Genomic DNA, 137095 nt, shown 5'->3' on the forward strand with positions numbered 1-137095 from the left:
TCCCCTTCACCTATTTCACTCATCCCCCCACTCCCTCCCTTCTGGCCACCACCTGTTTGTTCCCTGTGTCTGAGTCTGTTTGATTTGTTATGTTTGCTCATTTGTTGTGGTTTTTATATTCCACATATAAGTGAAATTATATGGTGTTCATCTTTGACTTATTTCACTTAGCATAATACCCCTAGGCCCAGCCACATGGTCGCAAATGGCAAAATTTCATTCTTTTGCATGGCTGAGCAGTATTCCAGTGTGTGTGTGTGTGTGTGTGTGTGTGTGTGTGTGTGTGTGTGTGTGTGTGTGTGTGTGTATCACATCTTTATCCATTTTTATCCGTTCATCTATTAATGGGCACTTAGGTTGTCTTCGTATCTTTTTTTTTACATGAAACAAAAAATGAACTTTTATTGTATTAATCTTCTGAGCTCTCAAGATTTAAAAAATATGGAACGCTTCACGAATTTGCTTGTCATCCTTGCACAGGGGCCATGCTAATCTTCTCTGTATCGTTCCAATTTTAGTATATGTGCTGCCGAAGCGAGTACTGTCTTTATATCTTGATTATTATAAATAATGCTGCTATGAACATTGAGGTACATGTATCTTTTCGAATTAGTGGGGGTTTTTTAATAAATTTATTTATTTATTTTTGGTTGTGTTGGGTCTTCGTTGCTGCGCGCGGGCTTTCTCTAGTTGTGGCGAGCGGGGGCTACTCTTCGGTGTGATGTGCTAGCCTCTCATTGCAGTGGCCTTTCTTGGTGCGGAGCACAGGCTCTAGGCGTGTGGGCTTCAGTAGTTGTGGCACGTGGGCTCAGTAGCTGTGGCTCACGGGCCCAGCTGTTCCGTGGCATGTGGGAATCTTCCCGGACCAGGGCTTGAACCCGTGACCCCTGCACTGGCAGGCAGATTCTCAACCACTGCGCCATCAGGGAAGCGCCTCGAATTAGTGTTTTTTTGGGTAAATACCCAGGAGTGGGATTGCTGGATCATATGGTAGTTACATTTTTAGTTTTTTGAGGACCCTCCATACTGTTTTCCATAGTGGCTGCACCAGTTTACATCCTCACCAACAGTGCACGAGGCTTCCCTGTTCTCTAAAATCCCTCTCCAACACTTGTTATTTGTTGTCATTTGGAGAATAGCCATTCTGACAGGTGTGAGGTGGTATCTCATTTTGACTTTGATTTGCATTTCCACCTGTTAGGTTTTTATATAAATATTCCAGTTGCACCACGAACTGGGTGTGTGACCTTGAGCAAGTTACTTAACCTCTCTGTGCCTCAATTTCTGCACCAGTAAGTGGAATAACAACAGTACCTACCATGCGGGGCTGTTATAAGGTCTGTATTAATTTCCTGGGGCCACCGTTACAAAGTACCACAGGCTGGGCGGCTTAAACAAAAACATATATTAGGGCTTCCCTGGTGGAGCAGTGGTTGAGAGTCTGCCTGCTGATGCAGGCGATGCGAGTTCAAGCCCTGATCCGGGAAGATCCCACATACCACGGAGCAACTAAGCCCATGCACCACAACTACTGAGGCTGTGCTCTAGAGCCCGCGGGTCACAACTACTGAGCCCGTGTGCCACAACTGCTGAGCCTATGTACCTAGAGCCCGTGCTCCGCAACAAGAGAGGCCACCGCCATGAGAAGCCCAAGCACTGCAGCGAAGAGTAGTCCCCGCTCCCTGCAAGTAGAGAAAGCCCACGCGCAGCAATGAAACCCAACGCAGCCAAAAAATAAAAAATAAAATAAAACCCAAAAAACAAAAACATATATTAGCTCACAGTTCTGGAAGCCAGAAGTCTGAGATCAAGGTATCAGCAGAGTTGATGTCTCCTGGGCCTCTCTCCTTGGCTTGCAGACAGCTGTTTTCTCCCTCCGTCCTCACATGGTCCTCCCTCTGTGCCTGTCTGTGGGGTCTTCATTGATGCACGGAGACTTTTCTCTTGTTGCGGCGAGCGGGGGCTACTTTTCCTTGCGGTGCACAGTCTTCTCATTGTGGTAGCTTCTCTTGTTGTGGAGCACGGGCACAGGCTCAGTAGTTGCGGCACACAGGCTCTAGAGTGCAGGCTCAGTAGTTGCGGCGCACAGGCTTAGATGCTCCACAGCATGTAGGATCTTCCCAGGCCAGGGCTCAAACCCGTGTCCCCTGCATTGGCAGGAGGATTCTTAACCCCTGAGCCACCAGGGAAGCCCCTAATCCCCTCCTCTTTATAAGGATACCAGTCATATTGGAGTAGGGCCCACCCCAATGACCTCATTTAATTTTAATCACCTCTTTAAACACCCGATCTCCGCAAACAATCACATTCTGAGGTACTGGGAGTTAGGACTTCATCATACGAATTTGGTGGGGACACAATTCAGCCCATCATAAGGACTAAATGAGGTAATAAAGGGCTTTGTACCTGGCACATAGTAAGGGCTATATTCCTTAAATAAAAAATAAGATTTTATAAGATTTTCTGGAAGAGTATAAGTAACTTCAGTGTTACCTCTGTAGGGAGGACTGGGGCTGGGGAACCCTTTGACTTTATACTCCAGATATTCTCTTAGTTCCTTTTTAAAATATTTGTTTATTTATTTGGCTGTGCCGGGTCCTAGTTGCCACACACGGGATCTTTAGTTGTGGCATGCAGGATCTAGTTCCCTGACCAGGGATCCAACCTGGCCCCTACATTGGGAATAAGGAGTCTTAACTGCTGGACCACCGGGGAAGTCCCTATTCTCTTAATTCTTTTTTTCTTAAATAAATTTATTTATTTTATTTATTTATTTTTTTGGCTGCATTGGGTCTTCTTTGTTGTGTGTAGGCTTTCTCTAGTTGCGGTGAGCATGGACTACTCTTCTTTGCAGCGCGCGGGCTTCCCATTGTGGTGGCTTCTCTTGTTGCAGAGCACAGGCTCTAGGCGTGAGGGCTTCAGTAGTTGTGGTTCACGGGCTCTAGAGCGCAGGCTCAGTAGTTGTGGCACACTGGCTTAGTTGCTCTGTGGCATGTGGGATCTTCCCGGACCAGGGCTCGAACCCGTGTCCCCTGCGTTGGCAGGCAGATTCTTGACCACTGTGCCACCAGGAAAGTCCCTCTCTTAATTCTTAAATTAACAATAATGATAGTAATAGTAAACCTTTCAGAGCAGCTTGCCCAGTTCCAGGTTCCTGGAAGGTGGGTCTCCCTTCCCCTTCTGGGGGTCAGGCCTGGATTGGGGGGAGGGGTTGGAGAGAGGAGAGCAATTTCTCTTCCCCCCATCTCCTCACAGAGAATCAGCCTCCTCCTCGTTAAGCTCAGGGGCCCCACTAAAGGGCTGGGGCTTCAGGCCAAATGCTTAGCTCCACCCCACCCTTCCCAGGCCTGAGCCCCTTCTCCAGGCCTCCTTCTGCCTGGGGAGGCCCCATCTGTTCCCTTCTCCTTTCGCTGCCCCAGGGGTCTCAGAGCCCCTCCCCCATAAGACAGTCTTGCGGCCCAGGGGACCAGCTGTCTGTCGCTCAAATGAGGGAAACTGAGGCCAGAGGGTCCCCAGGAAGTCCAGAGTGGCGGGGGTCCCTTTGTAGCCTCACCTACCTTACACTTCAGTGTGAGATATGAGCCCCAAGGTCACTGGAGGTCACCTCTCATCCTTCCCAATTCTGGCAGAGGCCCTGGAGGAAGCATGGCCCAGCCAGGTCTGGGATATCCTCCACTGAGGTCTCCCCAGAAATGAACAGCGGAGGAGCCTGAGCTGGGGAGGGCAGGGGGCTTGAAGTGTCCTGAGGAGATGCACCTGGGAAGTTCAGAGGCTTCCCCCCACCAGGGGGGACCAACTGTGTCCTCCTGGGGCTGGAGCCCCCAGCAGGGAAAGACCCACGGAAGGGAAGAAGGGTTGCCTCTCCTTCCTTTTTTCTTCCTTACAAGTTTAATTGAATGTTTTTCCTTCTGACATGATCTTTTTTTTTTTTTTTTTTTTGCGGTACGTGGGCCTCTCACTGTTGTGGCCTTTCCCGTTGCAGAGCACAGGCTCCGGACGCACAGGCTCAGTGGCCATGGCTCACGGGCCCAGCCGCTCTGCGGCATGTGGGATCTTCCCGGACTGGGGCACGAACCCGTGTCCCCTGCATCGGCAGGCGGATTCTCAACCACTGCGCCACCAGGGAAGCCCTGACATGATCTTTTAGGCTCACAATTAACCCCAACGAGTAACTTGGAGCCCTGGCTGCAGCTGCCCAGACTCACTGGGCATTTCTATAGGCCTTGGTGTCCCCATCTGAGCAATGGGAGGCTGGACTCTTGCTGGCCCTCCATGGCAGGCTTGGGGGGAACCCAGCCTCAGAACTGTGGGGCCCACTGGCCCCTGACCCAGCTGGAGGTGAGAGGAGCTGCCAGTCAGGGTCTGGGAAAACTGAGGGGAATGGAGTCCCCAGGCACAGTGGTTGGAAGCCTGCGGGCTGAGTCAATGCAAGCTGGTGAGCAAACCATAAGCTCTTTGTTCCTGTGGGCTGGTCCGTGTGCCTGTGCCTGCGTCCACGTATGTCTCTATGTACATGTGTGTTGTGTGTGCACTGGGCTCCTGTACATGCCTGCATGTGTTCCCGTGTGCACTCATCTATGCATGTACACAAGTCCGTGTGTGTGTGTGTGTATGTGCAGGATCACACAATGACCCTTGTGAACTGGGAATCACTCAGGAAGAACTGCATCCTTTGCTCTGGATCTGAGCCCTGGGGGCCCCAGAGCCAATTCTGACGGGGGGCACCTTTTGACCGGGACATGGGGAGTCCTGGTGCATGCTCAGGAGTGAATCTGGCCGTCCCCACGGTGCTCCATTTGCACCCACGGGAGTGTCTGCCGCCTTCCGGTAACGCCTGTCGCCTCCACGTGGGCCTAGAGACAATGGCCTCACTCAAATCCACTCTTCTGGGACCCAACCAGGCCCCACCCCTGACCTTTGCTTGTGCGGTTCCCTTGCCCTGGTTGCCCTTCCTGTCCCTAGTACTGGGTTAGGCCCCCCTCCTCCCTAGATGTGATCACCTCCCCCACCAGCCTTTGCGCCTCATTCGCGGGGTGGTGGCGGTGGGGACGGGGAATAAGCCCCCGTAACGCGCAGCCACTTGCTCTGCGCCCATTTTTGCAGAACGCGTGGAATTCAGAATCAGTGCCTGGGCCTGGCTGGGAGGATGCGGGGAGGGGTGCCTGGCATCATTCCAGGACAGGTCATTCCTGCTCCTGGGCAGGCCCCCAACTCCGGGCACCGCAGGGAACCACCTCGCTCAACCTCGCTCAGCTGCCCAACTGGGGACCCCTCCCTGAGCCCCTTCCAGTACATCCCCATCCCTACAGTCTGGAGGAGCTTGGCTCCAGGGGACTCATCTGTTCCCTTCCACGTCACTGAGACTTTTCTGGCTTCCAGCCTGGCTTTAACAGTGATGGAGGGTTGGCCGCCAGGACCCCGCTGAGAGCCCAACGTCCCTTTTTAGCCGCCATCTGTGCTTGTCAATCTCGAGACTCCCGCCCCCAGGGACCACCAATCACAGCGCAGGCATCCCAGTTTCGTCATCAGCAGCCAATCAGCGCTTCTGCTGACAGCTCAGGCCCCTCTGGTCCCGCTGCCTCCGCAAGACGGCCACACGCCCAAGTCCATCTTCAATCACCGCCTTCTTATTGGACACCCATGGAGCACCCCGTTCCACCTTCAAAGCTGTGCCTCTCTATTCTGAACCTCAGTCTCCTCCTCTGTAAGATGGGAACAGGTAAGCTCTGGGTAACATGATACTGCACAGAAGGGCCCAACCCAGCGCCTGCCTCTCTGGAGTCCCTGCAGGGCTGACCACCTGGAGGTCTGCCAGGGGCCACGACCGCAGGGTGGGCTCAGGACCCAGGTCTCCCCTCGAGGTTGGAAACTTCCTCAGCTTCTTATCTGCCAAATAGAGAAGTGCCTCCCTTCCTCCCCGAGCTGGGCCTAGGGGTCCTGTTCTCATGAAGGCATCCACCCTGGACTCCAAGCTTAGCTCATCCAGCTGACTTCTCCTGTTTTGGGACTTCTGACTTCTGCTGTTTTGGGGTGTGGATGGATGCACACAAGGCCCCTTGCACTATGGAAAGGGGGCACCCAGGCCCTGTACCTCCAAGCTCTAGTCAAGGCACACCTGCCAAGGCAGGAGGAAATTCGCTCTGCTGGTTTGTGTGAGCCTGACCTCTAGCTCAGAAACCTGCAGCAGAAGGGGTCCGAGGCCCACCCCTCCTACCTGCCTTCATCCCCAACACACACACACACACACACACACACACACACACACACACACAGAGCCTCAGGGGTGCAGACTTGCGTTAACTTTATTTTGCTCTTTCCAGTCTGAAGCTACTATCATGGGCATTTAGAGTTATACAAATGACACTTACAAAAAATAAAAGACCAAGACACCCAGAGTGAGATGCATGGTGGACACTAACCAGAGGGGAGGGGAACTGGCAGGGGCGGGGCTAGGAGCCGGGGACCAGGGGGCTTCCACGGGGCTCCCGGCTGAGGGCAACGCCCAGCTCCATCCCGCCGAGACCCGGGAATCCAGTCAGAAGAGGGGCACCGATCATACCAGGGGCCCCGGCTGAGGCGGTGAAGGGCCCAGCACCACCAGCTGGGGACACAGGCCTGGGGCCCAGGCGCATGGGAGGGAGGGGGCCGCTGAGAGCCCCCGGGGAAGGTGGAGGCAGGTTCTGGATTCGGGGAGGCGCCCACCTACCCCACCACTAGTGGGCAGAGAGCACTGAGGCCCGGAGATGCCGTCTCAAGACCACGCCCCACCAAGACCCCCTGAAGACCACTCATGGCTACAACCGGGCTTGCCTGGGGCTCCTCCAGCAATAACGTTTCACTGAGAAAAAAAAGTTACTGATTTGGTCATTTTCTGCTTCCAGTCAGGCCAGAGTGAAAGAAAAGAGACAGGAGCAGGACCCCCGGACCACAGCAGGATGTGTGTGCGGTGGCCAGGCCCGGGCAGCCACCAAACCAGGCCTGCTCCACTCACAGGGGCCTGGAGCCAGCCCCGTCCTGTCCACCAGCTGTCCTCCTGACAAGGCAGGGATGGCGCCCCAGGGGGGCCACCAACAGGCCTGGGGCAAGAGCTTGGCTCCCGGGAAATGGGGGAGGGGGAGGTTCAGGAGGGAACAGGAGATTCCAGTTACACACCCCGCCGCTCCCAGGAGCTCGGGAAGGCCTCCCGGTCCCCCCACTCCTCCTCGGCCTCTTCGGGGAAATAAGGCTCAGAGTTGTCTGAGGTCAGAAGAAAGAAGTTCCAGCCTCGCCCAGGGCAGAGAAGAGAGGGCAGAGCGATGTGAAAGCCCTCCAGGGACCGGGTCACAGCCTCCGACCTGCCCAGGGGAGGCCGCGTGGGACAACAGGTGAGGGCACCGTTTGCTCTGGGTTTCCAGTTTGAAAGGCAAGGGGCTCGCCGCCCACAGCAGAGCCCACCTGGAGAAGAGAGTGGGCGGGGCGGGGCGGAGCAGGGTGGGCGGGGCGCTAGTACTCCCACAGCGTGGTGGGGTCGATGGCGCCAGCGCAGGCCTTCAGGACCCCCGCGTGGTCCCCCCTCAGGTAGTGCCCGCCCACCTTGATGGCCACCTTGTTGTAGTCACAGAGCTCGAAGAAGAAGTCCACGGGGCTGTCGCTGCTGCTGGTGACGGAGGTGTCGTTGCCCACCGTCCAGTACTTGCCTGTGGAGTCTGCAGCAGGCCAAGGGGAGGCCCCAAGTCAGGCCCCGCCTGGGCTCTGCCCCCACCCCCCAGTCACGGCTTCCAGAATAGGGGTGGGGTCTGTTGCGTCCTCCCCAGCCTCCAGACCGCGCTGGACCGGAGTCCCTTCCCCCACCTCACACCAGAATTTTGGTCCCATACCTCGCGTGTGACCCCTCCCCCGCCCAGCCTTTCCAGAATCCCGTCTCCCTCTCTAGCTCCATCTGGGGTGGGCTGGACATCTCCCTCCTGTACAAGCAAGAGGGGAAGGGGCTACCTCCCAGCCTAGAGGCTCTGGTGGCCAGATGGGGCCTGGCCCAAGCCACATCACAGGGTGGCCAAGCTGAGCCCCAAAGCCAGGCTCAAGTGGGGCAGGGGTTTGCTCTCTGTATCCAACACGGGCCCCCGAGCCCAGGGGGCCCCACCCGGCACTGCCCACAGGAGAACCTGCCTTTGATGTTGTAGGCCCCGTCTCTGAACTCCAGCTGGAAGACGTCGTAGTTGGAGCGGTTGGCGTCCAGGGTGCCTGTGACCTTACGGCAGCCAATGAAGCCGTGCTCCCCACGGAACACGATGATGGGGCGGTTGATCAGCTTCATGAGGAAGAGCTCCGAGTCCCCTGTCCCAGGAGGTGGAAAAGAAGTGAGCCTCATGGGGTTGGAGGTGCGACACCCAGGGTGTGGCTCAGAGAGGGAGAGTGGGACTCGGGGGTCACACAGCATGCCAGCCCTAGGGTGAGGCAGGGTGGTGCCAGTTTGGGAGGGTGCCCAGCACAGGGCAGGCTTCCGGTGGGGTTCGTAAGTGACCATGGCATACAGTTAGACCCTCCAGGGAACAAGGGCTTGAGGTATGTCCCCAGGTGGCTACCTGCTGTCTCCACCGAGGCAGCCAGCTGGCCGTTCTTCTTGGCCGTCACAAACTTGCCATTGGACGCGCGCAGTATGATCCTCCGATCACGCCACTCAATGTCAAAGTAGCAGCTGGCATCCCTGGGGGTGGCGGGACAGGGTCAGGCAAGGCCGCCCCACAGGAAGGCCAGCCTGGGTGAACGCGGGCAGTGACAGGCGGGCAGCGGGGCACTCACTTGGTGGAGGCAGTGGACTGCACACCCCCGGTGGCCGTCAGCGTCCAGTACTTGCCCGAGTGGGTGCGGAAGGCACACTTTTTGGTGTCGCGGTCGATCTCCAGCTGGAAAGTCTCTTGGTCGGTCTCTTCGTCCTGATTGGCAGACAGGTCCATACCTGCGGGGAGAGCCTCCAGCTAGTACAGGGACCCCCACGCCCCCCCAGTGCTGGCTGACCCTCAGCCCTGCCCGCACACACCAACACAGTGCGGCCCAGACCCCTTGGCCTTCACATCAGAGGGCGGAACCCAGGATCCCAGGCAGGGCAAGTCAAGAGCCAAGGCCAGCTAGGTCCGTTTACACATCTCGTTCTCTGATTACAGAAGTAATACCTTCCAACAAACCAAATGCAAAAAGATATTGTAGAACCAACTGGGAGACTCTCAACATGGTCCAGGATTAGAGGGCATGGAGTAATTATTGTTAATCAGGTTGTCATTATGTAAGAAAATGGCCTTGGTTTTTGTTTGTTAGTTTGTTTGTGCTAGGCGGGCCTCTCACTGTTGTGGCCTCTCCCGTTGCGGAGCACAGGCTCCGGACGCGCAGGCTCAGCGGCCACGGCTCACGGGCCCAGCCGCTCCGCGGCACGTGGGATCTTCCCGGACCGGGGCACGAACCCGCGTCCCCTGCATCGGCAGGCGGACTCCCAACCACTGTGCCACCAGGGAAGCCCTGGCCTTGTTTTTTTAGAGATACAAACATTTTGAGATGAAATGCCCTGATGTCAGGGATTTGCATTAAGTACAACCAGAAGCAATGAATTAAGGGACAGGGAGCTAGTGCGACAGAATATTGCAGCTGGGGAAATCGGTATATGGTAGCTCATGATATCCTTGCTGCTTCTGTGTACGTGTAAAAGTCAAGAGAGTCATCGCACACGCTCCCTACAGGGAATTTAGAAAACTCATAAAAGCGAATTCACTCACCCCCCCATGCCCGCCACACACTCCTAGCCTTTTCCCCCGTGCGCTCACATATGCATTTTCTTGACCTTCAAGTGCGTGCATGCTACAGACCTCGATTTGCAAATGATCTGCCTGACACCTTTACACGTTTCCATGCCCCTAAATCGTCTGTGAAGGGGGTGGCTTCCGGGGTCTTTTGCTCCCACAAGCTGAAGCCATGTCGTTAGGCACATCCGTATGGACTCCTCTAGATAAAACCTGAAGTGGGATCTTTGGTCCCAACAAGTTCACATCCCCAAGCGCCATGGATCCTAAGAGCCTCAGCAGCACGGTGGGTTGGGCCTTGTGGCCCTTATGAAGCCGGGATCAGTGGCAGGCGGCAGGTGTCCTTTTAGATGAGATGAGGCTGGCGGCTGGCAGAGGCTGGAGGGTGGCAGAGCCTGGGGTCTGAGCACCCCCAGGCCCTTCCCCAGGACCATTCCTAGTTCTCCAGCCACCACCCAGAGCCCCATGCTAACCAGGTCTCGTGTGCCATGTCAGCACCACCGCATCACAAAGGAGAAGGAGGCAGAGAGGTGGTGACCTTGGGCACGGGCCGAGAGAGAAAGCTAGGGGTCCAGGGCTCTCGGGAGGAGAGATGGGCAAACTCAGGCCTCCTGCCATGCCCTCTCCCCCAACCCTCCCTCCCCTCTGTGGACTGGTGGATGTGGCCTCCACGGGGCACTCTGAAGCAGACCCTCACAACACTTGGGCTTGACTCTCCAGGCCCCCTGAGTCCCCTTAGCCACAGTGTCAGGGATCTGCTGACTACCGAGGACCCGGGGGCAGAGGTGAGCTCGATCCACCATCATGCCCCAGGGAAGCATGGGGCTGGGCCTTCTGGGCGCCCGAGCCACCCAGAGGACGACCATCCTAAGGCCACACCCAGGAGCACAATGTGGAGCTGGGGTCCCTCCTTGCTCAGACCTCGCCCGGCCGACCTGCCCCACCCCCACCGCTGCAGAGCTGCCCCCCCAGCTCGCCCAGCCACGTGGCACCATCCGCCCAACACGTGGCAGGCCGGCCGATGGGAAGGAAAGAGCAGATGAGGAGGAGCCCCGCCGGGCACACCTCAGCAGCAGAAAAGACAGAGAGGGCTCCCCAGAAAGAGGGGCAAAGGGGGCAGGGAAGGGCCCCGAATGGCAGTCAGATCTCTAGCGCTGACCAGCCTACCTGACAAAACAGAGGCCTGTCAGTGAGCAAGGCGCCCGCCAGCCTGCCCGAGGACAAACACAGCAAGTGCAGGGGCTCCTTTCCAATGAGACCGGTTCCTGAGAGCTTAGCCAGCCCTGTGCTCCCGCGGACAACCGTCCGCTTGACTCCTCCCAGCAATTCCAGAGTTATTTCGAGGAACAAAGGGAGGCTCTGCAGCGGCGAGTACCTCCCCAGGGCCACACGACCACCACCACCTGCTCAGCCACTCAGACCCCGTCCGCCTGGGTGTGTCCAGTCCTGGAACTGGTCGGATAAACAGGCCTAGGCCAGCCCGCAAGGTACGCAAAGCCAGGGCCAGGGGCCCTTGAGTGCCTCCCCCCACGCAGCCTCAGTTTCCCTCTCTGCCTGTCAGAAGGGCCGGGTCTGAGATGGAAAGGATTCAGCAGCCCAGTGCCAAGTAGACACCAGGCCTTCCGCCCGCAATAGGAAGGGGTGGGAAGAGTATCCCCTCCCCATTCCAGTGGGGTCCCTCCTGGCTCCAAGGCCCTGCCCAGATGGGAAAGGCCCCACTTGGAGTGGGGCCTCGAGTCTCTAATTAGAACTGGGTTACTATGGGAACAGCGTTTTCTTCGGGATTTTTCTTTTCATCAACAGCAGCACAGAAAACCTGAGTCACAGGCCCACAGGAGCCCTGAGGAGGCAGGAGATGCGGGGGCTCAACACAGCCCATGGGCACGTCCCCCCGACCCGCTCCAGAGAGCACAGCTGAGACACCGGGCCCCGGCATGTCCCCCCCCGCCCCCGCCATCGTGGCTTTCCCCATCTCCAGCCTCTGAGCCGTCCTGTACAGTGGCTCGGAGGGGGCACCCCCTCCCTGCCAACACACCCCATGGTCCCCATTCTCCTCAGCCTTAGCGGTCCATGTATTCCCCTGGCTTGTTCAAATCAGGCACTCTCCACCACCCCCATTCGGTTTAAGGGAGGGGGCCCAGAAGCATCTGTGGCCTCTCCTCACCTCCCCTCTTCCCAGTCAGCTCTTGCCACTACCTGACCACTTTAAATCTCTACTCAGTCTTTACACAAGCTGTTCCCTGGGCCCGAAATGCCCTGCCTCATCAGGAGAACTCTTACACATCCTGCAAAGCCCAGCTTGACCAGCCCTTTCTCAGCCAGCCAGCCTCACCTTTGAGTGGCTGGGATTGGGCACTTCCTGAGCATGGAGTCCCCAGGGCACAGCTGGCCAGATGCAAAGAGGCTGTGAGACCAGGTGGGAAATGTGGTGAGGCTCTGCCCAGGGTCTGGCTGGAGCCCAGGGCAGGTGAGGCTCCAAAGTAGCATGAATACTGCTCACTCAGTGGCCCTGCCATCCTCCATCCCTGCCCAAGCCATGTCCTCACCCGTGTGGTCACAGCGACAGCACTTCCCAGGACCTGGGATAGACATGGGCCATCTGCCTTGTCACATCAGCTCTTGGGACCCCCACTCCCTGTGGCCGACCCTGCCTCTAATGTACGCTGTGACGGCCTCCTCCCAGAAATACAGCCTGGCTGAAAAGAATGTGCCCAGGGCAGCCCTGGGCGAGCCCTTTATAAATGGGGAAACTGAGGCCAGAGAGCAGGCTGCAGTTTCAGCAGGGAGCACCCCACCCCCACCAGGCCCGGCCTGTGCAGGCCTACAGGGACGATGATTCACTTCCCCCCGCCAGCTAAACCCAGGATGCTCCTCCTTCCTGGCTGGCGTTTCCCAACATGTGTCGGAAGCACAGCTGAAGCCTCCTTGCCACGCAGTCCTGTCCAAAATGGCCTCTGCAGACACACACCCCAAAGCCCATGCCGGCTCCAGGTCCTCGGGTCATCCTCCACCCCACAAAGAAGACCCGAGGTTAGCCAACATCAGAATGAGATGAGGACCCCAAAATCTGAGGCCAACGTAGCTCCAATCTTTGCTCCCAAAGCTCCCTTCCCTTTAAACGCACAGATGAGCCAGCAGCTCTCCTGGTGCAATTTCCGGCTCCTCCTGCCCCATCAGCTTGAATCACACCATGACACCACCAGCGAGCTTTTCTAGAAAGGAGAGGGCACCTGCCCAGGCTCATCAATGCCTGCCAAAAACACCCCCAGGATCTCTCTGCTCCTTTCTGGCACCAAGGGCTAGGGAGGGCCAGGGCCACCCGTTCCTGCCACACCTTCCCCAGGGCAGGTGCCAGATGCAGCCCAGCAAGCATGGAGCATGCCTGCATTGATGAGCACCCAACCTAGGTCCTGTGGCCCTGCTGGCTGTTCCAGTCCCATCTACCAACCTCACAAGCTTCTCTTCAGCCACACTGGGCTTTCTGCTCCTTCCTGCCTCGGGGCCTTTGCACAAGCTGTGCCCTGTACCTGCAACACTGTTCCACCCACACACCTGATACATGCTACCTTCTATTCATCCTCAGGTCAGGTCATGTGTTCTCCTCAGAAAGGGACCTCGCCCATCTAATCTGGGACCCTCATGTACTTCCTGGACCCCCAGACCTTTGCTTGACACCTCTGGGATGTTGCTCATGTCCCAGTGAGAACATTGGGCCCAGCAGGGAAGGATCCAGGAGATGCCCATGTGCTCACCACTCAGACCTCAGCATGTCTCACTTGGTAGGGGCTGAGTGTTTGCTGAATAGGTGGGGAGTCCTGCCCCACCTCGCACTGTGTGAGACTGGAAAGGGGAAGGCCTGTGCCCCAGAGGCTGGGAGGCATCAAGGGGTCCAGATAAGAGCTCATCCTGGAGTCAAACCCAGTTCTTCATGCTGCTCACTTGCTGTGTGATCTTGGGCACATGGCTTCTCCTCTCTGGGCCTAAACCTGCCCATCTGTAGGATGGAAAAAATACCGCCCACTTCAATCAGCACGCTCGGGTACAAAACTGCCACGGGGCTGCAACCTCCATGGCAGAGCCGGGTCAGGAGGGTGGCCGTCAGAAGGAAGTCGGGGGGAGCGGGGCAATGACTGGGCTCCCATCCAGCTGTCTCCAGAGGCTGGGGTCCAACTTCCCGGCTGGGGGAGCCAGACATCCACAGGTTCCCCCAAAGGAGGGGCGAGGGCGCCAGAAGGAAGAGAAGCCGCCCAAGGGTAGAATCTAAGAAGGGAAAGAGGAGGGTTCACTTCTGGCGCGCAGGCCAGTAGGAAATGGCCAGGCCAGCGGGAGGCCCCGGGAGAGGACGCATCGAGTTACAGCCAGTTGTTCCAGGCGGGAGTCTTGGGGGTGGGTTCAACCGAGGGTAGGGGGGGCTTCCCGAGGGTGCCGGTCTGGGGTCTCCGGGCTCAGGCTGAGACTGCTCTCTGTCTGCCGCAGAGCAGAGGGTACCGGCCAGGAGACGCGCGGCGGGCGCGGGGCGGGGTGCCTGGCGGGCCGCCATCCGCGCCACGCCGTCCCGGGGCCGGGGCGCGAGCAGGGAGGCCGCCTTCTGGGGCGGCTTCGGACGGGGCACTGGGCCTGGGGGCGGCGCGGGGGGTCCTCAGCAGGGAGGACCCGCAGAAAATCGATTCCCTCCCCCGCCCGGCCGCATCTGGTTTTCCCATCTGCAGAGACGGAGCAGGACAAAGGGGGCGAGGGAGGGCCCTGTCGACGAGCCCGCCCCCCTGCTCACAAAGGCCGCGGCCTCGAGCGCTGGGCGGACGCGGGAGGAGGGGCTGGGGGGGGAAGGGCAGACACTCTGGGCGCCCCCCTCCAGCAGAGGCCAACCCCTCCCAGCAGCCAGCGGAGGTGGATAAAAGCCCGGAGGGAGGGGAGGTGGAAGCGCACCCTGCGGAGATCAAAGGCTACCCCCATCCCGCCCGCGAAAGAAGGCCTTCATGGAGCGGGGGCGCTCCCCGCGCCTGTTGCGACCCCTCGTCTCCGCCCTGGAGCCAAAGGCCCACTGCCGGGGGGAGGGGCACGAGGAAACAGGCGAGGGGCGTCCCCTCCCCACGGGCTAGGCCCGCGGATTCGAGAGAGGGATCTGCGCGCGTAGGGAGGGCCCAGATCAGGCCGAGGGTTCGGAGGGTGGCACAGGGGCGGCGTCTAATCGCGGCCTGGGAGCCCCAACCTCAAGGCGGAGTGGAGGTTATGCAGCGGCACCCAAGGATGGGCAAAGCCCCACCCCTCGCCTCTTCCCGGGGATCGGAGCGCAGGTCCCGCTGCAGGGTGGGGTGGCCCGCGCGCCCAGCGGGGGCGCACCGGGCGTCGCTCGGGATTGCAGCGGCGCCGCGGGCGAGAAAGGGCGGGCGGCTGCGGGGACTGGGGTGGGGTTCGCTTTGTGCATAGCCCAGAGAGGCGGGGGACGGCGTCCCCACTCACCCTGGCGCGTGGACACGTTCCTCTCGTTGGCCGCCTGCAGCACGACCTGGGCGCAGCTCTGCTCCAGGGCGAAGAGCTCGTCCTTGCCCACCTTGGTGGCTTTGCCCGCCTTGAGCGTGCCGCTGGGCCCCGACGGCGCCAGGTAGCGGCCTTCGCAGTCGCGGAAGGCCACCTTGCCGGAACGGAACTCGAGCGTGTAGCCGGTGGCGGGCTCGGGGTGCGCCACTAGGCGCCCGTCGTGGCGCAGGAAGCGGTGGTCGGCCGTCTGCAAGCTGTAGCGCTGGTCCTGGAAGGCCAGCGTGATGAGCGAGTCGACGCCCCAGGGCACGTCGCGGTCCACTGCGATCTCGTCGGCCGGCCGCGCGCTCAGGTGCGCGTAGCGCTTGCGGGCCAGGCTGTAGATGGTGACCTGGGGGTGCATGGCGATGTGCACGCTCCACTTCTCGGCCGGCGACACGGTCTGAGCGAAGCACGACAGGCGGTCCTCGGTGCCGCCAAAGTAGCGCCGGTGCGCCTCGGACTGCAGCGACCAGCGGCCGTCGTCGTGCGCCACGATGAGAAAGCGGCAGTCGGCACTGGGCACCTCGTGTTCGCAGGTCACGTTGCCATCCTTGTCCGCCGCCAGGTAGCGGCCCAGGTGGCTGCGCAGGCACACGGCTGCGCTGCCCGCCTCGTCGGGCGGCTGTTCCAGCGTCCAGATCTGCTTCTTCTTCAGGCTGCTGGCCGACGCATTCACCTTGAACCCGAACGTCTCGGCCGTCAGGTACTTGTTGCTGCAGTTAATGAGACCGAACTGGATCTGCAGGGCCTCGGCCGTGCCGTTGGCGGTCATGGTGGCGGCGGGCGGGAGGCCGGCGCGGCCCGGGAGGTCGGTGGCGGGTCCCCGCGGCGGCTCCCCGCTCCTTTGTTCAGCTGCCGCGCCGTGCGCTCACCCTCAGCAGCGCTTTACAAAGCCGGCCCGTGGCGCCCGAGCCCCTTTATAGGCGGGGTGACGTCAGCGTCGCGAGGTCCCGCCCCCGCCCCGCCCCGGGGCTCGCCGAGGAGGGGGCACCGGGGCCCAGGGAGCGAACTGAGTCGCGCAGGGGCCCGGAGGGGCGCGGGTGGGGGCTGGGCTCGCCGCCTTCCCTGCTCGGCCGGCCCCTGCAGTACCCCGCTCTTCGGGCCGCCGCCCCCTCCCCGCCAATGCCAAGGCCTCGCCCTCGCAGCGCCGCAGCCTGAGGACTCACCCAGAGCACGGGACCCCCTCGGAGGCCCCGCACCCCAAGCACAGCCAGGAGGAAGGCCGAGCCAGGTTTGAGGTTGTGATAGAGACGCAAGACCACAGAGCACATCAGTACTAGGCGCAGCGGCCTGGAGGCTCCTCAGAGGAGGTGGCTTTAGAGCAGAGCCTTGAAGGAGCTGAGAGGGGGCCCTCCAAGGGCCTGTGGGCGGAAGAGCGGGGGGGGCAGGCCAGGAGCTGGGGAGGGGCCTGCTGACCCCGACTCACCCAACCCAGGCCTGCAGCCTCCAGAGCGGGGGCTGCGGTTCCCCGAGGCTTCCCTCCCAGGACACCGCCCTGAAAGCCACCCAGACCCTTCCCTGTGGCCCAGGCACCCAGCCGGGCTGTCCCAAATAGGTCTCCGTGGTAGTGGCCGAGACAAGTGGCAGTGTGTCCACTCTGAAGATGCAGAAGCCACAGGGTTCTGGTGAGGTTCACCAGGCATAGAGTGAGCGGTGTGCCCTGTTACTGAGCAGGTCAGAGACGTGAGACGTGAGACGTGCGACGTGAGACGTGCAAGACGGCTCAGGCAGTACAGCCCCGAGGGGCGGAACCCAGGTCCCCAGCCCCAGGGGCCGGCGTGCCTCCCACTTGATACCCACCCCCAGGTCCCCACCGCACTGGACGCAGAGCCTGGCACACAGGAAGGGGCGACGCTGGCTACAGCCCTCCTCCTTTAGGACCTCAGCTCTCCATCCTCCTCCATCAATGTGGATATTCCCTGCAGATGCCCACCCCCACCCCTGTAGAGAAACACTTCCCTTTTCTGAGCATCTCCAAAGGCCAAGACTTTTGCTGGGACATTCCCCACATGCCAAGCAGGCCCCTGGAATGCCAGCATGACCACAGACTTCCCACAAGTTCTCAAGGCCAAAGGCAGAGGGCACTGAACTAGCTCCTGGGCTGGTTGCTCTGTGCCTGTGGCTCCCCCCAGGCAACCTCCTCCAGGGATTTTTATCTTTCAGGGTAATTTCGTGTTACTTTCCCATCATTGGGGTCAAATGGGTTTACTGGCAGGTCCTTGAGCCCCAGGCTGGCACTGCCCACAGCATCCCCTCCCACAACGCTCACTTCTGGAGAGATGAGAAATCAAGAATCTCTTTTTGAGGTCATCTAATAGGCTTGAAACCCAGGGTCTCGCTGGCTGTGTGACTGTAGGCAAGTCACTTAACCTCTCTGAGCCTGTTTCACCTTTTGTAGAAGAGATACATATCCCCCATCTCAGGGTTGCCTGAGAGTCCCTGAGGGCATGGAGGTCAGCAGACACTGTCCCTGGCCACTCTCAGAACCCATTCCAGTCCCCAGGAAGCCCTAGTAAGGGAGACCCCAACCCTCTGGCCAACTACCAAGGCTCAGAGGAGAGGGAGCTGAATAACTGAAGGTTGGGGGAGGGGTCCATACTGGCAGCAGGACTGGAGTCTGCTGAGACGTGCCTGCTGGGATGGGGGCTGGGTGGCACCTCCCTCCTGGCTCGGCAGCTCCCTGTTCTGACCCGAGTCCCCCCCCCCTACAACTTGGCAGCATGGAGGCCAGGAAGGAGGCTGGGGTTAGGGACTCCTGCCTCTCAGTCAGGCCAGGAGTGGGAGCGGGTCCAGGCCTCCCCAGGTGATGCTTTTGACAGATAGAAAGACTGGCGAGCCCGGCTGGGTATGGCGGCATCCCGGGTTCCTGCATCGGGCTTCCTGGGCTCAAATGCACATCCCTGGTTCGTGGTTTTCCCATCTCTAAAAAGGGCATAAGGATAGCACCTGCCCCAGGAGAGAAGCTGAGAGGACAGAAGGAGCTGAGAACGGGACTGAGGGGGCTCCCGGGACATGGCATTCGGTTTTCAAACCAGGAAGGTCTTGGGCAAACGGAGACAAGTTGGCGACTCCACACATCGGGCACCTAAAAAATAGTGCCTGGCACGTGGTCAGTGCTCATAAAAGCCAGCTGGTCCTGGGAACTGTCCTGGGCATGGGCCAGACTCCCGCCAGCCCCCAGGGTCACCGGGAATCCCCAGGACCCTAGCCCCGTAGTCAGAGAGACGGTGAAGTACAAAGCTTTAGGATCAGTCGGCCAGGAGCCTCAGCCTTGTGCCTGTTTGCTGAATAAATTAAAATCAGATGGAGCAGTGTGGGGGAGGGCACATAGAAAGGGGACCTTGGATCTCCCTACAGACGAGGGCAGTCCAGGTTGAGTGAACAACATAGAGCCTGAAGTGTTGGGGAAAATCAGGTTAGTCCTGAGACTGGGGGCAAGGGGCGGTGTAGGGGTGAGTATATGAAGAACTGAGGTTCGTTTCAATAGGCGTGGAGCTAAGTTAGTATATTTGATTTTTTTCTGAACAGATAATATATTCACATAGTTCAAATCTCCCAAACCCTAAAAGGGCTTTTGTCCTCCCCCTCCCCCCTATTCCCACCCACTACCTCCATAACTGCTGTTAGATTGTTTTCCTTTCCTTGAACTTCAAAGACAAGCAAACCTGCATCTGTATTCTTGTAAATCTCCACATCTTTAAACAGTATTTTCAACCCTGCTTTCTTACTTGCATCTGAACCCAGTTTCTGCTTCAGTACCTGAGTGCCTTCCTTGTTCTCTTTCACAGCTGTGTAATATTCCACTGCATGACTGTGCCATGTATTTAACTGCTGCCATATGGATGGACATTTGGGTTGTTGCTATTGAGGCCCTGCTTTGGCCAGAACCTCCTCCCAAGAGTGACGCCCTCAAGCACAAACCAACATGTTTTCATGTTTCTCTTTACCCAGCAGGCACCATGTAAAAACTTAAAGCTGTCCAGTCCTGGCTTGAATGCCTCTGGTGACGGGGAGCTCACTCTGTCCTCTGTCCAAAGCCAATATGGGTGATACGTATTTGCCTTGTGCTAGCTTGGGAGGAGATTGGGGGGTGAGGGAGCCCTGGCCCACAGCAGCTGCTGGGAAAGAGGGGTCTCCTGTGTACAGGGGAAACTACCAGATGGCTGAGTCTCATGACCATAGACCTTTGGATGAGGGCAGAATCTCAGGGGTTTTTTTTAATTATTATGATTAATTATTGCTGAAAAGCCAATATAGGAACAAAATCTTAGGTCAGTTTAGCAAAAGAGCATTTTCAAAACTCCTTCCCTGCTCTGCACCCATGTTCCTGCCTCTTCCCTTCCCCGAGTCTCAGTTACACTGGGCACTTCTGTGTCCAGTGCAGTCACACGGTCCTGTCTGCAGGCTCCACCTTGGGTCCCTCTGGGGAAGGACAGGAACACGGACACTGTGTCCCCGGGCCCCACGGGAACCCAGGCGCCACCTGAGCTGCCCAGAACAAGGGCATGGCACGGGGAGAACGGAGGCGCTTGGCTGGGGCCAGGCCTGAGCCGCTCCCAGGCTGGCCGCCGGGCGCCCTCCTGCCTGGTCTGGGCAGGAAAATGAGGCCACCCGGAAGGGCTGCTCAGCTAGCCCTGAACCCAGTTTCCCGAGTGAGGAGTCTGAACCACAAAAGACTCAGACTCCTGCCCCGTCCAGCAGGCTTGCAGAATTCCCCGCACCCACCCACCCCTGGTGGGCAGGGGCTTCCAGAAGCGACATCCTGGGGTGCATCCCAGCACAGACGCCAAGGAGCAGGAGCTGGGGTCTGGAGGCCTTGACTTGGCTCCCGGCTCTCACACATACTTGCCATGGGACCTTTGCCAGGTTACTTCACCCTCAGTTTCCTCGCCTGTCAAATGGAAATAATAATACATGCAGAGTTCCTCATGGACAACACAGAGGTAGGTATAAAAACGGCACAGTGTTTGTAAAAGCAACAAACAAATGTCTTTACCTGTCAGAAACACTCCCTAAAGGAACCTCCCTGGCGGTCCAATGGTCAGGACTCGGCACTTTCACTGCTGAGGGCCCGGGTTTGATCCCTGGTCAGGGAACTAAGCTCCCTCAAGCCATGAAAAAACACTCCCTGTGAAATGACATGATGCCTCGGTTTTGCCTTAAACTATTCCAGACAGGGTGCTGGGCACATGGGGTTGCATTCCGTGAGTCTCTCTATTTTTATTTTGTGGCCGTGCCTCGTGGCCCTGACCAGGGATCAGACCCCGGCCCTTGGCAGTGAAAGTGCGGAGTCCTCACCACGGGACCGCCAGGGAATTCCCGAGTCTCTCTACTTTAAAAAATGTTTGGACATTTCCATAATAAAAAGTTTTGGACAAGCACACTAAGAATAAAAATAAAAAATAAAATACCCCAGTCCTCCCTTCCCCCCCAAAAAAAAAAATAGTGGTGGTGGGGAATAGATAGGATGTAATGATTGGGCCAGCAGTGACGGCACGAGAAGAGACTGTGGTTTTTTTTTTTGGTTTTTTTTTTTTTTTTTTTTTGTGGTACGCGGGCCTCTCACTGTTGTGGCCTCTCCCGTTACGGAGCACAGGCTCCGGACGCACAGGCTCAGCGGCCATGGCTCACGGGCCCAGCCGCTCCGCGGCACGTGGGATCCTCCCGGACCGGGGCACGAACCCACGTCCCCTGCATTGGCAGGCGGACTCTCAACCACTGCGCCACCAGGGAAGCCCCAAGAGACTGTGTTTTTTATGTCTGCCTGAACAAGTTCGTAACAGTAATGAACCCTGACATTCTGACCCCGTATCTTCACCTGTGCCCTAGTCCTGTCTCCTGTGTGCGCTGTTTCGTTGTGTTTGGACCTCATCCTGCCAGCCCTCTCTGTACCTTTATTCAGAAATGTATTATGTAGGTAGGGATGGAGAGGTGATAGGTAGATGATAGATAGGTAGGAGATGTTGATAGTTATTTAGATAGAGAAGTGCATAGCTTTATTTCTGAGGGGTTTGTTAATTTGGCTTTTTTTTTTTTTTTTTTTTTTTTTTGCTCTGCATCTTACTTACATCCCATGACGACTTGGCCCAGTGAACGCCCCCCACCCCCTCCATCCCCAGGGCTGTTTCCACCCCATTCTCTCTGGCATGTGGAAGGTCATCAGATTCCTAATAGGCTGTCACGTTGACCTGACGCTTCAGGCTTGATCCCAGGGGCAGATGCCTGCCTGGACTAGCTGGGCCCTGACCTGTGCCTGTCCTGGAGCTGAGCCCTCTCACCCGGGCTGGGGGCAAAGCTGCTCTGCCCAGGATCTCCGGCACCTCGGGCTCCCCATGGCTTCTCCTCGAGGAAATCTTGCCAAGCCCCACTTCTCCCAGCCGCCGAGACCCGGGCCCCAGCTCCCACCGCTCCTGGGGTCTCTGGTGCTGGGCTCCGGTCGGGAGGCGGGCATTAAACCACTCACAATCACAGGCGCTGCGGGCGCTGTGCCGAGGGCTTTATCTGCTTTAACTTTCCGACAAGCGGGTGTCATCCCCACTTCACGAATCCTCGAGGAAGAAACGCAACCAAACAGAAAGGAGGTTGGGGCCTGCCGGGGTCTGGGGCCGGGGATCGGTGAGTGGCTGCTTCATGGGGACCGAGTTTCTTTGGGGAGGCGGAGGGGACGACAGTGTTTCGGAACTAAGTAGATGGACTTCCCTGGCGGTCCAGTGGTTAGGGCTCTGCGCTTCCACTGCACGGGGCGAGGGTTCGATCCCTGGTCGGGGAACTAAGATCCCACATGCTGCGCAGCACAGCCAAAAAATTTTTTAAATTAAAAAAAAAATAACTAAGTAGAGTTGGTGATTGTACAGCATTGTGAATGTATATACTAAATGCCACTGGATTGTGTGCTCTAAAATGTTATGCTGTGTGAACTTTACCTCAGCTTTAAAAAAAATCAATCAATCTTGGGGAAAAAAAGAACATAAGCAAATCACGCAGCTGGGAGTGACAAAATCCAGCCTTAGACTGTCTCCCATTGTCCCCCGCCCCGCCCCCAGCACCTCCCACTCCTTGCTGGGGCTCCCCCTTCATACCAGCTTTGCAGTCTCACACCCTGTCTTTGCCTGCCAGGATCTCAATGCTAGAAACCTCCTGTCACACCTGACCACGGCTGCCGGCTTTCAGGGCGTGGGCCCTGCACTTGGTCTTGACTGTTGTCCAGGGACCAGGGTTTGAGGCCCCTCGAAGCTTCAGTTCCTTGTCTGCAAAAGGACAGGATGTGACATCCTGGGAGTTTCCCGCCAGCATCACTTAGAGCCGTGAACAGTGGGCTGCCCGTCTTCTCTGAGCCTCACTTTCCCTTCTCTCAAAAGGAGGTAAGTGTGTCCCAGGCGTGTGTAAGGGGCCAGAAGGGCCATCCACGTTGCAGATGCACAGATGTGAACGGCCCAGCCCCCACACATGATGGGCCTCAGGGCCCAGAGCCTATGAATGGTGTCTTTGTTGTTCTTCGCCTGTGGCCCCTCGAGGCAGCCTGGTACGGCCTGCACCCCTCGCATCCCTCACGAGTGCCCTAAGTGGGAGTAGCCGATGGACAGCTGTGCCTTGCAGGGCCACGGGCCACACCCCAGCACTGTCGGGTCAGAGCCAAGGAGGGCAGGACCAGCTGTCACCCCATCAGCCCGTCTCCAGAAACATCCCTGCCGATATGGGTTCAGGGCCTCCAGGTTACAAGTAGGGAAACTGTGTCCTGGACAGAACAGCGAGGCTCTGGTGCAGCTTTTAGGAGGGACATGCAGTTCTCAGGCGCCCAGTGTGTGGCTGGCTCTTCTCAGATTTGCCAAGAGATCTGTGACACACCCTCCTGCCCCTAAATGGTAACCCTCCTAAGTCAGGAACCAAACCTGTGGGTGCCCACGGCGTGGCCCACGTGGTGAGCTGTCCTGGGCGGTGGGGGAGACCCCAGAGTTAACTGTGAGGTCCAGGAGGGCACCCAGGAGGAAGTGGTGGCCACGCTGGGTGAATAGGAATTCAGCAGGGCGGAGCCAGGGTGGCTGGAGCAGAGGTACACAGGCTGACCTGCCCCATGTCTGTTACCGAAAACATGTCCCTACAAAGCATTTCTATTTCTGTCATCCTGGACCGTGAAGCCCTGAGGAGAAGGCCCGGATTGGCCTCAGCGGGCAGCTCAGAGGCCGCACCTGGCCACCCACCTGACAGTGTGGCAAGTGCTGGGCCAGCTCTGAGGCCCGAGTGTGTTTTGTAAAGTGAGGCCGTGGCGGCAGTTGCTTGGCAAGTGCCTGGCTAATTAAGAGGGCATTAACACCCTGGGCAGAAGCCCTCTCCTGCCAAGACGTCCTTGCCAGGAGCAGGGCCGGTTCCCTGGCCATGCCAGGCCTCAGCTAATCCCCACCTGGCCGCCACCCCGCTCCTGCTCCCGACAGCCTGCGCCCGACCTTCGGGGCTCCCCCCGCCCCTCCACCGGTGCCCGTGAAACCTCCACAGGACAGGCCGGCCTCTGGCCTCAGGCCTCAGGCCCTGTCTGTCAAATGGTGTGTTCATCCATCCTCCCCGAGCCTGCACGGAACCCCCATAGGTCCGGGGGCATCACGGTCACCTGCGAGGAACACGGCGTCCGCTCTCCCCCACCCAGCGGGCTCTGTGCGCTATTCTGATTGACTTCTTTTTTTTTTATTTTATTTTTTATTTTTTTTGGCTGCGTTGGGTCCTCGTTGCTGCGCGTGGGCCCTCTCCAGTTACGCCGAGCGGGGGCTACTCTTCGTTGCGGTGCGCGGGCTTCTCATTGCGGTGGCTTTCCCTGTGGCGGAGCGCGGGCTCTAGGCGTGAGGGCCTCAGTAGCTTTGGCTCTCAGGCTCAGTAGTTGTGGCTCGCGGGCTCTAGAGCGCAGGCTCAGTGGTTGTGGCGCACGGGCCCAGTTGTTCCGTGGCACGTGGGATCTTCCCGGACCAGGGCTCGAACCCGTGTCCCCTGCACTGGCAGGCAGATTCTCAACCACGGTGCCACCAGGGAAGTCCCTCTGATTGACTTCTGATGCCTGGGGTGGGAGAAAGAGTGAGAGCACCTCCACAGGGACGGCAGCCTCGCCCGCCTCCTCCATGACCCCCAGCTCATCCACTGGGGCAGCCAGGCAGCTTCCTCCATGGCAGAGCTGGCCCCGCCTGCCCCGCAGCTCAGAGCTCTCTCACGGCTCCCCAGTGCCCAGAGCCCTTGGTGGTCCGGCTTCTGTCCATCTCTCCTGCCTCGCTCTCCCCCCTCCCTGCTCTCCAACTGCAAACCCCTGCTCATGCAAAAGACCCACCTCAAATATCCCCCGTCTCCTGTGGGGAGGCCCCCAGTGTGTGGGGGAAACTCTGTTCCTGCAGGTCCGGGCGTCCCAGGGGTCAAGGCAGGCATCTTTGTGCAGTAATGGAAGTGTTTTGGAACCTGCTCTGTCCGATACGGGAGCCTCGGGTCACACGTGTGGCTGCGGAGCATTTGAAATGTGGCTTGTGTGACTGAGGAACTTTTTTCATTTTGCTTCGCCATGCTTCGTTTATGTGTATGGGCACTTCCGCTGCGGCCGGGGCAGCCCGCGCCGCCCCACCCTGCCCTGGGAGGCTAGAGCAGAGTTTGGAGCCCAGAGGGATATCCCACGAGTTGACAGATGTGACAACAGGCGTCCAGTGCCTCGGCCAGTTGTTGGTGACCTGCCTCTTTTGCCCTCCCCCCGCACTGGTGGCCAGGGCTGTGTCTCCCCACCCCTGACTCCAGTGCCACAGCTGCAGCACCCATGTCAGGCCCTGCACAAGCCCCTGACACATACATCCCTGAGGCCCACCCAGCAGCCAGGCAGCCCCAAACAAGACAGAGGGACCCAGAGGCAGGAGGGGTGGTGCGGCCTGGACACCAGACCCTCCCTAACCTTCCCTGCTGCCCAGGCCTTTCTTGGCTCAATCCTCTGCGGCCCGGGGGCCCTCCCAGACTTCAGACCCCGACAGTTCCACAAGTGGGCACGTGGCCTCCTAGGACCAGCACTCTGGCTGCTTCCCCGAAAGAGCCTGGGGTGGAGTCCGCATGACATTTCAGGAGCGCCAGCTGTCTGGGGAAATCCAAATGCTCATACGGGGAAGGGGAACCTTTCACTATGTGCCTGGCTCAGGGGTCCTGCCAGCCCCTCTCTACCCCACCCGATGCATGTCCAGCCCCTCCATGAAGCCCACCTGCTCTCCTCAACCTGGGGTCTTCTCCCAGCGCCTCCGTGTACAGCTGGGGTGGGGGGAGAGCCAACTCAAGCCCCTTTAGACAAGCCCTGTGCCCCAGCTAGGGGGCTGTGTCAGCCTGGAGAAAAAGAGGCTTTTATTCTTGCCAAAAGCCATAGCCCCCAGCCAGGGCGCTTTTTAGCCACCCAGAGGAGCACCTCTTTCTAATTCATGCAAAGGCTCTATGCAGGCCAGCAGGATTCTGTCCTCACCCATCTTTCCCTAGGCCATTCATGGATCCCTTTGGAAACACTGTCTTTCAGTCATGAAATCTTCACGGCAAAAGAAACCACAAACAACCAACCAAAAAAACTGGGAGTTCCCTGGTGGCCTAGTGGTTAGGTTCCAGGCTTTCACTACCATGGCCCAGGTTCAGTCCCTGGTCGAGGAACTGAGATCCTGCAAGCCTTGCAGGGTGGCCAGAAAAAAGAAAGAAACTTGACTCAACTGGATGAATATCAATAACAAGTCCAGTAGTTATGGCAAGAAATAAGAAGCCCTGAAGAGGGGAGTTTCCTGGGTTGGGTAATTCTGATAATAGCTGGGAAAGGACCCTGGAACTTCCCCTACTCCTCTCTCTACCATCCTTACTGAGTCAGCTTTACTCTCAGGCTGAGCCCCTCAGAGTCACAACATGGCTACCAGGGTTCCAGACATCACATCTCCGCAGCATCATCTAAACTAGGCTTTTGATAAACCCCTTCTCAGTATCATGTTTTTATATGCATAAGACAGAGTACATAGCATTACAAAGGAAGCCAATTACATTGAAATTGCCAACCTATTGTTTACTTGTGATGTGCTAATATGGATTTTCTTTTAATCCATTAAGTAATACCTAGTGGTGGATTTAAGAACTACCATTACTTGAGTCCACACGACATTCTGAAATTTCTGCAATAGAGGTACTATGTTCTGAAACCCTCAGTGACAGTGTTGGTGGCAAAGCCACAGGCCCTTCTGGGGTCTGCTGTTCACAATCCTAAAGGAGAGAAATGCTGAACTCAGTCAGTGACGATCAGGATGTGATTGTTTTCTCATCCGAGTTCAGAGACTCCAGACTCCCTAACTCCAGCAGCTCTCTGTGGAAGGCTGTTTTTATAAATAGAAGAAACCTTTTTCAGAGCCCTCCTGCAGACCTTCCCTCACTTCTCTTAGCCAAGCTGACAACGTGCTTCTCCCCAAATCCATGCCCCATAGAATGACTATATGGTCCAGCAATTTGACTTCTGGGTATAAGCCCCGAAGAACTGAAAGCAGGGACCTGAACAGGTATTTGCACACCCATGTTCACAGAACCGTTATTAACAGTAGCCAAAAAGTGGAAGGAACCCAAGTGACCACCAAGTGACCATTGACAGCTTTTTTTTTAATTTTTTTGGCCACGCTGGGTGGCTTGTGGGATCTTAGTTCCCTGACCAGGGATTGAACCCGTGTCGCCAGCGGTGGAAGTGTGGAGGCTTAACCAGTGGACCACCAGGGAAGTCCCATTGACAGCTGAGTAGATAAATGAAATGTGGTCCATCATACAATGAAATGTCATTTAGCCTTAAAAAGGAATGAAATTCTCACACCTGCTACAATGGGGATGGACCTCGAGGACAGTATGCTCAGTGAACTGAGCCAGACGCAAAAGGACAAGTACTGTAGGATTCTGCTTATATGGGGTCCCTGGAGGAGCCACGCTCAGAGAGACAGAAGGTGGAATGGTGGTGGCTGGGGGTTGAGGGAGGGGAAAAAATAAAACAAAGCGAACTTACTGCTGCTTAACCTTGTGACTTTCTCTGACGCCACAGTAAGGAAGACGGCAAAGTTCTCAAACAGGACCGACGCGCAGACGGGTGGAATGGAAGATTGAGCCCAGCTGACTTATCCAGAGTCATTTGATTGTCACCAAAGGTGCCAAAGAAATAGAGGTCGGCACACGGACGGGGCAACAGTCCCTGAGCAGGGCTGTGGGCAGCTGCAGCCACCGGGGTGCAGGCCCTCGCTCATCCTCCAGATTCCTTTCTCTCGAGCCTCAGCGTTGTCCTCTGTGAAATGGGTACCATGCTGCCCACCTCAGAGGGCTGTGGGGAAATGCCCTGAAAAAGATACGTGTCCACGGGAGCCTGCAGGGGAGGAGGAGTTCAGGGACCACCTGGGGTTTGGTCTGGGGTGCACGGGGTGGGGGGTCGGGGAGACAGGGTGGTAGAGAGGCCGGAGCCTGCAGGTCTGCGCTCAGGGTTGATCCTGAGAGCGCTGGGGAGCCATGGAAGGTTTCAGTGGGAGTGTGGCGTGCTCCCGTTGACACCTGGGAGATGGGAGGAGCAAGCCCCGGGGCTGAGATGGGGAGGAGGTGCCTCGTGCAGGAGGATGAGTCAGCGTGATGGGGGGGCCCCGGAGCCCCACGTCTCGAGGGTCACGAGGACCAAGCAGGGCCCGGAGGATGTGCTCAGAAAGCAGCTTCTGTTTTGGGGGGAAGAACTTTGACACCGTCTGAGGGGCTCGAAGGGGCCAGCGTGAGCAGGGCCAGACAGGCCCCTGGGGGAGGGTCAGACTCCCACCGGCCTCTAGCCCTTACCCCATGAGGCGGTGACCAGCAGGAAGGCAGCGGAGGGGAGGACGGGGTGCGGAGGCTGGGAAGTGCCCACGGGCGGCACTTCCCTCCCAGCAGCTCTGGCTGGGCCCCCTGGCAGGCAATCATGCAGTGGCCAGAGGGCTGCAGTGTCCCTTGCCTCGTCTCTGGCCTAGTTATGGATTTTTTAATAAAAACCTGTGCAAGGCAAAACCCTAACAGGAATGCCTTAGAAGCCAGTGTCTCCGGGCACCCCAGGGTCTGCGCACAGTGATGGTGGAGCTGATGGTGAGCTGATTCCTGCAGCATCAGAGTCACTGAGGAGCCAGGCTCGGAGCACCTCTGGGGGCAGAGGAACGGTGACCCCCCCCCACCATCCGCGGTGCCCCCTAGCCCTGGGTAGGAGAGTCTCCGTCCACTCTCAGCAGCGCCCCTTCAAGGAGAAGGACAGTGGGGCTCAGAGAGGTGCAGTGACTTGCTCAGGGATGCCCAGCTAGCCCGGGAGGGGTCCCAAACCCATGCTCTGTGAGGAGACCTCACTCGCTTGCCCCCGGTGCCTCAGTTTCCCCCCTGTGCCCAGATGAGTGTTGCTCCAAGGGCTCCCCACGGTCTCCGTGGATGGGTTTCCCGGGGCTGCCATAACAAATTACCACAAACTAGTTGGCTTAAAACAACAGGTATTTATTTTCTCACAGTTCTGGACTCCAGAGGCAGAAGTCAAGGTGTCGGCAGGGCTGTGCTCCCTCCAGAGGCTCCAGGGAAGGCTCCTTCCTGCCTCTTCCGGGCTCTGGTGGCCCCGGAGGTTGGGGTTCCTTGGCCTGTGGCCGAATCACCCCTTCTCTTCCTCTGCCTTCACAAGACCTCCTTCCTGGCGTCTCTCTGGGTCCCAATCTCCCTCTCCTTTCTCTTATAAAGAAACCAGCCAATGGGTGGAGGGGCCGCCCCCAACCCAGGCTCTCATCCGAGATCCCTAAAAATGATACCTGTCAAGATCCTATTTCCCATCCTAAGGTCACATTCTGTGGTTCCAATGGGAAATAAATTTGGGGGGGGTCACAGTTCAACCCAGTCCAGTTCAGATGTGGGCCTCGCTCGGGTGCCCTTTCCCTCTGCAGCCCCTGGGGGCCCCGGCATCTTTCCCGCCCCTTGTGGGCTGCTCCAGGGCAAGGACCCAGCTGTCGTGGTGGCCACAGCATCTTTGCGCCCTGTCCAGAGTCTGGCTTGTTAAATTCCCCACGAGGGTGCGGCAACTCCACCACCACGATGACCCCACAGACGGGAAGGAGCGCTTGCTGGGTGACTCCTTTTAGGAAGTTCAAGAACAGTCAAAGCTAGTCGGGGAGGTGCTGGCCAGGTGGGGCTCCAGGGGGCTTGTAGGAGCTGGAAATGTTCGTGTATCGGCACAGGTGTAACTTTAAATGTTCCAGCAGCCTCATTAACATGGTAAAAATAAACCAGTGAAATCAATGTTAATAATATATCTTATTTAACCCATGAGTATGCCCCAAATATGATCATTTCAATATGTAATCAATATAAAATTTACTGAGAAAGTTTTAGGTTCTCCTTTCCCTCCAAACTAAGCCATCTGGCCCACCTGCAGTCCGCCAAGCCGCACCTGGTCCGCTCCCACCACGGGCCCATCCCGGGCTCCACGGGCTGACATCCTGGCTGGACACGTCTCAACAGACGCAGACTTGTACTCAAGGTAGGTGCACTTTGCGTTTGAAGAAAGAGAGAGAGAGAAATAAACGCGGGGGGTGGCGGGGGCGGGGGGGAGGAAGGGTGTCCTTGAGTGACAGAGTCCCGGAGTGGGGGGGGGGGGGGGGCTCTGGTGACCGACCAGGCACAGCCTTCGGGCCTCCCTTCCACGAAGGCGCAGAGTAATGGGGACCAGAGGCCCTGGAGGCTGTGGGGGGGGGGGCATCCTCAGGGAAGCTCCCCTCCTCCAGGCAGCGGCCAAGGAGGCTGTGATTCCACTGGGCCCCCATCCAGCCCCTTATCTCCCTCAGCTGGCAGCCCATTGTCTTGGAAGGAAGGGAAGGGCAGGGGAAAGGCCCTGAGGCCCCTGCCCTGCCGCCCCCAGGCTCGCCACCCCCCGCCCCCAGGCTCGCCCCCCCCTCCCCCAGGCTCGCCACCCCCCCCTCCCCAGGCTCGCCCCCCACCCCACCCCCAGGCTCGCCCCCCCCCCGCCCCCAGGCTCGCCACCCCCCCTCCCCCAGGCTCGCCCCCCACCCCACCCCCGCCGTTCCAGCTTCCCCACCTGTCTCTGCCCTGGACCGGCCCCTGGAAGCCTCAGACCCCCTCCCAGCACGAAGATGAGTGGGGAGGATCCTGCATCATGTTAAACTGAAAGGAATTGCGGTCCTTAAAAACTGCACGCTTGGCGTGAGTTTTCAAGTAAAGGGAGAAACAGAGAAGATCTCTTCCTTCCTCTCCCCTTTGCCCCTTCTTTCATTTCCCTTCTGGAACAACTGAGTCCTAAAGCCACTGGCTGGGGCGAGCGAGGTGGGCTTCCACGCACGGGGTGGAGAGGGCTCCCATGGGGGGTGTGCAGGAGTGCGGTGGCCGGCTTGGGGACATGAAGCTAGCTGGCAGAGGGTGGTGGCTGTACCCTGCATTGACCCTGGAGGTGGCAGGAGGGTTTGGATTCTTACGTTCAGGACAAAGAATGGAGAGGTCCCAGCAACGAGCCAGGGAAGTGGAGAGAGCAGGAGGGGGCTTCCTCCAGGAGGGCAGGCCCACTGACTGGCTGAGGACAAGGGGACAGCCCTGACCCTCACCCGGAGATAGACCACGCACCTCAAGCTTGAACCCGGGGGTCCTGGCCGGTGTTCCCGCCACCCGCCCACCCTCTCCCAAAACTTCAGAAGTGCCATCAGCTTTGACACAGTTTAAGGTGTTTCTGGGAAGTGTGAGGTCCTCCAGCCCACCCACACCCCTTGCTGGTCCTTGCTGGGCACTAGGAGGCTCCATCCCCGTCCCCAGCTTCACGCCGCCCCTTCCCGGGCAGCCTGGACACTCACCCCAGCTGGCCCTCATGGCTCTGGCCATCCCATAACCCGAGACGCACAGGCCCATCAGCTCCTCCCCACCAGAAACCTTGAGCCTGAGGCAGCCACCTTCCAGGACGCCCGCTGAGTTTCTGTGGACTTGGGCCCCTCACTCTTCGCGGTCATGCGGCACCGGCAGCGTCTTGTCTAATCCTCACAGCTTTTTTTTTTTTTTTTTTTTTTTTGCGGTACGCGGGCCTCTCACTGTTGGGGCCTCTCCCGTTGCGGAGCACAGGCTCCGGACGCGCAGGCTCCGCGGCCATGGCTCACGGGCCCAGCCGCTCCGCGGCACGTGGGATCCTCCCGGACCGGGGCACGAACCCGCGTCCCCTGCATCGGCAGGCGGACTCTCAACCACTGCGCCACCAGGGAAGCCCTCTCACAGCTTTTATCAACCCATTTTACAGATAAGGAAAGTTTCAAGGAGGCAAAACTTGCCTGGGAGGTGGAGGTGGGAACAAAGCCTATACACGCTCTCTAGACACCACTGCCAAGTTTTCTTGCTAAAATCCCCTCCTCCAGACAAGAAACCTTGAAATTAAATACGTGATTTGCATTTATCTGTATCTGTTGGATAGTGCTGTTGTTTGGGATCAAGCACATCTCTGGCTCAGGTTCTGACCATAAAAAGTAAATAAATCCAATCCGATCCCCTCCCTCAGCCTGCAGGCTGCCTGGCACACCCTTCTGTCACCTGAAGACCCTTCCCTGACTTAGCTGCCACGTCTCAGGTGCGCAGGGAGGAAGGTGGGGAGGCACGGATGAGCACACCGTCCACAGCCCTCTCCCCCCTCTTCCCACACCTCGTTATTTTTTTTCAGCTACTCCTGACTGCTGTGTGACTTGGCCCAGGCTACCTACCCTCTGTGAGCCTGTTTTCTCATCTGTAACAGCTTCATAATCAAGTAACTCGAAATCGGTGAGTCCACCCAGCCCCCAGTGAGAGTGACGGGGCCTAGAGGGTAAGTTCCTAGGTGGGAATGGAGCCGGGGGGCGGGGGGGCGGGGCGCGAGGTCTGGGTAGGGAGACCCGGGTTTTCCCAAAGCGGAACCCCCCAAGGCCTGAGTCAGCGCATCTGGGGCTCACAACAACCTCGACCGCAGCTACTATTACAACCCCCAGGCTGTGACTCAGCCGGGCCGCCTCGGTCGGGGCGAGAGCGGGGCTTGCAACCTTGGGATCCGGCTCCCCCCAGATTCCTTGCAGTCTGCGGTGGGGGTGGGCTGAGCGGGCCTTTCTTTGTGCGGGCGGGAGGGCGCGGTCTAGCGGAGATGGACTAATCCGGGGAGGTCCCAGCTCTGGGAAGCCAATGGCGGGGCTGTGGCCGGGACGTGGGCGGGGCCTGTGGGAGAGTGGGCGGGGCTCCTGCTACCCGCTGTAGTTGAGGTTCCTTTGGGGTCCTGCAGAGGCCGTCGGGTGCCCCAGGGGAGAAGGAGGGTCTAGGGGAGAGGGGTGCCACGGGGGGAAGAGGCCTGGGATCCAGCAGTGGGATCAGGGCGAGCAGAGGCCCCGCCCGCGATGGGGAAGCCCCTGACTCTGGACGCGGCTAGGAAGGGGGCGCCCCCGCCCCCGTGTCCTCGAGGCCCTGCAGAGCCACGCCCGGACCGCCCCGGTGGATCCCGCGGCCCCCGGGTCCCTCCTCCCTTTGCAACTCCTGCTACCCGATTACTTCCCCCACCGGCCGAGTCCCAGGACGGCCCTTCCCGTCCCCTTCCGCGAGCAGCCTCCCCTCCCCCCTGGTTTCCTGCTGACGGAGGCGGCAGTTAGAGCAGTAGGAGGTTTGGGGAGCTTGGAGGCTTCTGGGTAGGGCCTGAGTGGCTTCGTTCTGGGTGTGGTTTCTGGAGTCCCGGGGTTGAAGCCCCCTCACCAAGGTCCTCCAGCTGCACCCTCACCCAAAGCCCCTTCCACCCTCCACACCTGAGCTACTGCACCCGCTGCCAGCCAGACAGTCCCCAAGCCCGGATGATTACAGCAGCCGCAACCCGCCTGAGGGATTTCCTTGTCAATCTCCTCTTTTCCCTCCATTGTTCTTCCCTGGGCTCCTCCCTCACATCCATCCCTCCCCTTCTTTTTAGGGACAGTCCAGGTTTTCATTACCCTCTCTTGGGCCAACCCCTCCCCCTCCCCATCCAGTCACCTCCCCATCCAGGTCATCATTGCTCCAGGGATGGGCCTGTGACCTAAACTACCCAATCTGGAGAGACCCCAGGGCATGCTTAGCACCCTGGCCCAGAGCACTGCTGTTCTGCTCCAAGTCACTATGGCCTGTGGGTGTGCCACCTGGACCTGCAGCAAGCATTTGGCCACCGTGTACACAGAGCTGACCCACGGAGAAGACAATGCTTAGTGAGAGAGACACTGAGCCAGAGCCCTGATCATACCACACCTGACATCCCATTACCTCTAGACAGCTACAGAAGCTAGTATTTGTTGTTCTAGACAAGATACATTGGTATTTTGCATTTCTTGCAACATGAAGACCTAGAAATGAAGCCCAGAGAAGGACTGCATTATGTGTACCGAGCCCACCTAAGGATTATCTAATTCTCTAGGAAACTTCTGTTTGCCTTGCTATTTACTTTATTTTTTTTTAAGATTTATTTATTATTGATTTATTTATTTTTGGCTGCATTGAGTCTGTTGCTGCACATGGGCTTTCTCTAGTTGTGGCGAGCGGGGGCTACTCTTCATTGCGGAACGTGGGCTTCTCACTGCGGTGGCTTCTCTTGTTGCAGAGAGTGGGCTCTAGGTCCACAGGCTTCAGTAGTTGCAGCATGCAGGCTCAGTAGTTGTGGCTCACGGGCTCTAGAGCACAGGTTCAGTAGTTGTAGTGTGAGAACTTCAGTTGTTGTGGCGTGCAGACTCAGTAGTTGTGGCTTGTGGGCTCTAGAGCACAGGCTCAGTAGATGTGGCACACGGGCTTAGCTGCTCCGCGGCATGTGGGATCTTCCAGGACCAGGGATCGAACCGTGTCCCCTGCATTAGCAGGCGGATTCTTAACCACTGCGCCACCAGGGAAGTCCGTACTTTTTTATTTATAAATAAATTTTATTTATTTATTTATTTTTGTCTGTGTTGGGTCTTCGTTGCTCACAGGCTTTCTCTAGTTGCGGCGAGCAGGGGCTACTCTTCATGGCGGTGTGCAGGCCTCTCATCGTGGTGGCTTCTCTTGTTTCGGAGCGTGAGCTCTAGGTGCGCGGGAAGCCCTGAGCCTTTATTTAAAAGTAAACAGCAAGGGCTTCCATGGTGGCGCAGTGGTTAAGAATCTGCCTGCCAACGCAGGGGGCACAGCTTCAAGCCCTGGTCCTGGAAGATCCCACATGCCGCAGAGCAACTAAGCCCGTGTGCCACAACTACTGAGCCTGCGCTCTAGAGCCCACGAGCCACAACTACTGAAGCCTGTGCGCCTACAGCCCACGGTCTGCAACAAGAGAAGCCACCGCAATGAGAAGCCCGCGCACTGCAACGAAGAGTAGCCCCCCACTCGCCTCAACTAGAGAAAGCCCACAGGCAGCAACAAAGACCCAATGCAGCCAAAAGTAAAAATATATAAATTTATATTTAAAAATAAATAAAAAATTTTAAAAATTAAATAAGGGCTCAAACTTGAAGTTACAGGTTAACTTGTGGATTTGTGTCTGAGATGAAAGATAACACCAAAGGTTAACTCTTGGTTGCCCAAAAGGGCATGAGTCAGGTTTTGAAATCGAATTTAGGAATCTTATCCTAGCACTTTTTTTTTTTTTTTTTGTGGTATGCGGGCCTCTCACTGTTGTGGCCTCTCCCGCTGCGGAGCACAGGCTCTGGACGCACAGGCTCAGCGGCCATGGCTCACCGGCCTAGCGGCTCTGCAGCATGTGGAATCTTCCCAAACCGGGTCACGAACCCGTGTCCCCTGCATCGGCAGGCGGATTCTCAACCACTGCGCCACCAGGGAAGCCCTATCCTAGCACTTTTAATGGACTATATTAACCCCAGTTCCACAAATGCTCTTTGCATGAATTTTACCACCTTACTGTTCCCTCATTAATTAATGAGTTGAACTAAGTCTCTCACAAATGTTCATGTTCTAATTATGTGAGAGTCATGATCTTAGCTTTTCAAAAATCATGCTTTGACACCTGCCTCCCAGCACAGGGCCTTTCTATCTCCTGACCTTGATCAAGTCTGGGTGGGGTGGGAGGTCAAGGCCTGGTTCTCCCCCAGTGCTCACCCCCACCATTGCTCCCAGGCCAGAGTCACTGCCCGGCCCACCTTAGTACCTGTGCCGAGACCTCCTTATTTATGCCTTTCTGACCTAAGAAGCTTGGAGACTGCTACTAGTGCAGTGCCCCACATATGCCATTCCGTTCCTGATCTCCATCTGCCAGGGAATGTCCAGCTGCCACTGGCATGCAGGTTCAAGCTGAGGCCCCAGAGTTTGTCTCAAGGGCCCTGGGGAGCTTCGGATGATGTTAGGTTGGAAGCAGACAGGCAGGCCTACCGTGTCCCCAGGCCAGGCACAGCCCACAGTGACCTCTCAGCATCCGTCAATGCCACAGTGAAATGCCAGTGGGGCAAGGACACCGTGCTGACGGATCACCTCCTTCAATGTCCCTGAAGCCACCCTGTGGCCACTCCCAAGCTGGACGAGGCTAGGACATCACCCACCCCATCTACTCCACTTGCCAAATTCCACCTTCTTACTCGAGAAATGAACTTGTTTTGTTCTGTACTTGTTGGAACCAGTCCCACCTTCCAGCCTAGAATTCCCTCTCCCCTCCGCTGCACATTCTACTCACTTTTCAAGGCCCTATTTAAATCTCCCTGCTCTGATAAGCACCTCAGCCACTTCTCACCTGTCACCCCGCCAGGACAGAGACCTCTGGCCCTGCTCTGGACCCCCAACTCAGAAAGATGAGGTGAGTTCAGTTATAACTTGACCACGTAAATACATATATGTATTGCCTCTTAAATTTGCATTTTTTGAATGCAGTACTTTTGGCTGGGGGCGGGGGTGTCCAAAGGGCTTCTCAGTGGATCTGGGGTGGCTTCCCGAGCAGCCCCTTCGCAAGGACAAGTCCAGCCCCGCCCAGCTTGGCTTGGCAGGCGCGTCTCCAGCGCCACCTGGAGGCCGCCAGGCGCCCCGCAGCCCGACTGGGCGGTGGAAAGGGCAGTGGGGTTCCCTGTGGGCTTCCGGGTCCTGGGCGGGGTCCTCCCTTCTCCGGCCCCGAGGAGGGAACAGGCCGTGTATTTTGTCTTGGTAGTGGGGGACGTCTTCCCTAAGGAGGGCAAGTTGGAGCTGGGCCCTGCAGTACACTTACTAATTCGCCTTCTCAGTCCAGCCACCGCTGGGTGCAAGGCCAGAGCAAGCTCTTGCCCTGAATTAGGTGGACCGCGCGCAGCTTACTCCAGCAAGCCTCTTTCTTGGGGTTGTTGCACCCGTTTTATGCATTGAAAAACGGAGGCTCATTCTTCGAATACTTGCGCCACAGCCCCAGTCCAGTGCTCAGACCTTAACTCAAGCCTGCCCTGGCTCCCCCTCGGAAATGCCCAGTCTGCCACGAGCGACTTTAAGCTTGAATGCCTGCTGATTGAACGATTCCCTTTATTTAGAGGAAGAAGTTAGTCCCAGAGAGGCCCTGATCCGGCTGACTCACTCAGGAGTCCGGACTGGGCCAACTTCGCTCCCCAGCCCCTGGCCAAAGGCCTGGGCTCCTCTCGGGGGCTGAAAAGAGAGCCAGCCTCCACGGCACCCCAGTTCCTTCCAGTCTGCCCCACACCCACCCAAGTCCGGCCTCAAGGATGGAGGTTTCAGGAGGATGGGACAGGTCCCCTCCCCGCGCCAGGTTTCCCTCTCCCTCCCTCTCTCCCTGAATCCTCCGGCAGTGCGCCCACCACCGCCCCGCTTTCCTGCGCTCCTGCTGGCGCTGGCCGGAGCCAACAGGGGTAGGGTGGAGAACTCCAGGGTGGGTGTGCCCCGCCGTCAGCCAGAGCTTGGGGGTGGGGCCTCTGCGCGGGCACCGCCCCCTCCCCATACTATTTGGAGCATCCCTCCCGCCCACACCCCGCTCCCAGGAATTCCGCTGAGTCACTTCCGAGGCTGCAGCTGCAATCACGGTGAAAACAATGAGCGTCATTCAATTCACTAGGCAGCGGCCCGGCGCTCACCTGGGAGACTCGGCCACTATCCTGTTTAAACGCCTCTACGTGGCCAACGAGGCCAACCCCACCTCATCCCCTGCCGTTCTCCCCCAGTCCAAGTGGCCACGCAGCCTCCCGCCTCAGGGCCTTTGCACTCTCTCTGCCCTCAGCCTGGCACACACTTCCCCAGGGCATCTGTAGTCTGTGCATCCTCCCCATGGTCACTGCCAAGGCCTCTGCTCCCGTGGGGATGTGTCAGGAAAGAGCGAGGGAGCATCTACAGACCTGACCCGCAGATGTTCGTGTGGGCATTTGTATTGGAAAAAATGTGCAGGTGCAAACTGCAAAATGGGAGCGCCACGCGCTGCGTGGGGCAAGTGGACAGGTGTGTGTGTTCGTCTGACCGTGTGAGAGGCTGCCCTGGGCAACGTGGGGACGGGTGCGCCGAGCTTGCGGTCCGCGAATCCCCCGCCATCCCGGATGTCGGTCTCGGAGCTATTGTCTCCCAGCTCCAAGCCCACCCTTCTCAGCGAGGCTCCGGCTGAGGACTGTAAACTACGATTCCCAGAATCCCTGGCCGACCCGGAATTCCTGCTGGGCTCGGCCAATAGGAGGCGCCGGGGCTCTTAACAGTTCGGGCGCTGTGGGTGGACCCATGTGAATGCGTTTAGCATCAAGATACTTAGGGCGACCCTTCTCAGAATCATGCTTTTTTTTTTTTTTTTTTTAAATTTAAAAAACTTATTTATTTCTTTGGCTGCATGGTGTCTTCTTTGCGGCATGCGAGGTGGAACCTGGGCCCCCTGCATTGGTAGCGCGGAGTCTTAACCACTGGACCACCAGGCAAGTCCCAGAATCATGATTTTAAGAAAAGAAAATTTAAGACTTTCAGTTGTGTGTATTGCATCCTGTATTTTTTAAGTTGTGGTAACATACACATAAAATTTGCCTTCTTAGCCCATTTTAACTGTACAGTTTAGTTAAGACATTCACACTATTGTGAAACAGCTCTTGAGAACTTCTTCATTTTGCAAACTTGAAACTCTATACCCAATAAATTCCCCTTTTCACCCTGCCCCCAGACCCTGGTAAACACCCTTCTACTTTCTCTTTCTGTTTGACTATGTTAGCTGTTTCATGTCAGTGGAATCATACAGTATTTGTCCTTTTGTGGCTGTTTTATTCACTTAGCATAATGAGTTGTCAACAAGTTGAAAGCACAATGTGTGATACAGTAACTGATAAAAGTACTTCTTTATTAATGCATTAAATAACGTATCTCAAGCCTAGAAACTCGAGATTGTGGGGACTCCAGTGGGATTTCTGTCCACCAGACCTGGAGTTTTCCAGTTTTATAGCTCAAGTGATACGTTAGTATGTGGCCCACCTACTTCATTCCTAAGAACACCACGATCCATTAGCTTCCATCAGAAATTCCTAAAGGGAAAAAAAAAAAAAAAAATTCCTGCAGGCCAGAACTTTCTGGAAATAGCTCCATCTCTGTGTAATTTGCTCACCTTGTCTCTAGAGCTTAAGGGTCACTGCCCAGCCTCTGCCATTCAGGGTGCCATCAGCCCCCTGAGATCAGGAGCCCATGGCAGTGCAGCACCACCCCCTCACGCCAGCCCACAGAGCGTGGCTGCTGGTGCCCCGGGATGCTGGCGCTGCCTCGCTGCTACGTTTCTCAGAGACATGCAGGTCACACGTGACAAATCACTCTCTTCTGATTCTTCCTTCAATTCTGCCTGGGAAGTTCTGGCACATCTGCCTCACTGAATGTAGACCACTGATGGGATGCAACTTCAGACAACAGACCAAGCAAATTGTTGGAGGCCCTTTCAGCTGCACCAGCTGACACATTACATTCTGAGTCTCTGGGATGCGCATTCATGCCTGTAAATCCAGCCCAATCCAGTGTCAGTGCTCCAGTGTCACCCCCACGGGCCTAATACCTGTAGAGTCCATCTCCATAGAGCCCCAGGTTTCTGTTGAGGAAATGAGCAACATTTGTCTCTCTTGGAGTATAAGCTGTTTCCTCCGGGTCAGCTTTGACCTCTGAGCCCCTGGGGCATGCTGAAATCTGACCCTAGTTCTGGGGCGGAAGGCCACAGGGATGGTGGAGCTAAAGCCTTGTAAGAGAGTCCCTTCAGGTGAGGGGGTTAAAGCACCTTCCAGCCAGGGAAGGTTGGATTCCTCAGATGCCGCAGGAGGGGCTGCTTTTCCAGCCGGGGAGCCTGAGGAACCCAGATTCTCGGCTTCATCTGTATCCACCCAGGTGTTCAGACTCACGGTGCCCAGTTCCATCGTGCCCTCGTGTGCATGAGAGGTGGGCATGCCTGGTACCCTCTAGGCCTCAGTTTCCTCATCCGGAAAAGGGGGAGAGAAATGTCCGCCCCAACAGTGTGGCTGGGAGGCTGCAGCTGGAGCGTTTGGTGGGTGGATGACGGCTGGGGGGGCAGCTAAGGACGCTCCTCTTGCCTGATACTTTGCCATGGCCACTTCTTGTCCAGCAAGGCCTGGGGAGGCAGGGCCTGCGGAGGTGAGGGAGGGTTGGGAAAGGGGTGCCATGAAGGGGGGGTGCCTATGGAGGTCTGGGCCGTACAGGGAGAATCCAGCCAGTCCGTCATTCATCGTGTGGGGACAGCACAGGTCCACCTGGCCAGGGAAGAAAATGTCCCCACTAGAGGGCACCCGAGAGCAGTGTCTTCCCGCTGGTGCGGCGCTCCAGCCCGCCCCAGCTGGCTGTCATTCACTTACTTCTCTCTGTCCACCCCCCCCCCCGCCACACCCTTCCTTGGGCCCCCACCCCTCCTTCCTACTCCCAGGGCCTCCCCTTCGTTTGGGTTGCTTCATGCCCGCTACCTATTCTGTCGTCCCCTGGCCACACTGCTGTCATTTCTCTCTTGCTCATACCTGCCCTTCTCAGCTGGGTCACCTTGACCTAGTCACTTAACCTCACTGCTTGTGGGGGTCTTCCTTCCCTGTCAGGGTCATGGTGGCTTCCATCACAGGAGCACCCAGGTGCAGTGCTCACCGGTGTGTGCCCGTAAGTCATGGGAGGAAAGGCAGACTCTCCTTTTGCTTTCTCTTCCCTGTTCCTTCCCGAATGCCCTTTCTAAACCCCCACGCCCTCCCCCCTTCCTCCCTGCTGGCTAGGCTTGCCCACAGCCCTCTGGAGCCCTCTGCGCCATGCTCCCAGGGCAGGGCTCCGGGAGTCACTGTCTGGCACCCACCATCCAGTGTGTCCTCACCACCATGGAGGCTGCCTGTGGCCCCGGCCACCTGGAATCTGAGGCCAGGGGACCTGCAGGCCCGTGTCCTGCTGAGTATGCCGGCTCTGAGCCTCACCTGGAGTGACCCTCGCCCCAGGGACAGGTCAGTCAGGACAGGACAGGACAGCAGGGCATGGGGCTGGCTGGCCCCATTTGTCAGAAACACAAGCCTTTCCAGCCAGGCCAGGCCAGGCCAGGCCATTAGGCTAAGGGAGCTATGGCCTAAAGACCTTCCCACCCTGGGCCCACACCCCAGCAAGTCCTTCCTTCTCCCAGGGATGCTGAGGAAAGAGGGAACCCCACACCAGCCCACTTTGTCGAGCACCTACTGTGTGCCTGGGCACCTACTGTGTGCCTGGGGCTCACGTTCAGCACTTTGCACGCTCCACCTCGTACAGTTCTAATATACTTGCCCCAGAGGGATTACTGACTGGCCCCCTGTACAGAAGAAGAAACTCAGCGTCAAAGAGGTTGACCACCATGTCCAACTACCAGCTCTGCGCTCTTCCCTCTCCTTTTTTCTCCCCCCCCCTCCTTTTTGAAAAGCGTGAAATATTTCAAATATACAGAAAAGTATAGAGAGGAATATAATGCACCCCCAGATCCAGTAATTATTTCACTGTATTTTCTTCAGTTCTGTTTTCTCAAAGAAATAGAGGATATCAGAATCAGTGGATGTCCACCCTTCCTGCCCCCTCCCACCTCCACCCTGAAGCTGTGGTGGCCCCTTCCCATCTGTTTCCACGGCCTTTGTTCCTACCTACATGTCCCTAGACGATTAATGGGAGTGTCCTGTGTGCACATTCCTTTTTACAGTCTGTATTGGGGTGTAATTTACTTACAGTAGAGGTCACCAGCCTTGGGTGTACAGCTGGGTCCTGAGTGTACTGCAGTGGGGTCACCACACATTAGCACCCAGAACTTTTCCATCCCAGGATGGCTCCCCATGCACCGGCCCCCGTAGCCTACCCCCCACCGTCCTGACTGCCGTCACCCTTAGTTAGCTTTGGCTGCGAGGGGAACCTGAACCAGACAGCCCTGAGGCTGCTCCATCTGGGTGCTTCTGACTAGTTACTCCTGACTTTGCACCTATTTCATCCCATACCCCTCTTATCTATCCCTGCTCCCGAGGGCCGGTATTTCGTGGTTTCACAAAGTGTTTTTACATTTTACAAACTCGACCTGACTGCCTTGCACTTTTCTCCCCGGGGCTTCCCTTAGATTGATCTGGGCAGCGACCTCGGCCTCCCTCGCAGGCATCTTCTGGAGGTCACCCTGCGGGGCCCGGGCGCCCGCCTGCCCCGGCGCCAGAGTGTCCAGCAGCTCCGGGGTTAAAGCGCCGCAGACCGACCTGGGTGGGGGCGGGGCGGTGGCGTCCGCGGCGGGTCCCCAGACCGGGACCCCCCAGGCCAAGCCTCCCAGCCTCCCCGAGGGCGCCCCACCCCAGGGCCCAGCCGCTGCCGGCCCCGTTGAGAAGCGCGTACGTTTCGAAAGGCGCAGCCGCACCTCGGACCCCTCCCGGGCCCCTCGGCACACGGGAAGTTCAGGGAGGAAGCTGAGCGCGGCGCGCGCCGGGCCGCCCGCGGGCCGGATGACGAAGTTTGGCCGCGCGCCCCGCCGCCGGTTGCCTTTTATGGCGGACTCGCCGGCAGCGGACGTGGCCGCCCGGGCCCCCCCACCCCCCGGCCGAGGGGCTGAGGGCACGACTGCGAGGGGCCGGGCGGCGGCGGGGGGGTTGCGGGCGCTTCCCCGAGGGCCGCCCATCCTCTCCCCCCACCTCCCCCACTCCACCCCTACCCCCAGCTGGCCAGGCCCAGCCTCCCAGATTTACCGAGAGGGAAACTGAGGTCCGGGGAGGGGCGGAGCCCTGCAAAGGTGACATCGCACCACGGCGGGGTGGCACCCGATGACACCCAAAGGCCCTGCTTCCCAGCCCAGGGCCAGGACGGAGATGACACACTCCCAAGGGCGCGCAGCTGCATTTATTGAGCACCCACTGTTTGCTGCCGGCCTCCAGATTTCTCGGTTTCACAGCCGTCCTTTGAGGGCGGGTTTGGGTCCACGAACCACAGCCCGACGCGGGCTGTCCCCGGGGCGGGGGGGGAGAAGCAGCTCGCCCTTGTCCCACCCCCTCACCTGCCCCTGGCTGGCTGTCGTACTTGACGTTTGCGGGGAGATGAAAATCATCTCCCCGTTTAACAGATGGTAAACTGAGGCTGTGAGCCCCAGCTCAAGGAGCTAAGTGGCAATGCGAGGGGCCTAACATAACTATGTCCGAGAGCGGGTACCCCAATCCTAGGGGCGTCAGAATGCACGTACGCCCCACACGGAAGCGACCGCCCGCCGTCTGTGCGGAGCTGAGTCGCACCGCGGCCCTCGACGCACTTGTGCGGTTTCCTGCTGCTTTCAGTCCCCGCCGCGCCGTGGGCCTCAGCCTGTTCAAAGGCAAAATGCGGGGAGTACAGGGGGTCCGGTTTGGAGGGGGGCCGCGCTCGGGGTGATGGTCTGGGAGGAGAGAGGCAGGTATTTAGAACACCCGGGCGCTGGGCTGTGCCCCCTCCCAGCCCGGGGCGCTCAGGCCCGCGACAGCTCCCTGGGGGGAGGGGCATGGGGGGGGGCGGCCCAGGCAACCCTCCGCGGCGGCCGGGCCTGTGAGGCCAGTGCCCCCTCCCCGGGCGCTCCCAAACCTCGCCTTTTATGGAGAGGAAGTTGGGCCAAGTGGGCCGGGCCGGCCCGGGGTGGGGGTGGGGGGGAACCTGGAGCTCCGGCCGGGCCCGCGCTGGACGCTCACGGGGAGCACCAGCCTTTATCTCCGAGCCCGGCCGAGCGGCCCTGGGGCGCGGGAGGCCCCGAGCCACGGCCTCGTGAGCTGCGCGGGCCTGGGAACGCCAGATAGTAAACACCCCACCCCGGCCCCCAGCGGCCGAGCCCGGGGGAGGCGGAGCCTGCATCCCTGCGGGCCAAGCCCGGCCCGGGCCTTGGGCTCCTACGACCTGCCTGGGGATGGGTCCGAGCGCGCTCACCTTGGGACCCCGGACAGTTACCTACCTGAGGTGTCCAGATGGGCGCCCACCCTCTGATTTGACTTAGACACCCGCCTCCCCGCTCCCCTGACCTGGGAGAGTCAGGGCCTCTGTCCCGCAGCTCAGTGTCTCTGGTCCAGACTCCCAACAAACTTCTCCTCCACCTTCAGCAGCCACCAGCCCCAGCCCCAGCCCCAGCCCCAGCCCCAGCCCTGGCCACTTTGCGGGAGGAGGGCCCGGATGGGCTGTAGGGTTCCGGAAAGCCATCATCCGTGTGGTGCAGCGTCCAGCTGGGACCCTGCAGGTCTGGTTTGAGGCCACTGGGCTCCGTTTGGCAGGTGGGCCCACTGAGGCCCAGAGACAGCAGGGCGTGGTTCACGGTGTTGCAGAGGTTCTGCTTTTCTGTCGTGGGGCCTCATGAACCCCCACCAGAGGGTCTGGACACGGGGAATGCTTTCCCCGCTGTGCCCGAAGAGATTCTCTTGAGCCCCCCCCAGAAATCGCCAGGCCTTGGAGGGAGTTCACAGGCCCGAGGAGCTGAGAGCACAGGAGATGGGGCTGCCGCAGGGCCTGAAGGCGCTGGTCCAGCCCCGCTGCAAATGCTCTGTGACACCAGCACAATCCCCTCCCTCCTCCGGGGTCAGCAAGACCTGGCCAGGAGTCCTGGGCCACCCTTCCTACGGGTGGGGGCCCCGAAGGTCTCTAGGCCCATAGTGGATACCTGCCCCTGCCCCCAGGCCTGGGGTGACATTTCAGTGGAGGATAGGGACAGGCCGGTGGCGGTGTACATGTATAGTTTCAGATTCCTGAGCTGGAAGGCTGCCACCACACCCTGTACACCCTCGGGGAAAGGTGACTGTCATGATTAAGTCTAGATATGCCTACAAGTGCCCCTGGATGACAGGGAGAGGCCAGATTCCAGCCCCTGCACTTTGTCCTTTGCTCACAGGGACCCTGGGGGGTCCCAGGGCAGAACCAGGAAGCTTAGCTTATCAGCTGATACATGAACACCTTTCTCCTCCTCCCTACACCCCCCCCACCCCCTCCCCCAAAACCAACCATGAGCAGGTACCACAGAGAGGCCACCGGCCCCTGGTTCTTCCCTGGAAACAAGAGCGGTGGTAACCACAGCCCAGCAACTCCATGGTTTTTTTTGTTTTTTTGGCTGCACTTATATGGCATGCAGGATCTTCCTGGACCAGTGATGGAACCCGTGTCCCCTGCCTTGGGAGAGCAGAGTCTTAACCATAGACCACCAGGGAAGTACAGCTCCATGGTTGTTTTTGTTTTTTGTTTATTTAAATTAATTTATTTATTTTTGGCTGCGTTGGGTCTTCGTTGCTGCACATGGGCTTTCTCTAGCAGTGGCGAGCAGGGGCTGCTCTTCGTTGTGGTGTACGGGCTTCTCGTGGTGGCTTCTCTTGCTGCAGAGCACAGGCTCTAGGCGCACAGGCTTCAGTAGCTGTGGCACGTGGGCTCAGTCGTTGTGGCTCGTGGGCTCTAGAGCGCAGGCTCAGTAGTTGCGGCTCACAGGCCTAGTTGCTTTGCAGCATGTGGGATCTTCCCTGACCGGGGCTGGAACCCGTGTCGCCTGCATTGGCAGGCGGATACTTTTCTTTTTTTTAATACTTTTTAAAAAAAATTTATTTTCTGGGCTTCCCTGGTGGCGCAGTGGTTGAGAGTCCGCCTGCCGATGCAGGCGACGCGGGTTCGTGCCCCGGTCTGGGAAGATCCCACATGCCACAGAGCGGCTGGGCCCGTGAGCCATGGCATCTGGGCCTGCACGTCCGGAGCCTGTGCTCCACAACGGGAGAGGCCACAACAGTGAGAGGCCCGCATACCGCAAAAAAAAAAAATTATTTTCTTTATTTATTTTTGACTGGGTTGGGTCTTCATTGCTGCATGGGCTTTCTCTAGTTGCGGCCAGTGGGTGCTACTCTTTGTTGTGGTGCGTGGGCTTCTCATTGCAGTGGCTTCTCTTGTTGTGGAGCACGGGCTGTAGGCACGCAGGCTTCAGCAGTTGTGGCGCACGGCTTAGTTGCTCTGCAGCATGTGGGATATTCCCGGACCAGGGCTCGAACCCGTGTCCCCTGCATCGGCAGGCGGACTCTCAACTACTGTGCCACAAGGGCAGCCCCAGCTGCATGTTTTTTGACCCCTCGACTTACACTCTGGTTTCATCCTTCCAGCAGCCCCACACAGTTTTTACCCCCATTTTTTAAAAATTAATTTTTTTGGCTGTGTTGGGTCTTCATTGCTGCTCGCGGGATTTGTCTAGTTGCAGCAAGCAGGGGCTACGCTTCGTTGCAGTGCACGGGCTTCTCACTGCAGTGGCTTCGCTTGTTGCAGAGCACAGACTTTAGGAGCATGGGCTTCAGTAGTTGTGCCATGAGGGCTCAGTAGATGTGGCTCACAGGCTCTAGAGCACAGGCTCTGGAGTTGTGGTGCATTGGCTTAGCTGCTCCACGGCATATGGGATCTTCCCGGACCAGGGCTCGAACCCGTGTCCCCTGCATTGGCAGGCGGGTTCTTAACCACTGTGACACCAGGGAAGTCCTCACCCCCATTTTACAGGTGAGAAAACTGAGGCCCTTTGCAAGTAAAGTAATATGCCCCCTCTTGCCATCTTTCCCTGGCTGTGTGTGACCTTGGGCATGTCCCCTCACTCCCCTGGGCTTCACCTGGATTTGGGGAAACATCAAGGCCCCTGTCTCATGGGGCAGTTCATGGGGAGTGAGCAGGACAGGGCCTGCCTCCTAGAGGCTCATGAAGGGCATCTGGGCATGTAGGGACAGTCGGTCCCTGCTGGGGGCTCACCGCCTCACCTGATCCAGGTAAGTGTGGCCCTGCATGAACGTGAGTGAGCTGCATGCTCCCCATACCCTGGCCAGGTCCCCAACCTCGACTGTCAGCTTTGCTACCCACAACTTAAAACATCATGATGGGGCTTCCCTGGTGGCGCAGCGGTTGAGAGTCCGCCTGCCGATGCGGGGGACGCGGGTTCGTGCCCCGGTCCGGGAAGATCCCACGTGCCGCGGAGCGGCTGGGCCCGTGAGCCGTGGCCGCTGAGCCTGCGTGTCCGGAGCCTGTGCTCCGCAACGGGAGAGGCCACAACGGTGAGAGGCCCGCATATCGCAAAACAAAACAAAAAACAAACAAACAAAAACACAAAAACATCGTGATGAAAGCTGCCCTTCCTGCCTCTTGGGGTTGCCATGGGATAAAATCAAATTATAGAACATCAGAAAAATGAAAGTGTATCACAGACACATAGGTTATTATTCTCATTACTATTATCATAATTATTTGTATAGCTCTAGTATTTCTGATACAAACTTCTACTTGGCCAGAGACAGACAGAAATCTGAAATCTGAGGCTACAGAGTTTGTTTTGGAGCCTCCTGGGCCCTTGCACAATGTAGAGCCGTCTGCTGAAACGTCAGACATGGCCCCCCCCCCCCCGCTCCCCCACCCTCTATAGCTCCCTATTACCATTGCGGACAAAGTCCCAGCTCCTGAGTTCATGCCAGTCCTCTGAGAACACACCCACCCCAGGCATCCTTGGAGCCAGCAAATCTCCAGGCTTGGGAAGCACTTTCCCACCTCCTGGCTGAGTTCCAAGGCATTCTTGCTGTGTGGCCCTGCATCTCGCTTTCCTTCTCTGGGCCAAGGTTGAGGCTGACTAGGAGAGGAAGGGGCACCTGACAGCTTTGGGGGAGGGCAGCACAGAGGCCCTGCAGCTGTCACCTGTTGCAGAGTTCTAGTTCCTTGTTTCCAGCCAGTTCTTTGGTGAGTGTCATGGTACCCAGCGCTGGGTACCCAGAGGCTGGCCCCATAAACTTGCATCTGCAGGATGTCCAACTTCCAGGAGGGCCTGTTTCTTGCCCTTATGGGCTCCAGAGCCTAAGCTTAACCCAGCTATTCGAGCCTAGCTCTGACCTTGCCTACCTCAGTCTCCCCACCTGTACAATGGGACCTGAATTCAAGGCCCACTACATTCCTTCCAAGGTGTAAGGACTCACAGCCCCCTCTGAGCTGTGCTAAGAGAACTCCACCAACCCCATGCCCACCCCAATCCTGCTCACCCAGTTGGGGGTCTTTCTCAGCTGGGCCCTCCATGTACTCTACTGAGTGTTGGCCAGAACAAAAATGGTGTTGAGCCCAGATCTCCCCATTAAGGTTTCTATGGACTCAATTTCCAAAGTTCCCAGCCCTATCAGATGTTTGCAGTTCTCCCAACATACCTTCTGTCAAGCCCCATCTAAAGTGTCTCCTTTGTGAACTCCTATTCATACTTCAAAGCCCAGCCAAAAAGCCCCCTCCTGTGGAAAGGCTTGCTTGATCCTCGGGCTGGGTTGCTCTTCAGTTCAGCTCCTCACATGTTCAGGATATCAAACAGTTGTTCTCCCTGGGGACTTCTGGAGAACAAGGCTCAAGTCTGACCTGTGAGTGATATCAGACACTGGGTGAGTCAGCTGCAGCCCAGAGACCTGAGGACTTCCTGTGACACCCAGCCTCCCATACACCCCTCCCGTCAAACCCCTTCCTCCCCAGACCTGTTGCTCATCAGCTTTGGCAGTCCTGGGACATCATTCCTGCTAGGGCTGTGCCCACACCCTTGAGAGCCAGTACATCCATTCCTGCGACCTCTGTCCCTTCTGTAGAGAACTGGATCCAACCATCCATCTTCCCTTCATCCCTCCCTCCCTCCCTCCCTTCCTTTCTTCCATCTGAAGATAGAAGCCCAAAGCTGGGGTTTCCCTGGTGGAGCAGTGGTTAAGAATCCAGCTGCCAATGCAGGGGACATGGGTTTGAGCCCTAGTCCGGGAAGATCCCACATGCTAAGGAGCAACTAGGCCCGTGCGCCACAACTACTGAGCCTGTGCTCTAGAGCCCACGAGCCACAACTACTGAGCCTGTGTGCCGCAACTACTGAAGCCCATGCACCTAGAGCCCATGCGCTACAACAAGAGAAGCCCCCGCAGTGAGAAGCCCGTGTGCCACAACGAAGAGTATCCCCCATTCACCACAACTAGAGAAAGCCCACGTGCAGCAACGAAGACCCAAAAAAAGAAAAAAAAAAGAAGCCCAAAACTGTACTGACTATACACCCTGAAGTGGGGATCCCACAGTGATCAAAACAGATGTGCTCCCTGCCTGTGCAGCATGGAGGGAGAGAATAAACCTATAATCACACAGATACATCCAATAATTGGCTGTGACGAGCAGGACAAAGAAGTGCAAGAGCCACAAGAATGCTGCCCTTGTCTAGGCATCCCGGAGGGCTTCCTGGACCAGGTGATGTTTACACCGAGCCCTGAAGGATAAGCAGAACTTAAAGAAGCAGAAAGGATGTGTGTGGAGAGAAGGGTCCATTACAGACAGACAGAACAGCAAGTGCAAAGGCCTTGAGGTAGGCGGGAGTTTGGTGCTCTCGGGGCTAGAGGCCAGCATGTCTGGAGTGTAGAGTGAGGCTGGCAGGAGCGGGGTGGGGGTGGGGGGGAACAGGCAGCCACACCCCCAAAGTAGCTGCCATCTAGGCAAGTACGCACATCATCATTGTGCAGCTACTCGAATTGCCACGAACTGAACACTCACATGCACCCAGCACCCAGATCAAGAGACATGTCCAGGTCCCGGGAGCCTCCATCACATCCTTTCCAGTCGATCCTCCCCAAAGGGCACCGTTGGCCTGACTTCTGCACACAGATTCGCTCCCCTGTCCTTGAACTCTGTGAGCACAGGATCATAGAGAATCTGTTCTTGCATGTGAAGTGGGATCTCCCTGTGGTTTGCATTTGCATTTCCCAGATGACCCGTGATGTCAAGCCTTTTTTTATCTTTCCTGGCGACGTGGAGATTTGGGTGGCCTCTTGTTTAAAATACCCCTTTATGGGACTTCCCTGGTGGTCTAGTGGTTAGGACCCTGCACTTGCACTGCCGTGGCCTGGGTTCAATCCCTAGTCGGGGAACTGAGATCCCACAAGCCTTGTGGCATGGCTACAAAAATAAAAATTAATAAAATGCCCCTTCAGATCTTTTTCTCATTCCCCTCCCTGCCTTTCTCCTCTCTTTCTTGCCCAGAGGCTATACCGGTGTTCTCTGGTGGAAGAACGATCCAGAAGGAGATGAAGGCTCCCTCCTCCCCACAACCCACCCCTCTCGGGCCCCGCTCTGTGTGCGATGGGCCCGGAGACCAGGGAGAGGCACGGCGCTGCACGTGCACACACGTGTCCCCTGCTGGGGCCCCCGCCCTTCCTGTAGCCCTCCGGTAAGCCTGGGACGGACCAGCTGCGGTACGTGGCCTTCGTGTCACAGAGACACGGCGCGCCTGGCCCAAGTCGCCAGCAGTGGCCACCCCGTACCGGCTCCGAGCAGGCCCAGCTCCCATGTGTCTGTTCACTCACCTGTCCCCTCCCTACAGCTCTGCGACGTAGATGACTGAGTTTGCCGAGGCCGCCAACACACAACCTGCTCAGCTGTGTCCCCAGAGTGGAGATCTCAGAGCTGCACACATAACTTTCCACCCACTTCTGCAGTCCCCGGCCTATGAGCCTGGGAACCAGGATGACCCAGCCTGGGCCCTGCCCTCCAGGGTCCCCCCACCCACAGAGAGGGAGCAACCAGGGGCAGACAGGAAGCCGCTGAGCCAGGGCCTTTGGGGGACCCGGACTCCTTATGACTTAGGGAGGGATGAGGGACCAGGTCAGAGGCACGTCAGCAGGGCTGCGTTCGGCCAGACCTGCACCGCCAGGCCGGTGTACGCTTCCTGCCAGAAGGAGCAGGTCCCGCACGGCTCCTGGGCTGTCCCAGCAGGTCGGCCTGCTCAGGCTGTGTTTAGAGCCATCTTGGCCGAGGGGAGCGGGGTGCTGCACCCATCCTGGACACACCAGCCTGGTTCTCCCGGCAGAAAACTTAGCACCCTTCTTGCCATCCTGGCAGCACACAAAACGCGAAGCCCCGGCCCTCCAGGCCCGAGCTTTGGCTTGCCCCGTGTGCTGTGTGATGCTGGGTGAGACGCTGCCCGTCTCTGGGCCTTGGTTTCCCCTTCGGTAAGCAGGCAGCTGATGGTCACCTTCCAGGCTGTCTGTGACAAGCCCCTGAAAGGTCCCCTTAGATGGTACAATCCACACTCGGCCTTGCTGCCCCTGGTGGGCTCAGAGAGGCTGAGTCCCTTTCCGAGGACGTCCAGGGGTGAGCGATAGAACTGAGTCCTACTTAACACAGGGCCTGAAAGTGGATCAGAAAAGGAAAGCCCAGGGTTCCCAAAAGACGGGACGCCAAGCTGACCGTTCTGTGGGGCCTCGCGGCGGGAGGAGGGTGCCATGTTCTCTCCCGGGGCCGCCAGCTGCTCCGGGGCTCCCTTCACTCTGGCTTAGCTAAGAGGACACAGCATGCAGCCCCCTGGCCCTGTGCACAGTGGGTTTATTGCTGAGTCCGACCTGGGTCTGGACCAACCCCGCAGCCTGGCCACTACGTGTTCTGGGTCATAGGTGTGGGCACACGTGTCCTCAGGTGCACCTGTGTGCCCCCAGTGCTAGGGGTCTCAGCAGCCCGGGTGACTCAGACGGCCCACGTTACGCACTGGGGACCTGGGAGATGGAGGGAGCAGGGCCCCTCCGGGGAGGGGGAACCCTGGTTACCGCCCCCGGCCCCCAACAGGGGCTGCTGTTCCAGGGAAAACCCCTTCCCCGCCTGACCCATCACACCCAAGCCCGAGATGGGGCTTGTCTGGGCTCGTACAGAACCAGTCTCATGGGGTCAGGACTGTGTCCCAGTGGACAGTGCAGGCCAAGGGGAGGGGCTGATGCCCTGTCTCCGCGGCAGCTGGCACAGGGCTGGGCGTAGGGGGGGCATCAGGAAGCTCAGGCCACCGGGCCGGCGGCTGAGATTTCTGGCCCAGGAGGGCCCGGTTACACGGCTGTGCGGCCCAGCCGATTGGGTTTCCACTTGGATGGGCCCCAGGCCCCAGGCTGCAGGAGACAGCGCCAGCCGAGGAGGGCCCCACGGGGGGCCCCAGGTGCGCTCCACGGCCAAGCAGGGAGCCCGCTCTGCGCTGCCCACTGGCCACCCTGAGCCTCGGTTTGCCCGCCTGAGAACAGCAGCCCCCTGGGGGCTCAGGGACGCAGGGGGCCCCCCCCCCCCTCGAGACGGGCTGTGGGCCCGTGCCCTGCTGCAGCCCAGCCTCCTGGCTTCTGGTAATCAGTCATTGATTCTCCGCCTCACTGATCTCAGCTGGCTCCTCTGAGAAATGGGCAGATTCCTGCGTGGCTGGCAGGGGCGCAGTGAGCTTTCTGTGTGCGCAGGTGGGTCTCGGCTCTGCTTCCCGCGGGCCCTTGGGGACTCTGCCTTCCCTGTCGGCCCGTGGATGCGGGCTTCGCCCTGAGGTAGGTGAGCCCGAGGCTCCTGAGTCACCTCCGCCCCGCCCACCCGCCTGCACTTTCCCAACACCTCCCTTCCCGCTTCCTGTTCCCCTTTCACTTCCTCCGGCCCTCCTCCAGCTGGGGAGCTGTACCTCCGCCCCCCCCAGCCCCCACCCCCGGCATTTCGGAGCCCCTGGCCCAGCCAGGAAGGGGGCAGGAACAAGGCCACCCAGCCAGGAAGGGGCTGAGGCCACACCAGTGACCCTGGGTGCCTGGGATGGGAGACCCCATGTCACTGACTGCTCCCGGTACCCCTGGGGCCAGAGGCCCCCCTGCCCCTTTCCACAGCCCGGGGACAGAGGCCTGAGGTGCAGGGTCCCCGCGGCCTCCTGTCTGTGCCATTCCTGTGGGCGTGTTTGCCAATACTCTGGGGCGTGAGGCCCAGGAGCTCCGGAACCCTGCTTGGCCTGAACTTGAAATTGCTGCTGACCCCACCCCACTTGGTTCAACCTGTCCCCCAGCTTCTCAGGCCTCTGTCTGGAGAACCAGAGGAACCTGGCATCTGAGGGCTGTCTTGGTTGCCGGGTGACTCGGAGCGGGGCGCCACCCACTCCCGGTGGGCCGAGGTGGGCCCACGTGAGGAGTGGACCTCAGAGGCCTCCTGGGACCACAGCTGGGGCGGGGGGCATGAGGCCAGATGCCCCCAGTCTGCCTGCATGGCTGTCACGCCAAGGGGCCTCTCCCTCTCGGCACTCAGAGTCTGCCTGGGTCACCTCGGTTTCTCATCTGGAGAACGGAGACAACTCGCCCTCCCAGCGGAAGGGTCCGGGGCCAGCAGAAGAGGGGCTCAGCTGGGTGTGTGTAGTGGGGGAAGCCCAGGGAAACTTACGCCTAGTTCTGAAAAATTCAAATAGGCGAGGCTGGGAACTCCCCAGAAGGGTGGCGTTTCTCTGGGTGCCCTGGGGGACAGGAAGAGAGAGGGTAGTTTTTAAGGATTTTTAAAAACACTCCCAAGAAGTGTTGGAAGTTCCCAGTTTCTCCGGGGCAGGGATCCCCCTTGGGCAGATAACTCTATCAGGGAGGAGGGGAGGCCCAGGGCAGGCTGAGGTGCTGGAGGCTGCCCAGTGACAGCCCTGGGAGAGACTCTGGCTAGAGGCAGGGCCAGGATGGGGACCAAGGGCCCAGCCCATCCTTCCCGCCTCCGGGGGTCCCCTTCAGCTGGCTGGGCACCTCCTCAGAGGGCCTTCCCTGACTCCCTCCTTCCCGAGAAAACCCGCTGCTTTCCTTCTTGGGCATCAGCACTTGTTCTCTTTTGCTCTCTTGTTTGACGTCTGTCTCAGGGATCACACCTGCTTTATTCAGTGTGTTCTCTGGTGCTGTTCTTCTCTGGAAGCACGTCTGGCTGGTCGGTGCTGGTGTGTGGGATGCAGGAGCAGTGTGATCCAGGATGTTGAGCTCCTGCCTGTGCTCTTGCTGTGTCATCCTGGCTGGGTCCATTCCCCTCTCTGGGCAGGAAAGCTTACTGCCGTTATAGTAGAGGAGGGAGGAAGTCATAGCAGACTTCCTGGAGGGGGCAGCCCAAGAGCTGGCCCTGAAGGCTGAGGAGAAGTTGGGCAGGAGGCAGAGGCACCCCAAGCCCAGTCCCTCCCAGGACCTTAGGAATCCAGAAGTCCAGAATTGCCTCTTGAGACCATCCTGGGAGCAGGGGACGAGGACAGGGGAAAGAGGTGGTGACAGCGTGCAGGCTTGGGGCCTCAGGACCCCCTGTTGTGTATCCAAGGGCCAGTGGCTGTCTTCTCTGGGCCTCAGGAGATAAGCACTGAGGACAGGGGTGGGACCCAAGAATTTAGACTTTGGAGAGGCAGTGAGAGGCCTCCAGGCCCTACCCCTGGAATCCCTCACACCGGACTCCAAGCCCATTTCCAGTCTGGCCTCAGTTTCCCCATCCGCAGCAAGAGGTGTATTTGCTAGAATGCTGCTCATCAGTAGGACCTCACTGAGGACCTGTACAGGGGCTCTGCCCTCCTGGAGCCAACAGTCTAAGGTCTTCCTAAGGTCTCTTGCCTTTCTCTGTCCTGCCTCAGTTTCTTCCTCTGAAAAGCAGAGCTTGGGTTCCCCGCGGGTCAGGGCAGCAGTGGGGCCCGAACACCCAGAGCTGGGTGGCTGGGCGGCCGGGCGGCCAGTTCTGGAGGAAGGCGGGGAGTGGCCCTTCGCTATGGGCCGTAAAGGTCCCCTGGCCTGGAGGCCTCGCAGGGAGGGGAACCGCAAGAGGAAAAAAAAAAAAAAGCACCAGAAAGGCAAGTGAAGTCCCCATTGGCTGAGTCGGCTAAGGCCCCCGGGGGCTGTGTGCCGGCCCGGTGGTGACAGCTCTGAAAATTCCCTGCCAGGGCAAAGTCCTCGGAGAGCAAGAGCAAAGAACCTGTTCACTTCCTCTCCGGACGTCTCCTCCCTCTTCCTCCGGCCCCTCCACTTCCTCTTTTCCTCCTCTGGCTGGCTGTCTCTCTTCAGCTCCTCCTCTCCCACTAGGCCTGCGGCCCCCACCCCCCACCCCTCCATCTTCCCAGGGTCCTTTCTCAGGGCCTAGGACACCCAAGCGGTCACTTATTCATTCAACAGACCAGAGCCCTGGGGAGGGGACGGTGGGCGGAGATGGACAGGCCAGAGACCTGAAAGGGCTCACAGTCTGGTCCGGGAGGCCCAGTTATAAATGCGAGCCCCGTGCAGTGGTCTTTGGTGGGAGGGGGGATATGCTGCAGATGCCAAAGGACTCCCTCAAGGAGGGGCCTTCTGGGATGGGCCTTGAAGGATGCATAGGAGACCACCCACCTGCGCAGACAGAGCGCCGGGGGTGGTCCGGCCTGAGCTCAGTGGGGCTGGCGCTCCTGCCCGCCTCTCGGCCGGGCCGGGCCCTGGTTGAGAAGCGGCAAGGTGGCAGCACAGGTCCTGCTTGGGGACCAGCCTTGCTCTCCATCCCATGTAGCTTCCTGGAGCCACCCGAGTCTCCCACGCCTTGCCCTGCAGCCCTGGTCCCAGTCTGTCCGGCACCCACCAGGCTCAGTGAACAGCCAGAAGCAGCCCTCATCAACCGGCAGCAAAGAGGGTCACCCCCCACCCCCCACCACAGCTCCTGAATCACAGCGTTGGCAGGTCCCAGGGTGGCTGGCCGGACGCCCGTGAATGAGACACACAAGGCCAGGGACAGGGCAGTCCGGCCCCTGGGAAGCAGGGAGTGGACGGGCTGGGGACACTTGCCCAGGCCCAGGGCGGGGCTGGGGGAGCCACTGAGAGCAGATCCGTGGGAACGCCCATGGACTCTGCTGTGCGCTGGGAGATGGTCACCCTTTCTACCCGTTCGTGGCCTCTGCAACCTTCAAAGGGCCCTGCCAGCACTAGCCTCCTGCAGTGGGCTGGACCAAGCTGCCTCTGCCCTGGCCAGATTCCACCTCCATATATGGACTAATCTTTTGCTGGTTTCAACACACGCTCAGTGAACACCTACTATGTGTAGCAAAGCCCTGGGCAGACCTGGGGTGCCTGGACACAGACCACGGGTAACAGGCCAGGGCCCCTACCTGGAACCACCCTTCCCGTTTTCCCTTGTGTGAAAATTCAGCTCGTCACCACCTCTGAGAGGATGCGTGCTCCTCCAGGTTGGGCCATATGCCCCTCTGGGGGTTCCACGGCCGCTGGGTTTCCTTTTACCACACAGTGACCACTGTCGGCCACCCTCTGGGTGGCAGGCTCTCCCTGCCGGCCTGGCACTTCTCAGAGCAGGGAACCACCCAGGACACTGCGGGGCACCCAGGTCCGCCCCAGGCTTTGGTGGAGAGACCCAGGGCAGGAGCAGGTACGGTGGGAGGGCCTTCTCTGAGGGCAGCTGGCCTTCAGCTACTGTCACTGCCGCCCCACCCCCTCACCCTCACTCCTCTCTGGCACACTGTGTGTCCTTCCCCAGTCCTTGGTGGCCTCCAGATGGTCCAGGAGGGCAGTTCAGCTGTGGTAGCACATGACAGACAGACGATGGACGGCGGGTCCCGGGCCCCAGAGCTGTGACGAATGGCCCTGCCTGCCTGTGCCCAGCAGTGGTTGGCAGCTGCCCGGGTCGCCGGCTAACAGCCCAGGCTTGGCCTTGGCTGGGTGTGACCAGGCAGCTCCGAGGCAGCCCAGCTCCATGGGAACAGTTTCTCTGCTCTACAGAGCCCACCACTCCCCAGGTCTGAACCGGGGAGGTTTGGAGCCCTTCTCACAGGGAACTTCTAGCCGCTGGCCCCTGGGGGCCTGCCCTGTCCCTGGGGACTGTGGTCTTGAAGCCCCTGTTAAATGGCCACCAGCCCCCCTGACTCCCCCATGAAACACCAGAGTCTTCAGCCCCAGGTCTCTGAGTAGTAATGTGCCCCCTTAGCAAATGGAGAACCCCACTCAGCAAGCTCAGCACCCCCAGTCAGAGGCCCCCCTGTAACCCAGGCTTTCTGGGCAGTGGAGCTAATGTGGGCAAGGGGGGTGAGTCGCTGCCCACCCCTCCCCACCACAACTGTTCCTTAAGTATGTGCCCACAGCAACAAGGCACCCTCGCATCTGTGCTGACCCTTGTCCACCGGGTCATTCATTGCTCTGGGGCATCCACACCCGGAGGGTCCCGGGGTGGTGGGACCCGGAGAGACAGGCAGGCCGGGTGCAGGCCTGGCCACGCGGGGCCGGATCGGGCACTGCTCAGCGGGGCGGCGGCCCAGGGCCCGCACCCCCCGACCCGCGGGCCCAGCACCCAAAGCCAAAACTCTCTTCCTCCTCCTCTTCCTCTCCTCAATCTCGCTCTCGCTCTCTCCCAGTCCATCTCTCTCTCTCTCTCTCTCTCTTTTTTTTTTTTTTGCAAAAGGAGGGGAGAGGGGGTAAAAAAATGCTGCACTGTGCGGCGAGGCCGGTGAGTGAGCGGCGCGGGGCCAATCAGCGCTGGCCGTTTCGAAAGTTGCCTTTTATGGCTCGAGCGGCCGCGGCGGCGCCCTATAAAACCCAGCGGCGCGACGCGCAGCCACAGCCGAGACCGCGTCCACTCCGCCAGCACAGGCCCCTCGCCCTCGCCGCTCCGCCTTCGCCGCTGGTCTACACCGCCACCAGGTAGGGCCCCGCGCCGGCCGGGCCGCTGATGCGCTGCGCCAGCGCATCCTCTAGGCAGGCAGCCCGCGATCCCGGCCCCGTGGACAGGCTCCCGGCTGCGGGGAGTGGACTCATGTGCTCCTCGCTCGGGGCCGGAGCTGCGCTCGGGGCGCGCTCCCAGAATGTTTCCATCGGGACCGGGGCGGCCGTGGGTCTTTGTCCGAGAGAGCGACTCGCTCCTCTGGCGGGACGGCGGGGCTGCGGGGCTGCGAGGTGGCTAGGCGGTGAGGCGGGAGGGTGGGTGGGCGCGGCGGGGCAGCAGGGCCGGGTGGGGGCTGGGGATACTAGTGCGCGTGCGTGTGCGCGTTAGGCTCGGGAAGCGAGGGCGGGGCGGCCGGCCGGAAGGGGTGGGGTCGCCGCGGCTCGAGAGCGCCTGCGCGCACTTCCTTCTCGCGCCGCTGGCTCCCGCGGGTGTGGCTGATGAGCGTTTGCCGGGTGGTGCTTTTTGGGCGGGGCGGGGCCGGCGCCCAGCGTGGGGGGGCGGAGGCCTGGCTTCCTGCCGCGTGCTGCGGAGCCGCCTCCAACCCGCGTTTGCCTTTTATGGTAATAACGCGGCCGGCCGGCGTCCTTTGTCCCCAATTTGGGCGCGCGCCGGCGCCCCCTGGCGGCTCGAAGGCGCGGTGCGCCGGAAGTGGGTAGGGCGGGGGCGGCCGCACGGCTCATGGTCCTGTTCTCCCCGCAGTTTGCCATGGATGACGATATTGCTGCGCTCGTGGTCGACAACGGCTCCGGCATGTGCAAGGCCGGGTTCGCGGGTGACGATGCTCCCCGGGCCGTTTTCCCCTCCATCGTGGGGCGCCCCCGGCACCAGGTAAGGCGCCCGCCTCGGGTCTGACTTGGTGGGTGGGGCTTCCCTCTAGGGAGCAGGCGGAGGGAGGGAGGGGGAGGCCTTCGGCTTTTTGGGTGAGGGTCGGTGGGGCAGTGCCTGAGCTGAAGGCGCCTTGCTCCTCCGTCCGCAGGGCGTGATGGTGGGCATGGGCCAGAAGGACTCCTATGTGGGCGACGAGGCCCAGAGCAAGAGAGGTATCCTGACCCTCAAGTACCCCATCGAGCACGGCATCGTCACCAACTGGGACGACATGGAGAAGATCTGGCACCACACCTTCTACAACGAGCTGCGTGTGGCCCCCGAGGAGCACCCCGTTCTGCTGACCGAGGCCCCTCTGAACCCTAAGGCCAACCGTGAAAAGATGACCCAGGTCAGTGGCCCGCCGGCCTCGCCTGGGGGCCCCCCCGCACCCCGTTTCTTGCCCTTCTTTGACACGCCCTTTCTCACTTGTTCTTTCTTCTGCCATTTTCCTAGGACTTTCTTCTCTGACCTGAGTCTTCTTTGGAACTCTGCAGGTTCTATTTGCTTTTTCCCAGATGGAATCTTTTTCTCGTGTTTGCTTTTCTGACTAGGTGATGAAAGCATAAAGTGCTGTGGGTGTAGGTACTAACACTGGCTCGTGTGACAAAGCCGACGAGGCTGCTGTAAAGTGGCCTTGGAGTGTGTATTCTGTAGGTGCACAATAGGTCTGAAGTGAATCCCCGTCCTGGGAGCCCCGGCACACGTAGTCATGTTCCTTTGCACTCTTTGCATGTCCCCAGTCTGGCCTGACTGCTCCCGTTGGCTTCCCAAGTGTGACGTGGTCCATCTCTCTGTGCAGATCATGTTCGAGACCTTCAACACCCCAGCCATGTACGTGGCCATCCAGGCTGTGCTGTCCCTGTACGCCTCTGGCCGCACCACTGGCATCGTGATGGACTCCGGTGATGGGGTCACCCACACGGTGCCTATCTACGAGGGGTACGCCCTCCCTCATGCCATCCTGCGTCTGGACCTGGCTGGCCGGGACCTGACGGACTACCTCATGAAGATCCTCACGGAGCGTGGCTACAGCTTCACCACCACGGCCGAGCGGGAAATCGTACGTGACATCAAGGAGAAGCTCTGCTACGTGGCCCTGGACTTCGAGCAGGAGATGGCCACCGCGGCCTCCAGCTCCTCCCTGGAGAAGAGCTACGAGCTGCCCGATGGTCAGGTCATCACCATTGGCAACGAGCGGTTCCGCTGCCCTGAGGCTCTCTTCCAGCCTTCCTTCCTGGGTGAGTGAGGAGGTCTCGTGCCTGCCCCACACGAGGGGGGCACGGTGGCCCCACGGGAAGCTAAGTCTGGCTTCTCTCGTTCGTCAGGCATGGAATCCTGTGGCATCCACGAAACCACCTTCAATTCCATCATGAAGTGTGACGTCGACATCCGCAAGGACCTCTACGCCAACACGGTGCTGTCTGGCGGGACCACCATGTACCCAGGCATCGCCGACAGGATGCAGAAGGAGATCACAGCCCTGGCTCCCAGCACCATGAAGATCAAGGTGAGTGCCTGGCCTGAGCTGCCCTGGGCACCTGGGGGCTGAGATCCGGCTTGGGTGCCGGTGAGCGGGGCGGTTGTCAAGGCAACCGGGGCTGGGCCGGCCAGAGCCCTCCCTCACTGTCCCTTTCTCTCCCCAGATCATCGCTCCCCCTGAGCGCAAGTACTCCGTGTGGATCGGCGGCTCCATCCTGGCCTCGCTGTCCACCTTCCAGCAGATGTGGATCAGCAAACAGGAGTACGACGAGTCCGGCCCCTCCATCGTCCACCGCAAGTGCTTCTAGGCGGACTGGTGGTTGCGTTACACCCTTTTCTTGACAAAACCTAACTTGTGCAGAAAACGAGATGAGATTGGCATGGCTTTATTTGTTTTTTTTTTTTTTTTTGTCGTTTTTGATTTTTTTTTCTTTTTTTTTTTGTTTTTTTGGTTTTTTTTTTTTTTTTTTTTTTGCGCTTGACTCAGGATTTAAAAACTGGAACGGTGAAGGTGACAGCAGTCGGTTGGATGGAGCAGCCCCAAAGTTCTACAATGTGGCCGAGGACTTTGATTGTACATTGTTTTTTTTTTTGTTCTTTTTTTTATAGTCATTCCAAATATCGTGAGATGCATTGTTACAGGAAGTCCCTTGCCTTCCCCCAAGCCGCCCCACTTCTCCCTTAGGAGAAGGGCCAGTCCTCGCCCGAGTCCACATAGGGGAGGGTGATAGCATTGCTTTTGTGTAAATTATGTACTCCAAAATTTTTTTTTTTTTTTAATCTTTGCCTTAATACTTGTTCTTTTTGTTTGTTTTATTTTGAATGGTCAGCCACCGTGGCCCCCCTTTTTGTCCCCCATCTTGAGATGTATGAAGGCTTTTGGTCCCCCTGGGAGCGGGTTGAGGTGCGGAGGTAGCCAGGGCTTACCTGTACACTGACTTGAGACCAGTTCAATAAAGTGCACACCTTAAAGAAACACGTGGCTTGTGGCTGGCGTTGTTGGAGGTTGGGGAGAAGGCGGGGGCACTGGGGGCGCTTTGAGGTGCCTCTCACCCTGAAGGGTCCGGGAGTGGGGTTCTGTGGGAGGAGTTGGGGGTTCTGGCCTCTCATCCTGTTTAAGTGAATTCCCTGCCCGGCCCTCGTCCCCCCGTATTTCTCGCTGGGTTCTCGCACCTCGTAGAACCGGGTGGGGACCTTTGTCCCTGGGAGTGTACTGCTCCCTCACGGTCCTCGTGGGATCGTGGGGTCTCCCCGGCCACAGGCTTTGTCCTCACCTTCCCTTCAGTACCTGGAGAGAGCCAGGGGCTCTCAGGTTGAGGGCGGGGCCTCAAACCGAACACCTGCCCACTCACCTGCAGTGACCGCCCACAGAAGGGACAGTGCCACCCATCCGAGGCCTGTGGGCAAAAGGGGACGCGGGGCCAGCAGAGACCGCGTTAGTTGGCTCTGGCCCGGGGTGGATGCCATCCTTTATTCTTGGTGCCCAGTTTCAAGTGCAGATCTGGCCCAGTTCTCCCAACACCCTGCCGGGGAAGCAGCCTGGACGGCGGGGTTAGTTTGGGACTCTTCTCCAATCCTGGCTGGCCTCCACTCTGCTAGAAGCCGTGGTTGACATGGAGGGAAAGTGGGTGAGGCCTCCCACACCGCCAGAGGGAGTGAGACACGGAAACTGGCCCCCAAGTCAACCCAGATTTGAGGCCTCGGGGGAACCCCCTCCTCTCCGTGAACTTGGGGCTCCCCCAGGGCTCTGCTTTGGACGGTGGGAGCTGTGGCCCATGAGGACGGGGCGACCCACCGCCTCCCATTTTAGGGAGAGCGCAGATGCTCGGAAAGGCACCCTTTGCGCAGCATCTTGGCGGTGTGTGCTGGGAAGAGGGCTGTTCGACTTCCTGATGGCTTCAGAAACCAAAGGGGAGCCCGGGAGCCCGGTCCCCGCGCTAACCCGGGCAGATTTTCCTAGGTCACTACATGAAACAGCATGGCGGTTGCAGGATGTGTTATCCGGAAGGTGTCCTGTTCCCCAGGGCATTGGCCTCTCTCACCTGGCCCAGAGGAAGAGCACCCAGGATGCTTCGCCCTGACCCTGTGCAGTCTTAGAGGCCCGGGAACCAGGAAGGGAAGTCCCTCCTGGGTCAGTTCCAGCTCTTTTGGTCTAATTCAGGGGTGGTGGTGAGTCCTGGGCTCTGGGAGGTGCAAGTAAGTTTCCACCGGTACGAGTTGAGTACCTACTCTGTGCTGATGTCTTGGACACAGACCCTGCCCTGGAGGAGCTGTCCGTCTGGAAACTCCCCTCTCTCCCCTCCCTTTCTCCCTTTCTCTCTTCCCCCCTTCCTCCCTCACGCTGTTTGTGCTAGGCATTGTGCCACGCTATGGGATGCGGTGGAGAAGAAACCAGGTGTGTTTCCTGCCCTCACGAGGCGCCCAGCTTACTGGGCAAGACAGAATAAATAGGAATGTACAAGTGCCAGTGGTGATAATGAGAAGATAGTACCGGCTGCGTGTGGTAAACAACATAGGGTGGGTCTGGGAAAATGGAGACATTCATCACGTTGATGTGTGATGGTGTCACAGGTGTAGACAATACTTCAGAGCTCATCAAACTACCTCAGTGAAGCTGAAAAAAACTAAGAAATACAGGTTAAAAAAAAAGGAAAGAAAGCAATCATCATTTTGCCTTTTTCCAATAAATAAGGTAATAAAGGACCATGGACCTGGCTGATGGGGGGATGGGGGTATCCGAGGCTCTTGAGCAGGAGGCTTCTTCAGACGGCTTCCTGTGCGAGGGGTGCAGGAGCTGGCCAGACGACAGTCGCCTGGGCAGGTGGAAGCGTGGGCGCGCAGGTCTCAGGCAGAGGCCCTGATTGACTGAGGACAGAGGTCCGGGGATGAATGGGAGGGTGGATGGGGTGATGTGTCTTTTCTATGTGGCCCTGGGAAGTCACCTTACTGTCCACGTGCCCACCTGAGGAGTGGGAACGTCAGTAACCGCTGGAGGGGTGCTGTGAGCAGGTGCTTCCTCAGTCTCTTCCTTTGAAAGGAGACACACATTTGACCCTTTAGGTGCTGCTCCTTTCCTCCTGGGGCCACAGCTGGGCTGATCATCTGGGCTAAGCCAGAGGGTGCTGCATTACCTGCCACCTTCCTCTCAGCACCCATTTTACAGATTAGGAAACTGAGGCTCGGGGAGGACAGCCGCGCTGGCCCCAGGTTACCCACCTTATAAGTGAGGAAGCTGGGATTTGACCCTGGTACCTGTGAAGCTCAACAGGGAAACAGGCCAGAAAAGGCAAGTTTCAGCCTAACACAACTGTCCTCTGTTTTACAGAACTTCGGCTTCTCCGCTCTGACCCTCGAGCCACCTCTGCCCTGGGCCAGGAGGCTCCTTGCTTTCTCAGGTGGCTGGCTCCCCCGTGAGGCCGCTCTGACCACCTGAGGTTCACCTTCTTAAGGAGCTGAAACCATCTCTCCCTGGAATGTCCCTCCTCTGGGAAGCACCTCCTTCCTGGATGGAACTGCACCCTAACGGGTGCCCTGGGAGGAGGGAAGTCTTGGTAAGTGCGGGGGCTCACTCTTCATCCTGTGTGTGTCTTCCTGGATCCCAGCAGTGAGGACGCAGGGAGGATGCTCGGATGCTCGTGGTGGCACTGTTGCGGGCCGGTCGTCTTCTTTGGGGGACCTGGGGCTGTGAGGCAGCTCTGCGGGGCCGGTGGCAGGATTGGAACACACCCTCTAGCCTGGAATCACCCAAGGGACTCGGGAGCTGGGACCATTCAGGGCCACGGTTGGCGCCTTCATTCATTCATTCACCTTATTCGTCTTTCAACTTACACTTCAAGCAGCCGCACAGTTCTAGAGGGAGGGGGTTCAGCAGTACTATTGCGGCATTGTCCCTGCCCTCATAGGGCTGCCGGTCTTCCCTCCCCCTCACCCCCCACCGCATCACACGGCTTGTGGAATTTTAGTTCTCCAACCAGGATCCAGTCTGGGCCCTTGGCAGTAAAAGCGTGGAGCCCTAACCACTGGACTGCCAGGGAATTCCCAGGGCTTCCAGTCTTGCTGCACTGTCCTCTAGGGGGTCAGGAGCCACGCATGGCTATTTATATTTAGATTAATTAAATTAAGAACTCAGTTCTTCAGCTGCACAAGTCACATTTCAAGTGCCCATTGGACAGCACAGGTATGGAACATTCTCAACCTTGTGGAAAATTCTAGTGGATGGCACTGGGCTGCTGGGAGGACAGATGCGGACCAAAAACTCATACTGATGGCTCTCAATTATCCACTGGGATAAATGTCTTCAAGAAGTAGTTGGAGGAGTGATGACAGAGAACAGTGGAACAGTGACCTGGTCGGGGGGAGCGGGAGGTTTTCTGTGGTGGGGATGTTGAGAAATGAGTCAGAGTTGGGGTGAGAGCCTACCCGACAGAGGCAACAGCACAGGCAAAGGCAGGCGGAACGCCTTCAGGAGTGAGCAGGTCAGATACACATATTTCAAAAGTAATAAAATTTAATTTTTAGAGCAGTTTTAGGTTCACAGCAAAATTGAGAGGAAAGTACTGAGAGAATTTCCCATACATCCCCTCCTCCACCACCAACACCCCCGCTAGAGCCAGAGAGCGGAGCAGAGCGGTACATGTGTTACCACTGATGAAACCTACACTGACACATGGTATCACCCGTAATTTACATTGGCGTTCACCCTTGGTGTTTACATTGTATGGATTTGGACAGGCATCCACCATTACAGTATCATACAGAGCAGTTTCACTGCCCTGAAAATCCTCTGGACTCCCCCATTCCTCCTTGCCCTGGTCTCCCTAAGTCCTGGCAACCGCTGATCTTTTTATTATCTCCATAATTTTTGCCTTTTCCAGAATGTCATGTAGTTGGGATCATAAAGTGTGTAGCTTTTCCAGATTGGCTTCTTTCAGTAATATGCATTTAGGTTTCCTCCATGTTTTTAAAAAAATTAATTTATTTTTAATTTATTATTATTTTAAATTTTATTTATTTTTTATTTTTGGCTGTGTTGGGTGGGTCTTCGTTGCTGTGCACGGGCTTCCTCTAGTTGCGGCGAGCGGGGCTGCTCTTCGTTGCAGTGCGTGGGCTTCTCACTGCGGTGGCTTCTCTTGCTGCAGAACGTGGGCTCTAGGAGTGCGGGCTTCGGTAGCTGTGGCCCGTGGGCTCTAGAGCGCGGGCTCAGTAGTTGTGGCGCACGGGCTTAAGTTGCTCCCTGGCATGTGGGATCTTCCCGGACCGGGGCTCGAACCCGTGTCCCCTGCATTGGCAGGCGGATTCTTAACCACTGTGCCAGCAGGGAAGTCCCTACTCCATGTCTTTTCACGGCTTGTTAGCCCATTTCTTTTAGTGTTGACTGCTATTCCACCGTTCGGGTAGGCTACAGTTCATTTATCCATTCACCTACACTTCCCGGTGGACGCTGTGAGGAAGTGTCACCGAAACCTGGAAAGCCCTGTGACAGGTGAGCGCAGTGAGGCACTGGGGTCCTCTCCCCAGCCCCACACTCAGTGATTTCCAGCTCGACTGCTCCTCAGAATTGGCGATGCCCAGGAAATGTGAGACTCCTTCCTCATTAGAAAGAGTAAGAGTGGTAGAGGTTACAGCTTCTGTGTATTGAATAGCTCTTCTCTGCTGGACACGTACCTGCATAATCTCATTTAATCAATCATTGATTTGACAAATGGCCATCAAGGGTCTGCTGCAGCCATGCCCTGTTCTAGTGGGGGTGGGAAAATAAACACATCTGCCACAATGAGAAACACACCTGATTATGGCTTATAGGGGAAAGAAAGGAATGGGTCAGGGAGTCAGGAGAACCTGGGCCTCTGTGAAACCCCCAGATGCCTGCGTGAGTCAGAGTTGGGCTTCATTGTTGAGGTTTTGATAGTAAACAAAAAACAGTGGAAACGCCATTAACACGTGTTTGCCTCAAGTGGCTCCTAACCTTTGACCTAACCAGGAGCTCTTCGAGGCAAGGACTGTGCCTGTCCCCATGGTGGTTCGCCCACAGCTGGAGCCATCAGAGTTCTCTGGATACAAAATGGCTCAACCTGGTGAGGTGGGAGGGAAATGAGGCCCAGGGAGAGTTTGATATGAAGCTTGATGTACTGGGTTGAAGAGTCTCCCAAAGATTCAGTTCACCTGGAATCTCAGAATGTGACCTTATTTGGAAACAAGATCTTTGCAGATGTCGTTAGTTAAGATGAGGTCATACTGGCCTAGGGTGGATCTTAAATCCATCATGACTGGTGTCTTGATAAGAAGAGGAGTGGGAATTCCCTGGCAGTCCAGTGGTTAGGACTCAGTGCTTTGACTTCTGTGGGCCCGGGGTTCAGTCCCTGGTTGGAGAAGTTAAGATCCTATAAGCCCCAGCAGTGTGGCCAAAAAAAAAAAAAGAAGAGGAGAGGATATACACACATGCAAAAAGTGAAGATGGCCCCAGAGGCAGAACTTGGAGTATGTGGCCACAAGCCAAGGAATTCCAAGGATTGCTGGCAACCTCTGCAACCTAAAAGAATCAAGGAAGAGGGCTTCCCTGTTCCCTGGTGGCACAGTGGTTAAAAATCCGCCTGCCAACACAGGGGACGCAGGTTTGAGCCCTGGTCCGGGAAGATCCCACATGCTGAGGAGCAACTAAGCCCGTGCACCACAACTACTGAGCCTGCGCTCTAGAGCCCGTGAGCCACAACTACTGAGCCCTTGCACCACAACTACTGAAGCTCACGAGCCACAACTACTGAAGCCCACGTGCCTAGGGCCCCTGCTCCGCAACGAGAAGCCACTGCAATGAGAAGCCTGCACACTGCAACGAGAGTAGCCCCTGGTCGCCCAACTAGAGAAAGCCCGCTGACAGGAACAAAGACCCAACACAGCCAAAAATAAATAAATAAATAAAATAAAATTTAAAAATATATTAAAAAAAAAATCAAGTAAGGATTCTTCCCTTGAGTCTTTGGAGGGAGCATGGCCCAGTCAACATCTTCATTTCTTTTTTTACAAAAATAAATTTATTTATTTATTTAGTTTTGGCTGCGTTGGGTCTTCATTGCTGTGCAGGGGTTTTCTCTAGTTGCGGACAGCTGGGGCTACTCTTCATTGCGGTGCACAGGCTTCTCACTGTGGTGGACGGGCGGGCTCTAGGCATGTGGGCTTCAGTAGTTGCAGCTCACGGGCTCTAGAGCGCAAGCTCAGTAGTTGTGGCGCACGGACTTATTCGCTCCACGGGCATGTGGGATCTTCCTGAACCAGGGCTCGAGCCCGTGTTCCCTGAGTTGGCAGGCGGATTCCCAACCACTGCGCCACCAGGGAAGCCTCAACATCTTCATTTCTGACTTCTAGCATTCACATCCAGTTTTCCCCACAAATGTTTATTAGTAAATGATTTGTAAATGCAAAAGGTTACAGGTGAGAGCATATCATCCATACATCAATTTACCCAGAAAATATTTATTCAGAGCCCATGTCAGGGAGCTTTCTAGGTACAAGGCGTTTACAGTTTATTGGGGAGGACAGGAAAAAAAAAAAAAAAAGGTACAGTAGATCAGATAGTGCAAAGAGTTATGGAGAAAAATAACAGAGGATAAGGTTATTTGTTAGGTTAGGTGTGTGTTTGCGAGGATGGGGAGGGGGTGATGCTATTTTTGCAAGGGGGTCAGGGACCGGCTCTCTGACAGGTGGTTTCTGAACCCTGCAGGAACTGGGACCTGCAAATGCAAAGGCCTAGGGTCAAGAGAGGGCTGGGCCGGCAAGAGAGGGCCTGTGTGGCTGGAAAGGGGCGTGCAGAGAGCAGAGGAGCAGGACGTGACGTCGGAGAGCAAAGTGCGGCCCGGCCAGGACGCCCGCGCTCTACCCAGCTCTACCCGGTCCTTGGCGGCGCGCCGCACCCAACATGGCGGCCGCGCGGGACCCGCCCGCGGGCTAGCGGAAGTGCGTATCGGCGGGCGCCGGAAGTGGCGAGCGGCCCCCGCCCCCTGTCCCGGGTCTCTGAGGAGCCTCCGACGCGCCGGCTTTGAGCATCCCTGGCCAGCCAGGCCGGAGGCCCCGGAGCTGTGGCTCCGACGGCAGCGGCTCGTCCCGCCCTCGACATGGCCAGCATCGGAGAGGTACGGCAGGCGCCTGTCTCTACTCTCCTCCCTGCCCGGCGGCTTTGGTCCCGCTCGGTCCTCCCCATCCCGACTCCGGTTCCCCTGCGTCCTTTCCGTCTCGCTCCCTTTCCCGCTCCATCCTTCCCGTCCTGACCTCGGCTGGCTCTCAGCTTCCCATCCTGACCCCCGCCGCGGCCCTCACTCCAACCCTGGCGTCGGCCTGGCTTGGTCCTTCCTGCCCCGGCCCTGGCCTTGGCCTCGCCCCGTCCTTCCCATCCCTACCCTGGCCTTGCCCCTTGACCCATCCCGCCCCCTAGGACCTCATCCTGTATCCGAAGGCATAAGCTCTCTTAGCTTTCGGTTTTCCGTCCGTTTGCCGGTCCCGCATTCCTGGTTGGCAGACTTCTCCCCCTCTCCCGCCTTCCCCAGAGTTTCCAGCTCCTCTAGGTCTCCCAGGCCCTCTTCCCATGCCCCTGTGCCTTGGCTCAGGCCTTGGAGCTCTGAGACGTTCCTCCTCCCTGCCCACTTCCCTTCCCTTCGCATTCCATCCTGTGTCGCTGAACGTTCGGTTTCAGTCCAGCCCACTTTCCTCTGAGTCTGTTTGTTGTGTGACTTGGGGGGTGGGTGGGTGGAGGAAAAGCCATTTCACCTGGGGGACTTGGGACTCACCCTGAATTTCTTCCCCAATGCTCCACAAATCTGGGTCCGACGGAGAAACCCACGGAGTTCCTGTAATGGGGAGCAGGGTAGTTTCTCTGTAGACCAGGAAATGGGGCATCCGGACAGTGACTAGGGTCTTCCCTTTTGTTGATTCCCTCCTACCTGTTTGTGTACGTGTGTGCACCTGTATTTACACCTGTCGTCCGGGACTCACCGTCGAGCGTACTCCCTAAGCCTTGCGGGCTTCCTCGTGCCCCGGGGAGCAGGGGCGGGTGCGCCATGAGTGCGTGGGAGGCGGCTGGGGTTGCCGACAGCTGTTCTTCATTTGAAACAGATTTGGCTCGGAAGTGGCCCCTTGATTGAGGGGGAAGGTGTGGGGCCCACCTGCTCGCTGGGAGTAGGATTGAGGGACCAGAGAGTACCAGCTCCCCCAGGAAGAATCCTGGGGGTATAGCCTGGCTGCGTTAGCAGATTCCTGTTAGTCGCGTGTGCTTGGGGGGCGCTGTCTGGCACCTTGGTCTTACGGAGTCCTGGTGCAAAGGCCCCTCTGTTCCTTGAATCATATGTCGGGGCCCTGCCCAGTGAGGCCTCTTGTCCCATCGTGAGGGTCTTTTGGCTTGAGAGGAGAGAGGGGGAGTCTTGCACTATCCTGGACATGATCAAGGTCCCTTTCTCTGGGAAGGTCTAATTATTTTAAAAAATTTTTAATTTTTTATAAATTTATTTTGTAATTTTTGGTTGTGTTGGGTCTTCGTTGCTGCATGCGGCCTTTTCTCTAGTTGCGGCGAGCGGGGGCTACTCTTCATTGCAGTGCGCAGGCTTCTCATTGTGGTGGCTTCTCTTGTTGCGGAGCACGGGCTCTAGGCGCAGGCTTCAGTAGTTGTGGCACGCAGGCTCAGTAGTTGTGGTGCACGGGCTTAGTGGCTCCACGGCATGTGGGAGCTTCCCAGACCAGGGCTCGAACCCATGTCCCCTGCATTGGCAGGCGGATTCTTAACCACTGTGCCACCAGGGAAGTCCTTGGGACAATCTAATTATTGATTGATTGATTGACTGAGATATAGTTAACATACCATAAAATTTACACTTTTATTTTTTTCAGTTTTTAAAAATTTTTGGCTGCACCGTGTGGTATGCAGGATCTTAGTTCCCTGACCAGGGATCGAACCCACGCCCCCAGCAATGGGAAGCACGAAGTCATAACCACTGGGCTCCCAGGGAGGTCCCAAAATTTACTTTTCAAGTGTATAATGCAGTGGTTTTAAAATATATTGACAAGGTCGTGCCACCATCCCCACTCTCTGATTTCAGAATGGGGTGGTCTGATTTTGAGGGTCCTTGCTGGGCTTAAAAGGCAGATGTCTGGGACTGCTCCCTGAGTTTCTGAGGAGTCGGGCTCTGCGTTTTTAATAGCTCTTCAAATGATTCTGAAGCCGTAGTTCGTTGACACCCGGTTCACTGGCTCTTTCCCTTGGGCATTAGAAAGTGATCCCTGTTCAGGAGCCATTCCTGGCCTAGGGAGGAGACAGGAAAGCAACAAACCAGTATAGTTCACCTGATGCGGCTGGAGACTGGAGGAGGAGGAGGGTAAGCTGGGGCGGCGCTGGAGGAGAAGGGTGAGTTAAGTGTGTCTGGGGGATGCTGGAAGGGCTTCCTGGGGGCGGAGCCTTTGAGCTGAAGTTCCGAGAGTAGCAGTTTCTTTTGTGTGGTGCCACGTTGGGTGGAGGGGGCAGCTTGTGCAGAGGCTTGGAGGACTGAGTGCTGTGTATCAGGGGACAATCCGGAAACTGCCAACTGGAGAAGCAGAGGCTTAAGAAGAGGGGCAACGTGAGAAGCCTGCCTGCGGTCGCTCCTGCGATCAAAGAAACCAAAAGCAAAAGGAACATGTCAAATCCCACACACCTGAAAAAGAATGTTGTAATGAACTTCCCTCTCTGTACTCACTGCCCAGTTTTTTTTTCTGTTTCTCTTTTTTTAAATTTTATTATTATTTGTTTTATTTATTTATTTTTGGCTGCATTGGGTGTTTGTTGCTGTGCACCGGCTTTCTCTAGCTGCGGCGAGCGGGGGCTGCGCACACACCCCCGCTTGGAGGTGAAGAAGCTCGGAGGCCTTCTCCCTCCCTCCTGGTGGCGGCCCCCTATTTGACACGACCTCTGCAGAGCTCACTGCCTTTCCTGGGGGGAAGGTACACGGACTTAGAAATGAAGCCTCCGTTCCAGGGAAAAGACTCAACTATTGCAAACCCAGCACGACTGGGCCTCCTGGGCTTGGCCGTTGGGAGACCGGCGGGATCCAATATGACCTGCTGCCCGGGCGGCTTCTCCTGTCGTCCAGGCCTGCTGCCCTGAACGCCTGTCCCAGGACAGGGGATGCTGGCCTAAGGACGGCACTGGAGCACAGCATGTGGAGAAGATGATCGTGTCGGGGGTGCTGAGGCTGGACGGAGGAAGCTGCAACTCACCTCCTGTTTTATTTTTTATTTTTTTTTAATTCATGTTAATTTCTAGGCGGTTTTAAGAGGAATTCAGTATTCCATACTGTAACTGGGAATTATGTGATGCCGGCGTTTCTGGGAGCGTTTTGCCCTGTGTTCTCTCCGCTCTGCAGTGGCGTTCTTACTTCGGTAAATCGGCGAAGTGGGCAGCAGACGGGGTCAGCCTCAGGCTGCTCAGTGATGCCCGGGAGCCCTGTATACCAAGCTTGCCTGATAACGGTCGCCCCTGGTCCCACCCAGCCTCTCGGGAGATGGAGTCCCTAGGTCTAGGATGTGGCCGGGAAATCTGATTTTTTAACAGGTGTCTGAGATGATCCCAGATGGTTGGGTCTGGGAAATTTCTCAGGAAAGTCACGTATGGTTCAGAACACTAGACCCCAGAATACAGTGACCCAGGGCAGCTATGGACTCGGGTCTGATGGCTGCCTTCTGCCCCTGTAAAGCTGGGAGGAGGGAGACAGGATTGAGGGCACTTCGGAAGGAAGGAGAGAAGGGAAGGCAGGTCTGGCTGCTGCCTCAGGAAGAAGGGAGAATGGGAGGGGCCGATTCCGTTGAAAGGGTGGGCAGTAATTGGGAAACCTTTCCCGTCCTGGCAAGGGCTCGGCCGGATGCAGAGGCCGGAGGGGCGTCACAGTCAGAGCTCCCGGGAAACCCCTGGTGCCTGTGTGGGGTGTGCAGACAGGCCCTTCCTCCCTGGACTTAACGGTTGCCATGGCAGCAGCAGGGCTTTCCAAGCCTGGAGGCTTCCATCCATGCAAATATGTATGGAAAAAGAGGCAGGACAGAGAGGCGGGGCTCGTAGTCAGAATCACTGGAAAAGGCAGTAGAAGTAGTTGTGGGTGCGCACTGCAACTAGAGCAAGCCCGTGTGCAGCAACGAAGAGCCCGTGCAGCCAAAAAGATAAATAAAACACAAAAAAATTTAAAAAAAAATTTTTTTAAATAAATAAATAAAGAAAAGAATACAGCCTGACATTCGGGGCAGAGCGGGGTGGCTGGGGGGGTATAGCAGCTTTTACAAATGGACAACCTCCGCTGATGGTCATGAGTTGAGTTGGAAATCTGCCAGACTCGGCTGGAGACCGTCAGTAGGAAAAATTTCTCTTAAATTTCAAATCTGTTACTTTTGAAGAGCGATCCTGTTGTGCAGATTGAAAAGGGGCTTTCAGAGAATGTTGGGGACTCTTTGCTCTGCAGTTAAGATTTTTGGTAACAGCCCGTTCTTCCCCGTGGACTGTGGCGAAGGCTTCCCTTGCCTGAGGCCCCCCCGGGGGATCCCACGGAATTTGGTGCCCCTTATTTTCAGGACCCACCCCACGATGGCGATGAGCCCCCTGCAGCAGCCGCGGTGGCAGATGGTGCCCACCTCCTGGGCTTCTCTGACGAGATCCTCCTGCACATCCTGAGCCACGTCCCCAGCATAGACTTGATTCTGAACGTCCGGCGCACCTGCCGGAAGCTTGCAGTGCTGTGCCTGGACAAGAGCCTCACCCACACGGTGCTGCTGCAGAAGGACTATGAGGTGAGGGGCTTGGGGGTGGTGCTTGACGTGCGGGGGGCAGAGGTGGGGAACAGCCGAGGTGCCCGACTGAGGCCCTGCACAGCCTGGCAGTGGTGGGGCACTTGCAGGGATGACATGGCAAAAGCCAGGGCCCCAAAAGTGCAGGTAGTGTGCCATCTGGGCCAGGGCACAGGTAGAGCAGGCGCTCTTCTGGAAGGGTCTTGGGCCTTGGCACTGGCCCGGGAGGGAGACTGACTTCCTGGTAGATAGGTACCCAGGAGTGGACGTGGGGGCCCACTGTCAGCGTTGGGCTTTCCTGTGGAGTTAAGCACAGTTGGAGGCACCACCTCTCCCCACCAGCAGCATCCGAGAGTTCTGGTTGCTCTGCATCCTCGTCAGCACTTGGTGTTGTCCGTCTTTTCAGTTTAGCCATTCTGATGCCCGGGAGGTGGTATCTCATTGTAGTTTTAACTTGTATTCTCTGGTGGAGGATGCTGTCGATTATGCTTTCTTCAGGTCCGCGGACCATTTGTGTATCTTCTCAGAAGTGTCTGTGCAAGGCTTTTGCCCATTCATTATTGTCTGTCTTTTTCTTAGTGAGTTTTGGGAGTTCCGTACATATTCTGGTACAAGTCCTTTGTGGGATGTGTTGTGAATATTTTCTCTTATAGTTTGTGGCTTGCCGTTTTATTTTGATTAATAGTGTCTTTTGAAGAGTGTAAGTTTTTATGTTCCAATTTGAGGTCCAATTTATTGAATTTTTGAGTTCATGCTTTTTCTATTCCGTTGAAGAAATCTTTGTGAAACCTGGGGTCATGAAGATTTTCTCTTATGTTGTCTTCTTTCTTCTTTTCAACTTTAAAAAAGTTTTTAATTCATTTTTTTGGCTGTGTTGTGTCTTTGTTGCTGCTCGCAGGCTTTTCTCTAGTTGCGGCGAGCGGGGGCTACTCTTCATTGTGGCGCACAGGCTTCTCTTGTTGCGGAGCACAGGCTCTAGGCGCGCGGGCTTCAGTAGTTGTGGCATGCGGGCTCAGTAGTTGTGGCTCACGGGCTCTAGAGCTCATGGTCAGTAGTTGTGGTGTACGGGCTTAGTTGCTCCGCAGCATGTGAGATCTTCCCAGACCAGGGCTCAAACCCATGACCCCTGCGTTGGCAGGTGGATTCTTAACCACTGCGCCACTGGGGAAGCCCTTCTTTCTTCTTCTTATATAACGTTGTATTCGTTTCAGGTGTACAACGTAAAGTTTTGATATTTGTATACACTGCGAAATGGTCACGTCAAGGTACGTCTGTCACCTTACATAGTTATAATTTTTTTCCTCTTGATGAGAACTTTTAAGATCTTCTCTTGCAACTTTCAAATATGCAATATATTTGCATATTTGCAATAATAATATGGTATTATTAACTATAGTCCCTATACCCTACATTACATCCCCAGGCTTATTTATTTTATAACTGGAAGTTAGTACCTTTTGACTCCTCTCCCTCCAGACCACCAATTTGTTCTCAGTGTCTGTGAGCTTGGTTTTAAAGTTTTTATTTTTTATTGAAGTATAGCTGACTTACAGTATTGTATTAGTTTCAGGTGTAAAACATAGTAGTGATTTGATATTTTTATAGGTTGCGTACCATAGAAAGTTATTATAATATCATTGACTAGATACCTGTGCTGTATGTTTTATCCCTGTAAGAGTTTTTTTGTTTAATTCCACATATAAATGAGATCTTATAGTATTTGTCTTTCTCTGTCTGACTTATCTCACTTAGCACACTGCCCTCCGAGTCCATCCATGTTGTAGATGGCAAGACTATCTTCTTGGTTTTTTTAATGACTGAGTAATATCGCTCTGTGTGTGTGTGTGTGTGTGTGTGGGTGTGTATTCCAATCACACCTTTATCCATTCATCTGTTGGTGGAAACTTAAGTTGTTTCCATATCTTGGCTATTATCAATAGTGCTGCTATGAACATGGGGTGCAGATATCTTTTTGAGTTAGTGTTTTGTTTTTTACAAATTTATTTATCTTATTTTTGGCTGTGTTGAGTCTTCTTTGCTGCATACGGGCTTTCTCTAGTTGCAGCGAGTGGGAGCTACTCATTGCGGTGGCTTCTCTTGTTGTGGAGCATGGGCTCTAGGCTCATGGGCTTCAGTAGTTGTGGCACGTAGGCTCAGTAGTTGTGGCTTGCTGGCTTAGTTGCTCCGTGGCATGTGGGTTCTTCCCAGACCAGGGCTCGAACCCGTGTCCTCTGCACTGGCAGGTGGATTCCTAACCACTGCGCCACCAGGGAAGCCCATGTCTATGTTTTTAATAGGGTTGTTTCTTTGCTATTGAGTTGAATGAGTTCTCTGTATATTTTGGATATTAACCCCTTATCAAATGTATGATTTGCAAATATCTTTTCCCGTTTAAGAGGCTGCCTTTCACTTTGGTGATGGTTCCCTCGGCTGTGCAGAAGCATCTCAGGTGATGTAGTTTCTCTTGTTTCTTTTTGCTTTTGTTGTTTTTGGTGTCAGATTTTTAAAAATCATCGCTAAGACTGATGTCAAGGAGCTTATTACTACTTATATTGTCTTCTAGGAGCTTTATGGCTCCTGGTCTTGCATTCAAGTGTTTAATCCATTTGGGGCTAACTTTGGTGTATGGTGTAAGATAGTGGTCCAGTTTCATTCTTTTGCCTGTGGCTGTCCGGTCTGTGCTGCCTTACAGAAGTCTATAGTTTTAGCTCTTGCGGCAGGTCAGTGATCCTTTTGTGTTCATCTCCACATGCTGTGAGGTCCGGGTGAGGCTCACTGTTCTGCACACAGCTATTCATGCCTTCCACCACTACTGACTGAAAAGGTTATCCTGTCCTCGCCGAATTGCCTGCAACCTGGAAAATCAGTTGATGACCTATTTTGAACATAAACAGAGGCCTTGCCCTTAACTCAAAGTTTAGGGGACTTGGAGGGGCTCCTACTGTTGTTGCTGGCTGGGCAGTGATGCCTTTGAAACCCAGAATGAGGCCCCTGGGAGCTCAGGCTCTTTCTGTGAGAGCGCCGTGCTCCTCCCTGACGGAGAGCTGAGCTTACTCCCCAAAGCGCTGGGCTCAGGCTTCCTGCCCACGAGGGTCCTTTACTGTAGAGGAAGGGCAGGTGCACAGTCTGTCTGGAGCGTTTAGAATGTGTGTCCTTTGTCTGCACAGTTCTGTGTGTGTACATTTGCCGTAGAGAAGTGATCGTGTGCACAAGCCTTCTGTACGTGGATGCTCGGTGCTGTGTTGTCCGAAGGCCTCGGTGGCCACTGGGGCCCCGACTGGACATACTGTGGCTGCCTAGGCCGTCCAGGCCAGGTTTTTGAGGAACATTTAATGATATGCAAGTGCGTGTGACGTAAAGGAAAGCGACAGGCAGAGAATGCTTCTAGGGCGTGATTCCACTATGTGATTTCAGAAAACCCCACCTAACGTGAAACTTCCCATCCTGACCACTTTTCTTTTTTTTTTTTTTGGATGTGTTAGGTCTTCGTTGCGGTGCGCGGGCTTCTCATCGCGGTGGCTTCTCTTGTTGCGGAGCACAGGCTCTAGGTGCGCGGGCTTCAGTAGTTGTGGCACTTGGGCTCTAGAGCGCAGGCTCAGTAGTTGTGGCGCACGGGCTTAGTTGCTCCGTGGCATGTGGGATCCTCCCGGACCAGGGCTCGAACCCGTGTCCTCTGCACTGGCAGGCGGATTCCTAACCACTGCGCCACCAGGGAAGTCCCCTAACCACTTTTAAGTGTACGATTTCGTCAGCCCTAAGTACGTTCACAGTGTTATGCAACCATCACCACTCTTTCCGAAACTTTCTTATCGCCTTAGACAGAAACTCTGGAACTATTAAGCAATAACTCCTGTTTCCCCTTTGCCCAGACTTCTGGTAACCTCTATTCTACTTTCTCTTTCTGATTTTGCCTATTCTGGATCTTTCATGTAGGCGGGATCCTACAATATGTGATCTTTATGGCTGGCTTCTCTGGGCACCATGTCCTCAAGGTTTACTCATGCTGTAGCAGCGCCAGGACCTCGTTCCCCTCCGTGCCGAGTGGAATTCCACTGCATGGGTGGACCCCACTGCCTTTATCTGTCCGTCCGTTGACGGGCGGCGGGGTTCTTCCCACCTTCCGGCTGTTGTGAGTGGTTCTCCGTGAACATGGGTGTGCAGGAGTCCGAGTGCCCCCTTTCAGTCCCCTTGAGTGCACAGCTGGCTGTGGAACTGTGGGTCACGTGGTCACTCTGTGTAGCTTTTGGAGGAGCCACCAGACTCTTCCACGGGGGCTGTGTCCCACTTTCCATTCCCGCCTGGCTGAGGCTCCTGGCTGTCGGTGGAAGGTAAGCACGCGGGGAGGGACGGGGCGCCAGCCCTGCCCTCATTGTCCCTCCTCAGCTGGAGCGGGGCCTCTGCCGGGCCCCCTGCGGCTCCCTGACTCTCACGGGGGAAGGCGCGGTCTGGGGGGCGAGGGTGGAGGAGACGCTGGTGCCTGCAGCCCCTCTCTCCCCACCCCCCACCCACCCGCAGGCCAGCGAGGACAAGGTGAAGCAGCTGGTGACGGAGATCGGCTGGGAGATCCAGCAGCTCAGCATGGCCGGCTGCTACTGGCTGTCGGGCAGCACGGTGGAGCACGTGGCCCGCTGCCGCGGCCTGGTGAAGGTGAACCTCTCGGGCTGCCACCTGACCTCCCTGCGCCTCTCCAAGGTTCTGTCGGCCCTGCAGTGCCTGCGCTCCCTGGCCATCGACGTGAGCCCCGGCTTCGACGCCAGCCAGCTGAGCGGCGAGTGCAAGGCCACGCTGAGCCGTGTGCGGGAGCTCAAGCAGACGCTGTACACACCCTCGTACGGCGTGGTGCCCTGCTGCACCAGCCTCGAGAAGCTGCTGCTGTACTTCGAGATCCTGGACCGCACGCGCGAGGGCGCCGTGCTCTCGGGCCAGCTCATGGTGGGCCAGAGCAACGTGCCGCGCTACCAGCACCTGCGCGTCTTCTACGCCCGCCTGGCCCCCGGCTACATCAACCAGGAGGTGGTGCGCCTGTACCTGGCTGTGCTCAGCGACCGCACGCCCGAGAACCTGCACGCCTTCCTCATCTCCGTGCCCGGCAGCTTTGCTGAGAGCGGGGCCACCAAGAACCTCCTGGAGCCCATGGCCCGCAACGTGGCGCTGGACGCGCTGCAGCTGCCCAAGTCCTGGCTCAACGGCTCGGCCCTCCTGCAGCACATGCGGTTCAGCAGCCCCTTCTACTTCAGCTTCAGCCGCTGCGCCCTGTCCGGCGGCCACCTGATCCGGCGCGTCATCGACGGCGGCAGGGACCTCCGGAGCCTGGCCGGCCTGAACCTCAGCGGCTGTGCGCACTGCCTGGCGCCCGACTCCCTGCTGCGCAAGGCCGAGGACGACATCGACAGTGGCATCCTGGAGACGCTGGTGGCGGCCTGCGGCAACCTGCGGCACCTCAACCTCTCGGCCGCCCACCACCACAGCCCCGAGGGCCCCGGCCGGCACCTGTGCCAGCTGCTGGCCCGGCTCTGCCACCTGCGCTCCCTGTCGCTGCCCGTCTGTGCCGTCGCTGACGCGGCGCCGCGGGCCGACCGCGCGCCCGTCCAGCCTGCCACGCACGCCGTGCCCCGCGGCTTCGGCAAGAAGGTCCGCATCGGCGTGCCGTCTGGCCCCGACCCTTTCTCCGGGCAGGCGGGCCCCCTGCCGTCCTCTGCGTTCTGGTCGCTGCTGAAGAGCGTGCCCTTCCTGGACCGCCTCGAGCTGATCGGGTCCAACTTCTCGTCTGCCATGCCGCGCAACGAGCCCGCCATCCGCAACTCGCTGCCCCCCTGCGGCCGGGCGCAGCGCGTGGGGGACTCGGAGGTGGCCGCCATCGGCCAGCTGGCCTTCCTGAGGCACCTGACGCTGGCCCAGCTGCCCAGCATCCTGACGGGCTCCGGGCTGGTGAGCATCGGCCTCCAGTGCCAGCAGCTCCAGTCCCTCTCCCTGGCCCACCTGGGCACGATGGGCAAGGTGGCCTACACGTCCGCCCTCTCGGACATGCTGAAGCACTGCCAGCGGCTGAAGGACCTCCGGTGAGCGCGCCCGGCCGTCCCTCCGCGGCCTCTGCTGGCCCTTCGGAGGCCTTAGGGGCGCAGAGGGGAAGCGAGGCCACGGCCTTTGGCTCGGCAGATGCTGGCGTACCCGCCGCGCACCTGTCCTCCGGGGGCTGAGAGTCGGGGGGGGGTACTGACGAGGGACTCTGCGCAGTGGGGGGGCTCGGGGGGCCGCGGGGGCTCGGGAGGCGGCGGTCGGCGGCGCCCAGGGAGGGTGTGCGGGAGGCAGTGCCGCCCGAGCCCGGCCCGTCGTCCTCGCTGCCCGCGGCCGTTTCCGTGCCTGGGCTCTGGGACGCTGCTGCGCACGTGACCTTACTCATCCTCGTGCCCGTCCCACGAGGTGGACGCTGTTCTTGCCGACGACGGAGCTGGTAAGTGGGGGCCGGGAGCGGAGCCTAGCTGTGCGACTCTTGAAGGACGAGTCGGGGTTAGCCGGGAGACGCAGGCGCGAGGCTTTCCGGGAAAGAAGGCAGCGCGCGTAGAAGCCCCAGAGGCTCACACACGAGCAGCGTGCTCAGAAGCCAGGTGGTTCTGATCGGGGGGCACGGGGGCGTCAGGTGAGGCAAAGGTGCTGAAGGACCTCAGCCCGCAGAGGGAGGGGTCCGGGTTCCAGTTTGGAGAGGTCCCTCTGGCCTCCCACCTGGACTGGAGGGGCCGGGCGGGGGGGGGGCGGGCGGTGGAGAGGCGGGCTCGGGGGCGGGGGGCGCACGCTATTGAGATGTGGCGGTGCCCGGAGCAGGACGGCCGGGCCGACCTGAGGGGCCGCCCCGGGAGAGTGCGGGGTGGTGGGACCCGCGGACCTCGCAGGGCTTTCCCCGCCCGGGTATTTGTTGGAGGGCCACTGGCGATTTCCCAGGCCCCGGCGACTCAGGCTGTTCTCGTGGGGGCCCAGCCCAGCATTTAGAGGGTCAGCCTCTGTCAACCCGAGGCGGGTCTGAAAACGCCTACGGATCTGATCCTGAAAAACTGCAGTTTCCGAAACGTCAAACGTCGCGGTGGCCTCAGGCCTCGGCTCTGTGAGGGCTTCGGGTGGGGGAGGGAGCGGCCGCTGGGCTTGGTCTCCGTGAGGCTGGGGCTGGCGGGGCAGCCGGGAGAGGGCGGCATCGGGTCACGAGGACGTGCGCGTGTCCCGTCGCCACGCCGGTGGGCGCTCGCTGTGTGTCTCCGCTGGGGGCCGGCTCCAGGCTGGCGGCTCTCTGGCGCTCTCTGGTTTGATCCCCTCACTGGGACCTTCGTCCTTCCTGCTTCATGGAGAGGCGGCGGACGCCTGAGGGAGGAGCTGAGGTCCCCCCGGGTCGTCGAAGTCCAGAGCTTGACCTGGGCCCCCGAGCCACACAAAACGGAGACAAGCGTGTCCTTTTCGGACCTCCACTCTCCCCCTAGAAGGCAGGAAATGAACCGGATTTGAGGTGGAGCTTTGCTGCCCTGGCCCTGGAGCCTCCCAGAGCTTGTCTGCCAGGCTGCCTGCGGCCCCCAGGGCGACACATGCCGCGGGCCCCCCGCCCAGTCCCTGCGGGTGTGAGGGCTGTGGCCCGGGGTCCAAGCCTGGCCTCGCATGTGGCTTGTGCCCCTCCAGCCCCGTGGGGCGGGCGCCACCTGTGGGGGGGGGCACCACCTGTGAGTGAGGGGGGTGGCCCGGCCGCAGCCCCCGCCCCTCGCCGTGCACAGGGTGAGCCTGGGCTGCCGTCTCACACGATGCTGTCCCTCCTGCCCGGATCGCGCTCGGCTCCCTCTCTTTTCACTGCTTCATCTCCATCCAGTGCCTCCTCCCACCTTGTCCCCTCCTGTGCCTTCACGGTCACATCAGTGGCCTTTCCAGAAGGACTGTTGTCAAGTGAGTGGTCAGTGGGCCATGCGTAACTTGAAGCCGCAGGTGGACCACAAAATACATCCAACAAACGAAAAACCACCAGGTCTGCTGTCCTCTTACCCTGTTGGATTCTCGTGATCGGGAATCGAATGTTCCTTAGTTCGGGGAGCCTGAGGGAGCATTTCAGTTCTAATTTAACTAAACTCAGAGCCAGAGTATTTCTGGATCTGTCATTTTTGTCCTCAGTGTTTTGGCTTTCTTGCTACCCTCTTAAACCTGGCGCCTTTTCTAACCACGCTGTGGTCAAACCTCATGCTCATTATTGAGGAGTGTTTGATCAAAAGAGAAATCAGTGAAAGTAAAATAAACTCGTACATTCACGTAGTTTAAAAAGTCACGGGGGCTTCCCTGGTGGCACAGTGGTTGAGAATCCGCCTGCCAATGCAGGCGACACGGGTTCGAGCCCTGGTCTGGGAAGATCCCACATGCCGCGGAGCAACTGGGCCCGTGCGCCACAACTACTGCGCCTGCGCGTCTGGAGCCTGTGCTCCTCAACGAGAGGCCGCGATAGTGAGAGGCCCGCACACCGTGATGAAGAGTGGCCCCCGCTCGCCGTAACTAGAGGAAGCCCTCACACAGAAACGAAGACCCAACACAGCCATAAATAAATAAATAAATAAATACATTTAAAAAATTAAAACAAAAAGTCACAGGACTTCCTCGGTGGTCCAGTGGTTAAGACTCCACTCTTCCACTGCAGGGGATGCGGGTTCAATCCCTGGTCGAGGAACTAAGATCCACGTGCCCGTGCGATGCGGCCAGAAAGATAAAAATAAGATAAAATAATAAGTCACAGTGCTTCAAGGTAGGTAATGAAAACCGGCCTTCTCTCTGCAACATCCTTTCTGCCTCATGTCCACAGTGTCATATTTTTAAATTAATTAATTAATTAATTTATTTATTTTGGCAGCGTTGGGTCTTCGTTGCTGTGCACGGGCTTTCTAGTTGCGGCGAGCGGGGGCTACTCTTCGTTGCGGTGCGCGGGCTTCTCATCGCGGTGGCTTCTCTTGTTGCGGAGCACGGGCTCTAGGCGCGCGGGCTTCAGTAGTTGTGGCACACGGGCTCAGTAGTTGTGGCTCGCGGGCTGTAGAGCACAAGCTCGGTAGTTGTGGCGCACGGGCTTAGTTGCTCCATGGCATGTGGGATCTTCCCGGACCAGGGCTCAAACCCGTGTCCCCTGCATTGGCAGGCGGATTCTTAACCACTGCGCCACCAGGGAGGTCCCACAGTGTCATATCAAATGTCTGCTGCCTGCAGGGCCACCTGGAGACGGCAGGTGCTCCCAGCTCACCCGGGCTGCTGGATTCCCTGCACGAGGCCTGTGCTCGGCCCCTTCAGGGCTGCCCTGCCTGGAGGAGTGGGGAGTGGGCGCGGCGTCCAAGCTGGTCCCATGTCCCTGTGTCTCCTCGTCCAGGAGGTAGACCCTAGCCTTGGGTGGAGGCAGGCCGGACCCATGGCAGGGACCTCAGAGTCAGAAGGCCTGGGTGGACCTTGGGCTGTCTGTGCCCAGGTCCTTGTTCTGTAAAGTGGGGCTGTTCAGACCAAAGGGATTCATCCTCATGAGACACTTAGAACGGCACTTGGCGCTTATAATACCTGTTATGGTTCTTCATCCATTCAACAAATATATGAGCACCTGTTATGCCAGGCACCCAGGACACTGAACAAAACAAAGATCCTTGGCCTTGGGGAGCTTACGTTCCAGGGGGGCAAGTAGACCAACAGTCAACGTAAGGAAGTCTGCGGCATGTTAGACAGTAACAAATGCCGGGGATGAGAAGCAGAGCAGGGCGAGGGGTGCCTGGGTGCAGGGGTGGCCTTCGGGGCACGTTTCATGAAGGGGGTGAGCTTTGAGCAGAGAGCTCGGGGGGGTGAGTGAGGAAGCAGAGCCCGGGGAAGAGCGCTCCGGGCCGGGCGGGTGGAGTCACGTCAGCCGGTACGGTGTCCACGACCCACAGGGAGACTCGCACTTACGTGAACTAAAATGAGACGAAACCAAGCATCGAATTGCTGGGGGGCCTCAGCCACGTCTCAGGCGCTTAGTGACCGTGTGTGCCGGTGGCCTCTGTGCTGCACAGAGCACATGTAGACACTGCCCTCTGCCCGGAAGGCTGTTGGACAGAGCTGAGAGCGCAGGGCCCCAGGATGGGTGTGCCAGGGTCTCAGGAGCAGCCGGAATGGAAGCAGGGCAGGTCACGCGGCTGTGCCCAAAGTGGCCTGGGCGCGGCAGCAGGGCCACTGTCAGGGGCACGTCAGACATGCAGGGAGCGACCAGGCGAACGCAGGGGTCGGGCATGGCCCCAAATAGCCACGTTCTGACTTCACAGGGAATCTGCTGATTGACTGGGTACGTGGGATGGGTGCTGAGGCGAGGTGGGTACAGGCGGTGCCAGGGCTTCTGGCCTGAGCCGTTGAGCTGACGTGGCTGCCATCGGCCGAGAGAGGAAGGCAGGGGCGAGGATGCACACGTGTGGGTTGGAGAAGCCTGGACCCCCTCCCCGCCCCTCCCCGCAACCCCCAGAGAGGAGGCGCCATCTCCCAGGTCTGCCCGCTGGCGCTTGGACTGGAGAGACCGCCCGACAGGAACTGGTCAGGAAGATGAGGACTTGGTAGAAGAGACCAGGCAGGAGCTGTCCCGGAGAGAGGAGGCGGGGGTGGGGATGTTCTGAAGCTGAAGGGAGAGACTGCCCTTTAGACGGCCGCAGGCCGCGGCTGCCCCCATTGGCTGGTATTTGTATGGCCGCCACGTGCTCTCCCTGTGCTTACAGGTCTTTGACATTTGAACAGCCTTGGGAGTGTTGATATTATTGTCCCATTTTGCAGATGAGGAAAGTGGGGCCCAGAAGGTTAATGCACTTGCCCAGGAGACACAGCTGGTCTGTGGGCAGCTGGGAGCGGCTCCTGTCTCGTGGGGTCGCTGGGCGTCAAGTGGGGTAACCTGGTGTTTAGTGGTCACCAAGCGACTTCCAGGGCCTCCGACACGATCCCGATGGCCCAGACCTTCCCCCGGGCCAGGGCCGTGCAAGCAGTGTGGGTTTTGTGGGCCGTCCTGAGAACCTGACCACCTCTCATAATGGGCTTTCTGTGCACGCGGCCGCTGAGACCACACCTCGTCGGATCCGGGTACTGCCTGTTCGGAACAAACACCCGTTTCTAGAACTTGGCCAGATGGCCCCGTTCCTCTGGATTCCCGCCTTCTGTGGCCAGCGGAGCCCGGGGGCATGGAGGGCGAGGCGCAGAGGGTGCCCGCGTGCCATGGGCAGGCGCTGCAGAGGCTGGCACACCGCTCCCAGGGCGGCCCCCCCGACAGCTCCCGCACGTCCCCGGGCGGCCTCCGCCGCCCCCACCAGCGAGGCCCGTGAACTGCAGCTCTTTGCCGGCTGGGGCCAGGCCGCTCCTGCGGGAACACGCCATCCAGCTGGGGCCTCGCGGGCTCCGGATTTGGCTCTGGATTTGTGGTGCGCCTTGCCAGCGGGAGGGTGCCAAGCTGGGCAGCGCAGGGCACCTGACGAAGCCCTGCCTGGTGGAGGGGGAAGGGAGAGCGTCACCCTGAGTCACCCTGGGCTGCCCCTGACCTCGGAACCGGGGCGGCGTCTGGGCGTGGGTGGGAGGGCTTCTTGGAGCCAGGCCCTGGGGGCCGGGCCCGGGCGCTGCTCGGAGGGGCGCCCGAGGGGCGGGCAGGCAGATGAGGGGCGGCCCGAGCACCCGTCTGTGCCCACAGAGCCTCTCGGAGAGCGGGCGTCGGAGGCCAGAGCCCTCGGGGTTGGCAGGCTGAGGCCCGCCCCCCAGGGCAAGGCCGGTCACAGAGGCGCCCCTTCCTCCTCTGCCCTGAGCAAAGGCACTGCCGGCACTCGTGTCAGGCCAGCTCTGCCAGCCCACTGCCCGGAGGAGCGGGGCACGGTGTGGCTGTGCCAGCCTCGCCCGCCCCACCAGGCCTGCCCGCCCCGAGCACCCGTGACGGGGGCCTCCTTCAGGGGGAGGAATCTGGAGTGGCCGGCGCGCCGCTGCCTCTGTCCCCGCTCTGTCTGCTTGAGCAGTGCGATCCCCAGCAGGTAGCGCAGAGCCGCACCGCCACCTAGTGACCGAGGCGCCGCAGGCCCGTCCTTCCTGCCGCCCGCGGTCCAGCTTCCTCCCTGCGCCGGGGACGAGGACTGGTGGGTCAGGGCTTTTCACCCGCCTCCACGTTTCCCACTCGCAGGTCTGCACAGTGTGCTTACCTTAGCATCTTTTAAAAAGATAGAACCAAATAATGTGTTCAGACGTTTCCTTAAGAAACACGCTTCTCGGAACGTTCACCCCCATGGCGAGTCGCGCTCGCTTACTCTGGGCCCAGGGGGTTCAGGGGGCTCGGGTCCTTGGCTCACAGCTCGGAGAGGCCCGGCTCGCGGCTCCCTGACTTCCTCCCCCTCTCTTTAGGGGTGAAATTCGTTCAGTGGCGTCCAGGGGGTGAGGCATCGCTGATACTGCGGCCCTTGGGGAGCCCTTTCCCAGGTGTTTGTGCCCGAGCAGCCCTGCCCGGGGGCTTCCTTCCTGCTGCACCCGGAACCCTCGACGGGGAGAGAATGTGAGCCTTTTCAGAATCGTACCCCAGAGAGACCCACGTTCCCCCACCAGTTTTAGGAGCTTGCTAGAACTTGTGCTCACGGGAAATTAAAATAAAAACACAGTCTCACTGCTGCATTTCAGTGACTGGTGGCTCCCGTACAGCATGGCTCAGAACAGACATGCTGTCACCGTAGACTTGATTTTTCAAAAAATTAATAGTAATCTTGTATTTATTTATTTATTTTTGCTGTGTTGGGTCTTCGTTTCTGTGCGAGGGCTTTCTCTAGTTGCGGCGAGCGGGGGCCACTCTTCATCGCGGTGCACGGGCCTCTCACTGTTGCGGCCTCTCTTGTTGCGGAGCACAGGCTCCTGACGCGCAGGCTCAGTAGTTGTGGCGCACGGGCCCAGTTGCTCCGGCGGCACGTGGGATCTTCCCAGACCAGGGCTCGAACCCGTGTCCCCTGCATCAGCAGGCAGATTCTCAACCACTGCGCCACCAGGGAAGCCCCACAGACTTGATTTTAAACCCCCTCCCCGTCCTGTGACTCGTCAGTGTCCCCAGGTGTCAGGGCTGTGGAGGCTGCGTCCAAGGCTCCCGCGGCTCTCGTTTGGGCCTGTGGACGGCCCCTTACCCGCATCCAGGTCAGCCTCGCCTGGGGCGTCGCTGCGTCCACAGCGCTTGGGCTCTCCTTCCGCCTGGCAGGGGGGCCGTGGTGGTGACTCTGTCCCCACTGCAGGCCCACCGCCTCTCGGGGGTGGGGTGTGTCTCTCCACTCACCCCGGAAGCTTCTCTCCTCTGATAATGAGAACCTACAGCTGCAGACGAGCCTCTCAGGGGCGTCCCAGGAAATCACCCACTCGGCCTCATCAGTTTACGGGGAGGGACGGGCCTCTCGGGGTTCCCCGTGGGTCTCGCACGGAGATGGGGGGCTTGCCAGCTGCCCCGGCCTACCCGGAGGGTCCGTGTCTGTCCCGTGCGCAGAGCTGAGGCTCAGAGACTCACGATCCCGGGCAAGACGCCGTGTCTGTGCGGGGAGTGATTTGTGCAGTGCCTGGGCCTTGGGGTTGGCCGACCTCCGGGGACAGCGTCACCCCGGCCCGAGGCACTGTTCCCGCGGCTCAGGCGCAGCCTGGCAGAGCACTGTCCTTCGGGCCGGCCGGCGTGCTCGGAGGGCTCAGGCCCCACGTGGCTGGCACGATGTCCACCAGAGGCCTTCGTCGCTCGTTGAGAGAGAGACTTGCCGGGTGCCCAGCGGCCCCCCTTTGAAGCGTCCTCCTTTTCCGCCATCGGGTTCAGACGTAGCCCCCGAACCGCAGTTTCCCGCACACGTGCCCAGATCCCCATCACCCGTGAAGCCCTTCTCCCACCTGCTGCGGTGCCTGTGTGCCTTCCGCCTGCTTTGGGTGGACGTCTCTGCCTGGCCTCTACCGCTCGTGCCACCAGCCTTGAAGCGGCTCGGCCGGGTAACCGGGACTCCGCGCAGCAGTCGGGAGGGTTTTAAAGCGTCAAGCGAGGCACATGCGTGTCTGAGAAGGACCGGGGTACTGCTGCGTGCTGTAAAGTAAGGACTGTTCCCGCGTCTGGTGCTGATCTCCAGGGATAACCCTTGTTAATAGGTTTCCTTGTGTTTTCTTGTGGGAAGATTTTGGGTAAACGAAATCCACTTTGACCTGTGTCCATGAGGCCGTCTTGGTCTTTCTGTGTGATTTACCAGGAAATGATCTCCGTGCCCTCTTCATACTCCAGCTCCCTCTCCCTGGCTTCTGTGCTAGTGTCCTGGGGCTGCCCTGACAAATGACCACCAGCCGGGTGGCTTAAAACAACAGAGGTCAGAAGTCCCCGGTCAAGGTGTCGGCAGGATGGTTCCTTCTGGAAGCTCTGGGTGGGGGCCTTGTTCCAGGCCTGTCCCCTAGCTGCCGGCGGCTGCTGGCAGCGCAAGGTGTTCCTTGGCTTGTGGACGTGTCACTCCAGCCCCGAGCTCGTTCCTGTGTCGTCACTAGGAGTCTAAGGAACTGGTCATTGGACCCACCCCAGTCCCGCGTGACTTCATCTTAACTCAGTCCGCAAAGACCCTGCTTCCAAATAAGGCCACGTGTGCAGGTACCAAGGGCTAGGAATGCAACAGATCTTTTGGGGGACACGGTTCAGTTGCCACGCGCTCTTCTGGGTCTGTAGGCGCACCGGGCAGTCAGAGCAGCGAGCGAAGCAACTTGGCTGGGTCTGTGGGCACCTGGCTGCGTCGGGCCTGCAGGGCCTCCCCCCAGGTCAGGTCAGGATCACCAAGGGAGCCCCCAGGGGTCTGAGTCCTCACCTGGCGCCCCTGGAGCCTGTGGTGTGGATGGGCCCGGGGACAGCCGGTCTGGGCCCTGGACCGGGAGCCCCGCTCAGCGTGCGTCCGTATCCGCGATCTCACGCCGTCCGTCCTCTCTCCCTGCAGGCTGGAGCAGCCCTACTTCAACGCCAACGCCCAGTTCTTCCAGGCGCTGAGCCAGTGCTCTGCGTTGCAGCGCCTGTGCCTGGTGTCCCGCAGTGGCACCCTGCAGCCCGAGGCCGTGCTGGCCTTCATGGCGCGCTGCCTGCACGTGGTCGTGTGCCACCTGTTCACCGGCGAGTCGCTCAGCACCTGCCGGAGCCTGCAGCAGTCCCTCCTCCGCAGGTAGGTGCGCGCCGCGGGGGCTCGGGCGCTGCTCCTCCCGCGGCTTCCCTGGGGGCCCAGGGCTGACTCCTCGGAGTTAGAAAGTGCTGGGCGGTGATGGAGTGAACCCCTCCCCCTGGCCTTCTCTCTGCCCCGGGCTCAGCTTTCTGCGTAGCGGGGGCCCCTCTCCCTCGAGCGTGACAGGACCCTCTTCACCATCCGGCCCCTCCCACGTTCCCCTGGCACAGGTGTCAGAGGCGGGAAGGCGCGTGGCGCCGCCGGTCACCTGCAGCCCTGAGCATCCCGTCCGTGTCCGCATCTCTCCCTCGTTCTGTGCAGGACTTGCTGCGGAGTCCTGGCCATGCCTGGTCTCCTCGGCCTTCTAGGCTCTGACGGGCGCAGCTTTTCCCCGGCTCTTGTGACCTTGACGCTTGGAGGGCGCTGGCCAGGCGTCCGCGTTTGTGTTAAAAACAGCGCGCTCATCCTGCACCTCGGATTCCAACCCTGCCTCACAGGGCTCATCCCACTTTGCCCCCTTCTTTCCTCGCGGCCTCTCCTTCCGCAGCACACGGCCTGGCTCTCCGTTCCCTGGGCTGTGTTTGCTGATTTGTCCCGTCCGCCCGGTGTGCGCGTGGGGCAGCTGCTCTGCTCCTGGGGGGTGGCACCCAGGTCGCCGCGTCAAACGCCGTCTTGGAGTGACACGGGGCCGGCCTCTTCCCGTCTCGCGCAGCCTGGCCATGTCCTCACGCCCGCTGCCTCGGACTCCACTTTGTGTTCAGCCCACGTCCTGCGTGGCTTGCTTCCTTGTTTTTCGGGTGTTCGAAGCCTTACTGAAGTCGGAGGGTCAGAGCTCTGTGTGGGGGCCGCCCCTCAGCCTCCTCGTGGCCCCCCCGCCGTGCATTGGCCCCCCCCCACCTCCGGCCCCGTACGCAGAGACGAGCGTTCCCGGTGCTCAGTTACCCTTCCTGTGTTTCTTTTGTAGGATTACAGGCACACAAATGTTTTCCCGGCCCCCTTCTCGCTTATACTCAGTTTGCTTTTTCACTTAATAACGTATCTTGGAAATCGTTCATTCTCAGTTCATGCAGCTCTCTTGCTCGTTCTTTTTACAGTTCTGCATTAAAAAAAAATTCTGGCAAAGTACACGTAACAAAATTTACCATTTTAACTGTTTTGTTTTTTTCCATTTTAAGTGTTTTCACCATTCCGAACTGAAACCCTGTCCCCGTTAAACATTACCGCCCTCCCCCTCCCCCAGCCCCCGGCACCCACCCTGCTACTTCCTGTCTCTACTCCAGGGACCTCCTATAAGTATAGCCATATAGCGTTTGTCCTTTGCGTCTGGCTCTTTCTGTATTGCTTTTGACATTTGAGAGACTAAAAAGATAGAAATAAAGGATCATCATATATTGATTAAAATAAAGCCACTTTGGCTCCCTGAACCTCCGGTATGAGTTTACTTTTTAAGTTTTAGAAATCCATCCAAGTATCCATGAGAGAAGCACAGTGTTTTGTTTCCCTGTGTTCCCGGCGTCCCTGAATGTGTAACGTTGCATCTGGCTGTGCAGCCCGTGTTGTCCAGTCAACATTGTTTTGAGATCTGCCATGTCTGGCTCCCGCTAAGTGCTGTGTGTGGCAGCCCCCCGAGCGGATTCATCACGCTGTGTGTCTGTTCTGTTGAGGGGGACCCTGGTTGTTTCCAGGGTTTCTCTGCTCCCGTGAATATCCTCGTGCAGGCCGTTCCCGGGTGCAGCTGCGCAGGTCCCTAGAAGCGGCATTGCGGGCTGCGTTCGGGAGATTGCCCTGGTGCTTGCTCTCCAGGACGGTTCTCCTAAGCCCGGCTTCCCCGTGGGTGTGAGAGTTCTTGGCCCACGTCCTTGCCCGTGCGAGACATTGCCAGACTCTCCCGGGGGGGCTACTGGGTGAGCGTGTCCTCCTGCCTAGCGTGAGCTTGCGTCCTCGAGTCTGTTTCCAGGGAGCATCGTTTGATGTGCTAATTGCCCGGTAGCGTCTCCTCCTTTGTGATCATCTCTTCACATCCCTTGGGGGCTCTGCTCTGGGGTTCCTTTCGGGAGGGGGTGGGGGACTTGGGACCCGCGAGCCTGTGCTGCGGCCATCTGTGCTGGCGCCTGTCGTGGGCCCCCGGCCTCGAGTCCGGAGGCTGCTTCTCTCCCCACTGCGCGGCCACCTGTGCTGGCGCCTGGCGTGGGCCCCCGGCCTCGAGTCCGGAGGCTGCTTCTCTCCCCCCGGCTTTCCCTGCCCACTGTGTTCGCCGTGGATTCAGGTTACGGCTGTGGGTTTGACGACGCCCCGCACTGGCCCCCGTACACCCTAAGCTTCCTCTTAAATCTGCCACTTGTCCTGTACCTTGGTCTGAGAACCTAGGTAGCAAAGTCTCTTGGTTTGTGTGCAAAATCCAGCTCCGTGGGCTCTGAGTGATGGCTAGGGGGAATCTCCCCGGCGGCTGCCAGACGTGAACTTGACTGCTGCGTGTGCAGAAGGGTCAGAGGCTTCCTGTAAAGGCGGGTCCCGCTGGGTGTGAACTGAGCACGTTGCCAGATACCTTTGGTCAGGTGAGTATTTACTGTCTGTCCAGCAGGAGGTGGTGAACTTGGCTTTGCCTGAGATTTGTGGGGAAGCAGTTACGTGAGGTGGTGTCCGCAGGACCCACTCGGGCGGGCTGCTCCGTGTTCTCTGACTCCTCCCGCCTGTGTGCCTCTGCGGTGCTCTGGGAGGTCTGCTGGTCCAAGGCGGCCTGTGTGAGGGCCGCTAACGTCAAGGGCGGAGACCCTTCGGATTTCTGAGCCTTCCAACTCACACTGGAGAAGTCGGGGAGGGGGGTGGAACTTAAGTCTAGAATAACTGACTGCGGCGCCCCGATACCAGGTCCCTTACCTCTGTCTCAGGTCGGCTTCAGGTGGCTCACCGGGAGTCAACCATCGTGAGGGCTGGCGGCCGCGCGCCCGCTGCCCAGCTCTGCCGACGCCCTGGGAGGTGCCAGGGTCTTTTTTTCTTAATAAGAGGAGATGGTATTTCTCAAAGACCTTTTAATACCCATCACCTAAAGTTTGTTATTTTAGCCATTTCAAGGTGTGCAGTTCAGTGGCGCTGAGCGCATTCACAACGGAACCTTCGTTCCACTTTGTTTCTGTGAACGGAGGCAAATTTACCTCGGACTTTCCTGTGTCTCTGCACTTCGTTTGCATTTAGGGGCAGCGGTTGTGGGGATTGAAAGGCAGAGGGTTTAAAGCAATCTTCCCTCCTTCCGGAGCAGCGCTCCCCGCCCTATGCCCTCCGTCGGGGGCCTTTGCGGAAGGCGTGTGGCCCTGCACCTGCTGCTGCCCGCAGGCCAGGCCCCGTCTTCCCCTAGCGGGTCCTGGAGTTGGATGGTTGGCCCAGCTAGAACTTAGAGAAGTGGCCAGGATTGGAGTGCAGGCCTGGAGCAGCGCTTCTTGGGGGGGGGGATGTGACCTGAGCAGGTCGCTAGGGGCGTGAAGCGCTTAGAGCCTCTGGAGCGGAAATCCGCCCATGTCAGCAGTGGCCCTGGCGGAGCGCTGAGGGTGCCGCCTCGTTGAGGCACGGCCTGGAGCGTCGAGGCTTTCCTCTCCCAGCTCTCCGTGTCCCTCGGGTGGCGGGACACGACCACGAGGAGGCCCAGCCGGTCACAGGAGTACAGAAGTGCGATCGCCAGGGAGTGTCCGGAGTCACAGGGCTCCGGCCACCCTGCCGGACGGTCCTCGTGCTGGTCCCCTGTCCTCGTGGTTTGCTGCTGAGCGTCCCAGGAGGAATCCTAGCTAAGGTTTTCCCCTCCCTGGTGTCTATAACATCTCTAAAAATGCAGGGACTTCCCTGGTGGTCCAGTGGCCGAGACTCTGCGCTCCAATGCAGGGGGCCCGGGTTCGATGCCTGGTTGGGGAACTGGATCCCACCTGCTGCAATTAACTAACTAAATATTAAAAACATAAATTGAGACTACGCCTCAAGCTATTTTCAAGTGCAAGTTCCCCTTGGCTTCACCAGCCAGCATGGCCAGCAGATCCAGGCTGGAGTTACCGTATGGCTTTGTGCGCTGATGTTTTTGAGTTACCACGGCATCATGGGTGTCCTTTGTGTCATGAAATAAAGCTGCACGCAGTTATTTTTTATGCCGTTTGGTACCCGTTACGGGACGCTGTGGTGATTCTGGTCTGGCCGACACAGCTGACTCAGTGTACTCGACTTTGCTTCACTTCGGCCTGGGTTCTCCCGCCTGGGGAACCTGGGGAAGGGGCCCGCTCGCTGACCGTCGTGTGTCCACCCCTCGGCGTCCCCGTTTTCTGCCTTGGAGCTGACGCTAAATTTAGCTGCTGGGCTAAATGGGATACAGGCCGTACGGCGCCCAGGCCCGTGGACTCTGGGGCGGACGGTAGCTGTTTGGAAGGCAGGGCGCCGGGCGGGTGGTGTGGCCGCTCCACCCAACGCTCCCTCCCTCCTCCTGCTCTCTGCCCCCTGGGCTGGCGATGGGCGTGCGAGGAGGGGGAACCTGCTTTGCTCACGTGCGGCGATCGTGACGTCATTGTTGCTCTGCCTGCCTCTGCCCTCGAAGCAGCCAGGAGGAACATTGATACTCCTCACCCTCGCAGACCTGCAGCGGGTCACGTTCACGGAGGCTCCTCTCCTGGGAGCTGACACCTCCCTGGTGGATGAGTTCTGCTCCAGGGGCTCCGAGACCCGTGTAGGATTCGGTCACTCCTCAGCCTTGAGGGGTGACTTCCTGCAGTGGGGGGGCCGGCTTCGGGCATTGCTGCTTTTCCCACTGTGTGTGCCCACAGGAGCCTTCTCCAAAGTGGAGGACATCCAGGGTCACCAGGCAGTTCAGAAGAGTTGTGCTTGTGATGGGGGGGTGGGAGCGTCCCTCGTGGGCGTTGCTGGCTGATGAAGCTGCTCTGTCCTGCTGCTCCTCAGAATCCATCTCAACACGGGGCTCCAGGCCAGTTGATCGGACTTGGCACTAGGTGTGGGTCCCTGTCCTGGGAGTCTTGTGCTCCCTCTTGCTCCTGCTCACGAGGTCCCTGTCTGCCAGCCTCTGCCTGCCTGCAGCCTGCTCCTGTCCTTGGGGCCTGTCTTCGGGGCCCACGCAAGTGCAGCCTCTCGCTGGGCTGGGAGCTCCCTCTGGCCTCTCAGACAGCACACACCTGCCCCTTTCCTAGGACGCAGAGCACTCTCCCCCCAGAATTATTGCGTTCTTTGCATCTCCCTTTAGATAATGAGGGTTTTTTTTTTTTTTTTTTTTTTTTTTTTTGCAGTACGCGGGCCTCTCACTGCTGTGGCCTCTCCTGTTGCGGAGCACAGGCTCCGGACGCGCAGGCTCAGTGGCCACGGCTCACGGGCCCAGCCGCTCCGCGGCATGTGGGATCTTCCCGGACCGGGGCACGAACCCACGTCCCCTGCATCGGCAGGCGGGCTCTCAACCACTGCGCCACCAGGGAAGCCCCGATAATGAGTTTTTTGAGGGCCAGCTTGCAATAGCTCTTTTTTCCTTCTGGGTCCTCGGTGCACAGTATTTGAGACCAGGCCTGAGGCTGGTATTGGTTAAGTGGACTTCGTGGGCGGAAGCTGTGCCAGCCCCTCTGTCCCCTGTGTCCCAGCCCTGGCACAGGCGTGGGCCATGGCAGGGACCCTCTGAGCGCCTGGTTCCGGCTGAGGTGCTGGGAGCCCTGTGCGTGTTGGAGCGTGGCCCCCTTTGTGGGCTCCTCCAGCCAACATTCTTCCAGCCCCTGCTCTGGGCCCTGCCCTGGATGCCAGGGGCCACACTAGTGCCTCTTCACCAGCGCTCCCTTGGTGCCGGTACTGTGTACTGTCTCTGTTGTTCTCACCTGCAAAAGCCCTTTGAGCTACATGCCCTAAGCCCCAGCACTCAGGTGGGGAAACTGAGGCTCCGAGAGGCCGGTGATGGAGCAGCAGGACCCCAGTACTGGAAGGACAGCGCTTGTGTCCCCTTCAGGCCTTTGCCGCGGCGCGGTGGGGCCCCAGCTGCTTTTCTGTGAGGCGCCCAGCAGGTGGTGCCGTGGCTCATGGTAACCGGCCTGCCTGGCGCTTCCAGCGCTTCACAGCAGGCCCGCATTCCACCCCGGGGGCGCATGAAAAGGAGAGGCTGGAGTTGTCACTGTTTCTTTTTTTAAGAATAAATTTATTTATTTATTTATTTATTTTTTGCTGCGTTGGGTCTCCGTTGCCGCGCGCGGGCTTCCTCTAGTTGCAGCCAGTGGGGGCTACGGGGGCTACTCTTCGTTGCGGTGCGCGGGCTTCTCATCGCGGTGGCTTCTCTCGTTGCAGAGCCCGGGCTCTAGGCACGCGGGCTTCCGTAGTTGTGGCTCACGGGCTCTAGAGCGCAGGCGCAGTAGCTGTGGCGCACAGGCTTCGCTGCTCTGCGGCACGTGGGACCTTCCCGGACCACGGCTCGAACGCGTGTCTCCTGCATTGGCAGGCGGATTCTTAACCACTGCGCCACCAGGAAAGCCCCTGTTGTCACTTTTTCTGATGCGTTTCTTTCTTCTCACCCTTTTCCCTGCCACAAGCTCAGAGGATTACTGAGGCACCTGCCCGCTCACCTGTGTGACATCGAGAGGCCCCCCGTTTCCGTGACTCAGCCGGCGGGGCTGGTGTTGTGTCCGCAGCCCTGTCCCTGGGAAGGAGTTGCCACTCCCCGGGTCAGCACTCGTTCCGGTTCCCACGCCTGCCCCACGTGGAGATACGTCTCAGCCGGTGGCCGTCGGCAGTTGTTTCTTCTTGTTGTCGTGCCCTCCGTGGGTCTGGCACCGAGACCTGCAGCTCTGGGTCCCTGCACCGCCAGGACCTCCCAGGCGGCGGTGGCCTCGGACGGGCTGCCTCGGTTTCCTCCCCCGTCAGGTGCGTTCACGGCAGGCCCACGTGGGAGGTGCTGTGTGTACAAGCCGCATCCTGATCAGCATTTGTTCTCTTTTTTTATCTTCCGGATCTTGACTTTGCTCTTTCAAGTTTGAAACGTAGGCCTCTGGACCTTTCTCGGATGTCCGGTGGCCGGCAGCCTCCGTGAGGTTTTGGAGTGGCTTTCTTGTGCATCTTCCCTCACCTTGGGCCCTTCTGGTGGCCCCAGCGCCAGGCTGGGCTTCGTTTGGGCCAGTGCCGCTGAGAGCAGCGACGCCTCGTGGCCGCTCCGGGGAGCAGCTCTCCCGCCGGCCTCCCTCCCTGCTCCTGCCCTGGGAACACCCTGAGTTCACTGGATTCCCGTTGGGCTCCCCCGGCCACCTGGCCTCGGGGATACCCTGCCCAGTGAGCAGAGCCAGCCTCTCTGTCTGTTTCACTTCCTGTCTCTCCTAGAGACCCTGAGTCGCCCTTCCTGGCCAAGTCAGTACTGCCTGACCCAGCGAGGGGCCGTCTGGCCCGGGCCGGAGCCGGAGCTGGGCCCTGTGGCCCGTCGCAGGGGTGCCCTGGGCGTCTCCGTGCTGTGCACCCAGCCAAGCCTCTGCTGTCCACTTGCTCCCAGACATGCAGCGGGTGGGGCTCCCTTCCCAGGGATTTTGGAGCTTTCTCGATTTCCTTTGACTCTCACATTCCTGAAAGTTCCCTGCGAGGCCTCGTGAACTCTGGGCCGGGTGAGGGCGGTGTCCTCACTTGCTTCTCTTTTGGTAGTACTCTGGGTGACACGTGGCGTCCCGCTGAGGTCAGACCTCCCTTGCAGCCCCAGATCCCATGACGTGCTCACCTCCTTGCCTCGTTGCTCTGTGACTTTGAACCCATCACTTCCCTCTCTGAGCCCAGTGTCCTGTCTGCAAACCAGCAGCCATCGTCCCTGCTTCCCGGCGCCGCTGTCTCCTGGTGCTGGCTCGCTGCCGACTGTCTGTGCCTGCCTTGGTGGCGTCGCCCAGGGTCCCCTACGATTGCCTGGTGGCGGTGCCTTCTCCCCCCTTGACAAAAGAGGCAGCCCGGCTCTGTGAGGTTTGGGGGCTTCCCGGTCGTCCCGTCCCGAGGGTGAACGGCCCAGCAGGCGTTGGAGGCGCCACCCTGTGCCACCCCCTGTAATAACGCCCGGGGTCCGGTCCGAGGGGCAGAGGCGCTTACTTGCTTCGAGGAAGCAGGATGGTGGGGCGGAAAAGGCTCTCACCCTGCCGTGTCCCTGTCTGAGCCGAGCCATCCCGGGTGAGGATGCGCTGGCTCTGAAGCGGGCTGAGCACTTTCCACAAGGCGGGGCCTTCCCGGGCCGCGCCCTCGGGGCTCTCGTCCGCTCCAGGCCACACGTGTTGACTGGCCGCAGCCCCCTTTCTCGGGAGCGGGAGCGTCGGGAGGGCCCCGGCCCTGGTGCGGGTGTGGGCTCGGTCCTCCTCTCCCCTAGGCCCAGCATCCCGCTGGACAGGGCCACGTCTCTGGAGCCCATGTGGAAATTCCTCCCCTCCCCTCGGACTGCTGCCCGCACGGTCTCCTGCCGGCGAGGAACTGGGCCCGCGAGGCCAAGAGGCAGCGGCGCAGACCTGAGCAGACACAGGCAGCCGTGCTGCTGGTGGGCGCCTGGGCTCCGGGGCCTCCCACCCCTCTGCGTTTGTATTCTGTATGCGAGAGGTGGAACCAGTGGCAGTTTGCAGGTACAGGGATACACTGTTTAAGTCTGGGGCACAGCGGGAGCTTCTGAGTTGAAAGCGGGTTCTACAGTACAGAGCGAGCGTGCTGTTTCGCCACCGTAATTGCATTAAAGGGGTAGTGGAGCCCCATCTTGTACCCTCAGCTCACTGCCACGCGGGACGGGTCTCTGGGGTCCGTTTGTCCTTCCTACCTGGAGTGGTGATCTGGGCGTGTCACGAAAAATACCAGGCCAGCAGGGTTTCGCCGCCGCAGGCTCAACTGGGGGAGTCCTTGGCCTTGACGCAGAGCTCGCTGGCCGGCGAGTTCTGGCTCCGTTTGTGGTGGACACCCAAGAGGCCGGTGTGGGAGCCGGCCGGGCTCGGGCCGCGCGCCGCGGGCCCCAGCGCAGCAGCCAGCGGGGCACGTGAGGGGCGCGCCCGCAGCCCCGGCGACTGGCCAGCGTGGAAGGTGTTCACTGCTTAGACTCTGCCGTGGTCAGGGCCGTCCAGGCCACCGAGGGTGGAGCGAGGGCGGCGGCCGCGTCTGCTGCCGGGGCGCGGGGCCTCTTCCCGCCACCGACTAGTCTTTCTTGGCGACTTGGGCGTAGAGCGGTGGAATTCTCTAGAACAGGAATTCTTCCGTTCATTTTCCAGGTAAGGCCTCTGGGGCCGGAATCACTGTGACTCTGAGCAGGGAGCTGGGGCCGGGCCGAGGCTTCGATCTGCGGCCAGGCTCCGGGCTCCTGCTGGTGCTCACGCTGCAACAGCCCGGAACGTCCCTGGGGGCCCGCTGGCCGCCAGGCCGTGCTTCGCACTCCTGAGGGCCCCTCCCTCGAGGGCGACGTAGGGTGGCTGTCTTCTCTTGACGAGAAACGCAGCTCTGTCCCATCGTCCTGGCTCTGCCGTGGTTCGCACACCTCCCTTTTCTTAGGGGTCTCTTGGAGGGTTGATTCCAGCGAAGGTCTGGGGACAGTGATGCCTGGTGTTCCCGGCTTTGGGCTGCGGAAGACTCTGGCGTGAGTCCCCCCTGGCGGCGGCGGCCCCGTGGGAGGTGAGGGCGGGCGACGTGCGGTGCCGGGTCTCCAGGGTCGTTCTGAGCGTTGGCGTCTCTCCATTTCTCTGAAGGCAGATTCTGTTCCTTCCCTTACAATTTTTTATTGTGGTAAAACATCTATAACACAACAGTTACCGTTTTAGCCATTTGTGAGCATACAGTTCGGTGGCATTAAATGCTGTGGTGTACCTATCACCACAGTCTATACCCAAAACCTTTTTATCGTCCCAAACAGCAACTCCATATGCGTTAAACAATACCCCCCTTCTCCTCTTTCCCCCAACTCCCGCTAAGCACGTCCTGCTCTCTGTCTGTGACCTCGAGCCCTGTAGGGACCTCACAGAAGCAGAATCCTCCAGTACTTGTCCATTGATGTCTGGTTTATTCCACCGAGCATAACGTCCTCCGGGTTCATCCGTGTTGTAGCACACGTGTCGGAACTCCCTTCCTTTTTTTTTTTTTTTTAAATTTATTTTTTGGCTGCCTTAGTTCTTCGTTGCTGCATGCGGGGTTTCTCTGGTTGCGGCGAGCGGGGGCTACTCTTTGCTGTGGTGCGCGGGCTTCTCATTGCAGTGACTTCTCTTGTTGCGGGGCACGGGCTCTAGAGCACGTGGGCTTCAGTAGTTGCGGCACGGGGACTCAGTAGTTGTGGCTCACAGACTCTAGAGCACAGGCTCAGTAGTTGTGGTGCATGGGCTTAGTTGCTCCGCGGCATGTGGGATCTTCCCAGACCAGGGCTCGAACCTGTGTCCCCTGCATTAGCAGGCAGACTCTCAACCACTGCGCCACCAGGGAAGTCCGGAACTCCCTTCCTTTTAAGGCCGAGTGACACGCTAGCGTATGGATAGGTCATATTTTGTTTGTCCTCTTGTCTGTTGACACTTACTGTGGTTTTCAACTCATAGTTTTTGTGAATGAAGTTGAATCGCTTTGCGTGTTTTTAAAAATCATTTACAGAAGATGAGAAACTAAGAGAATGATCTGCAGGTCCTGTCACTGCCAGAGGTTGGATTGTCCTGGCCTCTTGCCTGCCCAGCAGTGAGGACGCGACCAGGAGCGCCGTTCAAACCAGGCAGGGGTCTGAGGGCACAGGACAGGGGTTGCAGGTGATTCTTAATTAAGAGAAAGCACCCAGCCTCCCCCGTGAGAAAAACAGGGACTGAATTACAGCGAGAACAACTGTTTCTGGAGAGTTCAAAAGCAGGCAGTGGGCCGCTCCGGCAGGGGTCGAGGAGGGGATCCCCGGGGGGGCCAGGGCTTCTGGGGCGTGGCTGCTGCGTCTCGTGCGGGTGCTGGTCCCATGGGGCTGCACGGCCCGGGGTGCCCTTCGCTATAACGTTTTCCACCCCCTCCGGCAAAGCCTGCTTGTGTTCGTGGAGGGAGGAGACCGGCCCGTGGCCCAAGGTAGATGGGCCACCTCTTTGGATCGGAACTTACACCCCCGACCCAACTAAGCTCCCGCCTTCAGGCTTTGGTTCTACGGATGGGCTTATCCATGGGGTCTGCATAGAGCTCTTCGTGGCGGTGCTGTTTGATTTAGCAAAAGATTGAAAACAACGCAAGTGTCCATCGGTAGGAGACTGGGAAATAAATTATGATGCCTCAAGTTGATGGAATGAAATGCAGCTGATAAAAAAATGAGGAGGCACTTGGGGTCACCAAAGGGAATCTTTCAAAGTGTGTCTCAAACAAAAGCAGGGGCGTGACCTGTTTCTCTCCTGGCACGTGCATAGAGTGTTTCTGGAAGGACAGGAGAAATCTACGTTGTCGTGTCTGCGGAGAGGCCCTGGCAGCGTCTTGGGCGGGGGGTGGGGAGGAGCCCTGGGGACGTCCCAAACCTGCTCCTCTGTATTCTGTTTTGTCCTGGCCTTTGTCCTTCAGGCCTTTCTGGTGACAGAGCCTCGCACTGGAGTTACCGGCTCCAGGGGCTCCAGGGGTCAGGCCCGGGGATTTACAATCCTGTCCCACCTGGGACCTGGGGGCCGCATCGGACCATGACAGCTGACACCGAGGGTCTCTCCCACTCCCTTCCTCTGCGCGACGGCAGGTTCCAGGCTGCCCCGAGGCGCCCTGTGGGCCCCAGCAAGTTTGGTGGGGAGCTGAGGAGGGCGCACCCCACACGCCTGCCCGGAGCGCCACCTGAGCTCTGCGAGCCTTTGACGGGTGTTTCATTCTTGGCCACCGCCCGCCTCTGTGCTTCGTGAAGATAGTTGTTAGAGTGCGAGTGGCTTTTATAAACATAAAATATCTTCTGACTTTGGCTTTTCTATAAGACCTTTATTTGCAGAGGAAGAGGCTGTCAACTTTAATTGTTTTTCGAATTTCTCAGGCAAAGAAGCAAACCCAGCAGGTGTTCAGATCTTAGATGATTGAGCCCGCGCTGCTTCCAGGCTGCGTCCCCAGCCGCTCCCCCCCAGAGCCCTTCCAGCTCTGAGGCACCTGCAGGACCAGGTGCAGAGACCGAGGTCCCCGGGGCCCCCTTCATGCACTCGGGGGGTGTCGGGCCCAGAGCTGCTGCCAGCTTGGTGGCTGTGCAGGACACCCCTTTCCGTGTCTTCCGTGCAGTGGCCAGGCCTGAGGTCCCAGGGGCTGCGGCTGCTGTGCCGTCTGCCTGTGTCTGTGACGAGTTGCAGCCCGGCCCTCCTGGCCAGGCCAGTTCTCTGCTCCTTCACCATGGTCACAGGCAGGCGTGAAGTGGGCAGTCCCTCCCCGTCCTCCTTCCCTCTGGTAGCTCTGCAGCAGTGTGGGGGCAGGTGGCTCAGCTGGCTTCTCGCTGTGGCCCTGAAGTGCTGCCCCGAGTCCTTGGTAGGCCTGCCGCTTCGAGTGTAAACGTGTTCACGCATTTTGACCCAGTGACCCTATTTCTGGAATTTATTCTGAAGAAACAACTCAGAGCACAGTTGTGATTACGCTGTATTAAATGATGTTTATCCATATGATAAGTTCAAGGGCTCCCTAAGTTGTGTCCCCCTAGGGAAGTGGCCGGGCAGGTGTGGCACCCTGCTGGCTGGGCGGGCGGTCGCTGGGTGTTTTGTTGCTTTGGGGGTGGAGAGGACACACCCTGAGGACTGGAAGGAAATGCACCAAACCTGACTCAGGTTGTGGACATTGTGAGGCGCGTCTAGAAAGAATACGCGCAGAGAGTGTGCAGCGCCACAGGGGAGGGGCGGTTAGAGCCGCTGGGCAGTGCGGTGCGGTGGGAGGCTCCTGTGCTCTCCTTTGCGCTTTCTTCATAGTATTTTCTCTCTAAACAAAACAGTGCTTTTTTTAAAAAATTAATTAATTAATTTATGGCTGCGTAGGGTCTTCATTGCTGCGCGCGGGCTTTCTCCAGTTGCGGGGAGCGGGGGTTCCTCCTCGTTGCAGTGCGCGGGCTTCTCATTGCGGTGTCTTCTCTTGTTGTGTGGAACATGGGCTCCGGGCACGCGGGCTCAGTAGTGGTGGCACTCGGGCTGTGTAGAGGACAGGCTCAGTAGTTGTGGCGCACGGGCTTAGTTGCTCCGCGGCATGTGGGATCTTCCCGGACCGGGGCAAGAACCCGTGTCCCCTGCATTGGCAGGCAGACTCTCAACCACTGCGCCACCAGGGAAGCCCCAAACAATGGTTTTAAAACAAGCAAAATCTTGCCTGCTTCCTGGAGGCTCAGAGAAGGAAGGTATTTTGGGCAGCTGGTTTTTCAGGTAGCCGAAGGCCCCATTTAAAATCCCCTAGTGTGTTTTTAACAGCCTCAGGTAGAAAGTTTTCTTCAATGTGGTATCTTCCTTCTGGCTGTTATAAATGGCAGAGAGTAAGTATGGTTGAACTTTCCTGAACCTCTGTGTTTTTGAAAGCCCTGAGTCACCCTCAGACCCTTCGGGGAGGGGCGTCTCCACGGTGGTGTCTGCAACTTGCTCTGCAGGTTTCAGAGGGAGTGAGCGGCCCCTGTCGCGGGCTTGGCGTGTGGGCTCCATAGATCTTGCCTTTTTCGCCCCCAGATGGGATCCAGGCCAGCACGGTTGCAGGGGCAGGGCTCTGCCTTCTCTGCTGCCCAGGATGGCATCGGGGGCAGCCGAGTGCAGAGCTGGGCCTGGGGAGTGCGTGTACAGGAGGGAGGAGTGCACCGGGAGCGCACGCACGCCTGTGCCTGAAGGTGAACCCGTGGACCTCGCAGGCCTGGCTTTGTGCTCGTGACTCCAGGCCAGAGGCCGCAGCCTCGGGTCTTCAGTGCTGTGGCCAGCCCTGGCCAGGGGGGTGGCCCCAAGAGGCGGCCTGTCCTGCTGTCGGTCGGTTCAGGCTACTTCTGAACGTGGGTAGCTGGAAGGAGTTTTGTTTTATTTCATTGCGTCTGTTTACCGAAGTCTCAAACTATATTTGAATCGCACAAACGAACATTAGGACATGTGTGCAGGTGACCCAGCAGAACCCGCGGAGCTCTCGGCCCGCACATGAGCCCCGGCCGAGAACTTGCCTCCTTCCACCCGGGCGAGCCCCAGCCCTGCACTTGGAAGGGATTGACCGCTCTCTCTGCCTTTGCCCCTTGTCCACTGTCTTGTCACCGACTCCCGGCTTCACTCGGGGTGGGGACAGTGAGGCTCCAGCTGGGGGAGCGCGCAGGCTCCTCGGGCTGGGCCGGGGCTTTACAGAGAGGCAGGTGCGGGCAAGGCCCCCCAGCCCTGCCCAGGTCGGAGCTGACCCGGTGCTGGCCATGGAGAAAGCCTTGAGGAGGAAGTCTGTTTGATTCTGGGGCGGGGAAGGGACAGCACGCCGCCGCATTCCTGGCTTTCAGGTGAGAAATTAATCCCCGTTCAGCATCTTGACAGCAGCTCGTCAAGAGCCTCAGGATGGCAGGCAGGCAGGAGCCTTGCACGCACATCCCACACCTGAGAATATTTTGTTTCAAGTAGAGTAGATCACACAGCGGGTTTGCAGGTGAGGACTTGCCGGTTCACGGTCACAGACGCTGCTGCCAGGAGCAGATCGCAGCGCACAGAACCGGGAGGTATTTCCTTGGCATTTTTATTGCCAAAACATGAAGTTTTATGAGTGCCTTTCTGGCGTTCATTTTACATATGTCGTAAATCCAGCAAATCCAGCTCAGTGTTGCTGGGGGGCCAGGGGCAGGGGGAGGCTGGGACTGCGGTTTCCTTGTTCCTTGAAGCAGGCGTGGGACTTGGGACCTGGCTTTAGCTTTGGCAAATTGTGTGGGCACCTTCCTGCCTCTCGCCCTTCGAGCTCCCACGGATGGAAGTTTCTCCCATGGTCACCCGAGTCACCTCGGGTTCCAGGTGGGAAGGGAGAGGGTCACCTCACTGGCCGGCCACTGGGGCCAGCTCCAGTGCGGTGCCTGGCCTGGCAAATGCTCCGTGGATATTGTCACGCACCCCACGGGGTGGAGCCTGTCGCCCGTGGGTGCGGGAAGGTGGGAGGGTCGTCTAACAGTTACTTGTCACGTGTTCAGACAAAGGCTCGTGGCCGCCAGCGGCCGCCTTGCTTTGGTCTCTTGGCAGAGTGGCTGCCTCACCTGACTTGGGCGTTTATGTCCCTCAAGGGTGGCCTGTCCCCTCTCTCCACTCGCCTGCGGGTGTCCTGGCTGTGGGGCTTCTGCAGCCCCCTGGGTGTTACCCTTCAGGGACCCCCCGCTGCCCGGCAAGGCAGGGGCCTGCCCCGACAGGCTGCCCTCCTGCCTGCTCCCTGGAGCCTCAGCGTGAGGGGCCCCGCAGGCACATTCCTGCGTCAGCCGGGGCTCTGGGACACGCCCGGCCCTGGCCACCGCCACGCCCTGAGCCCAGCCCCTCCTCCGCGGCCCTGCGAACAGCCCGCCTCTGGTTCAGTTTCCAGGCACCGCCACGCCCTGAGCGCAGCCCCGCCCTCCGCGGCCCGAACAGCCCGCCTCTGGTTCAGTTTCCAGGCACCGCCACGCCCTAAGCCCCGCCCCGCCCTCTGCGGCCCTGCTAACAGCCTGCCTCTGGTTCAGTTTCCAGGCCGCGCGGCCCGCGCTGAGCGTCGTCATCTTCCCTCTGCTCCACGAGGGCCTGACCGATGTCATCCGAGACGTTCCCATGGTGCACCTGGACGAGGTCACCTTATTTAAAAGCAGAGTGGCCGAGGAGCCGCCAAATCTGTGGTGGTGACAGGAGCGGGCCCCCACCTGCCCGTCGCCGCCTGTGGCCGCCGCATCTCCGTGGCCGAGGAAGCAGGACTGCCCCGGACAGGCGTGTGGCTTCCGGCCTGTGCCACGGCCGCCGCGGCTGCTCCCCTGCCCGAGGACCCCGGATCCCCGGTGGGTCACCGGAGGGAGGAAGCCCCCTCCCCAGCCCTTAGGGGCCTCCTGTTGTGAGGAGTCTGTGCTCAGTGACGTTCTGGCTGAGATGTGCGAGGCAGCGGCGGCGGCAGGGCCGGCTGTCGGGCGACCTGCGGGCCTGGCCGGCGTGGTCTTGGGCTGAGACACGCATCGCCAGGGCACTGACTCCTTGGGGGCCGGGTCCCCAGAGCGCCATGTGACCCCACGGCTGCCCCCCAGCCCCCAGGAGAGGCCCTGTGCTCCTGTGCTCGTCACCTGCCTCGGGCTCTGTGGAGGGGCGGCTCTGAGCCCGAGGCGGGAGGAGCTTGCAGGTGCTGTGGCAGATTTGGGGCTCTCCCCTCCTACCATTTAATCCAGTTACACCTCTGGTATGCGTCCAGCCACATGACATCAGACAGGTTCGGAGCAGCAGCGGGTTGCTGGGCAGGGAAGCTGCAGGTCCCTGTGAAGGTCTATGTTTCTGGGGAAACACGGATAGACCTGCTTAATTAGAAAACCTCGAAATATTAAAACCCAGAAGGGATGTGCGGGGCTGGAGAAGTGATCACATTACCCCGTTTCAGATAGCTTTATTTAGCACTTTAAAAAAATGCAACGCAGCTATTCCCAAACCGAGGGGTGTCCTCCCAGTGTCCTGGGCCTCCTGCCACGTGCCGCCCGGTGCTTCTGCCTTGTCAGCCACGAGACCCCCCAGAGCCGTCATCCCTGCGGCTGGCGGGCTTCTGAGGGGCCCCGGCTGGGTTCCCTCCACCCAGCGTCGCTACTGGAGACGTCCAGGGAAGGCTGGGCCCACCTTGCCCCGGCCTCCCTCTCCCTCGGGGTTGGGGGTGCAAGTTCCCCAGGCCCTCGTCACCGCTGCGGCCCATCTCGGCTGCCGTCCGCTCTGTGGCCCCCAGCCCAGCCCTCTTCCCACTCCTTTCCGTGTGACGGTCGCCCCCATGTCGTGTAGCATGTCCTATAGTTTGCCTGTTGCAGGGCCTGGTACCTGGACCCTGGGCCTGTGTTCGCCTGCCCTTCCCTGGGTTCTCAAGGGGCAGACAGTTCAGCAGCCCCCGCCCTGCCAGGCCGAGGGGGTCCAGGAGGCCTTCCGATGGTGGAAGTGCTCGGAGGGCCGGGGTCTCGGGACGCACACGGGCCCCCGAGTGCTCCGGTTGATTCTTCCTAAGCGCGGTCTGTCTGGCGGCCTCCACCCATCTCCGCGGCCCTGGCCCTGCTCTCACCTCCCCGCAGCACCCACCGGGTGGAGCTGGGGCTCCTCCCCCTGAGCTGTGGTTTTCTTGCCGAGGAGGGTGCAATTGTCTCCTCTCTGGAGCGTGAGGTGCCCTCTTCCCTCCCCAGCTGCCGCTGGCAGCTCTTCGCCTCTTGCCCAGAGGGACCGGTCTGCCGGCTGCCCCCAGATGGGACCCCCCACCAGACCTGCAGCCCTCCCCTCCACAGTCCTGACCTGGCCTGAGAGTCACAACCGGGCCCGCTCCTCTGGCTATGCAGGCCACAGGCCAGGCAGCCCTGGGCCCTGGAGAGACAGGGCCCAGGCCCTCGTTAGGGCCACACGCTGTAGATGAGGGTCAGAGAAGTGGTGGGAGTCCCCCACCCCATTTCTGGGCATGTCTTTCAGTTGCGCCTTGAGACCACCGGGAGGGTGACCAGGGAGGGTGATGTGGGGACTGGCTGCCCGTTGCCCTCTCAGCAGGAGTGTGGCCAGTCACAGCCCGGCCGGCAGGGCCACGCGGCCCAGGGTGGGGGCAGGCGGTCTGGCCGACCCCGGGACCCTGGGGCCCTGGTTCACGTCTCCTTTTGTCCAGAGTGACCCGGGCTCAGGCCAGAGGATGATCGTTCCGCTAAAAATTTATCCACAGGCTGCCATGGTTTTTGTGCTCTGGCCCGGCCGGCCTGCTCTCGTGAGCAAGGAGTTTGAACCAGCAGTGTCATTTATGCCAGCAAACAGGGCTAGGAGGGGCTGTTCACGAGAGGCTGGGGCACGAGCTGACTTGGAAAGCAGCCCCCAAACAGGAGCCCTTGTATTTTTAGTGTCCCCCTCAACCATCCTTTACTTAGAGCAAGAATTTCCGCTGCTTCTACACCGAAGACAGGATTCACCAGATGTTAATAATGTGCTTATTCTCGCTAAGTGCTATTTTGGCACCGGTGTTAATTGCAATTTATATTCTGCAGCATTTTATGCTGGGAAAAGAACCCACCCTAATGGTCCCCAATTGGCAGAACTGGGCTGTTAAGCGACAGACCATATGCTGCCTGCTGAGAGGGGCCTGGTCAGCACTGGCGCCTGCGCGTGCGCGCGTGTGTGTGTGTGTGCGTGCGTGCGTACGTGTGTGCGTGTGTGTGGTGCGTGCATGGGTGTGAGCGTAGTCTGCTGTGGACGGGCTCTTGTTCCTGGTGTGCACGTGTGTGTGTGCACGTGTGTGTGTGCGTGAGGCAGACACTGGTGGAGGTGGGAATGAGGGAGGAGGGCATCAGCGAGATCTGTCTGTTAAAGAGAGCAACCCCCGGCCTCCCGAGGCCGCCCCTCTGCCTGCGGCCCCTCCTCGCCCCTAGACCCCTCAGCCCTGCCTGCTCCCAGGGCTGTGGCTCGGCCGCCGCAGCGTCGCGCAGCCTAGCTGGCTGGGCCTGAACATGCTCCCCCAGGGAGGCTTCTTGAGCCTGAGGAGAATAGAGACCCGCAGGCCCCCTGCCCTGCTGTCTTTTCTCTTTGTCACATGAGAATGTTTTTATTTCCGAGCGGAGGGGGCTGGATTAAGGGCACTTCACTGTGTCACACAGCAAGGGGACGGATGGCATCCCCACCTGGCGGCTGCCCTTCCGAGGACCCAAGGAGACAGGTCCGAGGGTCCCTCCTCCGCAAGGCCTCCGCGGGCCTCTCCACTCGGGCCTGGGACGACGCCCCTCCTTGGGCGGGTGTGCAGGGCTGGGTGCTGAGGGTGACACTCCCTTAGCCCCCTCCCTGCTCCAGGATCCAGAGCTGCAGGCCGCTCGGCCCAGGGGGCAGAAGCTTGCCAGGGGCCAGGGCTGGGAAAGTTGGGCTGGGGGAACCGGGTCGCCCGGGTCCCTGTTGGCCGGGGGGATCTGAAGCCAGAAGTCGCAGCCTTACTGCGCCAGTGGCTTCCCTGGGTGCACGGCCAGGAAGGCGGTGGGTCTCAGGCCCCCTCCCCCACCCGGCCCCGCCTGGCAGGAGGGTACCTGCCCTGATGGACCCACCCTCACGCCCTCCTCTGAGTGGCACCGGGGCAGCCGACAGCCTCCTGTCGTCCTCACTGTTGGTTCCCTTAGGGTTTGAACATTGCTGAGACCTTGTGGGAAGCAGTAAGAGAAGTTCGTGGGTGAGGATGTTGCAGTGTGGCCGTGGCAGAGGCTCCCACGGCTTCAGCCCCAAGACCCGAGGTGCGGGGGACGTGGACGCTGACACCTGTGGTCCTTGTGGCCTCAGCCCCCCCGTCCCCCTCCCCGCCCGACAGGATAGGGGCAGGGCTGTGCCGAGGGGCGCGGGGGATGGTCGCCGATCTTGTCTGCATCTAGGGCGCAGGATTCCACTGGGCGTGATGAGCAGATACCCACAGGAATTCAAACAAACTGCGGGTCCGACACAGGCCAACCAACATCGTCTGAATTACTCTCTAAAGCTCCTTCGAAAGCCAGTGAAGTGTGAGGTTTTGCGTTGATGTCACGGGGTCAGGGCACCCACTGCACCGGACTGCAAGCCGGCCGGCCCCGGAGGCCTCCCCGCTGTGCCCGCTGCGCTGGCGGGGGGCACGAGAGGTGAGGGGGCTTCTGCACGTGTGGCCGTGGGCACGTGGCACCCCGCAGCCACCGGCGGCGCTCAGCCCCGGGCCCGCTGCCCTCCGACCATCGCCCGTCTGCCTGCCCCTCTGACCGGACAGTCTCGCCCAGCACGTTACCAGTGGTAAGAGGGGTGTTACCAATGGTAAGAGGGGTGTGGTGAGTCGCCAGGGTTTCTCACGGCAAGTGCGTGACCAGGTGCTACACGACCGAATACGCGTCACCTGCCTTTTGATGACCGACCTTCTTGTCCTCGGGGGTGAGGCCACTCCTGAATTTCGTTCCAGCTACATTTTGAATGGGTATTTTCATGTAAATTTGTGGCATGTGTAAAGTTTCAAATAAAGTGGACTTGATTGAGAAAACCTGTGTGGTCCTTCCAGCAGGGGGCGCCCTGACCTTCCCTCTGCGACCCCCTCTGCAGCCCCGGAGGGCGAGCTTAGGCGGTGGCACTCCGGTCACCCGCTGCCGTTCAGGTGTTGAGGACAGAGCCTGTGCTTGGCGGCTTGGGGGTCCCTGGACGGAGACGTGAGACCCGACGCGGGGCACCAGGCGCTGCCAGGGGCCATCAGGAGGCGACTGCTGTGACGACCGACCGAGGGGCGAGGCCAGGATGGGGCTGGCGGGCGGGGGGCGAGGACACTGGTGTGGCCCGAGGCTGCTCCCTGCACAGGGGCTCCGTGAGGCTGGCAGAGGCGGAGTCGGCACAGCCGGTATCTGGGGCCCGTGGGGACTGAGTCAGTTTCATTTGTATTTAATACGCATATTTGTAGTTTTCAATTGTGGTAAAAAGTATGTCACATAAAATTTACCGTCTTAACCGTTTTTATGTGTACAGTCCAGTGACATGAAATAGATTCCCGTCGTCGTGTAGCCATCACCACCGTCATCTCCAGAACGTGTCCATCTTCCCAAACTGAAACCCTGCCCCACTAAGCGCTCCCCTCCCCCGCCCCCAGCCCCTGGCACCCACCCTTCTGCTTTCTGTCTCTGTGAACCTGACTCTCCCAGGGGCCTCGTGCAGGTGGAACCATAACAGCGTCTGTCCTGTTGTGACTGGCTTGTTTGCAGCATCCGTTTTAGGCAGATACTTCCTCCCCCAGACCTGGGTTCTAGGAAGGGGCTGTGCCCGCAGCCAGAGGGCGATGGAAGGTGGCAGTTGGTGCCCAGGGCAGGCGTCTGGGGAGGAGTGGGGACCTGGCCTTGGGAGGCGCCGTGGACGGAGGTGGGCCCCGGGGATGCTGCGGGACAGAGTGACAAGGGCAGGGCTGTCAGGTGGGCCGAGGAGGGCTCACTGATGCCTCCTGAGCCCCCGGTTGGTCCTCCAGGCCAGAGTCGCCTGAGCTGCAGCGGCAACGTGGAGACAAGAGCCTCCGTCCCTCCCGATCGTGCCTGAGCTGGTCCCCCAAGCCTGGTGCACACCCACGGGACCCCCTACCATGGTTCACTTCCGCCCGGGAGCCGGGCAGAAAGCTGAGGGGACAGTCCTTCCAGGGGTCAGCAGTGACCTTCCCAAGAGGGGCAGGACCGGCCCTCTGCCCTGCTGTGTCCAAAGGCGGCAGCAGCAGGGGAAGATCAGATGGGCGCGCGGGTACGAGAAATCCCGGGGACTCTGCTTCACACACGCGTGAGACGCTATCGAGAGGGTGACGGGTGAGTGGGGAGGGGACGGAGCGAGGCAGAGGAGACCCCACGACAGGCCTCCCCAGCTTCAGGCTGTCAGGAGCCTTTTGGAGATGCCCGCGGCGTCCGTGGGGCAGGGACAGGTCACAGCGGCGTGGCCCGCCTCTGTCCCACCGCGTCTGGAGCCTCTCGCAGGGGCTGGGATCTTCTGGAAGCACCTTCACTCATGTGCGGGGCGGTCGGCGCTGGCTTTTGACGGGATGCCCACCTGAGCTGCGTTCCCGGCCGTGGTAAGTGCCACCCAAGAGGGGACGGCGGGGGAGGGGCCGCAGTCTGGGCTGGGGGTCAGGGAGGCCTCTGCGGGAGGGCGGGCTCTTCTGTGTTCTCAGACCAGGCCTTTCTCTCCGTGATGACCCGATGTCCCCTGTGTGGCGTCTCTCCTTTGTCCTCCCCGTGCGGTGGGCACCCTCTGGGTTTCAAGCCCGAGACGCCGAGGTGGAGCCTGGCTGGGCCCCACCCCGGGGTCTCCTCTGCGAGGTCCCGTGTCATGGTTGTCACGTGGCCGCTGGCTCTTAGGTTGAGCTGAAGCCCCAGCTCCCGGCCTCGGGGAGTCGATGGGGAAGGTCTAGGAGCAAGACGGCCACTCTGGGCCCTCGCCGGGCGCTCCTCCCTGCTGGGGGCAGGACGGGGACAGATGCGCGGGGCGCGGCCCGTGCAGATGGGCCGCCGGGCCTGGGCTGTCCACCGGCGGCTGGCGAGGCCCAGGGTGTTGGGGGCTCCTGCAGCCCCCCGTGCGGCGTGTGCAGAGCCGGGCAGGTGCTGGGGCTGCGGGGCGCCCGTTTCCAGGGCTGGGGGGGCCTCTCCCGGGGGGGGGCAGTTTTGCGGGGAGTCCTCTCACCACCACAGCGGGTGGCAGGGGGGCTGCCCCTCCAGAGACGCGCCATCAGTCACGGGCCTTCACGTGTGTGCGCACACCCAGCGTTCACACACACTCGTGGTTACGTGCCCATCCATCCACAGCTGCGCACAGATCCGCGGACGCACCCCAACACACACGCTCTCGGCTGCAGCCTCCTGCGCACCCCCGACATTCACTCACGCCTGCGGTCACACCCACTCTCGCAGGTCCACAAACGGCCCCATATCCGTGTTCGTATCACACGCTTAAACCCCGCCCACCTCACACATTCACACAAGCGCTTGCGTGATTCACACTGGCGTGTAATCACACACTCGGTCACACGCCCACACGGATGCCCCCCCATTCGCACCCACGTGTACACACGCGTCCACTCACAACACACGTTTGCACGCACACACGTTGATACCGGTAGCGTTTGTCCTCGCCCACCCACGCATTCACGTTCACACCCAGTCACGCCCAACGTTCAGACCCACGCTCCCGTTCCCGGCGCTCTCACACTCACGTGTAACACGCACACGCTCACACGCCCACACAAAGGGGCTGGGTTAGTTTCACACACCAGCCGGTTAACACGACCAGTTCACTTAAAGGTCGGCTCTTCTGTTGCGCTCATCCGGGGAACTTGAAAACTTCCGAGAGGCATCGCCCCGCCCTCCCCCGCCGGAGAGAACGTCCGTCCGCTGGTGTTTTCGTTGATGTCCTTCAAGCCTTTGTTCTCTGCGTTTAAAAACCGTCTGTAGCTGTGACTGTCCGCCTCCCGGCGCTGCGTTCCGCTCACCGCGACGGAAGCATGTTGCCCGTGTCCTCCCGGACTCATCCTTTTAATGACGACGCTTTGCTGTCACACGGCCGCCGGTCCCCCGCTGTCTCACAATTAGGTTGTTTCTAATTAGTCAGTCTTCCAAGGAAAGCGGCCCTGGACAGCCTTGTGCTGGAGCGTTTTTCTATATTTAGAATTATTTCCTTAGGAGAGACTCTCGTCCGTGAAATGTCTGGGTCTAAGTGGGACTTTTTTAAGGCTGGGAGGAGCTTAGCGTTGTATTTAGGGAATGGATTTAGCATCTTTGCCCAGGGTGACGGCCCCCATCTCAGTCCCTGGCTTCAGAGCGTGGAGGTCAGCTCCCAGCTGCTCCCAACCAGGAGAATTTTTATTTGCTACGCTCCCTGATTTCGAACGTACTAATCCCCCAGGACGTAAATGACTGCTAAGGCATACAAACGAGCAATGCGGATAAACTAAAATTAATACATTGAAGATGACGTAAATCCTACCAAGCGGTGGTTCCCCACCATTTGCATTGGTGTCCAGGGCGGGCAGTGACCCCCGGCCGTGTGTCCCAGGACTGAGGAGTGTGGTCTCAGCCAGAGCCCTGGTTCCTCCCTCCCACTCACCTTGTGCACGGGCCTTGGGCCTGGGTCCTGGCAGCCTCAGGCCCGGGCATCTGCAGAGGTAGGATCTGGTCCCCAAAGACGTCCACACCCTAATCCCCAGATCCTGTGACTGTGCTAGATGACTGGCGAAGTGGAAGTAGGTTTGCTCGTCAGCGGGCTTTGAGATGGGGAGGTTATCCTGCTGGGCCCAATGGGATCACAGGGCTCCTTGGAAGTCCAGGAGGGAGGCTTAAGAAGGACTCAGCCATACACTGCTGGAGGAACACCAGCCAAGGAGTGCAGGTGGCCTTGAGAAGCTGGAAAAAGCCGGGACGTGGATCCTCCCGTGGAACCGCCAGAGGGAACACGGCCCTGGTGACACCTTGATTTTAGCCCAGTGAGACCTGTGTCAGACTCCTGACTTCCAGAGCTGTGGTAATTGACACGATACCAGCAATCGGAAAGGGGGATACACCATCGGGGGCTTCCCCCGTTCCCTCTCCCATCCGTCCTGCACTCAAGAGCCCACCAGCAAATGCGGGAGGAAAACATGTGACTGAAACAATGACCGGAAGGAAATGCAGGCACGTTTCCTGAGGGTGGGAGGATTTCTCCTTGTGTGTGTTATTAATTCTCTTCTTTTTCCAGATTTTCTACAATGGGCACAGATGGAATTAATTCTGAGATGTAAACAGAAAAACACACACATAAAAACATAATTTCATTAAAAAACGTATTCTAGGATGAAGCTCTCAACAAGAACAGATCGTCTCCGGATCTATTAAGACAAAAAATGTTCATGGTATATTAATCCCAAAGGCAAGTAGCGAGATCTTGTATATATGTATACATCTACTTTGGTTAGAAAAAAAAGTCCTGGGCTTCCCTGGTGGCGCAGTGGTTAAGAATCCGCCTGCCAATGCAGGGGACACGGGTTCGAGCCCTGGTTTGGGAAGATCCCACATGCCGCGGGGCGACTCGGCCCGTGAGCCACAACTACTGAGCCTGCGCGTCTGGAGCCTGTGCTCCGCAACAAGAGAGGCCGTGACAGTGAGAGGCCCGTGCACCGCGATGAAGAGTGGCCCCTACTCGCCGCAACTAGAGAAAGCCCTTGCACAGAAACGAAGACCCAACACAACCAAAAATAAATGAATAAATTAAAAAAAAAAAAAAAAAAAAGTCCTTACCAGGATAAGTTTGTGCAGAGCAAAATGTGGGCCAGCGCAAGCACACACCAGCCATTAGTGGAGGGGTCTTTGGGGGAGTGGCCTACCCAAAATGAGGCTGGGGGATTCCCGGGCGGTCCAGTGGTTAGGGCTCCGTGCTTCCACTGCTGGGGGCACGGGTTTGATCCCTGGTCGGGGAACTGAGATCCTGCATGCTGTGTGGCATAGCCAAAAAAAAAACCAAGAACAAACCAACCCAAAAAACACATATATTTCTTTTAAAAAAAAAAAAAAAAAAAAAAAGAGTCTGGGTCCCTTGAGAAGGAAAGTTTGGGCAGTTCAGACCATCGCTGGGGGTGGAGAGGGGCCCTCCTTAAATCAAGGTGGGATGAGGAGAACCCAGAGCCAGCCCTGGGTGGAGGGGGTCCAGGTGCTGCTGCGTAGGTCTGGGGGCGAGAGCGTTTCACAAAGCCTAGGTGGTCTGAGGGAATTCTTCAAAGACACAGCCTGGTTTTCAGCAGAGAAGCCATAAGCTTTGTGCACGGTTACCTTGCTCTCCGGAACAAACCAGGGGGGCTCAGCTCCCTCCCCGATAGCCGTGGCCTGCCCGCCAGCCACCTGCTCCAGATCCCGTGCTAGAGGACACTCACTTGCTTGTGAGCCACAAAGCAGTGCTCTCCCCTGCTCGGCGGGGAGGGCGTGGAAGGCCTGCGTTTCTTTTAACATTTTCTTTAAAAAAAAAAAAAAGAAAAAAGAAAAACTTTTCCAGAAAATCAGAGAAAACAAAGAGCTTGATGAGTTAGCATAAAGTACCAAGAAGCAGAGTTCCGATGCTCCAGCCGTGACCTCCTCCCTCGCCCACCAGTCCAAGCATCCCCTCCGACGCTGCAGCTCCGTCTCGCAGTTTCGTTGCTGTGTCTAGATGTCCTGTCCAGAGGGTCCCATCCATCCCTTTCTTTCCTGAACAATTGATATTTTGGAGAGCCTAGGCCGGCTGACCTGGAGAACTTCCCACGGTCTGGCTTTTGCTGACTGCGTCCCGAGGTGCCGTTGTGCCCGGTCTGTGTTTCCTCCAAGTCGGCAGCTGGATCCAGAGGTTTGATCAGACTCGTGTTCATTTCTTCATTGTTCACAGTTATTCTTCTTCGCTGGTTTTGATTTTAAGTGTAATTTTTGAAATAGGAGTATATTCATCTGATTCAACAATGAATAAAGGGACTTTCCTGGCGGTCCAGTGGTCAGGACTCTGCGCTTTCATTGCTGTGACCCGGGTTCAATCCCTGGTCGGGGAACTGAGATCCTGGGAGCCGCATGGTAGGGCAAAAACAAACAAACCAGTGAATAAATATGAGGATTCCTAGTGAGAAGTCCTTGCTTACTCCTGTCCCTCAGCCACCCAGTTCACACCACCCATTCCTCTCTCGCCCTCAGGGAACCACTGCTTTAGTTTTCTATGTCTCTTTCTAGAGTTTCTTTATATACAAGCAAATATGAATATATACTCCGTCCCTCCCCCGCTTTTTAAAACTACCATAACCATTCTTTTTTCTAATTTTATTTTATTTTATAAAAAAAAAATAAATTCATTTATCTTTGGCTGCATTGGGTCTTCGTTGCTGTGCGTGGGCTTTCTCTAGCTGTGGCGGGCGGGGGCTACTCTTCGTTGCGGTGCGCGGGCTTCTCATTGCGGTGGCTTCTCGTTGCGGAGCACAGGCTGTAGGCGTGCGGGCTTCAGTAGTTGTGGCATGCCGGCTCAGTGGGTGTGGCTCACGGGCTCTAGAGCACAGGTGCAGTAGTTGTGGCGCAGGCGCAGTAGTTGTGGCGCACGGGCTCAGTTGCTCTGCGGCATGTGGGATCTTCCCGGACCAGGGCTCGAACCCGTGTCCCCTGCTTTGGAAGGCGGATTCTTAACCACTGCGCCGCCAGGGAAGCCCGACCATAACCATTTGTAATTGTACAGTTCAGTGGCGTTAAGTGCACGAACGTTGTTGTGCAGCCGCCACCACCGTCCACCCACGGAAGTCTCTTCATCTTCCCAAACTGCAGCTCTGTCCCCATTAAACACTAACTGCCCATCCCCCCTCCCCCAGCCCCTGGCACCCACGTTCTACTTTTCTTCTCTACAGTTTGACTGCTCTAGGTCGTTCATATAAGTGCAATCATATAGTGCTATGGTCTGAATATTTGTGTCCCCCCAAATTTATATATTGAAATCCTGACCCCCACGGGGATGGTATTAGGAGGTGGGGCGTTTGGGAGGTGATTAGGTCATGAGGGCAGAGCCCTCACAAATGAGATTAGTGCCCCAGAGAGATCCCTTGGCCACCAAAGATGTAAGATCCAAATATGTCAGAGCTTTTCAGAGGCCTCCATAGATAGCTCATTCCTCAGCTATTTGGTCAGTCTGTTATCTATTTATTACTTATTTATTTATCTTTTATTTTGGTTAGTCTGTTACTTGCTCCAGCTGTTATTCATTGCCTCAGGCAGCTGCAGCATTAAAACATTTGCTGGGGACTTCCCTGGTGGCGCAGTGGTTAAGAATCCGCCTTCCAAAGCAGGGGACACGGGTTCCAGCCCCGGTCCAGGAAGATCCCACATACCGTGGAGCGACTAAGCCCGTGCGCCACAACTACTGAGCCCGTGTGCTACAGCTGCTGAAGCCCACGTGCCGCAACCATTGAAGCCCGCGCGCCTAGAGCCCGTGCTCCGCAGCAACAGAAGCCAGCGCAATGAGAAGCCCACTCACCACCACGAAGAGTGGCCCCCGCTCGCCGCAACTGGAGAAGGATCCTGCGCAGCAACAAAGACCCAACGCAGCCAAGAATGAATGAATGGATGAAATAGAGTATTTCTTTAAAAAAAAAAACACGCTTGTAACTGTTTTAGATAAATGCTCCTCTGTGAAAGGCTTTTTAGCACTGAGTGAGCTCTGAGTTAGGTTAAATAAAGATAATTTTTTCCAATGGGGTCTTCCATGGAACCACCAGACATGTCCGATAATGCCAGTTTTTGGGGAATTAAGGCTTTTGAAGAGGCTCAGATCAGTTCTGCTACTTCCGGGGCTGGGAATGCGGGCTGTTAGTTTTCAAAGCTGAGAAAGGGAGGTGGGATGTAAGACAAATTAAAAATCCACAGAGCTTGCTCTTCCTACTGAGATTTGGTCAGTTTTCTTAAATAAACACACATCAGGTTGCTGCAAGCCTCGGGTTAATTTCCAGAGCTCTGAAGAAGTTGATTCTGATTTCTGCCCGGTTTTTTTCCATTGATTTTATGAGGAGTGAATTTTTGAAGGTTCTTGCTCAGTCATTTTTGCTCCCATCACCTCCTCATTCAGTTTTGACAGCTGCATAGTATTCCACTGGATGGTGTACTGTCATGTGTTTGATCCGTCTCCTGTGGTTGGACATTTAGATGGTTTTCAGTCTTTTGTGATTACATGGAACGCTACAGATTCATCACTTGAATATCTGTTATTTTACACATGTGCACGTATCTATCAAGTAAATTCCTCGAAGCAGAACAGCTGCATCAAAGAGTATATACATGTGTAATTTTGGTAGGTACACAGCTCAAATTGTCTTCCACAGGGACGGGTTGAACCAATTTACGTTCCCACTAACAATACACAAGAGTATCTGTTTCCTATACTCTTGCCACTAGAGGGTGTTCTCCAACTTTTGGATTCTGCAAACTTGGTTGGGTGAAAAACAGTAACCCAGTGTAATTTTACTGAGCATTTCTTTCATGAGCAGAGTTGAACATCTTTTCAGGTGTCTTATTTTATTTATTTACTTTATTCGGCCACACCGTGCGGCTTGTGGGATCTCAGTTCCCCCACCGGGGAATGAACCTGTGCCTTCGGCAGTGAAAGGGCAGAGTCCTAACTACTGGACTGCCAGGGAATTCCCATCTTTTCAGGTATTTTAAAGGCCACTGGGATTTTCATTTTTCTGTGATTTTTTCTTACTGATTTATAGATACTCTGTATTAGAGAGATGAGGGCCTTTTTTTTTTTTTTTTTTTTTTTTTTTCTTTTGTTTGGGCTGTGCCGTGCGGCTTGCAGGATCTTAGTTCCCCAACCAGGGATTGAACCCAGGCCACGGCAGGGAAAGCACCGAATCCTAACCACTGGACCGCCAGGGAAGTCCCGAATACCTTTATTTTCATATAAATGAACGTGTGCCTGCCAACACTTTTTACTGCTGGCGCATCTTGCTCTCAGCGGACCCAGAGACAGTTCAAGCCCCCACACTGGCTGCTTCGGCCCCCTGCGGGCAAGGCCAGGAACCTGCGCCTTCCTTGGGGACTTGGCTGTCCGACGAGCCAGGCTCGGGGACACACATGGGTACCAGTTGTCTCCTGCTGGTTGGTTACACTTTTTTCTCTGTTGGGGTTTGACTTTGGCAAACATTGACATGTCCCTCAAAGTCCAGAGGACTTTGACATTGGTCTAGGAGGGTTTCTCCCTGGTCCTGGCCCTTCCAAACAGAATGAGCCACTTCTTTCCCTGCACTACTTCTGTACCTTGTTCAGACTTTCCCTGTTAACTGCCATTATCCTACTGAATTCGTTTTTTGTTTTTTTGATTTTTTTTTTTCGGTACGCGGGCCTCTCACCGCTGTGGCCTCTCCTGTTGCGGAGCACAGGCTCTGGTCGCGCAGGCTCAGCGTCCATGGTTCACGGGCCTAGTTGCTCCGCGGCATGTGGGATCTTCCCTGACCGGGGCACGAACCCGCGTCCCCTGCATCGGCAGGCGGACTCTCAACCACTGCACCACCAGGGAAGCCCCTGAATTCGGTTTTTAAATGTTTTTTTTTTCTAATAAAATAATGTTCATTTAGGACTTCCCTGGCAGTCCAGTGGTTAGAACGTGGCACTTTCACTGCTGTTGCCTGAGTTCAGTTCCTGGTCGGGGAACTGAGATCCTGCAAGCTGTGCGGTGTGGCAAAATAATAATAATAATAATAATAATAATAAATAATGTTCATTTGGAAAATCTAGTATGGGTAAACAAAAGGAAAAATAATTCATGTCCCAATATTAATAGTTTGGAGTATAACTTTCTAGCCTTTCTCTTTGGAAATAGTAGTGTATGTATATATTGAAAAAATTAAAATGGGATTATACTCTACAAACAACTTTGCCCAAGTTCTTTTTTTTTTTTTTTTTGGCTGCGTTGGGTCTTTGTTGCCGTGTGCGGGCTTTGTCTAGTGGCAGCGAGCGGGGGCTACTCTTCATTGTGGGGCGCGGGCTTCTCATTGCAATGGCTTCTCTTGTTGCGGAGCACGGGCTCTAGGTGCGTGGGCTCAGTAGTTGTGGCTCGTGAGCTCCAGAGCGCAGCCTCAGTAGTTGTGGCGCACGGGCTTAGTTGCTCCGCGGCATGTGGGATCTTCCTGGACCAGGGCTCGAACCCGTGTTCCCTGCGTTGGAAGGCGGATTCTTAACCATCGTGCCACCAGGGAAGCCCCCAATGTTCTTTTTGATTGTTTGTTTACGTGGTGCATATGTTTCTGCCTCACATAATCTTCTGTGCCGTGATTTGTGACCACTTTATTTACTCGAGTTATTAACTGTTTCCCAATGTTTGGACATCTAGGTTGTTTCTAGCTCTTTGCTTTTGTAAACAGTGCTGCAGTGAGCGTTCTTATAAACTTAATATTTGTGCATAATTTTTTCGTCAGGACAGAAAGCAATTTTAGAAATAAAATGTCAGGGTCTAAATATGTTTAGAATTTGAGGTGTCAGTACACACTGCTTTCGTTCACCCCCAGAAGAAACACACACCGTCTCCCCGGTAGTGTGGCTCTGTATCTCGTGGCCCCGCTGGCTTCTCTGTTCCTCCGGGGATGGTAAGACCCGCCCCCCGCCCAATGGGAAGTTGCTGCTCAGTCCTCCCTGTCTAAGCGGCCCAGGCTGGGCACGGGGTGGGACCGTCGCCAGCCAGGCTTTGGGAACCCTCGTGTCTGTAAAAACAAAATCGGACGCTAGGGATTTTTGTTCCTAAAATGTGTTTAAAGTTCTAAATGTTAAGACAAACCAACAACCAACCGCAGCGAAGCCTGGATGCAGCAATGCCATCATCCTCAAGTACATCAGCCTGAATTTACGTGCGTGTGGGTTGTGCAAGGGCCGAGAGGCTGCCCCCCGCGGGTCGGGGACACACACCACGGGGCGCAAGAGAAAAGACGCGGTCCAGTCCCAACACCTCTGCCGTCCCGTGGCCCCCCCACCCCCACCTAGCAAGGGCAAGGCTGGCGCGGGACCGCTCTGTGCTGCTTGCGGTCTGAGCTTGTGTTCTGCATCTCCCCGGGCCCAGTGCCCAGTAGGTCCCAAGTAACCGTGCGGGGTTTGGAAGCCTGGCTGTGGGCCCCCCAGAATGACGCTGCGACGCGAGCTGCCAACCCCGCTGGAGGTGAGGGAACTGGGCGCAGACCAGGCTCCGGGGCTTGGGGTGAGGGGAGGGCAGCCGGGGCCCCCCTGGCCCGCCGCCCCCTGCAGAGGCCCCCGTGGCCCTGGAGCATTTGTTCTGCGGCTGCAAAGCTGTTTTTCTTCTCCCTCTACCCGTTGCCCGTTATTTTTTTCTCTCGTTTTGGAAGCAGTGCTCTTTGGAGATAATAGTGCTTCTGGGAAACAAGGCTGAGAGTCTTGTTTGTTCAAAGACAATATTTTTCTTCCACACACAAGTGCTATGTTTAGGCCATAAATCGCCCTCCTCCGCTTCTGTCCTCCTGCCCACCTTTCTTATGGCATCTGTCCCCTCGTTGCGTTGGGACCAGGCAGGGGGAGGCGGGGTCTTTAAACCCTCCTTCCTAGAAGCGAGTCCTCAGCACCGTCACTACTGCCCCTGCTGTAGGGGGGCTGGGGGCCGGGCGATGCTCTGCTTGAAAGGGGCTGTAGACCCTAGAGGCCCTACCTGGTGGATCGCAGCCGGGTCCCCCGCCTGCGGGGGGGGTCTCCCCAGCCCCAGGGCTGCCCGCCAGAGGCTTTGCGTATGTTTGAGATACTTGAGACGTGATAGGGAGGGGTGTGAGGGGGCCTTGGGGCGGGGGACCCTCTGGCCCCCACCCTCTGCGTGGGCTCGGGGGCTGCGGAGGCCGGGGCGCCGTGGTAGCGGATCCCAGCCGTGGCACAGCCCCTCCTTGGCTCCACTCGAGGGGGTAGGGGTGAGGGCACCACCCTCAAGGGGCAGCCGACACTCCTTCCCCCGGAACGCGAGCCGGGGCGGGCAGGGCTCTTACCTCCTCCGGGCCCTGCGCCTGCCGGCCGCGTAGCACGCAGGGCGCATCTCTCCTGACCTCTCCTGACCTCACGGTCACCATGCATCGCGGCCTGCTTGCTGCACCGCAAGGGCCTTGCCTGCCCCAGGCACGTGGAGACGGCTGGGGCCTCGCTGGCCGTGGCCTCTGTGCCTTCCCGTGCGCCCCTGGGCCACACGCCCCGTCACCCAGGCACTCTTGTTTCTCTGTTCACCTGCTGATGCAGACTTGCCTTGTTTCCAGGGTTTGGCTGTTACAAATGAAGCTACTCTGAGCGTTCACGTGCCAGACTTTGTGTGGACGTTTGCTTTCATTTCTCTTGGGTGAATAAATAACCTTGGAGGAGAATGACCATATCATGGTAGGTGCCTGTTTAACTTTGTAAGAAGCTGCTGAACTGTCTTCCAAAGTGACTGCAGCACTTACGCGCCTCCCAGCTGAGCATGGGAGTTCCCACTGCGCCGCCGGGGAAGCCCCTAAAAGAAATTTTTAAAGTTTGCTCTTAAAAAGACATTATGTTAAAAAGCCCAAATGGCGGGCTTCCCTGGTGGCGCAGCGATTGAGAGTCCGCCTGCCGATGCAGGGGACACGGGTTCGTGCCCCGGTCCGGGAGGATCCCACGTGCCGCGGAGCGGCTGGGCCCGTGAGCCGTGGCCGCTGCGCCTGCGCGTCCGGAGCCTGTGCTCCGCAACCGGAGAGGCCGCAACGGTGAGAGGCCCGCGTACCGCAAAAAAAAAAAAAAATTTCTTTTAAATTGAGGTCCAATTTACTGATTCTTTTTTCTTTTATAACTTGGCTTTTTGTGTTGTTTTTCAGAAATCTTTGCCAGACCTGAGGCCACAAAGATTTTTTTCTCTTACGCTTTCTTAAAAAGTTGTGTGGTTTTACCGCTTACATTTAGTCCTATGCTCCATTCTTTTTTTTTTTTTTTTTTTTTTTGCGGTACGCGGGCTTCACTGCTGTGGCCTCTCCCATTGCGGGGCACAGGCTCCGGACACGCAGGCTCAGCGGCCACGGCTCACGGGCCCAGCCGCTCCGCGGCACGTGGGATCCTCCCGGACCGGGGCACGAACCCGCGTCCCCTGCATCGGCAGGCGGACCCCCAACCACTGAGCCACCAGGGAAGCCCTCCATTCTTTGTAATAAGTACATTCACATTGCTGTGCAGCGGTCACCAGCCTCATCTGCAGAACTTTTTCATCTTCCCAAACAAACTCTGTCCCCATTAATAACTCCCCATTCCCCCTCCCCCAGCCCCTGGCAACCACTGTTCTACTTTCTGTCTCTACGAATGTGATACTCTAGGGACCTGACATAAGTGGAATCACACCATATTTGTCCTTTTGTGACTGGCCTATTCCACTCAGCATAATGTCCTCAAGGTTCATCCATGCTGTAGCATGTGTCAGAATTTCCTTCCTTTTTTAAGGCTGAAAAAAACATTCTATTGTATGGATGGACCACATTTTGTTTATCCGTTAATCCATTGCTTCTACCTTTTGGCTACTGTGAATAATGCTGCTGTGAACAAATATCTCTTCAAGTCCCTGCTTTCAGTGCTTTTCAGTGTATACCCAGAAGTGGAATTGCTGGATCACGCGGTCATTCTATATTTAATTTTTGAGGAAACTCCATTGTTGTGGCCACACCATTCTACATTCCCACCAACAGTGCCCAAGGGTTCCAATTTCTTCACATCCTTGCCAACGCTTGTTATTTTCTGTTTTTGTTCTTGTTTTTGCTAGTAGCCATCGTAGTGGGTGTGAAGTGGTATCTCTTTGTGGTCTTGGTTTGCATTTCTGTGATGTTTAGTGATGTCCAGCGTCTTTTCATTTCCTTACTGGCCATTTTTCTGTCTTCTTTGGGAAAATGTCCATCCAAGTCCTTGCCCATTTGAAAATTTCTTTTAGGGCTTCCCTGGTGGCGCAGTGGTTGAGAGTCCGCCTGCCGATGCGGGGGACGCCCCGGTCCGGGAAGATCCCACGTGCCGCGGAGCGGCTGGGCCCGTGAGCCGTGGCCGCTGAGCCTGCGCGTCCGGAGCCTGTGCTCTGCATTGGGAGAGGCCACAACAGTGAGAGACCCGCGTACCCCCCCCCACACACACACACACAATTAAAAATTTCTTTTAGTTTTTATTTTCTTCCTTTGCCCATTTTTGAATACAGTTTGTTTTCGTCGTTGTTGAGTTGATGATCGCTTCCTAACCCTACTCTCGACCACCTCGGCAGTCCACCCCCAGGAAATCGTCCCCTCACCACTGGGCTTCCCTCCCTCCTTCCTTCCGAGGTCGTTGGCCCTGCAGACCTCTATTGCCACCACCTTGTTTACACGCAGGAGTCACCTTCTCCTCTTTCTCTGGTCCACGCAGGCCTGGGGGACTTCGCTTTATGCACCTATGGAGGCCAGATGGGGTTTAGCTGAACAAAACACAATCAGCCAGTGAGTGGGAATGTCCACCTTTATTTTTTTTTTCATCTAACACGTTTATTTCATGTCAGCTAGGTGTAAGATGTTGAGCTCGGATATTCAGTTGTGGACTAAAGCTTATGTTCCAGAAGGAACAAAAAGATCCTGTGTTGGCCGGCCTCCAAAATGGCTTTCTGATGTTCACTCCCATGGGGTCCCCTCCTGTACTGAGTAGGCCTGACCTGAGTTACAGGATCGTGCAGAAATGATGGAGGCTAAGTCAACAAAGTCATTACAGGGGACTTCCCTGGTGGTCCAGTGGTGGGGACTCAGGGCTTTCACCGCCAAGGGCCCGGGTTCAACCCCTGGTCGGGGAGCTAGGATCCCGCAAGCCGCGCTGTGTGGCCAAAAAAAAAAACCAAACAAAAAAGACATTACAGCTCAGCCTCCCTCCCTTGGGTCACTTGCCCTGGGGGAAGCCAGCTGCCATATTGTCAGCATGCTCAAGAAGCCTTGTAGAGAGGTCCACATGGGGAAGAACTGAGATCTCCTGCCAGCAGCCACGAGAGTGACCCATCTTGGACGTGGAGCCTCCAGCCCGGTCAAGCCTTTGGATGACTGAAGTGTCAGCTTACAACTTGACTGCAACCTCAAGAGAGAGCCTGGGTCAAGGCACCCAGCTAAAGTGCTCCTGGATGCCTTCCTCACTGAAACTGTGTGAGGTAATAATTGCTTATTGTTTTAAGCTGCTATGTTTTGGGGCAATTTATTGTCCAGCAGCAAATAACGCCTGCAGAGGTCTATATAAATAACAATTCCAGGGAATTCCCTGGTGGTGCATTTGTTAGGACACTGTGCTTTCACTGCTGGGGCCCCAGCGAACTAAGATCCCACAGGCTGCACAGTACGGCCAAAAAAAAAGAAAGACACTATTCCAAGGTAGGGGGTGATAAAGGTGTCACCTGAGAGGGACAAATAAACCCTTATAGGATTTGAGTGGTGGGAGAGGTGTTTTCCACATGTAGGAATCAGGAGAGGCTTCATGGAAGAGGTGAACATGACTACTGCTACTACAAGCTGTGAATTGAGGTCCTCCCTGGTGGTGCAATGGTTAGGAATCCGACTGCCAGTGTAGGGGACACGGGTTCGAGCCCTGGTCCAGGAAGATCCCACATGCCACGGAGCAGCTAAGCTCGTGTGCCACAACTACTGAGCCCGTGTGCCACAACTACGGAAGCCCGTGTGCCTAGAGCCTGTGCAGCAACGAAGACCCAACACAGCCAAAAAAAAAAAAAAAAAAAAAAAGCTATGATTGAAGCATCACTGGGAGGAGGGGAGAGGGTGAAAGGAGAGAGAAGCGGGCAGGAGGCAAGTGACAGATATCACCCCATGTGTCTTCAGCTATTGGCCTTTTCATTTTAGGAGTGTTCTTACGATCATATTAAATTTAAGTAGCTTACAAGTATAATAATAGTGGCTTCTATGTATGGGCTACTCACTATGGATCAGGTGTCCTTTTAAACCTCCTCTATTAACTCATTTAACTCTCACAGCCTGTGAAGTGGATGCCATCATTTCCCCCATTTTTAACCAGCTGACCCCCAGCTTTCACAGTAACATAGGCCCCTCTGAGACACTGCGTGCCCTGAAGGTTTTGCTTTTGTTTTTCGTCTCTCGGCTTTTTGGATCAGCTGTACATTTGATCGGGCAACTTCTGTGCCCTGGTGCCAATTATTTAGTGGACCAGAGCTGGGCCAAGGTAGAGCCCTGTGGCCCAGCTCTGCAGACCTGTCTCCAGAATGTCCATCAGCAGCCCCTAGTAAAATCCCAGCCCCAGCCTGGGTTTCCAAATCAGATGTGCATTCCGGGCTTCCCTGGTGGCGCAGTGGTTGAGAATCCGCCTGCCAATGCAGGGGACACGGGTTCGTGCCCTGGTCCGGGAAGATCCCACATGCCGCGGAGCAACTAAGTCCGTGAGCCATGGCCGCCAAGCCTGCGCGTCCGGAGCCTGTGCTCCGCAACGGGAGAGGCCACAACAGTGAGAGGCCCGTGTACCGCAAAAAAAAAAAAAAAAAAAAAAAAAAGATGTGCATTTGCTTGTGAATGCTTTCAAAGTGCCCTCCTCCATCCCCGCGGACGGTCAGCGTTGGCATTTCTGCTCTGTTAAGACAGTTCACTACTTCTGCACAGGTGGGTTCCTCTCTTCTCCCCGCCCCTCTTGACCCCCAGATACTTAGGGGTGCAACCTCTCTAGAATGAGAATGGTCTTGGGGAGCCCTGGGCCTGCTTGTGCCCAGTTGTGTTCTTGGGGGGGGCAGTGGGGACGCCCCGGAAACGCTGGGCACTTCTCCCGGTTGGCTCACCGTCGGCTGCCGTATCGCCCGGCAACTGGCTGCTCCATCTCAGCCCCCAGACGCGCTCCAGCCAAATCCTGAAACGGCCCCACCTGTTTTTCAGTTTGTGGTTTAGGTTTTTTATTTTATTTTAGGAAGTGAAATGAACAACACTCATTCTGGAAGGGGAAGATAAGGCTCGGATCCGCCAGAGCGATGTCTGCTGGAAAGAAATCTCTTTTAACTTGTGGGCAGTTTTCCAGCGCGGCTCGGGTGGTGCGGAAGTTGGCGGCGCGCTCGCTGAGAGAATTGGACGTCGGGCCGTGGGCGCGGGCCAGCCAGGCGCAGCGGCCGGGTGGCATTCCACCGGGCCGTGGCCCGGAGATCTGGTGAGGGAGGGGCCAGCCCCCAGCCCCGGGCCAGCCCCCCGCCCCACCGCCCCCCGCTCCCAGGCACATGGGGCATTTGTGGGGCATCGCAGGCCTTTGCTATCCAAGGGCTACTTTCCCCAGACCTTCTGTTGCTTTTTAGAATATAGCTTGATCCTCCCTGACACTGGAACGTCATTTTTCGCTTTATTGCCATCTGGAAACTGTTCTGCTGTCTGGCTTCTGAGGTGTTCTCATTGCTATGTTGAGTCTCTGGGGGAACTCATTCCCACTCTCTGCATCAGGATGTGTGTGGGAGCAAATAATAGAAAACCAAGCTCAAAGTGGCTTAACAATAAAGGGAATTTATTGTAATAAAGAAATGGTAGGTAGACTTCAGGTCAGGATTGATCCAGCAGCTCAGATAAGGACTCAGTTAACAGCTTAAGGACTCAGTGTGGGATAAGTACTGGCCAACTGGGCCGTGGGGTTCCCTATTTATTCCTACTCCTGAGCCAATCGCTATGACCAGGGGGGCGAGAACACCCTGGTTTGCTTAGACCAGTCAGGGCCCACCCGAACCACGGGGCTACTACAGAATGGGGGCGGGACAGATTGCGTTTGAGGAGCACACAGAGTTCCCTAAATCCTTTTCTGATACACAAGTGTAGTGACTGACTAGTGGATCTGACTGGAATGGAGCTGATCTGAGCTGTTCTCTGACTGTCAACCTACAAGTCTGTGTGTTCTCAGAAGGGACAGCCCTGTTCTGAGCCTCAGCACCCAGTGCCACCTTCCCCGTCTCACGCACCCACCCCCCCCAACCCACCCCCCGCCACCCGTATGCTCTCCTCGGCCATGGCCGTTTCCTTTCAGATCTTCCAATACTTGACCCGCCACAGGGCCTTTGCACAGACTTCTCCCTCTGCCTGGAGTGTCAGAGACACACACACAGAGAGAGGGAAACAGAGAGAGACAAGGAGGCAGAGATAAGTCAGATTAACAGGTTAACAGAGGGGGAGAGAGGAGGAAAGAGGCCAGTAGCAAAACAGAAGGTGAGAAGTGGAGCCCGGGAGCCCGGGTTGGGCTTCTGACCAGTCCGTGGAACATCTCCGAGCTGATGTGTGGCCACTGTTTATATGGCTGTGGCTATGGCTAGACTTGGCCCAGTCCCCCTGACATTCCGGCTGCCTCTCCGAGCAGGGAGGATGGGGACGGCCTGGAGACGCTCAGTGCCGCCGTTTGAGTGATGATTGGGGTGGGTCTGTGCTGTGCGGGGGGGACGAGAGAAGAGGGTTGGTTCCAGCCCCTCCTCCCGCACCACTGTGGGACCAGCCTCCCTTTGGGGCCCACTGAAGTCTCAGGGACTTTCTGGGCACCGGTGCAGGGGCCACCACCAGGCTGCTGGGGGCAGGCGCCGGACCAGACCTCCAGGGCAGCTGGGCTTCCCCGGCACTGAGTGGTACCCAGGGCTTGGTGGGTGTCAGAGGAAGGGCCGGCCCTCCTGCCACCGGAGCGTGTCCTGGCATCACCAAGTTGTCAGTCAGATGGGCCCGACCCGACAAGTGCCGATGGGGACCAGCCCAAGACCCCCGGGAACCCTGGGGCAGGCCCAGGGCGCCAGCTCCTGAGTACTGCACCTTCCTTCCAGCCCCTCTGGCCCACGGCCCCCTCCCGAGGGAGAAGGTGGCCCAACGTCTGTAACCGGACCCTGCCACTCTGAGGGGCCACCTTGGGGGTCTCCAGACCGCCCCTTAGCCTCCTCCTTTCTGTGTATCGAGCTCCAATGCAAGGCCCCGGGGACAGTGGGCCCTGGTCAGTATTGCGCATGGCGGGCGGGGTCAGGCTTATGCCAGGCTTGGCCTGGGTCTCCCTGTCATCCCACAGGGTGGGGCCAGCAGGCTCAGGGAGACCCCCGGAGTGGGGGGAGGGGGGCCAGCGGAGGTGAGAGTGGGCTGGGGGGGAGGCAGCCTCATGAGGGAAGGGCTGAAAGGGCACCAGGTCAGCATGCACTTCCCAGTGCTGGCCTGGGTTCAGCTCAGACATGGCGGGGACCCCTAACCCTCACCCTAACCCTCATTTTTTTTCGGGTCATGGCAGTGCCAGGGGGCACCCGGCAGGGGGCAGGACAATCCTTTAGGTGATGCAGGGCCCAGGGAGGTCACAGCTGTGGAATGTTCTGGAAGCCTCGGCTGATGGGACAGAGGAAGCTGGGAAAGCGTTCTGGAGAGGGGGCTCAGAGCCCCAGGTGGGACCAGCAGGTCTGTGTGGCCCAGCCTGAGGGAGGGTCTGGGCGGTGACAGGACACGTGTGGCTGCAGGGCCGCAGAAGAGCTGGGGTCCAGGGCTGGGCCGCGACAGCGGCCCGGGTGAGGGGTGACAGCTGCCCAGGTGAGGGATGCTGGGGTCCAGGTGAGGGTGTTGGGGCCCAGGTGAGGGGTGACAGCTGCTCAGGAGAAGGTGACAGGAGTGAAGTGGGCAAAGGCCAGAGCTACTGAGGAGGGGAGACCCAGAGGATCTGGGGGAGGTGGGAGGCCCCCTCCCGGCTTCTGGGGGTCCAAGTGAGGTGGGAGGGGTCGCTGTGCCTGAGAGGAAACCCAGAAGCCTTGGGGGAGATGACGATTCATTTGAGCGTCCCAGTTAGGGACGTGTCTGCGTGCAGACACCTCGAGCTCTGGGGAGCATCAGGCGAGAGAGGTAGGAGTGGGGGGGAGGGGGCACAGCGTTTAATGGGAGGAATGGGAGCCGTCCCTGGGAGAGGAAGCCCGCTGCTGGAGGGCCACTCGGGCCTCCACAGCTCCCACCATGCGGCCGGGCAGCCGCCACGCGTCCGCCCCTTGCTGGGGGGCTGCGGAGCACAGCTGGGGTTGCTATGGTGATGGGATAAGCGGCCAGCAGGTGTCAGCAGAGCCTGTAGAATCCGGAGAAGCAGGTGTGGGGGCGGGGGCACCCGTGGCCTCTCCCAGGGGCCTCCTCTGACTGCCAGGAGGGACCCCCCCAGCCCTGCCAGGCCCAGAGGGGCCCTCAGAGCCACCTCTGCGTGAACCTGGGACAGCCGTCCTGCCGCCACCACGGGGGCTGCGCGGCTGGGGACAGCAGGAAGCTGGGGGGGGGGGGCGCCGAGGGGGCCCTGGGAGAAGTTTCTCCCTTCCGCAGGCTGGTGAGCACTGAGGCTCCATCACCGTGGGGTCCTGGGCGGGCACCGCGCTCCGGTTTCCCCGTCTGTAAAACTGCATCACGGAGGACGGTCAAGGGTTTGCCCGGCTCGAGGGCCCAGTAAGAGGAGCTGCCCTCGCTGCCCCTCGGGGCGTGGAGGCCCGTCTGGGTCCGAAGCCGCTCTGCCCCAGGAAGCGAGGTGCACGTGGTGCACACACAGGGCACACACCCGGCACACACCCTGTGCACACACGTGTGGACGGCCACGCGGGCACGGTCCGCAGTTCACTTTCGAGGTTCCCTGTTTTGCGGCAGCGTCACTGAGGGGGGCCAGCTTGGCTTCCCCCGCCGCACCCCTCTCTGAGCCACGGATGGGTCTCTGGCCCCAGGGCTCTGTGGGAGGCCCCCCCGAAACCCCTTCGCGCCTTCCCCCAGCCGGGACACGGGACCAAGGCCGTGTGACGGCTCGATGGGGAAACTGAGGCCGGGCCTCTGGCAGGTGATGGAGGGAGCAGCCAGTGCGCGCTTCCCGTTGTAATCGACGGACCGCGGGGCCCAGCCCACCCCCGCTCCCCTCTCTCCCCTCCCCCAGCCCTCCCAGGAACGCTGCCAATGTCCACCACCACCCGGTCAGGGCTGAGGCCGGCTCTTTCCCAGACAAAGTCTCCGCTGCCTGCCTCCATTCGCTTACTTTATGCAGAAGCAAGTTAAAGAGGCTGCAGAGGGAGCTGGGTGGGTGAGGGCTGCTTCCCCCAGTCCCTGCCCCTCGGGGGTGGTGCTTCTGGCCCGCGGGGCCTCTGTGTTCCCTGGGGCCCATCTGGGACCCGTCTCGGGTGGGAGGCCCGGCTCTCGGCCGTGTGCACCAACCTCTAGATCCCCAGCCAGAGTCCCGGAGGACAGAGGACCATGTCCTCCCCTCCCCGGCTACGGAGGGGGGCTGAGCGCGGGGGGGGTCCCAGGCTTCCCACTGTCGCCTGCCTGGAGCACCATCCCCTACCTACCCACCCTGCCCGCGCCCCTCCAGGTCCTGCTTTCTTCCCAAGGCCTCCCGGCCCGGGCCGAGCCCTGCCCTGCTCTGCGCCCAGACACAACACCCCAAGAGCTGTGAGCCTGTCGCTCGGCCTGTGGGCCTCTCCAGGGCACTGACCTTGTCTCCAAGACGATATTTTTCTGCTTATAACAGCGACTGCTTTCACTATAGAAATGTTGGGAAACACAGAAACATGTAAATAGGAAAGTGGGCATGGCTGGGTCCACCCCTGCCCTGGCTTATGTGCCGCTTGCCCGGCTTGTGCTGTGAAGCCTGGGGGCGGGGGGAGGGCAGCCAGAGGCTTCTGGTGGGGTCTGATCCCCGCTTTCCCGACTCCTTCAGCCGCCTGAGGCCCCTGCAGAGCACGTGGGAAGCAGCAGGGAGAAGGCTTCCCTTCCCCCTACCCTCAGCAGATTGAAACACACGGCGTTTGGAGGGAGGCCTCCCTGTAAAACTCCAGATCATGGCAGACGTGTCCCAGACAGGCTGCAAGGGAGACAGAAGACTCAGGGAGGCTCTCGGCCATCTCCGGCCAGCGAGGGGGCCCTGAGGTGGGTTTCTTAGGGCCCTACGGCTCCACCCCCCTCTCTCTCCATCCCCCATCCACTCACCCACCCTCTACCCATCCACCCACCCAGCCACCCATTCACCATTCATCTTCCTCCCTCCCTCCCTCCCTCCCTCCCTCCCTTCCTTCCCTCTTTCCTTCCACCCATTCTCCCATCCAAGGCTGACTTCTACTGTTTTCGATCAGAGCCCAAGACAGGGAATCTTGTGCAAGGGCTCCAGCCAGGGAGGGCTCTCAGGGAAAGCCTTTCAGGCGATGCGGGAGACAGGAAAGGGCAGGGGGTGACGCCCGATAAGAATGTCCGCCTTCGCTGGGGAGCTGGGGACCTTAAGTGGCCTCACGCTGACTTGTCACCACCTTGAGGCTGGAAGTCAGCCGTTTGAAGGCCCATATGAGCCCATCACTGGCTGTAGGAGTTTCCTGGGGCTGCCGTGACACGGGACCACAAGCCTGGTGACTAAAAACAACAGAAACTGGTCCCGCACTCCTGGAGCTACAAGTCTGAAATGAAGGTGTTGGCCGCCCGCGCTCCCCTTGTAACTGCAGGGGAGAATCGTTCCTGCCTCTCCCAGCTTCGGGGGGTGGCCGGTCATCCTCAGCACTACTTGGCTTGTGTCTCCATCACCACCTGTCCTTCTTCTTCTTATAAGGACACCCGTCATCTTGCATTAGGCCACCCCAAAGTCCTCGTCTTAATGTTCTGCAGAGACCCCCTAGTTCCAAATAAGGACACCTGCGCAGGTACTGGGGCTGGTTCAGCATATCTTTCTCTTGTGGGGAGACACAAGTAATCCCACAACATTGGCTACAGGCTGCCTCAGCCCGGGCCGGGGGCTCAGCAGGGCTGTGTAACCGCCCAGGAAAGCCGGGGCTCCTTGCTGGGCAGGCAGTGCAGGCTGGTGCTCTTGTGCCCCCTGACCCCCCCATCTCAGAGCCCCCTGGGGGACAGGAACCCACTTTCAGAGGCCGTCACCCCCATATTTATTAGAGGAAAATCAGGAAGGACAGATAATGCCAGAGAAAGGGGAAAAAGCTTCAACAGACCACAAAACTTTCCTCCTCCCCTGGCATACTGCAGCCTGAGCGTCTGGGCGTTCTCCTCCCGACTCCTTCCTTGGGTGAGAAAAATGAAATTGAGTTCAAAAAACTGTTTATGGGAAACAGATTCTGTGCCCAGAGCTCGCTGAGCAGTAGGGGCTCAGCCCCCAGGAGACCTCGGGCTGGGGTGGGAGGTGGCATTGAGGCCTCTGCCCCCCACCCCCCGTGGGGGCAGCCTGGCCAGGCGGGGCGCACGGGGCCCCTGGAGTTTCCTGGAGCTGTTGTAACATGTGGCCACAAAGAGGGGGGCTTAAAAACCACAAAAATGTGTTCTCTTGCGCCGCGGAGGCCCGAAGTCCAAGATCCAGGTGTCGGCAGGGTCTGTTCCTTCTAGAGGCTCGAGGGAGAATCCGGTCCAGGCCTCCTCCCAGCTTTGGCGGTGGCCGGCAGCCCTTAGCGTTCCTTGGCCTGTGGATGTATCAGTCCAGTGTCTGCCTCTGTCTTCACACACCCCGTGTGTGTGTGTGTGTGTGTGTGTGTGTCTTTTCTGTCTTTTGTGAAGACACTTGTCATTGAATTTATTTCATTTTTTAAATTAATTTTTATTGGAGTGTAGTTGATTTGCAATGTTGTGTTAGTTTCTGCTGTATTGTCATTGAATTTAAAGCCAGCCCTAAGCCAGGACAGTCTCATCTTGGTATCCTCATTTTTATTTATTTATTTATGTATTATGTATGTATTTATTTATTTATTTATGGCTGTGTTGGGTCTTCGTTTCTGTGCGAGGGTTTTCTTCTAGTTGCGGCGAGCGGGGCCCACTCTTCATCGCGGTGCGCGGGCCTCTCACTGTCGCCGTCTCTCTCGTTGCGGAGCACAGGCTCCGGACGCGCAGGCTCAGCGGCCATGGCGCACGGGCTTAGTCGCTCCGCGGCACGTGGGATCTTCCCGGACCGGGGCTCGAACCCATGTCCCCTGCATCGGCAGGCGGACTCTCAACCACTGCGCCACCAGGGAAGCCCCCTCATCTTAATTATATCTGCAAAGACCCTCTTTCCAAATAAGGTCACATTCTGAGGTTCCAGGTGGGCATTTCTTCTGGGGGGCCACGGCTCTACCTGCTATACTGCTGGGCTGTGGGCGGCAGGGTGACCGAGTGGCCCAGGGTGAGAGCTTGCCTGGATGCAAGATGTTCAGAGATAAAAGTGGGGTGGTCTCGGCAGACCGGATGGGTAGATCCCACTGGCCTTGAGTGGTGGCTGGGTTTTGGATTTGATATAATTCGTGGTGGCTGACGCCTCAAGTATAAAGGGCTGGGCTCTGGGTGGGAGGTGGGGCCCCCTGTGTGCCCAGCAGCCCCTCCAGGAGGGACGCATTGTGGGTGCTCACCTGCCGGGGGCCCAGGGCACCCCACGCCCCGCCTGTAGAACAGGCAGCCAGTGGGGCCGTCGGGGATCAGAGGTGGGGGACGGGAGCCCCAGGCACAGGGCAGGCGCAGTCCGTCGTTCCTGTGGGCACCGCGGGAGATACCGGGACTCTTGGTAGCCTCCCCCGTGGGGCTTAAAATGGTCCCAATGAAGATGGGAAGCTGGCCTCGCCTCGGGCCAGGAGCTGGCCTCTTCCTTGGCAAGTTGGATGCTTTTAAAGCCCCAGAGGAGATTAGGTCTCCAGGGACAGCCTGGTTCCAGGGCGAAAAGAACCAAATCAAACTCCCCGGGCTGCCCTTCCCAGGCAGCCGGATTCCCGCGGGAGCTAAACCTGCCCCCTACGTCTTAGCCCTGTGAGGCCAGACCAGGGGTGAAGGGTCAGCCTGTGCTCCGGGGGCTCCTGGGGACAGAGACAGGTGGGGGGAGCACAGCCGGCTTTACCTCCATCCCCTGGAGGCTGCCACAGTGCAGACATCGATGGGCTCGTGTGTGTTCAGGCCGCCGGCCATGGGCGCTGCTGATGAGACTCTGCGTGGGGTAGGTATTATGGGATGCTGGCGGGGTGTGGGGAGGCAGCATCATTGAGGCCATCAGGCACAGTGCCCGTCGTGGACGTTGTCAGTGCCCAACCAGACTCTCCCAGCCTTTAAAAAAAAAAAATAATAATTAATTGATTTTTGGCTGTGTTGGGTCTTCGTTGCGGTGCGCGGGCTTCTCATTGCAGTGGCTTCTCTTGTTGCGGAGCACGGGCTCTAGGCGCTCAGGCTTCAGTAGCTGTGGCACGTGGGCTCAGTAGTTGTGGCTCACGGGCTTAGTTGCTCCGCGGCATGTGGGATCTTCCCGGACCGGGGCTCGAACCCGTGTCCCCTGCGTTGGCAGGCGGATTCTCAACCACTGCGCCACCAGGGAAGCCCCTCTCCCCGCCTTTTTTTACATTCTAAAAAAATATGGGACTTTCCTGGTGGTCCAGTGGTCAAGACTCTGCACTTCCACTGCAGGGGGCCCTGGTTTGATCCCTGGTCAGGGAAGTTCCGCAAGCCGCGCGGTGCGGCCAAAAAATAAATAAAAGTGACGAAATCTATGTAACATAAAACTTACTATCATAAAGCGTCCAGTTCAGGGACATGCAGCACATTCCCACCGTGGTGCAGCCATCAAAACCATCACCTCCCGAACTTTCATCTTTCCAAACTGAAACTCTGTCCCCGTTAAACCACAACTTCCCTTCCTCTCCCCGAAGCCCCAGGTGACCTCCATCCTCCTTTCTGTCTCTGAGTTTAACCTGAGAGCCCTGTGACATCTGCATTTTTCTCTCTCGCAGGCCTGCCCATGGATTACTGCAGCTGCTTTGCCCAGGGGCAGAGCCGGGTCCCTGAAAAGGTCCCCCCACCTCCGGGGCAGCTGAGCTAATGACTGGGGGCGGCCCTCCCTGAGGGCGCAGACAAGGCAGGCTTTTGCCTGCAGCCTTGCCCTGGCTCGTCTTCTCCCTCCGTCCAGTGACTGGCCGGTGAGCCGAGGGCACCTGCGTGTACACAGGTCAGGGACTAGGGCTGCATGCCCACCAGGTGGCCTCGCGTGCACGGGCCTCATTTGGGGAAAGGTCGGCTGGTCTGGACACTCTACATCTCAGGGCCTTGACCGGCCCCTCCTTCTCACCAGGCTGGGCCTGCTCACTTCCTGGGCAGTGGGTGGCCTCCTCGAGGCCCAGGGGTGGTGGTGGGGCGGTCAGGCCTCTGCAGACACACCTGCCCCGTGACCGTCAGTGACCGGTGGCTTGTCCCTGCCAACCGCAGTCCCTTGGGCGAGGGACGCTGGGGTCCTGCTCACCGCTGTGCACCCCCTCCCCGTCAGAATAGGAGCTGGACGCACACGTGCTGAGGGCCAGACTGACTGTGGGAGCTCCTGTACGCCTGGGTGCTCCCACTTTACTGACGGGTACACTGAGGCCCAGAGATGTGAGGTGACCCGCAGGCGAACCAGTGAACTCAGAGCTGGGCAGCCCTGGCCTGGGCACCGCAAGCTCTGCAGGCAGCCAGAGCTTTAGGCCCCAGGGTGGAGCTGAGGTGGAATTTCAAGCAGGCGTTTTTTTAGAGGGGGAGGAGGAGGAGGGGAGGGGGAGGAGGGGGAGGAGATGCTGTGGTGCCCCCAGGGCAACTGGACCCCCTACCTGCCCCAGCCCTGTCATCAGGCCTCTGGGACCCCTGTAACTTCAGCACAGCCCCCGCTCCCCCTCCCTTGCCCTCTGCTCAGCGGGAGGCCTGTCTCTCCCAGGCTGAGGAAGGCCTTTGAATTCCCGGGTTTCAGATCTGGGAGGCTGTGTTTTAAGTCACAGGATTCCGGTCCTTTAATGAGCACGTTGGGGTCCTTGGCTGGCTGGGGAGCTTCTGGCTGGCGGGGGAGCGGGGCTGAGGCCACACAGACCTGGGTCTGGCCCAGCCAAGCAAGGCGCTCCCCTCTGCCCGCCAGCCTGTGTCCCTCCTCTTAGAACTGACTGGCCTCTGGGCCTGTGGGTGCCTGGGGGGCCTTGGTAGGGGGAATCTGATGAGCTCCAAGGGCACACGCCCTGACTGTCCGAGCCTGCAGGCAGGAGGTGCTCTATGTGCTGATGGCTCCTGCCACCCCCAGTTCCCAGTAAGCTCTCAGACAGGAGAGTGCGCGGGCGGGAGGGAGGGAAGAAAGACAGAAGCAACAAAGTTGTTACAAGCATGCGTTCCATTCATTCATTCCTGCTGCTGCCCCCTCGGCTGACACCGGAGCGGAGGAGAGGACTGCAGGGGCCTGAGAGGGAAGGGAGGGCCAGCAGTGCCCCACTCCCCTGAATCCCCTTGTTTCAGCATCATGTCCTGCACTCCAGGTATAGGACACCACCTCTGAAAGGTGGTACATTCAGCCCCATTTTACAGATGAGGAAACCTGGCCCCCGGGGAGCGGAGGCCCAGGGCTCCCTCCCTCCGCAGCCTGGCTGGCCTTCACGGGGACAGCTTGCAGACTGTGGCAGATTCAATTGTCCAAAGGCAGCCGCCGCAATTCTTCAGGCTATGGGCTGAGCCCTGACTGGATGGAGGCGGTCATGAAATTCACCTGCTCTGACCTGCGAGCCACGTAAGTGTAGTCACGTGACCCCCTCCTGGCAAATGGGACGCGAGGCAAAGTTGAGCAGGGGCGCGGGGGAGGTTTTCCTGCCCTGGTGAAAAGAGGGAGAAGCAGCGTAGGTAGTAGGCTTTTTTCGTTTGTTTTTTTGCGGTTACGCGGGCCTCTCGCTGTTGGGGCCTCTCCTGTTGCGGAGCGCAGGCTCCGGACGCGCAGGCGCAGCGGCCATGGCTCAGGGGGCCCAGCCGCTCCGCGGCACATGGGATTCTCCCGGACCGGGGCTCGAACCCGTGTCCCCCGCGTCGGCAGGCGGACTCCCAACCACTGAGCCACCAGGGAAGCCCCGTGCAAGTAGTTTTGCTCCTTCCTTCCTGTCTTAGGACGTTGTCTTAGCTCAGGTTCCCCAGAGGCAGACCCTGAGACAAGGGTTTGAGGGCAAGTGAGGGAACCCCTGTAGGGAAGTGGGAGGTGAAGCAGGAATTAAAAAGGGCCAATAAAAGGAATGTTAGGGAGCAGGTGACTGCCGTGGGCAACCAGTGCTCCAGCCCCCTGGGAGACAGCGAAGAGCACACACGTCCGAGCTCTGCCACCCAAGGGCAAGGGACCAGGACGTTGATCTGATCTACGAACTCCCACCCGGTCAAGCTGTGGGTGCCGAGAAAGCCCTCAGACGTGCTGATGCCGGCAGTTGGAAGTTCAACTGGACCAACATACACCGAAATGGTAAGGATAACAAGACGTGGGAGAGAATGTCTGGAGCTTCAGCAGCCTTCTTTTGATTCTGAGGCAGTGGCCAAGAGAATAGCATTAAAGTCGGAGGTGAATAAGCTGCTGATCTAACCTACCTCTGTTCCCCTGCCCCAGGCTTCTTGTTATGTGAGAGCGTCAGTGCCTTTTTTGCTTAAGTTGTTGTTGTTTTCAGTAACGTAGACTTTATTTATTTATTTTTAACATCTTTATTGGAGTATAATTGCTTTACAGTGGTGTGTTAGGCTTAAGTTGTTGGTGGTCGAGTTTTCTGTTACTTGCAGCTGAAAGCATCCCAAAGGCTAAAGAGAGGCTCCAAAAGGGTAGAGGCCTGCCAGGAAGGTTCTCTTGCCCCAGATCTTGCGTAACCTTTTCACCCCCTGGGAGCCCTCGGAGGACTTCCTTGCGTTGCCCAACTCTGGGCACCACCATGGTCCCCCCACGGGGGCTGGGGGCATGGAAGATGCCTCCCAGATGAGGACAAGCTTCTTTGGTCTCCGTGGCTTCCTTCTTTTCCTCAGCCGGCTGCCTACAGCTGCTCAGCATGGACATGACCTCCACGGGGTCACACCTGCGAGGCACCTGCCACGGGCCCCAAATCCCTGTTCCCATGCACACCCTGTTTCGACACAGGCTTGGGACGTACCCTGAGTCCTCCCTGGCTGAGCCCGGCCCCCAGCTTGGGGCTGGCTTATCTGCGTGAGGGTCAGGGTGACACTCACAGTGTGTACAGCCGGCAGAAGTCAGTCAGAGGAGACAGAGCCTGGGCTGGTGCCCCCGGGGCCCGTGCGGGGCCAGGTGTCCATCCTTCAGCTACTGGGAAGTCCGGAGGTCCTGGGGAGGGCCAAGGTACTGGCGGGTCGAAGGGACTCGGGCAGCAGCTCTCCACAACCTGGCTCAGGAGTATTTTATTTTATTCCATTTATTTATTTTTTAAAATTTTATGTATTTCTGGCTGCGTTGGGTCTTCGTTGCTGCGCGTGGGCTTTCTCTAGTTGTGTCGACGGGCCATTGGGGTGGCTTCTCTTGTTGTGGAGCACGGTCTCTAGGCGTGCAGGCTTCAGTAGTTGTGGTGCATGGGCTCAGTAGCTGTGGCTCGTGGGCCCTGGAGCGCAGGCTCAGTAGTTGTAGCGCCCGGGCTTAGTTGCTCCGCGGCACGTGGGATCTTCCCGGACCAGGGCTCGAACCCGTGTCCCCTGCATTGGCAGGCGGATTCTTAACCACCGCGCCACGAGGGAAGCCCCAACTCAGGAGTGTTTTAAAAATTTAACCGTTGGTGTGCTTGTACCCCATGAGCTGCCTGTGGTGGAGGGCAGAGGCTGGGGTCATCTCGTGCAGGAGCAAGCTTGGTCCTTCCTGCGTATGGCAGGTGCACCCACCTGTGTGCCTGAGAGCCTCCCCCTCCCCCCACAGGTGGACTTCCGGGTACCATGTGGCACCTGGAGGCCAAGTGGAATATGGCCATTCCTGCCCCAAGACACCCACAGTCGTTGGGCAGGGGACACAGGGGTCCAGGCTGGGATGGGGCAGTGAGGGGCCCTGGGAGGCCAGAGGAGGCACCCACAGAGGAGGGGGAGCCT

At 58.3% G+C, this 137095-nt stretch overlaps 3 protein-coding genes, 1 long non-coding RNA gene and 2 other non-coding genes across 10 annotated transcripts; 4 read left to right on the top strand and 2 right to left on the bottom strand.

Annotated features, from left to right (window-relative positions):
- Positions 1-435: 435 nt before the first annotated feature.
- LOC131741916 (U6 spliceosomal RNA) lies at positions 436-542 on the bottom strand. Its single transcript, XR_009331270.1, has one exon. It is a non-coding gene; the product is annotated as a U6 spliceosomal RNA (small nuclear RNA).
- Positions 543-6284: 5742 nt separating this feature from the next.
- On the bottom strand, positions 6285-16318 carry FSCN1 (fascin actin-bundling protein 1). Its single transcript, XM_059037351.2, has 5 exons — positions 15228-16318; positions 8779-8935; positions 8562-8683; positions 8146-8313; positions 6285-7685 (listed from the first exon to the last, which is right to left on the bottom strand). Exons 1-5 carry the CDS (start codon positions 16057-16059, stop codon positions 7483-7485), a joined length of 1482 nt encoding a protein of 493 aa, XP_058893334.1. The 5' UTR covers positions 16060-16318; the 3' UTR covers positions 6285-7482.
- Positions 16319-18003: 1685 nt separating this feature from the next.
- Positions 18004-49716, top strand: LOC136792516 (uncharacterized). 2 transcript variants are annotated; one of them, XR_010836415.1, is made up of 5 exons: positions 18004-20230; positions 22404-22648; positions 27328-29796; positions 31963-32060; positions 49644-49716. It is a non-coding gene; the product is annotated as an uncharacterized lncRNA (long non-coding RNA). The 2 variants fall into 2 exon arrangements; XR_010836414.1 differs by lacking the exon at positions 49644-49716 and having other exon boundaries at positions 31963-32096.
- TRNAA-UGC (transfer RNA alanine (anticodon UGC)) lies at positions 49460-49531 on the top strand. Its single transcript has one exon. It is a non-coding gene; the product is annotated as a tRNA-Ala (tRNA).
- A 7236-nt stretch (positions 49717-56952) lies between the features above and the next one.
- ACTB (actin beta) lies at positions 56953-60378 on the top strand. Of its 2 annotated transcripts, XM_059037359.2 has the most exons (6): positions 56953-57034; positions 57756-57884; positions 58033-58272; positions 58723-59161; positions 59249-59430; positions 59567-60378. In XM_059037359.2, exons 2-6 carry the CDS (start codon positions 57762-57764, stop codon positions 59708-59710), a joined length of 1128 nt encoding a protein of 375 aa, XP_058893342.1. In that variant the 5' UTR covers positions 56953-57034; positions 57756-57761; the 3' UTR covers positions 59711-60378. The 2 variants fall into 2 exon arrangements, with proteins under 2 accessions (XP_058893342.1, XP_058893341.1); XM_059037358.1 differs by lacking the exons at positions 56953-57034; positions 57756-57884 and adding an exon at positions 58377-58417 and having other exon boundaries at positions 58222-58272.
- Positions 60379-67391: 7013 nt separating this feature from the next.
- FBXL18 (F-box and leucine rich repeat protein 18) lies at positions 67392-107377 on the top strand. 3 transcript variants are annotated; one of them, XM_059037342.2, is made up of 5 exons: positions 67392-67525; positions 71970-72185; positions 76698-78241; positions 87116-87334; positions 102894-107377. In XM_059037342.2, the coding sequence occupies exons 1-5, from the start codon at positions 67508-67510 to the stop codon at positions 103048-103050; spliced, it is 2154 nt and encodes a 717-aa protein (XP_058893325.1). In that variant the 5' UTR covers positions 67392-67507; the 3' UTR covers positions 103051-107377. The 3 variants fall into 3 exon arrangements, with proteins under 3 accessions (XP_058893325.1, XP_066868621.1, XP_066868620.1); XM_067012520.1 differs by lacking the exon at positions 67392-67525 and adding an exon at positions 69691-69754; XM_067012519.1 differs by lacking the exon at positions 67392-67525 and adding an exon at positions 73394-73447 and having other exon boundaries at positions 72139-72185.
- The last annotated feature ends 29718 nt before the right edge of the window (positions 107378-137095 follow it).

Source organism: Kogia breviceps, chromosome 14 (genome assembly GCF_026419965.1).
Source record: "Kogia breviceps isolate mKogBre1 chromosome 14, mKogBre1 haplotype 1, whole genome shotgun sequence".
Classification (NCBI taxonomy): Eukaryota; Metazoa; Chordata; class Mammalia; order Artiodactyla; family Physeteridae; genus Kogia; species Kogia breviceps.

What these genes read in the sequence shown, in the direction of transcription:
- FSCN1 (XM_059037351.2), bottom strand. Translation starts at nt 16,059, where the DNA reads ATGACCGCCAACGGCACGGCCGAGGCCCTGCAGATCCAGTTCGGTCTC. An exon ending in CAGTCCACTGCCTCCACCAA is followed by an intron (nt 8,684 to 8,778) that starts GTGAGTGCCCCG and finishes CGCCACCCCCAG; the next exon opens with GGATGCCAGCTGCTACTTTG. An exon ending in CGGGGCCTACAACATCAAAG is followed by an intron (nt 7,686 to 8,145) that starts GCAGGTTCTCCT and finishes GGCCTGCTGCAG; the next exon opens with ACTCCACAGGCAAGTACTGG.
- FBXL18 (XM_059037342.2), top strand. An exon ending in TGCTGCAGAAGGACTATGAG is followed by an intron (nt 72,186 to 76,697) that starts GTGAGGGGCTTG and finishes ACCCACCCGCAG; the next exon opens with GCCAGCGAGGACAAGGTGAA. An exon ending in CAGCGGCTGAAGGACCTCCG is followed by an intron (nt 78,242 to 87,115) that starts GTGAGCGCGCCC and finishes CTCTCCCTGCAG; the next exon opens with GCTGGAGCAGCCCTACTTCA.
- ACTB (XM_059037359.2), top strand. Translation starts at nt 57,762, where the DNA reads ATGGATGACGATATTGCTGCGCTCGTGGTCGACAACGGCTCCGGCATG. An exon ending in TGGGGCGCCCCCGGCACCAG is followed by an intron (nt 57,885 to 58,032) that starts GTAAGGCGCCCG and finishes CTCCGTCCGCAG; the next exon opens with GGCGTGATGGTGGGCATGGG. An exon ending in CTTCCAGCCTTCCTTCCTGG is followed by an intron (nt 59,162 to 59,248) that starts GTGAGTGAGGAG and finishes CTCGTTCGTCAG; the next exon opens with GCATGGAATCCTGTGGCATC.